General features: G+C 46.6%; 19 protein-coding genes and 1 long non-coding RNA gene across 21 annotated transcripts; 9 read left to right on the top strand and 11 right to left on the bottom strand.

The window, feature by feature from the left end:
• Positions 1-4288: 4288 nt before the first annotated feature.
• Positions 4289-6518, top strand: LOC117839867 (uncharacterized). The gene is made up of 3 exons (XM_034720297.2): positions 4289-4993; positions 5152-5344; positions 5443-6518. The coding sequence occupies exons 1-3, from the start codon at positions 4547-4549 to the stop codon at positions 6006-6008; spliced, it is 1206 nt and encodes a 401-aa protein (XP_034576188.1). The 5' UTR covers positions 4289-4546; the 3' UTR covers positions 6009-6518.
• Positions 6519-13235: 6717 nt separating this feature from the next.
• Positions 13236-19760, top strand: LOC117835038 (uncharacterized). Its single transcript, XM_034714388.2, has 17 exons — positions 13236-13720; positions 14911-15013; positions 15132-15201; positions 15293-15331; positions 15439-15556; positions 15643-15700; positions 15796-15860; positions 15964-15970; positions 16057-16117; positions 16714-16773; positions 16883-16902; positions 16996-17061; positions 17271-17438; positions 17521-17778; positions 18144-18356; positions 18845-19116; positions 19202-19760. The coding sequence occupies exons 1-17, from the start codon at positions 13605-13607 to the stop codon at positions 19344-19346; spliced, it is 1839 nt and encodes a 612-aa protein (XP_034570279.1). The 5' UTR covers positions 13236-13604; the 3' UTR covers positions 19347-19760.
• A 275-nt stretch (positions 19761-20035) lies between these two features.
• LOC117835040 (bZIP transcription factor RISBZ2) lies at positions 20036-24477 on the bottom strand. 2 transcript variants are annotated; one of them, XM_034714391.2, is made up of 8 exons: positions 23855-23961; positions 23545-23594; positions 23367-23440; positions 22348-22441; positions 21622-21820; positions 20949-21024; positions 20728-20853; positions 20036-20534 (listed from the first exon to the last, which is right to left on the bottom strand). In XM_034714391.2, the coding sequence occupies exons 2-8, from the start codon at positions 23582-23584 to the stop codon at positions 20172-20174; spliced, it is 972 nt and encodes a 323-aa protein (XP_034570282.1). In that variant the 5' UTR covers positions 23585-23594; positions 23855-23961; the 3' UTR covers positions 20036-20171. The 2 variants fall into 2 exon arrangements, with proteins under 2 accessions (XP_034570282.1, XP_034570281.1); XM_034714390.2 differs by lacking the exons at positions 23367-23440; positions 23545-23594 and having other exon boundaries at positions 23855-24477.
• Positions 24478-26377: 1900 nt separating this feature from the next.
• On the bottom strand, positions 26378-29421 carry LOC117840822 (tryptophan synthase alpha chain, chloroplastic). The gene is made up of 8 exons (XM_034721361.2): positions 29177-29421; positions 28511-28657; positions 28241-28415; positions 27985-28061; positions 27473-27550; positions 27043-27120; positions 26895-26954; positions 26378-26805 (listed from the first exon to the last, which is right to left on the bottom strand). Exons 1-8 carry the CDS (start codon positions 29237-29239, stop codon positions 26665-26667), a joined length of 819 nt encoding a protein of 272 aa, XP_034577252.1. The 5' UTR covers positions 29240-29421; the 3' UTR covers positions 26378-26664.
• A 3131-nt stretch (positions 29422-32552) lies between these two features.
• Positions 32553-34239, bottom strand: LOC117836952 (indole-3-glycerol phosphate lyase, chloroplastic). Its single transcript, XM_034716485.2, has 5 exons — positions 33879-34239; positions 33376-33774; positions 33203-33280; positions 32987-33124; positions 32553-32877 (listed from the first exon to the last, which is right to left on the bottom strand). Exons 1-5 carry the CDS (start codon positions 34119-34121, stop codon positions 32731-32733), a joined length of 1005 nt encoding a protein of 334 aa, XP_034572376.1. The 5' UTR covers positions 34122-34239; the 3' UTR covers positions 32553-32730.
• A 10573-nt stretch (positions 34240-44812) lies between these two features.
• Positions 44813-46879, bottom strand: LOC117836702 (tryptophan synthase alpha chain). The gene is made up of 6 exons (XM_034716176.2): positions 46412-46879; positions 45924-46322; positions 45731-45808; positions 45556-45633; positions 45366-45425; positions 44813-45262 (listed from the first exon to the last, which is right to left on the bottom strand). The coding sequence occupies exons 1-6, from the start codon at positions 46673-46675 to the stop codon at positions 45128-45130; spliced, it is 1014 nt and encodes a 337-aa protein (XP_034572067.1). The 5' UTR covers positions 46676-46879; the 3' UTR covers positions 44813-45127.
• A 3578-nt stretch (positions 46880-50457) lies between these two features.
• Positions 50458-55347, bottom strand: LOC140221484 (indole-3-glycerol phosphate lyase, chloroplastic-like). Its single transcript, XM_072291161.1, has 6 exons — positions 55332-55347; positions 54238-54388; positions 52492-52616; positions 50855-50925; positions 50701-50760; positions 50458-50607 (listed from the first exon to the last, which is right to left on the bottom strand). The coding sequence occupies exons 1-6, from the start codon at positions 55345-55347 to the stop codon at positions 50458-50460; spliced, it is 573 nt and encodes a 190-aa protein (XP_072147262.1).
• A 1276-nt stretch (positions 55348-56623) lies between these two features.
• LOC117840141 (tryptophan synthase alpha chain) lies at positions 56624-58785 on the bottom strand. Its single transcript, XM_072290807.1, has 6 exons — positions 58436-58785; positions 57948-58346; positions 57755-57832; positions 57571-57648; positions 57383-57442; positions 56624-56933 (listed from the first exon to the last, which is right to left on the bottom strand). The coding sequence occupies exons 1-6, from the start codon at positions 58685-58687 to the stop codon at positions 56799-56801; spliced, it is 1002 nt and encodes a 333-aa protein (XP_072146908.1). The 5' UTR covers positions 58688-58785; the 3' UTR covers positions 56624-56798.
• An 11824-nt stretch (positions 58786-70609) lies between these two features.
• Positions 70610-74199, top strand: LOC117838997 (transcription factor UNE12). Its single transcript, XM_034719218.2, has 7 exons — positions 70610-70951; positions 71064-71156; positions 71275-71397; positions 72118-72183; positions 72564-72629; positions 72715-72789; positions 73789-74199. The coding sequence occupies exons 1-7, from the start codon at positions 70754-70756 to the stop codon at positions 74017-74019; spliced, it is 852 nt and encodes a 283-aa protein (XP_034575109.1). The 5' UTR covers positions 70610-70753; the 3' UTR covers positions 74020-74199.
• Positions 74200-74661: 462 nt separating this feature from the next.
• On the top strand, positions 74662-78620 carry LOC117838998 (cytochrome b5 domain-containing protein RLF). Its single transcript, XM_034719219.2, has 5 exons — positions 74662-76200; positions 76330-76651; positions 77705-77839; positions 77986-78036; positions 78252-78620. The coding sequence occupies exons 1-5, from the start codon at positions 76117-76119 to the stop codon at positions 78326-78328; spliced, it is 669 nt and encodes a 222-aa protein (XP_034575110.1). The 5' UTR covers positions 74662-76116; the 3' UTR covers positions 78329-78620.
• Positions 78621-80311: 1691 nt separating this feature from the next.
• LOC117840048 (uncharacterized) lies at positions 80312-83594 on the top strand. The gene is made up of 8 exons (XM_034720500.2): positions 80312-80583; positions 81425-81554; positions 81659-81771; positions 81908-82034; positions 82145-82253; positions 82347-82407; positions 82507-82746; positions 83341-83594. Exons 1-8 carry the CDS (start codon positions 80425-80427, stop codon positions 83344-83346), a joined length of 945 nt encoding a protein of 314 aa, XP_034576391.1. The 5' UTR covers positions 80312-80424; the 3' UTR covers positions 83347-83594.
• A 1145-nt stretch (positions 83595-84739) lies between these two features.
• On the bottom strand, positions 84740-86149 carry LOC117840049 (auxin-responsive protein IAA14). The gene is made up of 3 exons (XM_034720501.2): positions 85875-86149; positions 85458-85775; positions 84740-85351 (listed from the first exon to the last, which is right to left on the bottom strand). The coding sequence occupies exons 1-3, from the start codon at positions 86039-86041 to the stop codon at positions 85294-85296; spliced, it is 543 nt and encodes a 180-aa protein (XP_034576392.1). The 5' UTR covers positions 86042-86149; the 3' UTR covers positions 84740-85293.
• A 2898-nt stretch (positions 86150-89047) lies between these two features.
• Positions 89048-93255, bottom strand: LOC117840126 (uncharacterized). The gene is made up of 3 exons (XM_034720586.2): positions 92003-93255; positions 91761-91887; positions 89048-90045 (listed from the first exon to the last, which is right to left on the bottom strand). The coding sequence occupies exons 1-3, from the start codon at positions 92431-92433 to the stop codon at positions 89248-89250; spliced, it is 1356 nt and encodes a 451-aa protein (XP_034576477.1). The 5' UTR covers positions 92434-93255; the 3' UTR covers positions 89048-89247.
• A 4488-nt stretch (positions 93256-97743) lies between these two features.
• LOC140221348 (uncharacterized) lies at positions 97744-98617 on the bottom strand. The gene has a single exon (XM_072290868.1). The coding sequence runs from the start codon at positions 98347-98349 to the stop codon at positions 97957-97959; it is 393 nt and encodes a 130-aa protein (XP_072146969.1). The 5' UTR covers positions 98350-98617; the 3' UTR covers positions 97744-97956.
• Positions 98618-99771: 1154 nt separating this feature from the next.
• On the top strand, positions 99772-104516 carry LOC117835943 (E3 ubiquitin protein ligase DRIP2). The gene is made up of 7 exons (XM_034715275.2): positions 99772-100117; positions 101311-101410; positions 102104-102314; positions 102870-103207; positions 103292-103342; positions 103427-103499; positions 104027-104516. Exons 1-7 carry the CDS (start codon positions 99919-99921, stop codon positions 104219-104221), a joined length of 1167 nt encoding a protein of 388 aa, XP_034571166.1. The 5' UTR covers positions 99772-99918; the 3' UTR covers positions 104222-104516.
• A 2077-nt stretch (positions 104517-106593) lies between these two features.
• Positions 106594-115491, top strand: LOC117841043 (DNA (cytosine-5)-methyltransferase 1A). The gene is made up of 13 exons (XM_034721610.2): positions 106594-106643; positions 107611-107657; positions 109353-110805; positions 111003-112482; positions 112621-112785; positions 112876-113071; positions 113160-113271; positions 113351-113498; positions 113593-113790; positions 113884-114162; positions 114273-114434; positions 114549-114767; positions 114997-115491. Exons 2-13 carry the CDS (start codon positions 107618-107620, stop codon positions 115126-115128), a joined length of 4584 nt encoding a protein of 1527 aa, XP_034577501.1. The 5' UTR covers positions 106594-106643; positions 107611-107617; the 3' UTR covers positions 115129-115491.
• Positions 115492-115633: 142 nt separating this feature from the next.
• Positions 115634-116900, bottom strand: LOC117841044 (PRA1 family protein E). Its single transcript, XM_034721611.2, has one exon. It carries the CDS (start codon positions 116683-116685, stop codon positions 116005-116007), a length of 681 nt encoding a protein of 226 aa, XP_034577502.1. The 5' UTR covers positions 116686-116900; the 3' UTR covers positions 115634-116004.
• Positions 116901-118132: 1232 nt separating this feature from the next.
• Positions 118133-120909, top strand: LOC117836801 (uncharacterized). The gene is made up of 3 exons (XR_004636164.2): positions 118133-118703; positions 119127-119200; positions 119386-120909. It is a non-coding gene; the product is annotated as an uncharacterized lncRNA (long non-coding RNA).
• Positions 120910-125335: 4426 nt separating this feature from the next.
• Positions 125336-127572, top strand: LOC117839399 (protein WRKY1). The gene is made up of 3 exons (XM_034719721.2): positions 125336-126696; positions 126804-126929; positions 127191-127572. Exons 1-3 carry the CDS (start codon positions 125777-125779, stop codon positions 127351-127353), a joined length of 1209 nt encoding a protein of 402 aa, XP_034575612.1. The 5' UTR covers positions 125336-125776; the 3' UTR covers positions 127354-127572.
• Positions 127573-129974: 2402 nt separating this feature from the next.
• Positions 129975-132285, bottom strand: LOC117839397 (small ribosomal subunit protein uS19). The gene is made up of 4 exons (XM_034719720.2): positions 132133-132285; positions 131909-132063; positions 131778-131835; positions 129975-130375 (listed from the first exon to the last, which is right to left on the bottom strand). The coding sequence occupies exons 1-4, from the start codon at positions 132133-132135 to the stop codon at positions 130127-130129; spliced, it is 465 nt and encodes a 154-aa protein (XP_034575611.1). The 5' UTR covers positions 132136-132285; the 3' UTR covers positions 129975-130126.
• Positions 132286-135546: the final 3261 nt, after the last annotated feature.

Below are 135546 nucleotides of genomic sequence, written 5' to 3'. Positions count from 1 at the left end.
GGCGCGGTGCGAGAAGGCACGATGGCGACGCCGCTCCCGGGTGGTTCTCCATGGCTGGGGTCCTGGTACTACTAAGTTAATTGCGTGCAACGGCTGGGGATGGGATGCTCCGGGCGAAAGCCTTTACCAGCAATTTTGCTGGTGGGGATGGCGGCGGCGCCCATGGGCGTCGTTCTCCCCATTGGGGGCGTCATATTATAGCACTATCTCTGCTGCACGAGGTTCTCTAGTGAAAATCCTATCCAATTTCTGGATGAGTGATAGCGGCATCATTGGCATCGTGCCCTCCTCGGAGACGTCGTTTCTAGGGACCCAACTCGACTTCTGGCAATACTGGTGACGCCGATGGTCATGGGAGGCTGCGGCCGGTGGCGGTGCTCCTGCCGCGATGGGCTTGCGGTGTGGCACATGTAGGACAGCCAGCTTGATGGGGCATGCCGAGCTAAAGTGGAGGCGATTGTTGTTGCGGTGGCGGACAGGGGTCACCGCATGTTTGTCGGGTGGCTGCTTGCAGCGGACCGCGGTGGCTGGCGTTGCTTGGCAGCTGTCAGTGCGGCGTGAGACTGCGTCAGAGGACGGCGCTTGCAGTAATGATATCGTGGGATGACTAGTCTTGCAGCAGACTGCGGTGGGTTGCTCAGCTTTGCTGGGCTACTCCGGTGCAGTACATCGTCGGAAACGGCGCAAACGACTTCTTTGGCTTGCTGGCACGGCGGCGGAGGCTATATGCGCAGGTTGAGCAACGAGGCGAAGTCGACCTGCGACGACGGCTTGACTGTTTGATGGAGACCTTGGGACACGGGGCAACATTGCTCACCCTTCTGACGACGACTAAATAAATGGATCCGTGATTTGGAGTACTGCGGCGGACATGGCGAGTTCCCTGCGCGCGGTGTTGATTCAAGGCGATGAGAGCGAGGTGGAGTCCAATGGAGGTGTGGCGAGGCCCCGTGCGTTGTGTTTTTGTGGTGGTGACTGCGAGGCAGCCTGCGAAAGGTCCGGATTTGGTGGTTTCCACTCTATCAGATGGAGTGGTGTTGCAGCGGCACTACGGCGAACAGTCCCGCATGGCGGGTGGCCTTCTTGGCGAGGTGCGGTCTGCTCCTCTTAGTTCCCTGTCGGCGCGGAGTTATGCGTGGAGGTTTGGCGACTACATTAGTGTGAGACTGTCGGGGTGCCACGATGAAGGCTTTCGCTCTGCGTTGCTGCGCGTTGAGGTGGTGTAGTGTTTGGCAGTGCAACAGTGTTGATGTCCCAATCCAACCGGTCGGGTTCGACGGTTTGGAGTTGAGTAGTTACCCGCGTTGATGTCCCAATCTCATCGGACGAGTTTAGCTATTTTTTTCTATGGCCTTCCAAGCATGTGGTAGTATATGTTTTTGGGCTATATCAATGGAAACTTGCACCGTCTGGCGCGCTTCGTTAATAAAATGCGTTAGTGGTTGATTTGATCCGGCTGCCCGCCCTGACGGCATGGGGCCCGCCGTCCAGTTATTCAGATTGCATTTATGGGCTCAGCACCGTGCACGAGCCGTCCATTCACGCCCGGCCGATCGGTGCAAGGTCAAGTACGTACTTCCTTTTCAGGACCCAGCGCAATCATGAGCAACAGAGCCGTAACCATGCTTAAACACCGGAGGAGGCAATGAAGTGAGAAGTTAGCAAGATCGCATGCATGAACATTAGCAGCTCAAGATTAGCCGCGTTTGAATGCGTGCGTGGTCGATTGCATTTTCCTTGTTTTCCTGTGAGGACGCGTAGAGTATCCCTGGGTGGGACGTCGCTGCCGCTCTTTCCGTGCCCAGCTCTCTTTTCAGCCGCGAGCGCCAAACAGTGGACGGGGACGCAAGATTACCCGGGCGCCGTGCGGCCGCGCCACCTGTGGCCTGTGGGTGTGGCCGTGGCTGCTGCCGCACACCCTAGGGGTTTCGGCGTTTCGTGGTTGGACCTGGACTGGACGCCTACACCATGGGCCATGTAGTTCCACATCTCTTTCGTCTTTGTTTGACAAGAAACTACATTTCTATCCTATATTTGTGCAGTTCTTAATGTGAGTATACGAAACCATTTCTTGACGGGGAGAGTGTACGAAACGCCACGGCGCTTCTAACCTAAAGTCTTCGTCGTGCTGGTTCTTGTCATGCATGCTACTCTTAGTCAAACTGTTGGATTAAATAGCTAGTCATGGGTTTTTTAGAAGCGCAGCAATAACTATCCAGAGTACCATCTTGGATTACTGTTACATGTGGTCAATCGTGTTTAGACATTGATTACAAATCATTCTTACTATAATGGATTTCGTCATTTGAAAATGACATAGGTAAACGTACATTTATTCTACTCTATCACAATAAAAATTTAAAATTTGTCTAGGTCTATTTTTCAAAACCTCATTGCATCTATTAGATATGATTGGAGGAGATGCTTAAGTGAAATAAAGTTAGATATCCGTCATGTATAACAAGAGTAACAATATTTAACAGGAAAGAATACTTGACTATCAATTCCTCGTAAGGAAATATTTATGCAGAATTTCAAGAACATGAGAAATTATGTTTTGGGGTCGTATGATCTCCAATAAAACATTCATTCGTGATCAAGGGGGGCAGATAGGAAAATACTACTTTAAGTATGTTCTTTCTCCTCTTATTAAGCAATGCCAATATATCTTTCAATTAGTACAAGCGCATCCTTGGGCATGTTGAGCTGGGTGCCCAAAGCCCGCAGTTCAAGAGGGGCACCATTTAAATGCATTTTATACTGATTATAAAGTTTACGATTTTAGACAAACAAAGTTTGATATCGATGTTTCAAAAACTTGAGAAATTATTTTTTGAGGGTCATATGATCTCCAATGCAACATTTATTTGTGATCCGGGGAGCAGATGAGAAAATAGTTCTTTGCGAATATTCTCTCCTTTTTAAGGTATGCAATAATATCTTTCAATAAGTACAAGCACGTCCATAGGGCGGGTGCGAGCTGGGTGCCCGCAGCACGCGGCTCGAGAGCGTCGTCGTTTAAATGTATTTTGTGAGTATGTCCATTAGAATGTTTATATTTCTTGATGGACAAAATCTAATTAATATCAGTGTTTTCAAAAACTTGAGAAACTATCTTCTGGGTCCTATGATCTCCAATGCAACATTTATTTGAGATCCAAAGCATATAGGAAAATAATCCTTTGTGTATGTTCTTTCTCCTCTTAAGCAATCCCAACAATATCTTCCAATTATGCAGGCACGCCCTGGGCAGAGTGAGCTGGATTCCCATAGCCCATGGTTCGAGAGAGGCGTCGTTTAAATGCATTTAGTGAGTATATTGATTGCAAAATTTATGTCTTTCTAGAAGAACAAATTTTGATACTCCCGTATTGTTTATGCCCGTTTTCACAAATAACTACTACATGTATGCAAGCTTTTTTTCAGTATCGGAATGGCCATCCAAACGTATACCGACACAATTAAATTGTTTTATTGTTCTTTTATTAAAATTATATTTTCCTCGATGTTTACTTGAGCAGTGTGTTAGTATCTCAAATAGGGATTACAATGCCTACTGGAATTCGGGAACACATAATTTTGCTAGATTTTGAGAAGAATCCCAAATGTATTGAAAAAAATAATCCCAACGTTCCAATTTATCCATGTAAATTTAGTCTATTCTAGTATCAAACATGCAACCAAAAGGGCACCTTTTATTTCATATATACTGCTAGAACATATTTTTAATATTTATCCCAACCACGTTTCAATGTCACCCAGGCTCATGGAATTTCAGGATGTGCGCTGAATGGATGCTGATTTGCTGAGGAAAGACCGATAAAAAAAATCGAAGCAGCTTGCATAAAAAAAGTCTCTAAAGAAAAGTATTCCGTTGGCCCCACCGTCTTGCATTAAAATAATAACCCTATCCAGAAAATAAAATCTACTAGAACGGGCCGAGCCGGTAGTCGGTACACTACCGAGTCCACTCCCACTGTCCGCTCCTGCCGTTCCCCACGTCCGCCAGACCATCCACCGCTCTCCCTCCGAAATACCATTCCTGTCCCCGTCTTCCCGTAACAAAGCCAAGAAACAACAGCCCGTCTCCGGGGTGACGCCGTCATTTCGCGTTCCCCTGCACGGACGGCAGACGCCGTGATCCCAACGTGCGGGACGCGTGCCGCCGTCCCTGCGACCCACGGCGCGACCGGCTCCGCCACGTACCACTGCGTGCCCGGACCCACCGCACGGCGACGTCATGGTGGGGCCCTGCCGAGCCCTCCCCTCCTTTAAAATCACCCAGGGTCCTCCCGTTTGAACCCCCTCGCTCGCTTGGTGTTTTTCCCCCCTGCGTTGCGTGTAAACTGTGAAAAAGGGTAGAGGGGAAAAAAGGAGAGGGAGCGTCCCCGTTCTTCGCCGGAAATGGCCGTCGACTCCGGCGAGCCGCCGGTGTACGGGCAGTAGTACGCTGAGCGGTGGTTTTTTAAGGCCGGTGGTGTGTTGGTGCGGTTGGTTACGGGTTGGTTGCTTGGGAGAGATGATGTGGTTGTAGTGGCTGCGCTTCATGCGATCGATGCCGTTCCAGTTGAAGAGCGGTCACCACCACCACCACCACCACGGTGCCGTCATGGAAGGGAAGCCGCCGCCGCCGCCGCAGCAGCAGCAGCAGCAGCCTGCGACGCCGAGGGTGTCGATGTTCCGGAGGCTGCTGGTGAGGGTGTCCGCGTCGGAGAAGTTTGTCGCGGACGGCAAGGAGAGGGACAAGGACGAGAAGCCGCAGCCGCCCGCCGCCGGCGAGGCGGACGCCGCGGGGTCCGTCGGGCTGGACCGCATGGTGCTCAGCTTCATGGAGGAGGCCGCGGCCGTGGAGCGGCCGCCGCGGGGGCGCTGCAACTGCTTCAACGGCAGCAACCACGAGGAGAGCGACGACGAGGAGTTCGACTTCCTCCCCTCCGAGCACACCTCCTCTGCGGCCACCGCCGGCGCAGGCGACGCCTTGGAGGCTCTCAAGGTGCGAAATTTCTAGCACGGCGGATGCGAACCCCCTCGAATTAGGGGGGGGGGGGGGGGGGGGGGGGGGGGGGAAGCTGCAATTTTTTCCCCTTCCGAATCCACATGGATCGAAATGATGAAGGGGGCTTTGTCTTCTTTGCGTGCGATTCTTGGCAGGGCCTGGTGCAGAGCGCGAGCGTTGCGGAACGGAATCTTCTCGCCGACACGTCTAGGATCGCGGACAAGTGCGGCAAGAGCTGCAAGGGCAAGGCGGAGTGCCGCCGCGCCGTGGCCGACGGCCTCAGGGCCCTCGGCTACGACGCCGCCGTGTGCAAATCGCGGTGGGAGAAGACTCCCTCCTACCCCGCAGGTATTTGAAGCGGTCCGGGTTGAGTAGAGGGATCCCTTGAATAGAAGGTTGCCGTCCGGCAGGCCCTGACCTTCGGCGGCGGAAATCTATCTGCGCAGGGGAGCACGAGTACATCGACGCCGTGGCCGTGGTGGGGAAGGAGGAGGTGAGGCTGATCGTGGAGGTGGACTTCCGGTCCCAGTTCGAGCTGGCGCGGTCGACCAAGGCGTACCGGGCGGCGCTCCAGGCGCTGCCGCCGCTGTTCGTGGGGACCCCGGACCGGCTGGGGCAGATCGTGGCCGTCGTGGCGGAGGCGGCGCGGCAGAGCCTCAAGAAGAAGGGGCTGCACTTCCCGCCGTGGCGCAAGCCGGAGTACATGCGCGCCAAGTGGCTGTCCCCGCACGTCCGCTGCGGCGGCGACAAGGCCGTCGCCCCGGGCCCAGCCGCGGCCGCGGCCGCGGCGCCCTTGTCGGCTGCTACGCCGGTCAAGGCAGCGAGCTTTTCCGGGGAGTTCGAGCTGGTGTTCGACAGGAAGCCGAATAAGGACGCCGCCGCCGCGGGTGGCGTCGGCGTCGGCGAGAAGATCACGGTGGTGGTATCGCCGTGGCGCCCGACGGAGGAGGCGAGCAAGAAGCAGCAGGTGCCCAAGGCGAAGGTCCTCACGGGGCTCGCCGCCGTCCTCTGAGCGTGGCGTGGTGAACAGAGAAGGAATAACTAGTTACCGCTAGCTAGCTAGTAGCCGCTCAACTACTACTACTCCGTCCCCCCTCCCAATTTTTTTCCTCCTCTTTTTCGTTTCTTTTTCGCCGCGCCTCTCGATCCGTTTGGGGGTCTAGTTTTTGGTGTTTTGGTGTTTTCCGGGGTTTTTTTCGGAAAAGAGAAAAAACACTTCGTCTATTTTGCCGCCGTCGTCTTTACTAGAATCTCCCCCGTTTTTTGACCCCTTGTAATTTTTGGTCTTGGCATCTTGAGGAGGGGCCTGTGATCACCCTTCTGCCGAGTGGTAGTATGTAGCAGCAGTAGTTTCAGTTGCAAGGAAAGTGGTTATTGGTCAGATGAGGTTGCTTGCTTGTGGCACATGCCTCATGATCACCAGCTTGCCTACTTGTAGGGGCAATCACGCCTCTCCTATTACTAGTGCTACCTGTTATTGGTATGGAAGAGATGAACAATGAGTACCTCCTGTTATTGTCAATTTTCCATGGACTGGAAGAGAATCAGATATGCACAATTGAGTATTGCCAGTCCTGTCATTTTTCCTGAATGTTTAATCGCTCTGTTCTCTTATCTCTTGGGATCTCATTTACCAGCAGCACATAATGATCAAACACCTGACTACCTGAGCATACCTTCCGACTGTGATCTGCCATGGATCTCACTCAATTCAGTTCAGGTTGCCAGATTCGGATGAATACCTGATCAAGCAAAGAGGCAAGGATATATGAAAAAAAGGCAAAGAGGCAAGGTAGAAGATGCTCCAGTTGCGCGAGAACAGAGGAAAGGTTAAAATAATGGGGCGGAATGCGGAGAACTGCACTCGATCGGCGGCATCGCCTGGCAGGGTGTGACTCCGCTCGTGCAGTCTCGAGAGGCGTGCCGCTGCTGCTGCCGGGGCAGGGCCACGGCCACCCACCCCCACCTCTGCTGCTGCATCGGTGCCAGCACTGAACTGCGAGTGCCCTGCCCATGGGAACGCCGTGACTCTGCTGCAGATGGCGCACTCCATCGCCTTTACCTCACCCGCACTTCACCTCCTCTTTTAGACTTTCACCGCAGTAAAAAAAATAGTACTCCTATGTTGTATAGTAGTATATAGGACAATTTTTTTTGTTAAAAAGTTAGTACGTATAGGGGTCGTTAGACATGACAAAGAAACAAGTAGTAGGAGGGAGTTCTCCAGCTCCGCTAGTTGGATGCAGCTCGAAAGTACGGTGGTTGAAACAGGGCGAAGCTAGAGGGTGGGTCATGGACCACCCTAAAATTCTAGCCCAAGTCCATTACCCTCAATTCCTTATGACTTGTTTTGGTCTAGGAAGGTTAAAAAAAAACGGACAACTGTGCAAGCTTCCGCCGTTTCACGTCGCACCGGCAGCCGGGAAGAACCCGTGTCTCGCCCCCTGGTCGCTCCGCTCCCTCGCTTTCCCATCTCCGGTATGCTCTAAAGCCCGTGCAACACCATGGGGACTACGGGAGCCGCGGCGCCCCTGCTTAGCAACAGGCCCGCATCTGTCGATCACTGCTAGCATCGCACGAGCAAGACAAGAAATCCGCAAGGTACGAAGAATTAATTTAGGCTCAATTTCATTTCGGTTTTAAAATTCAAGATTGGTGTGGGAATGGTAAATTGAAACATTGCATTATTATCTTCTAGATTTGTTTGAACATAAAGAGAAGTGAAGATATTGTATCAATTTCTTTCTCAGAAATATGTCGCAACGTGTTGGTAAATTCTATACTTGTATTTCAGTATATTAGATTTATATAGTGCTAAAAGATTATATTACGTTAGACCACCCGCCACTGACTTGAAACACGAGGAGAAAGAGTCCGACTTTTTTTTTCTCCCCCCCAACCCCTGGTGGACGAAACAAAAGCAAGAAAAAAAAGGGCACGAGTTTGGCCGTTGCCACCACCAGCTCGCGCCCAGGATCCTCGTGACACGCACCAACTGTTTGGAGGGCGGTTAAAGCGAAAGGCACACCCGGTGAAACCGAAGCGCAGGACCCGTTCGTAGTTCATGTGTGCGGCCTCGGGCACTGGCGAAGGCGAGCTGCGTCGTGCTCGGCGTCCCAATCCCACAGCCCCGCGCGCCATCTCGGAAGGAACGCCAACGTGATCTCGCGCCTTTTCCCCCACACGTCTGCCGAGCCCCCGGACCTGTGATCTGGGCATCTGGCTGGCTCGTCTGGCGTCACGGCAGGCAGGGGGCTGAGGCGAGCAGCGGGCGTCCGCGAAGCGGCAGAACGTGACGCGCCCTCGGCGGCGGCGGTGGAGCCTGGAAAGCGGTGGTGGGAGCGGCGGGGGGTGGCCGCGCGGCGTCTGACCACCTGGCGGCCGCGCTCCGCCGAGTGGAGGCCGCTGCGCGGGACGCCTGGCGCCTGCCGGTCGGTCGTCGTGTCAAGGCGCCGTTAACAAAGGGGGGAATGGGAAAACGCCTCGGCCGTCCGGTAACTTCGCCGGTTTACCGTCTCGTTACCGTTCGCGGACGGAAAGCGGTAACCGACGCCACGAGGCAGGGTAACGTACGACGGGACGGGGGGTCCCCCGTTAACCGTCGCACGGGGCCATCTGTCTGTAACCTCGGTGGGTCCCGTGATGGGAGGCCCGTGGTCCGGGCCCACGGGCGCGGTAGATGGTGTCCTCTCCTCTAGTCCTCTCTGACGCTCGCGTGAGATGATACTCCGGCCTGCCGGCAGTGAGTGGTGTGTGGTGTGGTGCCGTGGTGGTGAGGATGGGAGAGTGACAAGGGGGAGAGGAGGATTGCTGGCTGCAGGTGGTAACAGATGCCGCTGCCAGGAACAGTTTGCACGTCTTGCTTTCAGGAAAGCTACGCGCCACCGGCTGCAGCTCCGGCTCCTCCGCTGCCTGCTCGCACCTCTCTCTCTGAATCATTGCACTCTCTTCCCACAAGCAGCGAGAGACGGTAGAGTGCGACAGGGTGAGCAGCAGAACCCATACCAAACTTCAGAGGCAAGGAACAGGCTGAAAGAGGAGGCAGGAAAAGAGGGAGAAATCCACCACCACAGTGCGTGAAAAGGAGAGGAGAACGACCCTGCCTGCCCCGGGCGCCAGTCCAGGTCCCGGAAAAAAGGAAAGGTTCCCCGGGTGAAAAGAGAAAAAATGAAGAGAAAACAAAAGGGGTTAGGTCTTTCCCATCATCATATCTCATCAGAGGGTTGCAAATTGCAATTGACTAATTGGGGAGGCATTCCTTCCCAAAAAGAGGTGAAATGCTTGTGGCATGTGATGAAGCTTTGCTTGGGGCGGTTGTGCGGTGAACAAGGTGTAGAGCGGCCAAAGCTGCAGCTGGTTTCTTTAGCGGTTTGTTTGTTTTATATTGAAACATTATTGATCATCTGTAAAACGTCTGTATTGGTAATGTGACTTCACCCACATCAAGATGTTCTCCCAACTTATCTGATATCTGTTTTAGAAACATTGCTTAGAATAGACAGAGGTTGTATACGGCTCGAAAGTAAGGTGCCCATAGTTGCTTCATTGATCTTTTCCCCCTACCTAGCGAATAAGGTGCAATGGCTTGTCCATTCAGAGGTTTAGTTGTCTAATCAAATCCTTTTCACAACTTATTAAGGACAAAAATGTAGATGCCAACAATAACAATGCAGAGGATTAGTTACCACTTATTTTTTCTGAATATCGACACTAGATGGATACTTTGAAAGAGAAAGTCAGAGAAAATAGGGAACGAAAATCACCAGTATAGTTTTTCATGAAGCTGACTCGTTATAATTTGTTCCCATGTTCACTGCAGCTGTGGTTGACAAGCCAGGAGGCCAATAATATCCATACAGAACTATCAATCCCCAACGAGTTCGCATCGCATATTTCGTGGAATTGACCTGATTATTACCGCTAATTTTCTCCACACCCAAAGACTTAACAGCTTTAGGTCCAGAATAAAAAGATAAAGGAGAAAATGACTTGGCCGGGCAAAGAAAAGGAAAAACTCGAGTGTGAAAAAGCAAAAGGACCAGGCATTGCCTCGTCTTTCTCTCCAGTCTTCACGGGAGAAGTTTGAGCTAGTGAGAATATAAAGGAAAAGAAGGCAACGGCCGGGCACGGCGACGAAAACTTTGCAGAGGAACGGAACCGAAACGGGAAACGGCCGGGGAAAAGAATCCAACACGCGAATGATGGTGAAAAACCCGTAGCAAAAAAGAAAGGAAACGAAAAACTAAAGGCATTTGCACGCTTTCCTTTTCACGAGAGGCACCGCTTTGGTTTCTTCTTCCAGAGTAAAAGAAACAGTGCCCACCGTCTGCGCATCCCATCTTGCTCAGTTTTTGCTCTCCGAGCCCGGCCCTGGCGCATAGCAAGCATCTGGAGTTGTTGTCAGCTCGTGGGTTGGTTTTGTCGCAAGATACTACGGGAGAGTTGAGTATTGCCAATGCGTACATGGATGGATCTATCTCGTCGTGTCGTGCGGTCTTTTTACGCCTCTCGAGTCGTTTTCGGCCGAAAGCAGGCTTGGCGCACCGGGACGACGGGAGGGGAACTGTCATGTAAAAGAAGGGAAAACGAAATGTGTCATCATGTATGATTGTATCGTTGTAATGTCGTATGTGCTCGTAGAAGCGAAGTGTGTGGGGCCCGCTCTTGGTACCGTATGACGTGGCGTCGTCGTATGCAGACATGTAGAGTACCTCATGCGTGCATGTGATGATGTGATGGACCTGTGCGTATAGCGGTATAGGTCTTCCTTTGTCTGTTTTGAGCTTCGAAGCAGACGAGAATTTCACTGGGAAGGACAGATGACGGACCATTTTTATCTGGGCCACAATTACTAGTGGAGGTGGACTGGGCCTCCACAGAAATGGGTGGTCCGCGGCCTAGTTTGCTGCTGTTGCCTAGGATTCCTCATGGCGGCGGAACCAGCGGGCATGTCCCCACTGGCCCCGCAAGCATCATGATTGCTCTATGTTTGAGGATACAATTAGCAATCTCGGATTGTTCAATTCTGACCGGCAGTCGGCAGATCATGCGAGAATGCGACTTGGACAGTTTGCACGAGCAGATGAGTCGTTCCATGATGTCAGAATCATGCATGCTACCAGCACTTCAAGTTGTTTATGGAACTACAAGTCTACAACCCCACGGTTTCATTCTCTGCCTGCACATTTAAGATTTATATACACAATTTACAGCAGGGAGTTAGAGGACAACCATTGAAAAATCTGTGCTTGATAAACTAATCGGACTATCTCTTTTTTTTTTCAATTGATCCTCTTCTGATGATAATGGGCTGTATAGAAGGTCATAATTTTGAAACGAACCACGCAGAAGAGCTGCCGATTATATTTCTTCTGCCGATTATATTAAAAAAGAAGATGAAATCCAGACTGGATGAAAACAATAAAAGAAAAAAATGATGCAAACACCGATAGATTAGATTGGGTCATCAACGCATACCGCACCACATCCTCGTACGCAACTCAACTCTACAACACATCGACCGGTTGGATTGGAACCTCAATCGTCACCGAACTCCACTCCTCTCAACACCTCGGCGATAGAACGAAGCCTTACCACAGCCTGTACCACCGTACACACAGTTAAAAAGTCACTGAAACCTCCCGCGTAACCTAGCGTCGATGTTGAACCGAGAAGCAGAGTGCACCGTGCTGAGAAGGTCACCGGCATGTAGGATCTTCTGCCGTAGTACCGCTGTAACATCACTCTCCACCTGACAGGGTGATAGCACCGAATCCGGACCTTCTCACAAGCTGCCTCGCAGACGCCGCCACAATAACACAATGCGCGAGGGCCTCGCCACATCCGCCGTTGCACTCTGCCTCTCTCTCATCGTCTCGAAGATACACCGCACGCGGGGCCTCGCCACGCCAGCCGTAGTACTCCACGTCACTGATCCGTTTGTTTTGTCGTTTGTTGAGCGATATTGCCCCACTCCCCAAGATCTCCATTAATCAGCCAAGCCGTCACAGTGTGTCGACCTCGCCTCGTTGCTTCACCCTCGTACATAGCCTTTTCCGCAGTGTCAGCAAGCTAAAGAAGTCGCTTGCGCCGTTTTCCGACGATGTACTGTAGCCTAGCTAAGTTGACCAACCCGTCGCGGTCCTCTGCAAGCCTAGTCGCCCTATGCTGTCATTGCCGCAAGCGTCATCCTGTGACGCAGGCAATCGCTACAAGCACATTTCATATGAAGGAACACTCGTTGTCCCGCGCCTTTTAACTACGATTAACACAAAGAAAGGATTAGTATTTTCTTGGAAACAGGACTATCGCATTGTGAATCACCCTACCGCTTGCAGAAGTTGTAGCAATGACACTCTTATGCATCACTCCGATTATGTCCATGGCGAATACCTCCTCCTCTCTCCCTAGAATCTTGAGTCTTGAGGACTGTTGCTGTTGCTGTTGGTCAGAACTCAGAAAGGATTTCCATCCGTCGACTGTTTCTGTTGTCAACGGGCCTCTCGTCGACAGGCCCGGAGGCCCCAGTTGCAATGCAAATTTCTTCGGATCTAGTAGCAACTGAGCCGTATTTCTTCAAGCTCAAGTGCACGTTTGTTGGCGCCTTGGCGGGCCGAGATCGGCTTTACGGCCAGATCCGGTCGCAACGCGTCGTGGTGTTAGGAGAGCACGCTACTACGGCCCACATGAAATGGGCCACCAGAGCCCCTTGGATCCTCTCCGACAGGCGTCGTCAAATCTACCCAAGGAAATTGCACTCCCTGTGCAAAAATTACTCCCATCTGGAACTGTACCAAACGTGTTTCACGATTACGAAATGGAACACACCATTTTTTTTCAAAAAAAGAAATGGAATACACCAACAACACTTGTGCCTCCGTAGGCCGGTGGTCGAGCATCAGACGGCGCACGGGCGACCGACGCGCGAAGCTGCACCAGATCTCCTGTTTCCATCAGTCTACGGTCACCGCCATGTGGGCCCCGCCAACGTGCCCGCTCTCCCATCCCCAGGGAGCTGTCTCGCGCCGTCCCCAAGTCGTCGTGGCTCCCACCCCCACAACACAAAAGGCCCAGCACCCCCCGTGCAGAATTAGAAACAGCACCCCAGCTTCCGCACACCAAACCCACAGCCTGCTCCCACTGCCATGCGGGCCCGAGAAACATTAATCGACGCGATTAACGACATTAATCGACGGCATAAAGTGCTAAACAATTGCCCGCTTAAATACGGAAGCGGGGGACTCTCGCCGCTCGCATCACCACACCACCTCCGTGCTCCCCCCGAAAATTTTCCTCTCCCCTTCCGACCTCGTCGTCGTCCCGGGCTCCCGGCTCCAGTTCCTCTCTTCCCATTCATTTTACCTCGCGCCGAAGCAACCCCGAGTCCGCCCGCCAAAACCCTAGCCCCAGATCCCGCGCTCGCCCGCCTCTACAACACCCCCTTGCTGGATCCTGCTCGTCGCCGCTCGGTGTCCAATCGACGGCGCCAGCGCCCGCGCCGGCCATTGCCGCTAGCCGCGGCATTGGGGAGCTCGCGGCGTCGCCTTCGCTCGCGGGGCGGAGATCTGGGTCGAGGAGGGGGAGGTGATTGGCCGCGGGGGCGTAGGTGATGGGGCGGGGGCGGTGGGCCCCGGGGATCCGCGCGGTGGCGCTGGTTCTGCTCGCGGTCGCGGCAGCCGCGGGAGTCGCAGCAGCGGATCCCGATCCCGACGAGTTCGAGCGCGCGTAAGTGTTTTTTTTTTTGGGTTCTGCTCCGCGTGTCTGCTCTCTGTCGGTGCTGCCACCACACCCGTTGCTCGTGTTGGGGCATTGAGCCGGATTTCGCATTGGATTGCGCAAGCGTCGCGTTGCGTCTGGGATGACCATTGCTCGTGCGTTGACTGGTGGAAGCATGTGCCGTCCGGGCCGTGCATGCCACGCGACGGTGAGGTGTTGTAGCGTAAGGAACTGGAGCGCTCTGCTCAGTGCTCGCCATACATCGCATGCAATTTGGGACATTGCTGGTTTACTTTTTCACCTCCCAAACCCAATCCCGCCATCTTGTGTGTTGTGCCATGAGTTTCTCATGTCGTGCCAGAAGGAATTTAATAGGAGTTAGGTGAGATGTCGAGGAATAATAGGTGGTTGGTACTTCATGCAGTGTAAATGGAGAAGGCCAAGAGGAATGATGTTGTTGTGCCATTTTGTTAGTGAAACTTAACGTGATGGGCGTAATTGTTTCAGCTTGCAAGCAGTGTTGAAATTTGGACTACTATGACTGGACTATGGCAGATTGGATGTAGTATCCTTGTTTTGGAAACGATGGAAGATTGGATGTAGTATCCTTGTTTTGGAAATGTTGCTGTCTGAATACTTTTTGGGCGATTTTTACATAAACTGGTAATTTGAATAGCTTCAAACATTGCAAGGTGCCTAACCCATTTATCATATATGGGTCATGAGTACACATTGTCCACATTATATGCTTGTTTTGTGGCTTTTAGTAAAAGTTGCTGCTTGATTCTTTTCCTTCCTTTTTTTACTGTTTGCAAACTTTACGTGGAGTTTGTCTAAGCCTATGGTTCCTGCTGATATTACAAAAACTGGTTAATGTTCTGGCCTTCTTCAAGATTTTTAAATGTTAATAACTCAGTACCTTTCTCTATTGAGTGAATATGGCCATGTGGCCACTAGGCATATAAGACCTCACTGCAAACTATTGTATGTGATTTTGAGTCATTGAGTCAGAGAACACTTGCTTCTGCAATCTTATGGAACCTTGCTGCCAAAAAAAAAAGGAGGAAAAACACTAAGCTGTCTGTTACTATTCTCTTGAACTTTTGATTGGAAATATCGAACATTAATGTAAGTTATTCATGCTTCTCAAGGAAGCATTTAGTGGAGAATCTGAAATTATTGACTGTATGTAATTCCAGGTTTCCAATAGTGGAGCCAGACCATGGCCACACTAAACTTCGTCTCTCAGAACAAGGTCTAGAAGCAATTCGCAGGATTGAAAATCCGATTGCCATTGTTGGTGTAAGTTTGAACTTGTAAGCTGTTTGTCATTTTACGTGATCGAATAAGACTGATGACGACCTTAATGATTTCTCACCGCAATGTTCTCAACTAAATGATCAACTGCTTGTGAACCCAGGTCATTGGTCCCTATCGATCTGGAAAATCTTTTCTCCTCAACCAGCTTCTTTCCTTATCATGTGATAAAGGTAGTTAGGCACTGCTTCTGATATTATAAACATGGATTCACTAAAATACATGCTAGGACTATTTGAGGATGTGACAAACTTTACTATGCAGGTTTTGGGGTTGGTCATATGCGAGATACTAAGACCAAAGGTGATATGATTTCCCAATTTCCCTGAACTTGTACCTTTGTCACTGTCTTTCCTATTTGCTTATTAAAGCTTATGAGGCATTCATCGTATGTTTTCCTATTATTGCAGGTATATGGATTTGGGGTACTCCTGTTGAGATGGATGTTGATGGTTCCAAAGTTTCTGTCCTTTATCTAGACACCGAAGGATTTGAAAGTGTTGGGAAATCAAATGTGTATGATGATAGGTTTGTGCCTAGAAACGACCTCTCTCTGATATACTTTTCCCATGAAGGAGAATTCGCTATAGTAACATTTTTCTTTCTCATTGTAGGATATTTGCTTTGGCAACTGTCTTAAGTTCAGTGCTTATCTACAACCTTCCTGAGACGGTGCTCCCTCCCTTCCTCCCTCCCCCCCTCCCTCTCCAACCTGCTGGTGTGTGTGTGTTGGTTGGTTGGTTAATTTTATTGTCATGTCATTGCAGGTGCGTGAAGCTGATATATCCAGGCTTTCATTTGCTGTTGAAATTGCTGAAGAATTCTATGGAAGGTTTGTCATATTCTTTTTCACTTTCTGTTTTCATTTCAATCTGCAACACTAACTTTTCTCATCATCTTCTTTTTTGGGATCTGTGCTGCATGGTGTTGAACAGAGTGAAGGTAACACTCCATTTTCATGAATATGAGCCTGCAACATAGGAATACAGACAGCTTTTTTTTATGCAATGTGCTTCTTGTTTCTTCAGGGGCAAGATGTCGCTTTTGAGCCAGCAAAGCTTCTTTGGCTTATCCAGAGAGATTTCCTCCGTAAGTTTCTTCTAGAATGTTTCTCCTCTACTAAGATTATTTTTGAACAGTACATTTTGTTTGGGAATGCAAATTGCAAAAGCTTGACCAGACCGGCATCTTTGATAAGAATTCTGGAATTGCCGTCTGCACTGCATGTAATCAACCACATGGGAATAGCATGTAAGCGGTTCTGTTTTGGGTCTCAGTGTGTGTTATCGTCATTGTGCTACAGAAAGTAAGAGAAATAGTACCATGAATTATTTGTGATACCTGTAATTCTTGCTGTTTTGTTTTATTACCTTTTATTAACATGTTTTTATTCTGCACCATAACTGTATTGTTCTATTAACTGAAAACTCAATTTGTAAGTTTTTTTGATAACATTTCAACTCCTTGTAGGATAGTGTTGCATTGATTTTGGTCATATTGTCAGCATGATATCTTGGTTCTAAATAATAAGTTTAATAAGTTTTTACTGTGCCCTTATCTTTTTATTTATGTTTCTTGTATTTTGCCGGTCATTCTTTTATTATGACTAAACCATACAATCCATATTTACTTGTGCTAAATACGTGAATTGTATCTAAGTGTGGATTCTTTGACATTGTAAACAGAAGGAAAATCTGTACAACAAATGGTTAATGAAGCCCTCCAACGGGTGCCTAATGATAATGGTTAGTCCACACAACCATACTAACTGTTGTTGTTTTGGCTATATTAAAGCATCTACCGATCTCTCGTACAGTTGAATTGATGTGTTTTTTTTTGTATATATTTCTGCAGGGGACAAATATATCGATGAGGTATATAGTTTGTTTATGAAATCTACACTTTTAGGCCTAAAGATGTTAGATCCTATCTCTGCTACAATATTTGTTTTCTATGTTTGCTTGTAGGTCAATCAAATAAGAGATTCTCTGGCAATTATGGGTGACAACAGCACTGCTTTTAGCTTGCCACAGGTGCATTTCTGATGACTTCCCTTGCAGCATCTGATTTTGAATCATTTAAATTATCTTGACTGCTCTGCCATAGAAATGTTTAACGTTTTTGTTTCTATGTATTTAAGCAGCTGGTACCGTTTTTTTCTATGGTGATGATCAATGTTAATACTTTTGGTTTGTACTTTGTATGACTATAAATCCTATTGACACTGTTTTTGTTTATACAGCCTCATCTGCAAAGAACAAAATTATGTGACATGGAGGACAAAGAGCTCGAACCATTATATGTAAAAAGGCGGGAACAATTAAAGCAGCTTGTTGCATCCATCATAAAACCAAAAATCGTGCAGGGGAAAAATCTGAATGGGAAGGACTTTGTGTCTTTCCTGCAGCAGGTAAGATACTTTCGGATGTGGACATTGCTGACATGTATCTGATCCATTAGAACTGTCCGTGACTTCTCCTCTTGTGTTCCAGATTCTTGAGGCTTTGAATAAAGGTGAAATTCCATCAACAGGATCCCTTGTTGAAATTTTTAATAAAGCCATCCTTGATCGCTGTCTGAAGGTGTATAGGGAGAAAATGGATGGCTTAGGCCTACCAGTACGTGTAGACAAACTGCAGCAAGTTCATGAGATGGCAAATGCTGAAGCTAAAATTATCTTTGATAAGCAGCACTTTGGTAAACATCATGCTGCTCAGTCAGTCCTCAAGCTTGAAGATGAGATTAAAAAGGTTTCATTAATATTACTTTACTATTTTTTGGATATGTTTTGGCTTCATTTCACATTGAAAAAGGAATCCACAGTGAAATGTTATTTGTTGCATGGCAATAGTATTGTAATGGTCATGTGATTAATTCTCGTTTCTATTTGTTGTTCTTGACCTTGTTATGATATTATAATTCCACTAGTACAGTTTGATTTTTTTTTATGGCATGCTATGAATAATGTTTTGCTTTCATATTTCCTTGCTGCGGTACACCTCTTTCTTTTCGTGGGAGATTAGAGAACACCATACATGCCTTGAAATTAACTTTCACCTTCTGTCACCTTTAGAAGATAATATGTTTTACATACTTACAGGTATGTACTTTGTAGGTGTACAGAAACTTCCTTCTAGCTAATGAGTATCAATCGTCAAAGTTGTGTGAAGCTCGCTTTTCTGAGTGTGAAGATAAGATGGATCACCTTCAAGTCTTGAAACTTCCTTCGATGGCAAAATTCAATGCAGGCTTTACTCACTGCAATCAAAGTTTTGTAAGGGAATGCGTTGGACCTGCAAAAGAAAGCTATGAACGTAGAATGTCAAAGGTTTGCCTCCTTTTGAAGATAGTTTACATGTTAATCATCGAGGATTTGAGTGTTGTAGCATTTGCCATATGTTTTTCTTTTATGCGTATATTTAACAGCCAACCTGACCTTTTTTTCCTACTTAGTTTTAGTCGATGTCATCTGACATTTCATTACATCTGGCTGCCTGATGAAATTTGGTTACTTTCATATTGGCAGTGCATTTTCTCCTGTAGAATGCTAGCCTTTATTTGGAACCTGATGGCACTACTAAGATCATTTCTGATTTGTGAATATGAAAATAAACATAAGCCACAATAAGAAAGATGCACAAACAGTAAGTTAATATGTTATACCTTGAGAGTGGAGGGAGTGTACCTGTTTGAAGTTATTCTGCGCATTGCTATCTTCTATGGTTATGCCTTTTTCTGGTTGAGTCTATTGGGTGCTACTCTATAAAACTTATTATGGTTTGCTTGGGCTGAACTCCGATTTGGTATTGCATTCAGATGCTTGTCAAGTCTCGAGCTCTTTTCATCAAAGAGTACAATAACAAGCTTTTCAATTGGTTGGTGACCTTCTCCTTGGTCATGGTGGTCATTGGGCGCTTTGTCATCAAGTTCTTCTTACTTGAAATTGTTGCCTGGGTGATGTTTATTTTCCTGGAGACCTACACGAGAATGTTCTGGTCAGCTGAGTCGCTGTACTACAATCCAGCTTGGCACATCATTGTTTCTTCGTGGGAAACCATTGTGTACAGCCCTATTCTTGATCTGGACAGGTAATCTCTTTACTCCATTCAGTTGAGTATATTGTCATATTATGTACTACGCCTCTTTTGTCACTAACTGCAATTCCTTGCACAGGTGGGCCATCCCCATTGTCATAATGCTTTCATTTGGGATTCTTTATTGGAGATGCTTTGGTGGTAGAAGGAAACGGGGCAGGGGTTCGCTCCTGCCACTATACAAGAACTCGTACAAAAACTCAAGTCGGCCAAGATCAGACTAGTGATGTCTGTTGATTATGTTTTCCTTTTTGAAGAATGGTACAAAATATCAATTATAGAAGAGAAAGCAAACAGCCCATTGTGGATCAACTGTCCATGCTGTTGCTTGGGCTTGTTTTGAGGGTGCCCTGCCAATGCATCTCCGATTCTTTTTGGTCGACGAAGAGAGGCAGTGAAACTGCTGGCTTTGGGGCACTTGCGCATGCCTCTGTTGTAATATTCGTGCCAGGATATTGAATCCATGTTTTGTAGCTAGGCTGTTCTTACAAGATACGACCTCAATTCATTGATTATTGTTTACATACACCGCAAATTTTACAAGAATCTAGTTCTTAACAAATCATATACCAAATTGTAAGAGCATGTACTATGATAGTCTTAATGAGTTGACAGTGTTGATATGTGGGATTTGGAAATTCGTAGTGTTATCTATACAGTTGCTTTCCTGATCTGTATGCTAATCTTTTTCGTTAGGATTTTGCGGTGCGGGCACCAGCACTGTGCTAAATTTGAACCTTTGGCGGTGGGCGCTAGCTACGTGCGTTATTTCTCTTGGATCGTTGGTCTTCAAGTCACGCGAGAAAAGCATCAGCATAAGCTTTTGACCAACACTGAACTTGTGAGACCGAGCATGGTGCTAACCTGTAACAGCAGCAGCACGAGTACTGAAGATACTCTAAAGAACGCACGATAAGTCAATGACCGGTTGACCATATATGTCCACAACGAACAAATCCGCATCGCAAGATTAGCAATGTCCACTAAAATGTATGTAGAATTGTCAATTTATCATTCTTCCCCTCTGGGCCTTCCAACAGATCATACGTCTAGGAGGTTGACCCGGATGAAGCTGGCCCTCCGCACATCCTCTTCTGGAGGTGCTCCAGGCTCTCCACCCGCTGCAGCGAGGCTGTTCTGCCCATCTTGCCAGCAGCCAGGGCCGCATTAACCAAATCGTCGTCCTCTTGAGCCGACGAAGCTATCTCTGGCATATAACCACCGTTCCCCCCCATTTCACTTGGGCTGGCAAAATAACTGCTCGGGTCATCTTGGACGGGGACAGCAGCGTCGGAGGTGGAGTCAGATGGGGAGCCGTTGAATGGCATGCTGAGAGATGACATATCAGACACGGGAGGGAATAACGCGTTCATGCCTGTCACCCGCTTCACTGAGTCCTCTGCCATCTTCACCTGCAAACATGTCACATTCCCACATTCAATCAGAATAACCTGAACATCCAATTATGTTTAAAAGGTCTGAAAAGAACGACAAGAATGGATTCTCTCAAATTTAGGGCGCATGATTCATCTAGTGAGTGCTAGCAATTGAAACAGTCCAATTCAACAGATGCAGGGTTCAAACAGCATAAACAAAAGAGCGTACCTTTGCTCTTAAGGTTTCAACGTCTGCCTTTAGCACCCTATTGTCAACAGCAGCCTCATTGAACTTCTGATTAACATCCGCAAGGCGCCTTAACAGCGATGAGTTTTCAACTCTTAACTGTGCTACCTGTAACAGGGAATCCACAACTGAACTCAATAGAAAAAAGCCCAAGAATTTTTAGACTTTCTCAACAAGTAAAAACATAGCATAAACAATCAGACCTGTGCCTCAAGTTCATTCAAGTGAGCTGCCTTTCTGCTTCTCGAACGCCTGGCTGATTCTCGGTTGGATTGCTTCCTGAAAATAGTCAAGAATCAATGCATGATATCCTCAGAGAAAAAAGACCTCAACAGAATAAACACCAAACTAGTAAGTCGCCTGGCTGATTCTCGGTTGGATTGCTTCCTGAAAATAGTCAAGAATCAATGCATGATATCCTCAGAGAGAAAAGACCTCAACAGAATAAACACCAAACTAGTAAGTCACAAGATGCAATCCAGCATATCTATAAGTTAAAAGAAAAGACCTCAACAGAATAAACACCAAACTAGTAAGTCACAAGATGCAATCCAGCATATCTATAAGTTAAAAATGAATCTTCTGACATCATTGACAGAGACATGGATGTCAACTCCATCGCATAGTTCACCATACCTTTAAACATGTATGGCTGTGGCACTAAGCCAACACAATTTGACAGGTAGGCCAAAATTATTGCCAACATAAAAAATAAGAAAGACTACTCTACTTGAGAATTGGTTCACCGAATAATGCAAGAGCATGTAATAAAGGTGATATACAAATTATAATTGCTGCAGCATACAAGCATATAATGTCTGCCACAAAGTAAACTAATGATGCACATACATTTCACAAACGAGCAGAAAAGCTCACCTTCTCTGCAGTCTTTGTTGAACAGGGTTTGCATTTCCAGTAGTCTCAGCTTCTCCTTCCATGTCATCATCATCTGATTGCTCTCGTGATGAAGAGCTAGTGGCTTGCTTAACAAGCATATCGGCATTTTGTACCACCTGTGGACCTGATGGCCCACCTGGAGCACCAGCTAGCTTGTTTTGAACTGGAATCACATTACCTGATACATGTCCATGATCCAAATCCCGATCATAGTACAGCCATTCAGCCAGATGTCATATAATAAGTAAAAAAAAAACCTAGCATTTACGGTTTGTGCATGCTTTGCCAAATAAAATAGCACGATCTCCATGAAAACCATGATTTCGGCTACTCGTCCAATTCTGAAGCAAACTGCCCACCCTCAAATAGCACTGGATGATCACGCCCTAAGGATACAGCCATACAGGTTTTACCGATTGTATAACAGCGAGTCAAAATTGAATAAAGTTCACCAATGCTGACTAGCGCACCACGAGATGTATGCCAGCAAGCAACCTAACACTATTAAAACTAATAAAAGCATCTTAAGAGAAAGAATATTAACCCTTTTACTTAAAAAAAGTAAATAAAAATTGGCGCTTACAAGGATAAAGAGAAACTGGAGGTCTAAAAACTATTATGCGTGTGGAGCACAGAGACCTAAACTAATAGAGCCAAGTTACATAATTAGTTTGAAGAAAGAGGATGTTGCAAGAGGATGAGTACCTCCAATGGGATTAACAGGGCCTGCATGAGAAACATCAACGTTTGGCAAGGATGAGCCAGCCGCAGGACGTTCTGGAGGCGTCGCACCAGATGCCTGGGGATAAAAATGGTATGAGAATATTGCAAATAAATGCACATCGTGGTTCTTAAGGCAGTAGGGCTACGGGTGGTGATCCACCTCCTTCCAAACGCTTAGGTAATTATAAGGCGAGCCAATGTGACGCGTTACCAAGCCTTAGGAATAGTAAAAGAGTAGCACGGAGATGGAAAAGAAAGGGGAAAACATAAACAAAAACAAAATGGGGAAAAAGGGGAAGGAGAATGAAAAAGCTTGGCCCAGCCCACCAGCCAGTCCATGTGACCCTTTCCCTCACCTAGAAACCCTCCTAGACTCAGATCGGTGTGCGAAACGACCGCAGCCGCTCTCACTCCCAGACTCATATGCACCACCGCTCCCTCCACTTCTCTCTCGCAGCATCCCGTCACTCGCTTGCATTCCCCAACTCTCTTTCTGTTGTGCTGATAGGCTCCCGCAACTCCTCTCGCTCCCCTGCCCCTCAGATCGAGCGCCCCTACTGGACTCTTGGCTAGCTGCCGTAACTGCAGCTGACCGTAGAGAGTGCTGTACCAGCCACCAGCACCAGATTTGGCAAAGGATGGGACATGCAGTGGCTGCTTGGCCTTGCAGACCAGCTCTCTCTCTTTCTCTCATCTAGGCAAGGTGACGGAGACACCCAGGATCCGTGAGTGCCTTGTCACCTAGGCGACACCTTAAAAACCATGATGTAAATGTAATACAGAAAGAGCACTTTGAGAAATGCATGGTGGAAAGTCATACATTTGTCCTGTAGCGCCTAGTGCTAAGCACAGAAACAGTAATAACTTTACAAATGTTGGGCAAAGATAGTTCAACTCACAAAGTTCTGATCAACATATCCGGTAGGCGGTAGCTATAATATCTGATAAGCCAGGCTCATATAATTCCAAAAAAATTATATGAAATAAGCTAATTCACTTACCAAGGAAACGACAAGAACGTATAGGAGACAAATCAAGCTGATACTGCTCACGTACTCAACCAATGCACAACCACCTATAAACCGCAACACGACAGCATAGTCGCATTTAACACCCATCCGCACATGAAATGGCAGGAACCATCAACTTTCAACAAAATATAGGATCTGCGCGAACAACCTAATGCCACAAGAGCATGGATTCTCCATGAATTCGACATTTCCCCAGTCCTAAAAAACACATGATCAATTACAATACTTGCATGGTTAAACCACCATCTCATTGCAACAGAAAGTCCTAGAAATATGTAAATATATGCATAAGCTGTTTCGTATCCTTTACAAATCACCGAGAAAACTAAGCCACGCATCGCAGTACTATGCATACCCTAGACTGATCACATAAAAACGCAAACAAACTACTCTGCGCCCTAACCATTGGAATCAAACAGCATTGCAGGTGAGCTGCAGCTAAAGGCAAGTGTTCATACCCTCCACATGGCGACAGCAGCGAGGTCCTTCTCCAGCTTCTGCTTCAGCATCGCGTTATACTCCACCGGGTCAACAACCGCGTTCGAGGCCGCCCCGACCCCCAGAGGCTTGCTCTCCGCCGCCTCAACTCCAACTCCACCGCCGCCCCTCCCCACGCCCGGGACGGGCCCCGGGCTATCGAGCACGGCCTCCTCCAGGAACTTCTGGAAGTACCACTCGGACGAGCACCGGTTCATCGCGCCCACCTCGTCCCCCGCTCCCCCTGCTCCTCCTCCTCCTCCTCCTCCGCCACCGCCACCTGGCGCAGCGACAGCGCCGGCTGCCGCCGCTTGAGGCTGCGTCGGGGCCCAGTAGGGGTTGGGGATCTCCTCCACGGAGAAGACGCGCTCCATGCGGATCAAGCCGGATCGCGGCGCGTCGGAGGGGAAATCCGGGCAGACTCTCGAGGGTTCGGAGGATTCGAGGGTTTGATCTGGAAATTTTGGAGAATTTGTCTGGTTGGGTTTGGTGGGAGAGGAGAGAAACGAGAAATGGAGGGGAAGAGGGGGGAAGAAGAGAGAGGATGGGTTGGACGGTGGCTGTAACTGAGTCAGCACACGGACGGCTTCACACCTACGCGCACGCCAGTATTACTTGCAGAACGTGGATTTTGTTTCAGCTTTTCTTGAGACATGCTTTTTTTTTCCCTTCCTTTGACGCATATGGCGTTTAGGACTATGTATATTTACAATTATTTTATGTTTATCTTCATGTGAAAATGGAAATTCATAATTTATTCTATAAAGCTTAAGCATAAATCTACTTGGCGTATGGCGGTGTACTTTCACGTGGCAAAGAAAATCTATAAATTGAATCATTTTTCTGAACTTACAACGAATTAGCCTGTTCCTTCCTCTTTTTAATAGTTTCTTTATGGTAATTTCTAAAACCAGAATTCGTGTCTTTTTTAGGAATTTAGCTCAACATTGAATCCAAAATAATTGCAGAACAACTCTTATCCATCTTGAAGGGTCATGCTTGAAAATCTTACCGTCGTCCTCTTTTCTCATTTACCCAACACGTAGTCTATACAACTTTTACACGATCATCAACAAAATTAAATGGAGTAATAAACTGATCCTAAATTCCAGCTCGACATGTATCGCGACGGTGACATGGTGTCGAATCACGGTCAATCATGAGGTGACGTGGACACGCCCGATTACAACGTGATCCAAGCTTATCCCCTTTTATCGCAGCACTACTGACATGACCAAAGTGCATGCGCAGATTCTCCGATGGCCCCTTTCCCGTTTCCGAATGGAGGGATATCCTTGTTATTGCCTGATCGAGATCCCAGTCTCATCCAAAAAGCCGAGGCCATTGAATTCTTTCCACGGATAAAAGACTCGCTTATTTTTATATCCCCCATTTGCACGCTGCCGGCCGGGTCCTCCGTTCTTCCTTACTGGCTAGAGTTTCGACATCAGATCAGCACAGAAAATTAAATGCATATTTATGCATTTTACCATTTAATCCGTATATATATGTTTTTTTTCCCGATCAAGAGATGTTTTGTTAATTGCAAAAATGGTCGGGATACAATCACACTCAAATTGAGTTTGTGCTACCCCTAATTCCTTTTGAGTCTCAACTAGATCCTTCAGGTTTTTTTTCTTTGGAAAAAGGTGCTCAATATTTCCATGTTCTTGCGTGTAAATGCTTCTCGAGTGCTTCCCCAAACATGTGCCACTTTTGAAGCCGTATGTTTTGGTACCAATCCAAGGAAATGGTACTCAATTTCTCTTTGTATGATTTTTATATAAAAAAAAGATCCAAGAAAGCCGCCAGAGTCAAACGCACATGATGATCCTAGCTGTTCATCATCGTTTTTCTCCCTTTCTAGGCGAAGTTTTGGGATCCACTTGTAACGCGAGAAGATGGCAGCGCGTCGCTTCCCGGATGCGTCGTCTTGGCGCACGCAATTGACTTCCCATGGGCCCGTGCACTGGCCAGGAGAGCCCATCCAGTTTTAGCACAAGTCATACGCAGCTACCTGTACATGGACAGTTCAAGATCAACACTGCTTGCTTCATCTCTTTCATGCCAGCACGGCAAGCTACAATACATGCAGAGTTGGTTCATACGGGACTGAATTGGATTCCCTCCCCCCCCCCCCCCCCCCCCCCCCCCCCCCCCCCCCCTCTTTGGAAGAAACATCTGGGATTGAATTGACCATAAATAGAGATTGAAAAGGTACCAACATAAATAGAGGCCGGAAATGACCCTCCGTTATCCGAAAACCCGACATCTGGGACCATCGGGATCATTCTCTGCCCCAGCCTGGTGGACCTTAATTCTTCCAGAAGAGAGCAAGAGACATAATCTGAAGGTAATGTCGTTTTCAGCGCATCCAATTATGCTCCCTCATCCATGGACACCAACTGTTGGGCTCAAATCACAAGCCAGCCATACCATAAAAATCAGCATGACCTTATCCTCTCTTATTCCTATCCTCTCAGGAGTCAGGAGTCAGGGCAGCCTCATTCCAATATTCCATCTTTCAGGCAAAAAGGATCAGCATATGAAATTTTACAATCATTTCCCTCAAAAAATGTCAAAACCATGATAAAATATCACAATCTTACACTTCAGACAATTAACAAACTACCGCCTTTATTCGTTTTTGCATTCTAGGCAGGGATAGAGCTCTCAGCACAGCAGAAGCACCAAACAACACTAGCTGAACTAGGAGGCTGATCCTTGACCAGACTACCACTGAAACTGTCATTCTGTTTTGTTCTAATAAGCTTCCTCATGATGGGCGTGATCACCTCAATGGCATAGCAGACTTTATATTCCTGGTGTACTCCTCTAGCCTTTTCAGCCCTTCTTCAGGAGTAGCAGCTTCACATAACTGCCTAACAATTGCACTGCCAATAATCACACCATCTGCTCCCCAACCTGCGATCTGTTTAATAAAGATATCAAAACGCTGTAACACAGGTAATAGAGGCCTCGTGCTTAGTAAGAAAGCTCGGAGAAAGAAGTCCGATTCACCTGTTTCACATGCTCTGGAGTTGATACACCAAAACCAACAGCTACAGGTTTGTCTGTAACCTGTAAAGTCAGGAAGATGAACACAAATTTCCACAGAGATGTTACTGTACTAAACTAATTCCTAGTCTACTGATTATAGTTTCCTAACCTTCTTGATCTCCCTAAGAAGATGTTCCACACGTAAGTTTACGTTTGAGCGTGCACCTGTAACTCCAACAGCACTCACCTGCAATAACATACAGGTTAGTAATGCCACTAGTCACTAAATCAAATTCAAGTGCAGATGTCGAATATGATGGTGAAATAGAATCACCAGGCGTATGTTCTAGTTGCCATAATTCCTACCCAACCTAAAAAATTCTACTTTCCTTTATATTTTTTCTGTACAAATGTCTGGTGAAATGAATTTCATCATCAATGTATGAACGTGATATACTAGTTCATAGTTATTCCCATGTTCTATGTCCTACTTCAGGATGTAAACTTTTACCTATGGTAGATATAAAACATATCCAGAATATATAAAGATGACCAGGACTTTTAACTAGGAAGATAGATGGGATCTTCTAGGCACTCACAAGATAAAGAAATCCTTCTGAAGCTTTTGCAATTTCTATCATCCTCTCTGTTGGCGTGGTTGGTGTTGTAAGCAGCACCTGTGGGCAACCAAGCAAAATATAAATGATAAATGGCTGGTACTTAAGCTATCTCTTCTGTTGAATCGTCTACCATCAAGACTACTGTGCAAAGATTTTCTGCTGTCACAACAGCCTGAGTTATCCAAATATGCATTAAAATGGCCTTAGCCTAGCCTACTCTGGATTTCTGAAAGTGGACTGGACAAACCCGCCTGACATGTGTGATCCCAGTAGACTAGATCTTGCTTCTAGGGCCAGGCTGATCCAAAGGCCTAGAATATATTTTGCAACTGTGTATTTTTGGAGGCCTAGACTGGACCTAGCCCAAGCTGAAGATGGGTAGATTTTGTCTCGAGCGAGAATTTAGTTAGGAACCAGATAACAACACAACTATGCAAAATACAACAAATTTTGTGTGAGCAGTACATGAAAAGATGAGAGTGAGGATGAACCAGCTCTATGTTGTGCATAATGGCCTCACTCCTCAGCAACAGTGCCTCCTCCAAAGGAAGATCAGGTACTACAAGTCCTACAACATATAGTGTAAATCAAAAAGATCTGAATCTGACTGACAGAACCAACAAAATGTCTGAATCAAGTGTAAATCATGTTTACGATATACAGAAGATGCAAGAATAAGAAACATCTTATAGTAACAATGTATAAAACAACAATAGTCTGCATGACTCGCTATGTAAGCAAATTTACCATTTACACCAACTTGTCTGATAGTAGGCATGAAGTTTCGCACCCCACGCTTCAGAATTGGGTTGTAGTATGTGAAGAGAACTATAGGGCAAGATAGCTCAGGTATAACCTCTTTCAGCATCCCTAAGACAGAATCGAGTGTAGTGCCTTTCTTAAGTGCCCGTGTTGCAGATGCCTGGAAATGATGTGAAGTTAATAAAGCTGGAAAAAACTATATGAAACCAAATATATTGCAGCTGGTGGAAAAGAAAAGGACCATCACACGCCTACCTGAATAACCGGCCCATCAGCCAGTGGATCCGAGTATGGTACACCAACCTCAATCACATCCGAACCGCAGGAATCGAGGATCTTCAATGCTTTCGATGTGGTTGCCAAGTCAGGATCACCCGCAGTTATGAATGGGATGAATGCAGTCTGAAAAAGTGAAAATTTCCAGGGTTACACAGGCCTCTTAAACTAAATTTATACTCCAAAAACGCTAAACGTCACTCTAAGACACTGGTTTTGCAGATACAATCATTATACAAGTAGTTCACTGATGCACACCCAGCCAATCTTGGGCAATGCAAGACCAGAGTTTTCACTGTAGATTAAGACAGGTACAGAGTGCGCCTACAATATAGAATCACTAGATCTGAACAGATACACGAATTAGCATATCTCCGAACAGTTCTATCAAATTGCCAAAATCATAATTCCCTAAAAAAGCATAGTAGTTCTGCTACAAGCAGTTGGCCACTTGCAAGGAAACTATGGGGAAATGTTGTTAGTTTTGTGGTGAACGCCGCACTGGCCTCGGCCACCACTGCGCCACCAATTCAACCCTGCTGCAACTTAAATCAGAAACAGCAAGAGACGCAGAGGTTGGGCGAATCGGCCCCCAGAGGTTGCGACGAAGTGAAGGGCGAGGACAAAAGGCTCGAACGCGCGCACCTTGCCCTGCACCCTGAGTCTGGAGAATGTCTCCGCGACGCTGCGCTTGCCATGGTCGGCCATGGGCACCGCGACGGTTGCCCTGGCCGAGGACCCCCTCCGTGCGCTAGTCCCGCTGGGGCAACGGAGCAGCTGGCGACGCGGCAGCGGCGGCGGCGGCGTTAGTGAATCCTTGGTTGCGATTTGCAGAGGTCATGCGTGACGTGTACCGCGCTGGCGGGTGTGACTTGTGGGCGTTGGGCGAGATGACGTAGCCAGACAGCTAGTGACCTTGACTTCGAGCTTAGCTCGAGGGGTCAGGGGAAAAAGAGAGCAAGCAACATCAAAAGGATCGAAGGGGGTAAGATGAATGGGCTGCTTGGGTTGCTGCCAAAATTTGGCATGCCAAAATACTTGGGTAAATAAAAATTGCATGCGACTATTTAACTTTCGTGTGTATACGATCAAGTGAGCCTAAACAATTCACGTTGGTTCTAAGGAAATTAAAATCTTTATGTGGTAAGTATGCAATGATAAAATTCAATCTGCAGAACAGCTAGCTAAACGTAATTGACCCGGTGAGGTTGAATGTAAGATGTGTGGAAGCTTAGAAAGTACAGATCGTATCATCTTTGAGTGCGCCATAGCAAAATTTGTCTGGTGTTTCTGTAGGGATGTTTTTGAGTGGCAATACATACTGCTGAATGTTAAACATTTTCAGGAGAGGGTGCTAGAGGGTGTAGATAAGAAAACTCGATCTTTTCTCATTTTCCTTTTCAGTTGTATAGCATGGAGCCTAGGCTCATAAGAAATGATTTTGTGTTCAACAATATAGTGGTAATCTCGCCTCATGTAGGTCTATATCATGTATTATCTTTCATGTAGAGATGGACGATATTGGCCCTGTTTGTATACGCTTTTTCTAGCCAAGCTTAGATTATAATCTAAGCGAAGATTTTCTCGCTTCTCGCTTCTCGTAGTTCAAATCGTTGAAGCGGCTTACCACATAAGCGAGAATCGGTGGAAATAAGCAAAGCGTTTAGCGAGATTCTCGCTTATTTCCACCGATAAGCTGCTTATAAACGGATACAAACGGGACCATTGAGCAAGGAGGAGGAGCGACTCCGATTGGACATGGAGATACAAAGATTAAAGCTTCGACTGTCATCATTGCAATCTGAATGAAAGGATGAGAGTAGATTTGAACCTTATCTTTTTTTCTGTTTCTAATAGTGATGTTATTTGGTTACCTCTAAGATTTTCTTAGAGGGAGTTAAAGTGTGGTTCCGGTTCAGTGTTATCAGTGATAGCAGTCTGATCCTTGGTCTGTATCCAGAACATTGTAAAACTTGCAACCCCAGTTGAACCTTTTGCTGTCAAACAAAGCTGGGCCAGCAATGGTCTGTTATCTAAAAAAAGGAAATTAGGTAATTACCCACTTTCAGATTTTTATCCCTTTTCTATTTCTCTGTTCCAAATACCAACCCCTTTGAAATTCCAACCTTTTCCGTTCTCCTATTTTACCACCGCTCTCACTTCTATTCCTATTTTCCCCCTTTCTTGTGTTCCGTTCCAAAAACAACCTTAGAATTCCTAGTATTATCACCGAAATCTAGTTCTACACATGTAAGGGCTGCTGCTGCCGCACGCCGTGGTGCTTGCATGCGACTGACGAGCGACATGCCAACCGGAGCTTCCTAGGACCTCCGTGGCGAGATTGATGCACGGGCTTGTTTGGTAACCAGGGAGGAGACGGATCTCCGGCTTGGCAGCAGGAAGCCAGGAACCCTTACGTGCGGTGGTCGACGGAGCCCAACCGCATGGTCGGTCAATGGGCGGTGAGATCCACGAGCGGCAACGAAGATCCATGCTCGGCGAGGGCAAAGGTCATCGGCATCAACAAGATCCGTCCGTGCGGTGGAGCTCCACGAGGAGAGCGGTGAGGCGGCTAGGGGCAAGTTCGGCGGGGAGGCACGGGCGTGTGGCCAGTGATGTGCCCACCGCAGGTCGCGGTAGCCTAGCTGCAGCTCCAATTCCGCACTTCTTCCCTGCAAGTCTGAAGCTTTTGTGGTAGCATCGACCTCCCATCATCCCCAAAGACCAGACCGTTCCTTCGCTTCCAAAGTTGCCAACAGACCAGACCACGCACTTGTTCCAAGATCAGGAGGAGGAGGTTAGGCTCTCGCAGTCGCCACCGGAATGGGCGAATGGCAAGAATGGGCGGACGCGCGCTACCTGGTGCATGCCTGCCGCTCCGGGGCACCAAAGGGCCAGCAGGATCTATCACGTATGCCCGACCGGGGTGTGCCATCGCTCTCCGAACAGTACGACGTTGTCGCAGCTTTGCATGCGCGTGAAACTTGTGCATGCTGTGATGTTCACATCAGTTTCTTTGCCCGAAGCAGTGCTGCCACCTGCAAGGCTGCGGTTCCGTAAACTTTCTCCATGATTTCTTTTTTGCATGGATTGTTTGCGATCCGTGGCATCTTTGAAGGCAACGGCGCGCAGATACTACACACGCATCCATGTGACATGTCTTTCAGACATGAAGGGGGCCTGGTGGTTCTTGTGTTCCACTCGATGAAGAGCACGAAGGAGAGGTCGAGCTTAATAGACAAAGACGACCTGTGTCTGTGGAAAAAGACGGAGATATCATAAGATTCTCGAAGTATGAGCCAGTGAATTATCCATCTTTTCCTTGCAATTCAGATTTTCTACATCTTTTCCTTGCAATTTAGATTTTTTTTTTGGAGATGGGTAGTTAATTCGTACAGCTCAATATGGTGTCAGTGTTAGATGTTTCAAGTTTGAATCCCGTGGACACAATACAATAAAAAAGTTAGGGAGGAATATATTGAAGCGAAGCGAAGTGATTGTCTTTTCTCATCAACTTGGATCCCTTTTATTTTGTTATTGCATGTGGTCGGTGCTTGAAACTCAATAAGAAGAAACCGGGAGTAGCGTAAAGCCTCCTTAATCATTGTTATTTGTAATTAGACCATATGAATTATACTCCATCCTTTTAAAATATATGACATTTTAAATAAAGCGAATTAGCTTAAAATAAACTAATTGACTTGTTCTAAATGTTATATATTTAAAAAACTGATGAAGTAGCTGACAAACAATGAAGCTTGACCACAACTCCTAGCAGGATGTGTAATCCTGCGGATCTTTTCTCTCTTTGGGAAACAATGAATCATGCATATTTTCGTATTGACGTGTGGTTGCTACAGTTCAAGCAATCTAGCTGCATCAGATCATTGCCTGCTTGAACGGTCTCTAATATATGTGGTTTTTTCGGGTCCTTCGAAAGGTGCTTAAACATGCTAAAAATGGTTAATTAGTCGGTGAACTGCGTTAAAATTCGTGCTATTTTGTTAAAAGAGGAGCACGATGCCTTGTGCTAACTACATGTTAGCTAGCATTTTCCATTATAATGATCTAACGGTATCGTACAAACGAGGATTCATTCTGACTAGAAGTAGCAGCACACATCTCTCTGCCAAACTAAAACAAAAGGCAGCTTCAGTGCTTCCCTTCAGTCTATATGATCATCAAGTTCTACATCACGTCTAATGTGCATATGATGGTAGTGCATTCTTCATGCTCCTGGCATATTTCTCCAGCCTCTTCAACCCTTCTTTGGGAGAAGTCGCTTCACCAAGCTGCCTCACCATCGCACTGCCAATGATCACACCATCTGCACCCCACTCTGCAATCTGTGTCCATGCACAAGGATGAATTGGAAAAAACACGAGTCAGTTTTTGCAGCAAAAGATCGAGAGTCTAGGCGTCGTTCAGTAAGAAATGAAAACCTTTTTCCTTTACCTGCTTTACATGCTCGGGTGTCGATATGCCAAACCCAACAGCCACAGGTTTGTCAGTGACCTGTTTAACCTCCTGAATTAGACATTCGACACGTGTGTTCACGTTCGCGCGGGCACCTGTAACTCCATTGACGCTCACCTGCGTGACACGATTATTTGTGAGAAGGAAGCCTAAATACTCGTAACAAAAAAGTTAGGGTTTAATCCTGTCACGTACCAGGTAAACAAATCCATCTGAAGCTTCAGTGATCTCCCTCATCCTGTCTTCCGGTGTAGCTGGAGTTGTAAGCAGCACCTGCATGACGATGCAGCCATTGTTCATGTCAAACATAGCTTTCTCATAGCATTCAGCAGTGTTCAGAAAGAAAATGAATGGACCTATACACCTACCAGCTCGAGGTTGTTCTTGATGGCTTCGCTCCTGAGAGCGCTCGTGGCCACGTGAGGGAGATCGGGCACTAGAAGCCCGAGTGCGCCGGCTTCTTTGACGGCGGCGGCGAAGTCAGCCAGCCCTCGCTCCATGACGGGTTTGAAGTAGGAGAAGAGCACCACCGGGCAGGACAGCTCGGGCGTCACCTCCCTGAGCATCGCCAGCACGCCGTCCAGGGTCACGCCGCCGGCCAGCGCCCGCGCCGTCGAGGCCTCGATGACGGGCCCGTCGGCGTAGGGGTCGGAGCAGGGCACGCCGAGCTCGATGACGTCGGCGCCGCAGGCGTCCAGGAGCCGCAGCGCCGCCGCCGTCGTCTCCAGGTCGGGGTCGCCGGCGGTGATGTACGGGATGAACGCCGTCTGCACAGTCGCGCACGCACATCGAAGCTGCAGTCAGAACCCGTACATACGAACCGAGCCTCCGTACAAGAGGCGTACGCGCAAGTATAGTTAAGCACACGCACCTTGCCCTTGGCCATGAGCCTCGACATGGTCTGCGACACCGGCAGGCATCGCTTGCTGGCGTGCTTAGCCGGCGCCGCCGGGGCCGCCGGAGCCACCGAGGCTACCGCCCTGATGGCCGCCACGGCCATCCTCCGCCCCGGCATCGCCACCATCGCCGCCGCCCGCCTTGGGAGCAGCGACGAGTGCACCGTCGGGGAAGAAGACGGCTGGGAGGTCGACGCAACGTTGAGCGCGAAAGCCATGTCACTAGCGGCTCCGGTCGTACGCGAGGAGCAAGTCACTTTGGTCGGGAGCTCTGTGCGGCACTGATTACTCGAACTCTGTAAATGCTTGGGCTTTTCAATGCAAGGATAAGATGCTTCCTGCTCCTGCCCGGGTTGGGTTTATATAGCCACTGCCGCGGGAGGAGAGAAGCTAGCTGAGGTCAGCGACGCGGCGCGGATGTATGAATCGATCGGTTTTACGTGGAGAAAAACGTGATTGATATATTTAAATGACATGTTTTGATGGGCGCAGGTGCTTTTCAATTTTCATGGTACAGGAAAATCAGCCGTTCAGTGGTGATGCCGGCCGTTGGTGCACTAAATGGAGTATATTAGCATAGGACATAGGTGTGTATTGGCAATTTTGTTAACTAATACTCACTCGGTTCGGTATTATATGACGTTTGCTGTCCGGAAAGTCAAGTAATCAGGATAGAGGTAGTATATATCTAGGGTTTTATCCAAATGGAACCTTTCGCATTAGCTACGATCAACAATATGTTCACTCCCTGCCGTAATGTTTTTTTTTTTATCAAATACTTCAATCAGAAGCTAGTTTTTTCCTCTGTTTATCTAAAATATATCAGCCAATCCAAGAACAATGTGACTCAATATGATGGGCACCTTCTTCAGCGTATAGTATCATTTAATCTGATCTTGCGGTCAAATTCAGCTCAAATTATCGTACCATAGATACACAGTGACATCAGCACGTACAACTTAGATCTTTCCAGTTGCACTGTCAATCTTTGATTTGCATAATACACTGCTGGGGACGCACCTTCAATACCGGGTCCAAACTCCCTTTTAGTACCGGTTGTGCAACCGATATTGCTATTTCGGTACTAAGGGGGACCTTAGTACCGGGTCAAATAACCGGTACTAAATGTGGTATATAAACAACGGTACTAATTTGGGGACCGCACCTGGCCACCCCCACATCACCGCCGGCCGCCCTTCCTTCTCGTCACCGCCGGCAGCCCTTCCTCCTCGTCGGCCAAGCTTGGTCCCGGACCTCGTCCCCGCCGCCTCGCCTCCCGACCCCCTGCTGGCCCCCTCGCCCGGCCGGCCGCCCTTCCTCCTCGTCGGCCGAGCCTGGTCCCGACCCTCGTCCCCGCCGCCTCGCCTCCACCGCGACCCCCTGCCAGCCCCCTCGTCATCGCTGGCCGCCCTTCCTCCTCATCGGCCAAGCCTGGTCCCGGCCCTTGTCCCCACCACCTCGCCTCCCCCGCGACCCCCTGCCGGCCCCTTTGCCCGGCCGCCCGCCCTCACGACGCGCTCCGCTAGCCCCCTCGCGTCGCCGGCCGTCCTCGCCTAGAGACACAAAGAGAGGTGAGGCCACACACCTTGTCCTGCCTCGCCGCCACTTCTTAGATCCCGCTGCCCCCACTGCGTCTCCATGCTCTCCCACCGCACCGGCCTGCAGACCCGCGCCACGTTGCGGATCCTGCTGCTCCACGCGCCATCGCCCGCTGCTGCTCCATGCGCCGTCGCCCGCTGTAGCTACCCGCGCTGTCACCCACCATTCTGCCTCTACGCTCCCCCACCGCCGTGCTGTCACCTCACCTCACCCCGTCGTTGCTCCTCACTGGCATCGCAGTGAGGGGCGCGCAGAGGAGAGAGGGGAGGGGCAACCGTGAAGGGAGGGGAGGGACGCGCCTGGAATGGGAGGAAGAGAAGTGACCGGGCACTGCTGGCCGCCATGGGGGAAGAAGGGAGAGAGATGGAGAGTCACGAGCGGATAAGACGGTGAGGAGCGGACGCGTGTGGTGGATTTCAATCCAGTGAAGTCCAAATTTCGGATCCCCACCCACCAATTAGTACCGGGTGGAGGCTTCACCCAGTACTAATTGGTGCCAATTAGTACTGGGTGAAGCCTCCACCCGGTACTAAAGGCCCTTAGTCACATTAGTACCGGTTGGAGTCTTTAACCAATACTAATGTACAATTTTTAGTACCAGGTGAAGACTCCACCTGGTACTAAAGGGGTTTACGGGGGTCTCATCGAGGACTAGCCGTTAGGTTCGGTATTAATGCTCACATTAGTACCGGGTCAAAATGCAACTAGTACTGAGCCTTGGGACGAATGCTCAATTTTCCAGTAGTGATATAAATTAATCTCTCTCTTTTTCAGCCACAAAACTAAGTCACCTGCAAGTACTCGCGTTTAAGCTTATCAGGCCGACGACAAGAGATCGACATCTAAGAGTTTAGAATTCCCAGACGTGTTTTCTTTTCTTTGGTCCACACGTCAAAATAATGCTTAATTTTGCATAGCTATATATAAAATGTCACGGTCAGCGCCAGATCCCGGCTAGCACCAATAGCCGCGTTCAAATTTATAAAACTTGAGTTGAATTATAAGACATTATAATTTCCGGCTGTGATGAGTTTGGTGTCGGATCTAAATAAATTGTAAAGAATGGCACGTCGAGTGAACGGTACCAAATCACAGCGTAGCAATCGCGGCTGCTGCTTTAAGAATCGTGTTACATTCAGCAAAATAGTTTCTTGATGCTAGTGTGCACGCTCGCTAACAAATTATGCGCGTTTTTAACGAGTTTCGCGTTTAAGAGTGTATTTTAATTTTGATCGGTTTTAAAATACAGCTATACAATGCACGCCTTAAGTTTTCTTCTTCTTTTTTATTGGAACGATATATTTCTCTGGGTAGGGACAAGGGACCACATTTAGCCCATTGATCCATAAAATTATCCAAGCTGGACTTCCATGGTTTAGCCCACATAATGCCCATGGGCAATCTTCGTCCGCCACGGCTGTACGCCACGTATAGCTGTTTGTCGCCTGAAGCGATTCTCTCGCGCTCGATTCCTCTTCAGTTCGGCTCACTATGATTTCGGTCCAATTAGACTGCTTGTTGTGGTATTTGATTTTGAGCTGATGCTTTCCTTCTTCAGGTGGTGCATGCAGACTCACGTGCGTGGGAGCTGTAGGCTCAGCATAGGTTCATGCACGTACAAGATGCTAGACGCCCACGGTAATTTTCTTTCCTTTTCCTCTGTTTTTTTCTTTCTCCTTTCTCATTCTCTACCATACATAAGAGCAACTCCGAGAGTTTTCCAAGAAGTTCTTTCCCAAAACTATCTATTGGAGGCTCTTTCAAAAAGTTTCCCCCCCCAAAATATATCAACCCACAGCAGATCGCTAATAGTTAACCCATAATATTTCAAAACAGGCCACATCATCATAATAGGCCCAACCTGGCGCCTCCCTGTCTCTTCCCGTCTCATTCTTTCTTCTTCTTCCTCTAGCTAAAGAAGAACCGATACTGGTCGTGCTGCTCTGCCATGGTGACGTCCTTGGCAGCGCGTTCCACGACATCACGGACACGCACGTCGTGCACCACCTCTTCCCGTCTATGTCGCACTACCACGCCGTGGAGGCCACCAGGGCGATCCGGCCGTAGGCTGGCAGGTGGCGATGGCCCCACAGCCCTCGGTCCCTCTATGATCCTGGCCGCTTCAGCTGCATGCGCAGGGGCGCAGGTCGCTGCCAAGTCCCGCTCACCGCGTTTTTTACTGGAGGTCATGGAGTCCCTCGGGTCTACAACGGTGCATCTAGTCATCAGGAGGCCACCGTGGCACTGTGTTCCTTGCTCGGCAACCACGTGGTCATTGAGAACTACCAAAATGGATTCCTTGTCATCTCCTCTCTCTTTCGGTGCCCTCCCCAACCGGATTGGTGGCAGGAGACCTACAGCCCTGACGCAGGTGAAGCTCTGTGGCGGCGGAACTAGATGGGTACGCGGTCCGTGATGTTGTGCACGACGTGCGTGTCCGTAGCCGTGAGCTGCAGAAAATTTCGGGATTGAGGAAGGATCGGTCCCCGCATATATGCGGAGCGACGGAAGTGTTTTTAGCGTCCACACATTTTTACGGGAATGATGGCGGACTGTTGGAGATAAGTTTTTTTTTATTTTCCCCCTAAATAAAGTTTTGGAGCAATTTTAAGAGAGCTTTTGGAGTTGCTCCAAAACCGTTATTTCTTTTTTATTTCTCCTATGCTTCCAAACTTTCCTTTTTATTCTGATTCTTTAATTTTTACTTTTTCTTTGTTTTTCTTAATTTATAATTTATTTTTTCATAATTTGTCATCCATTTTTATATTTTTATACATTGAAGATGATTTGTGCTTAGTGTATACTAACTTCAACATGATGTTTAAATTATTTATTCCTTTGTAGATTAAGTATTCCTCTGAACTATTTCATTTTTATTTTGTACTTTTTTTCCATTGTTCCTCAACTAGCTATTTTATATAAGTTCATAATAATTATTTATTTTCTTCTTTTATGTTATTTTTATTTTATTTATTTGTTTTCTCCTTGTACTTATATCTTCTATGATGATTGTACTATTCATTAAGACTATGTTTTTTATTTTTTCTTTAATATATTTTTATGTGTTCACGATGGTTGAACTATTCATTGGCGGAACATAAATTTTTTCGTGATGTACAATTTTACAATTATTTAGGTAACAATTGGTCCGAACAGGGATTTTTACTTACACATATGACCACATAAGTTATCCAAACCATTCATTTTTGAATCAATGGTGAGATGAAACATGGTTAGGTAAGAAGTATATGGGATGGGTAGTGGATCAATGATTAGATGGAGAGAAATCAACGGTTAAAATAAGTCATGCGGTCACATGTATTTGCATTTTTCCTCTTGGTCCAGCGAAAAGCCACGCGAGTCGCGCGACGACGTGCTTGGTCGCTGCCTCTTCGCTCAGACGGCCGTGAGGTGATGAGATCGGGCGGGAAGCTGTAGCAGAATCAATGGTGAGATGCAACATAAGTAGGTAAGAAGTATATGGGATGGGTAGTGGATCAATGGTTAGATGGAGAGAAATCAACTATTAAAATAAGTTATACGGTCACATGTATTTTGCATTTTTCCGTATTTTGCATTTTTCCTCTTGGTCCAGTGACCAGCCACGCGAGTCGCGCCACGACGTGCTTGGTCGCCGCCTCTTCGCTCTGACGGCCGTGAGGTGACGAGATCGGGCGGGAAGCTGTAGCTGCGCAAGCGCTGCTAGTACCTCATGTCTCCGGACCAAACGATGGCTTTTCTCATCTCTAGCTGATCGTCACTTTCCCCATCTGCCCTGCACTGATATTTCACAACCTTTTGCAAAGCTAATGTACATACAGAATAGACAAGCCCTGCATGGCTGCATTCATATAAGAACTTCAACAGATGAAAGATACAGTGACATCAGCATTTACAACGTTCATGTACCCAGTTGCATGACCTGTCAATCTTTGATTTGCATAAATTAAAATATCTCTTTTTCAGCCACAAAACTGGCTCACCGACAAGTAGCGTCAAGCTTGTCAGGCCAAACACGAAGAGATCGACATTTATAGGAGTTTAAAATTCCCAGCCGTGTTTTATTTTCTTTTCTTTGGTTCACATATAAAAAAAACTCTTTCACGGTACACAATACTACCACTTAGTATATAGTATAAGCAAGATCTAATCATCCATCATTATGGATAATTTAGTAATTATTACATTGTAAAAAGTGATTCCAATTGTAATGATCTTCTAGAGTTTATGATGGAGTCAAAAAAATATTATAGTGATACCATTGTGTTCTTTTACCATGATACCCTTATACTACCTATACTACTTATGTATACTACACATACTACGGGTGAAGATTTTAGTAGTATACAATTAATCTTGACCGTCTAATATTTTTATACTAATTCTTTTTAACACTAAGTATAGCTTAATATTGTATACCGCCAAAGGATCCAAAATAATTCTTGATTTAGTATAGCAACTACTACCACTAAATTGTCACGGCCAGCCAGATGCCGGTTAGCCCCGATAGCCGTGTCCAAATTTATAAACTTTGAGTTGACGTTTAAGAGTTTATAATTCCTATTAGGTTCATGCCGTGCGTTGCTATGGGCAATAATAATTTTATTAGTCTCATTTGTTTTTATAAAAACTTTGCTATTATTTTTTCATGCTATCCCTATCACCGAAATCAACAGAATCACAAATTCTTTGCTCAATAAACAATTTCAAAATGACAATAGAACATCAAGCCATTTCTTTAATACACAATTTCAAAATTAACCCGCTGGTCTTTCTGGAATATACTGGAACACCTTCCCCTTTCTTTACATCGTGCTCCTGTAAAAGAAGCTGATGAACTCTCCGAATTTATCATCTATTAGTAGGTGGTGTACGATCATGTGAGCCTTCAGAATACTACTCTCCTTGTGATAAATCTTCCGGCATCTTGACTGATCACTGCCTTGGGACATGAAGCTTCAGTGCTACGATTTAAACCTTTTATTCTGCTAACAGGAAATGAAACCAATTAAACACTTGGAAGCAAAACCTCACACCACTTATTGCAAATATGTCAAATCATAGCAAAATGACAATTAGATTTGGATGTAACTCTAAAACCTTATTGTTGGATGAAACATCATCCCAAACAAGGTGATCAAATCTTTAAGGATTGCAGACTCTCATAGCACCACAATAATCAATGGCGCAATCTTACAATAGCTACTGACAGAAAAGTAGCATAATTCACGACGAGCAACTGCTGTCAAGCAATCGCATGCCCAAAACCAATGTAAACGTATCTTTTTACAACACATGATGTGCTATTATTTAAACAAACAATCATTTTGTTTTCTTAAATAAAAACTGTGAACTATAGTACAATATCAGGATATCTTCAAAGGATAGAAAAGAGGTAAAAATGGAGACCAACGATACCCATTGGTTTATCTTGGCATCGGAAAGTTCATGCACGACCGCAGTGTATTAGGCATTTCATCAAGATCCTTCTATGCACGACAGTGCAAATGGTCAAAGATCCAAATCTAAACTATCCATCAGCAGCTAGGGGACAAGAGGAATGATATGGCAAGCATGAAACAACATAAGGCATTGCAATAAGGATTCATAACTCACCATCAGCGGAGATCTGGCAATTGGCCGTGATTAGTCAAGATGGCAGCACTTGCCCAGTGGCTCGTGGTTCCTCTCTGCAGCAGTGAGATGCCTGAACAACCAGTCATCATAAATGACAAAATGGAACTGCAACACGGCACAATTGATAAGTTTATCTTGAAATCCATCCGTAAATTATAAAACGAGCATCATCCACACAGCTAATGTTTCATAAAAAGCTCATATAGTTCCCACGACATGATGACAATCCATCTGCTTGTGGCTGAATCCAAACATTGCTTTAGGAGAATTTCCACGCTCACATTACCTACACGCGCACAAGACCATCATGAACACATCGAAAGTCTGAACATCATGGCAAGCCACCTGCCAATCCGCTCCAACCGATCCTGTGCCGTGGGGTGTCTCCATGCGCTCGTGAAGCCGGAGCTCACGCGGCGCACATCATCCCGGACGCGGACAATACCGCGGCGCCATTGCCTCTCTCCTCCTGCACCACACCAATGACCTGACGGCTGCCCTTCGATCCCTCCCCACGGCTGTCCATGCCTTGAGCTGCCCGCCTCGCTCCCTTTTTGTATGTGATGACGAAAATTCCCACCTTACTACTTGCCAGCAAAAGAGCAATTTTCTTCTTAAGAAGAACCTCGTCCAGGCGGCCAAGAACACAAGCACGATAGGGCTAGGTAGAGCGCATGGAGTTGGGGGGGGGGGGGGGGGGGGGGGGGGGGGGGGGGGGGGGGGGCCCTCGGACCGGAGCACGACGGCAGCCTGTAACGGCGACCTGCACGCTGTGGCCCACGAGCTAGTAGGCGGCGATCTCATCCGGATTATGATTATGGGGTGCTGGGATCCCCGAACTAAATTTTAATCCCTGTCATATCGAATGTTTAGATACTAATTAGGAGTATTAAATATAGACTATTTACAAAACTCATTGCACAGATGGAGGCTAAACGGCGAGATGAATTTATTAAGCCTAATTAGTCTATGATTTGACAATGTGCTACTACAGTAACCATTTGCTAATGATGGATTAATTAGGCTTAATAGATTTGTCTTGCCGTTTAGTCTCCATCTGTGCAATTAGTTTTATAATTAACTTATATTTAGTCATCCTAATTAGCTTCCGAATATTTGATATGATACAGACTAAACTTTAACTTCAGGATCCGATGGAGACTTGAGAACGGCAGTGTGGCCTGGGCGACGTTGATCGCGGCCACCGGACTCTCGGTGATCGCAGCTCGCCAGAGTCCCTATATCGTGGCCGGCCGCCGGACTCACGCTTACGGTGGAGGGATTTGTGGGCGGCAGATGCGGTGCATTGGTAGAGGGATTTCCGAGCGGGATGCATTCGAAAGGAGCGGCGCAATTTGTGGAAACTAATTTGCATCGCGTGTGGATCCAGTGATATCCGTTATAAGCATGTGCGGAACCGATGGATCGTGAGCAACGAACGACGGAGAGGGCGGACTGATTGTGGGATGACGGACGAAGCGGGACAACGTGCGACGCGAGACGACGGACGAAGGAAGGGCCACTGTCAGCCGCAAATTGACGATGTGAAATGCGACGGACGGAGCGTGAAGGTGAACTTCTCTTTCATTAGTAGTATAGTAGATAGATGGTGATGAGTTTGGTGACGGATCTAATTAAATTAAATTGTCAAGAATGGCACGTGGAGTGAACGAAATCAATATCATCGCTGTGAACAGAACTTCTGCGCGACTACATCGGCAAAGCTTATGCGTTGGCTACAAAGCTGGAGGTGCTCGAGGCGTCGGGATGCTTGAGACGTCGGGATGGAATACTGATGGCTCCGTTCCGATACGTGAGCAAGTAAGGAAGAGCAGACTGGCTCCGATTCCGATTCTAATGAGCAAGATGTTCGCCCGCCTCAACCCTCCCATCCAAGCTCCACCCCAAGTTGGACAACTCCATCACGACCGTGGAGTAGGCCCTGAAGCGCATAGAGTTGGCGGTGGCAGTGGATGCCTCGTACCAGGGACCACTTTCGACCTCTCCGATTGGTAACATGGTACCCCACGCTGGTCTTGGGGTGTTGCGAGTCATCACTCCGACGCGGATGACAACACCACTTGGGATGCTGCGGACAGCCAAGCTGCAAGTGGCGTGGCCACCCTCTTCGTGACTCTGACCCAGCCGTTGTTGTAGCAACCTGCTGCCCAGGTGGCACCAGCACCAACGCTAGCTCCTCGCCGACACTGGCGACGCACTTTCGACATGTCATTGGTACAACGCAACGCGCGTCTCTCCACCGCACGTCCGATAACTCAAATGCAGCCAGCGCAACATAACCTTTGTTGCAAGCTTGGTATTTTAAATGATGAGGCTGCCCCAATTCAGGTTGCGTTGCAAGAGTTTGTTGACATGTTCAATGGGCCTCTACCAGCGGATGTGGATGCTGCTCTGAATGAGATGTTCAACCTCAACGACGACGAGGTCGAGGCTATGGACAATGCCCAAATCGGCATGGTTGGTGAAGGTGTCAATGACCTACTAGTAGCGATAGTACATGAACCTGTTTGAGGTGAGTCTCCATCTGGTGACGAATGTAACAGTCAAGGGGTGGCCAACGATGACATTTTTTTTCCATTTTTTTCCGAAAACATTGGCGAGAGCGCTCCCTATTCATTTAAGAGGGGAAGAAGTTTGAACATAGTTTTACAAAGAAATTACATGAAAGCCAACGATGATATTGAGTTGTGGAATTTGCGAGAACTGAGCGGTGCCCAATGTTTGGAATATTGGCTTGATGTTTGGGGTGTGTTGAGTGGTGTGATGTGTTTGTTGAGATGCTTGGTGTTGAGTTGTTGTTTTTTCCATTTTGTTGTATTGCTCAATGTGATATTATATTCTTTTTAATGTAATCGGCAGCTCTCCTACCTTGTTCGTTTAAAAAAAATTTTATCATCACAGTGTAGCGATCGTGGCTTATTTACTTGTAGGTTTACAATTCATGAGGAAAATAATTTTAATTCGATGCGTGTTTTTAACGAGTTTCGTGTTTTCCGGTGGTGGTGCTTTGTTTTTTATTTACCACACCAACAAGGCTAGAGCATCTGGTCAAGTGGTGCCACTACAACTACAAAGGCAGCAGAAGGCCGGCCCAGGGTGTGCCCGTCGTTCTCCAAGCAGGCGGAGGTGCCGGTTGCGTGTGGCGTACGACATGTGTGCACGGACAGTGTCACCGTTCCAATTTGGATCGATCCATGCATACTCTCCTCTCTGTCTCTTCCTCCGACGACTATTCATACATTGATTTGTCACCTGTGCAAGTGCAACGCTAGAGATGGATGGATGCATTTGCTTCACGTGTTCCAAACGTTCGAGTCACAGTTTTTTTTTCTCCCAGAGAAGGAAATAGAGCAGTATATAATGGATGGAGCCCCTGCAGTTTTGAGCAACAGTTGACTTGCCGATCAGTCATGTGTGCCCCAAAACCCTGCAGCAGACTGCAGATGTTACCGCTTGCACGCTTGTCGTCAGAGCGTGCAACATGTGCCTACCGTTTCAGTGTTTTTTTCCGGTATAGTTCCCTCTGAATTATATTGAAGCCGCCGGCTGAAGAGAAATAAACCACATGGAGCTACCCTCTGAATTATATTTGAAGTCAGCAGCGCAATGCGCAACAGATAGATACTCGATCTAGATGCACCTGCACCCCATATATACGAATAGTCTTGCAACTTTTTTCCATTCCAAAACAAAGGTATCATGCATCTCGATCTAGATGCACCTGCACCGCATATATACGAATGTAAATCAAAGGAAATTTTCTGGCTTCATCCTGAATCGGACTACTTTCAGCAACCAGCTAGATTATTGCATGCTAATAACAGCCTACTATGATGCTCTAGTCTAGTGACCGTCGATCGACACTAATTAAGATACAAAGCATCGATGACTAGTGTACATCTTTCTTTGTCGGAGACCAGGGAATAGTCGAGCTAATCATTTATTGGCACATGTATCTATCTACGGATTATGGCAGTGAGTTCTTCATGCTCCGGGCATATCCCTCTAATCTCTTCAACCCTTCTTTGGGAGACCCCGCTTCACCCAACTGCCTCACCATTGCGCTGCCAATAATCACCCCATCTGCACCCCACTCTGCAATCTGGCCATGAATAATGTGAGGAGAAATATTCAGTCAGATTGTGCAATGAAATGCATGAATAAGCTTGTCAGAGTTTTAAGTTGGTAATGTTTTTTTTTCTTACCTGCTTTACATGCTCGGGTTTCGAGATGCCAAAGCCAACAGCCACAGGTTTGTCAGTGACCTGCAAGCATAAATACGAGCTCAGTGATTGATAGTACTCGATCTTGACAGTGGAACCATGCTGTTGTCTGTTAATAAAGATAAAATGAAAAAATGTACTTTTATTTCCTTTTTTTTTGCATGACGTGTACCTGTTTAACCTCCTTGATAAGGGACTCGACACGTGTGTTCACGTTTGCGCGGGGACCCGTAACTCCAGAGACGCTCACCTACGATGATTGATGAGGAAATGTTATCAGCAAGTTCAGCACAAGCTAAGCTTTCAAAGACAATTTGGATTTAAGCATTTTATACACCGGTACTTACCAGATAAACAAATCCTTCTGATGCTTCTGTGATCTCCTTCATCCTATCTTCTGGTGTACTTGGTGTTGTGAGCAGCACCTGCATGCAGCCATTGTTCATGTCAGGCAAAAGCTTTCTTGATTGTAATATAAAATAGGAAAATGCTTCTCCTTCATAAAAGGTACAACTTTTTCTGGATGGTGAATGGACCTACCAGCTCGAGCTCGTTCTTCATAGCTTCACTCCTGAGAGCACACGTCGCCGCATACGGGAGATCAGGTACTATGAGACCGTGGGCACCGGCTTCTTTGGTGGCGGCGGCGAATTCAGCGAGCCCCCTGTGCACGATGGGGTTGAAGTAGGAGAAGAGCACCACCGGGCACGACAGCTCCGGCGTCACCTCCTTCAGCATCGCCAGGACACCGTCCGGCGTCGTGCCGCTCGCGAGCGCCCGCGCCGTCGAAGCCTGGATGACGGGCCCGTCGGCGTAGGGGTCGGAGAAGGGCACGCCGAGCTCGATGACGTCGGCACCGCAGGCGTCCAGCAGCCGCAGTGCCTCCGCCGTCGTCGCCAGGTCGGGGTCGCCGGCGGTGATGTACGGGATGAACGCCGTCTGCGGTCATGCACACGGTAAACCAGAGCTCGGTAAGAATCCGTACACGCAATCCAAGGCTACATTCTACATACGACAGGAGTACACACCTTGCCCTGCGCCTTGAGCCTGGCCATGGTCTGCGACACCGGCAGGCATCTCCCGCCGGCACCGGCGAGCTTGAACGACGGCGTGGTGGCAGGCTGCTTGGCCGGAGCCACCGCGGCCGCCCTTACAGTTGCCATCACAGACCTCCTCCGGCCCGGCATCGTCGTCAGCATCGCTGCCGCGCGCCGGGGGAGCGGCGACGATGGAACCGCCGGAGACGAAGCAGACGACAGGGTGGTCGATGCAGCCTGGAGTGCGAAAGCCATGTCGCTAGTTGTTGCTTGACGGATCGTTGGGTCCGAGCTGCCCGCTCGTGTTTGTGAAGCAAGTCACTGTGTCTTTGCTACTGGCTAGGAGTAACAAGCTATACTAGGAGCTGTGTGGTTTTGAGATGAGCTCCTTGCTCGAACTAGTTGATCGGGTGTGCTTGGGTTTGGGGGATGAGTTGATAGATGAGAGGATGCCTCTGCACGGCTAGTTTATATAGCCACAAAGCAGGAGGCCACCTGCACGGTAGCGAGCGACGGCATGGCAAGAAGTTGCCGGCTCACCTCTGGACGTCACTGTGCTTGCGTCGATTTGTTTCGAATGCAAAAAACGTGTGTGGTTTATTTCCTGGTCCCATGTGTTTTTGTGGCTTTGTGGGCTGGAGCCGCTGCACTTGATGAGTGGATCACTACTGAAGCTAGCTATCTGCTGGTGTCCTAGACGACTCCTAGTATTACTTTTATCCTCGATCACAAGAAAGCTTCTTCGTGTTCTTCTTGGAGAAAAGAAAAGGCTGGGATGCGATCATGCGAATTGATACATGGGCCCCGAAGATTTCTTTTATATAAAAAGTGCAAGGGCATGCTCGGAATTTTTTTTTAATTTGTTATGTCTTTTTTGAGTAAAATGGAGTGGACATACTGTAGCCCCGTTTTGTCCAAATGTTAGCGGTTGGTCATAAATCTTCGTCGTAGGATGGGAGTATGCACATCGTTGTCGTCTGTGACACTGCTGAAGAATAGAAGTGTTTCTATGCATAAACTGAGAGGTAAGACTTCTAAACAGGTTAACACCATCACCATTTACTGTAAGATCGATAGCTAATGATTCATTTTACATGGACGATCAGGTAGCTTCTCACATGATATGGATCGGTTGCTGAGCCAGCGTATACATGCTACATGTGCTTGTTTATCAAACCATAGCTAAAGTGTGCCCAAAATTTATTGGTGAACATGCCTTATATATGCAAGATCTAGCAAATGTACGAAATCCACTGCAGGTGAGATAAAAAGTACTAACCCACATATAAATTTAAATCAAAGCCACTCGCATGTAAATTACCCATGCCTATCATTATTAAAAACAACCTAAAGTAACATCAATCTGATGAATCGGTTTGCTGAAGATGTGTACGCAATATATACGCATCTTTAACTGCGTGTGCTTTATTCCAGCAAACTAGCTATATCACCCAAAAGTTATTTGAAGCCTATCAGAAACGAGGAGCATGCATGGTGTGCTGACGTTTGAAGGCTCACCTGATCATAGAGACACCACAATTATATACGCTTATTAAAATTCCGCCCTATATATAGGAAAGGATCGAGAAGAGCTCGAGATACTAGTGTTTTTTCTCTTTGGTCAACACATGTAAAATGCTTAAATTTTGGTAATATAGCTAAATTGTTAGCGTCAGCATGCAAGATCTCGAACTGCTTTCCAAATTTCCCAACCGAACTGTTAGCGTCAGCATGCAAGATACGTACACTTCCAGTTGCCAATTTAAATTTTGTGAAATTCCCGGTCAGCGTACCATAATTCTCAAGGACGGAGCTTGTGTAGCATTGTGCCAATGTCGGCTAGCTTATTTAAATTTTATTAAAACCCAAACAGCTAGCATTGTGAAAAGTCAGCAAAAATTACTAAATTATCTTATTCGATGCCAGGTGATCCGTTTTTTCAGTACTATTTTTTTTCTTGGCGCCGCGTAAACAGATAAAATTGTCTGCTGCGTGTGTTTTCAGCGCGAGTCTCGTGTTTTCCAGTTTTATAAACAGATAAAATTTTCGCCGTCATTCAGTCACGAGGACCTATCATGACATGTTTCTGACCCCAGCTGCTGGCTCGCTCTCTTTTTCTCGTACCAGAAAACACGTACTACTGTTTGCATGCAGATTAAAATACACAGTTTAATCATGTCTAAACACTGACGTTAACGTCCCACCTTTGACGTTTCAGCCGAAATGTGTGTTCCTCGTTCAGTTCTTCTCCCCTGGCACACCCGCTGGCAGTGGCCGTCGCTCTCGATCTTATTATGCCGCCGCGGCCGAGTGAAGGACGAAGCACGTACGGCGACCACGGCGTCAAGCCCTAAACCCGCGGCGTCGTCTCTGGCCTTTCCGACAGACAAACAGGCAAGCTGCTTCTGGCTCGCTCGGCAGGGCGGTCGATCTTCTCGTCGCCGGCCTCATCCTCGGCGGCGCTAAGCTTTTGTACCAAAACTCGCTCGTCAAACTTAACACGACCAATGGAGCTCGAGCTAGCGTATCCGAGATCCTCCCTGCTGCAAACCTGCAACTCTTAACTCTATCCCAAGTCCAGGGCAGCTAGCTGAAGGTGACGGTCCATGCATGGACCATGGTACGCGTACGTCAGTCTCGCGGGCGCCGGCCGGTCCACGTGGCCGTCGCTCTCCGAGCAGTATGGAGGTGACCGCCGGCTGCTTGCTCAAAGTTCCATTCCTACAGTTTGGCAACAACTGACTCGCGCCCGGCCGTCAGTTTCGCGCCATGTGTGGCGGTCACTGGTCAGTTCCATTCCAAACGCATGTCACTACTGCAGGCGGTTGATTTGATTCCTCTCTGATAGCTGCTGGATGAAGGAAACCGCCCGGACCTGAGGAGAATACACCTATCCCGTTTAGAACATTGAACATGCGTGGGTGTTGGATTCCTGCACTGTTGGCGACTGGCGGCATTTTTTCCCCCCTTTTTTGACGCCTGTTCAATTTGCCTGAGGCAACAGTATGTTTCAATTTCAGCTTTACGAGGACTCCTTTCCAAAGCTCAAGTTGACAAGTCGACGAGAGGATCGGAGGACAAAGGGTCCCCCTCCCTCGCCCTGTGATCCAAACAATACGGAGTTGCAGAGTCGCGTGCGCGTGCAACATATGCGAGAGAGTTCAGAATTCCCCCGCTCTGACTTTTCCATGACCTCTCCCTCTCGGGCGACGGAGGACTTGTCCATCAGTTGCCATGCCGCGACCGACGCCGGCCACGTGTGGACTGCGATTTGTTCCCAACTGATGCCAAGAGCGCTGGCGAGTGCAGGTAACTCTCTGAAAGCGGCTGTGTTGAAGTTGAAGATGACAATGAGAAGCCACCGTTTTTCTTCCGTTTGGAACATGGGAACCACGCGCGCGAGATCCTTTCCTTACGAGGAATTCGTCCACCACTCCACCCAATCGTTTGGCGAGCATCTTTGAAGACATCGATGTCTTGGGAGAATCAAAATGGCTTGCAATTGGTATTGCCTGCTGTCAGAATCGTCATCTTCTCCCGCTCATAGGAATTGTATCCTTGAACTCTAATTTAACTAAGGTCTAAGCGATGAGATTCTTCCACTCAGCGATAGCACGAAAGAGAGGTACGGTTGAGCTTAACTGACGGAGACTGGTGTTTGAATTCAGGATGTTGCGCAGTGGAAGAGATGGAGATATCGGAAGACATCGATCGAGAGCAGCACACATCATGCGCGGTGTGTGTGCATTATGTGATTGATGTTGGGGGCACGGCAGTAGTAGCTGCAACCAATTCATATACCACAACCACACATGGAAATTGGCAGCATCATGGAATAATCCTTCAGATTTCAGTACTGACATAGGATCATGCATGGTCCTAAAGACGCAAACCATTGTTACCCTAACTAAAGAAATACGCATACAAACATAAGATAAAAGGCAGCTTCAGTGCTTCCCTTCAGTTTACCGATCACTAAGCAGCTTTTATTACGTCATCCGACCAATTTATTTGCTGTCGTGTGCTACTGTATGGATTTACATTTCATGGCACCATGGCAGTGCATTCTTCATGCTCCTGGCATATTCATCCAGCCGGTTTAGCCCTTCTTTGGGAGATGCTGCTTCGCCTAACTGTCTCACCATTGCACTGCCAATGATCACTCCGTCTGCACCCCACTCTGCAATCTGTCCAGCGGAAAAAGGCGAGTCAAATTTGGCTACGAAATTATTAGGCATCGCTTAATAAGTAAATCAGATGCGATGGTAACTTTTCTTTACCTGATTTACATGCTCAGGTCTTGATATGCCAAATCCGACAGCAACAGGCTTGTCAGTGACCTGAAAGCAACAAAAAAGTTCAGTGATATTGGCAGTGCTGGCTAATTAAAAAAAAGGCATACGTTATATTTCCTTTTGCAAAATATATATGTACCTGCTTAACCTCTTGAATGAGAGATTCCACACGTGTGCTCACGATTCGTGCGGGGAACCGTCGCCTCACCTCTTAAATGAGAGATTCCACACGTGTGCTCACGTTCGTGCGGGGAACCGTCGCCTCATGAGTAAGTTTTGGGAAATGTTAGACGTATGTGATCTAACAGAAAATCAGCTATAGAATCGAAAATTCACGTGGAGTAATGAACAACAAACGCCTACAATGGTCAAGCTTGATAGGTTTTTCTGCAACTACGAATGGGATAGTGCTTTCCAATCACACATCCACCACGCCCTTTCCACATGCCACTCCGACCACTGCCCACTCCTACTCTCAAACTGCAATGGCCCGAGGAAGCCGCGATCGTTCAAATTCGAGAACTTCTGGATTGAAGCTACCATAGTTCAAACAAGTTGTTGAGCACGCATGGAATGAGGCCACAGAGCATCATGAGCCCTTCCACATTCTATACCATAAGCTCCTAAACACAGCATGTTCGCTACGTAAGTGGAGTAGAGGACTAACCTCAGAGACCACTCAGCAGCTTCACATGGCCCTGGAGGTCATCTTTCGATTGGACATAGCCCAGGAACAAAAATTGCTAACAGATGAAGAGAAGAACTTCAGGCTAAAGCTGAAAAAGAGAGTGCTAGGGCTGTCCGTAATTGAGAAGGTCAGGAAGAAACAAGCATCGCGCATCACAAACATCAAATTCGATGACGCAAACTCACGCTTCTTTCATCGCAAAGTGAATGCACGACAACGGAAAAAATTCATACAAAGGTTATATAAAGGACAAGGCTGGGCACTTTCACATACTGAAAAGGCAACGATGGTGACAAATCACTTCACGGGTGCCATGAAACGACCGCTGCCAAGGCAAAATGACATCAACTGGGACATCCTGAATTTGCAACGACATAACTTAGAGGACCTCGACTTGGCCTTCACAGAAGAGGAGATCAAACGGGCAATTCAGCTAATACCGAGTGACAAGGCGCCGGGACCAGATGGGTTCACTGCTGCATTCTTTCAAGAATGCTGGGACATTTTAAACACGACGTCATGAATGCCGTTAATGCTTTTTCACCTCCTCCGCACTTTGAGCTTAAGCCTAATAAACTCCGCTAACATTATCCTGATCCCAAAGAAGGAAGGATCTGAAGATATATGCAACTTTCACCCCATAAGCCTCATCCACTCATTCATCAAAATTATAACAAAAGCAATGGCTGCATGACTCGCGCCACACATGAATTCTATTGTCTCCAAGAACCAGACTGCCTTCATAAAAAAATGGAGCATCCACGACAACTTCATGTCTGCTAGAACTAAGATCTGGTGCCTCCATAGAAACAAGACTCCGGCCCTCTTCCTAAAGCTTGATATTGCAAAGGCTTTTGACTCTATTAAATGGGAATACCTATTGCCCCTCATGTAGAGATTAGGTTTCCCTGCCTGCTGGTGCAACTGGGTTGCAACCCTCCTCAATGGCATCCCAGGCGTGCCGATCAAACATGGGAGAGGATTAAGACAAGAGGACACATTATCCCCTCTTCTTTTCATCATTGCTATAGATCCACTACAAAAGCTTTTGAAGATAGCGACTGACCGGGGATATCTATCAAAACTACCGGGCCGCATGAACGACCTAAGAGTCTCAATGTACGCTGACAACACGGCCATCTTCATCAATCCAATGCATAACGACAAATCCAACTTGATGGAACTCCTCTCACGGTTCGGAGACGCATCAGGCCTAAACACAAATTTCCACAAATCTACGGTCGTTCCAATAAGCTGCGCATGCCTCGACTTGGATGAGATATTATGCTCCCTACCGGCCAAGCGTGGCAGCTTCCCAATCAAATACTTGGGCCTTCCATTAACTACCTAGAGACTGCGGTGTGTAGATTTCCAACCTCTAATAGACAAGGCGGTAGCGAAGCTGACCATCTGGAACGGGAAGAACATTAGTCATGCCGATCGTCTAACTCTTGTTAAATCGGTGCTCACATCACAGGTCATCTACTACCTTACATCTCTATGAGCGCCAAGGAGCGTCCTTAAAGAAATTGATAATAAAAGGAAACGATTCCTATGGGCTGGAGTGGAAGTGCTTACAGGCGCTAAATGCAAAGTCAATTGGACAAGATCGGCTCGCCCCACCAACATGGGTGGCCTAGGCATTTTACACCTCGGGCGCTTCGCAAGAGCGCTCAGACTACGCTGGCTATGGCGGCAGTGGTCAGATGATGATAAACTCTGGAATGATGATGACTTGCCGTGCTCCACAACCGACCAACTACTATTTGCAGCTGCAACATCTATTGAAGTCGGAGATGGGGCAACAACTACTAGCGCTTGGTTACAGGGATGACGCCCCTGCGATATGGCACCACACCTATTCCGGATCAGTCGCTGTAAGAAAGGGTCACTCAAACAGGCGCTAACAAACAATAAATGGATAAGAGACATTAATCTGCGACACCATTCATTCTCTGCACAACACTTTGTGGAATTCATTTTGTTGTGGTGCGCAACGCGGGAGGCAAACCTGCAGCAAGATGTAAGGGACACAATACGATGGAAATTCACAAATAATGGATAATACACAACCACGTCCGCTTACCGTGCGCAGTTCATTGGCTTGTCACAAACAAACTTTCAAATTTTTTTTTGGAAATTATGGGCCCCTCCGAAAGGCAAATTCTTTGCATGGCTACTGCTACAAGACTGGGTGTGGACATCTGATAGACTACAAGCTCGGGGATGGGCTAACTCTGGAAACTGCCCCCTATGTAGAAGAACAAAGACTGCGGCCCACCTTTTCTTCGAATGCAGATTCACCAAGCGGATCTGGGGAGAAATGGCCCATTGGACAGCCACAAGCAACTTGCTTCCGCATAGGTGGTCACAGACGGTCTCAGTGCATCAATGGTGGTCGGAACTGGCTAAGACGGTGTGCACGGATCGGCGCGGGCTAAAATCACTCATTATCCTAGTATGTTGGGTAGTATGGAAGGAGCGCAATGCTAGGATCTTCGATCACAAAGAAGCGACCACTCAGCAGGTCACACAGCTCATTAAAGATAAGGTGTCCATATGGATGATAGCCGGAGCAAAGCACCTGGCAAACCTAGTGCATCCATCCTAATGTCTATTGTTGCGCCCCCCACCCCCCTTACTGACGGATGGGGGAATAATTCCTTTGTGTCGCTTTTTTTTACAGTACTTTGTACATTTTTGGCCTCTAAATGCCTCCAATCTCTTTTTAATATAACAGGCAGCTCTTCTGCTAGTTCTTTTAAAAAAAACGTTCGTGCGGGGACCTGTAACGCCGTTGACGCTCACCTGTGACGGTTGAATAGGACAATTACCGAAATGTTATCGCCCGCGTCGTTGAAGCCTGGATGACGGGCCCGTCAGCGGCGTAGGGGTCGGAGAAGGGTACGCCGAGCTCGATGACGTCGGCGCCGCAGTTTTTTTTCCCAGAGAAGGAAATAGAGCAATATATAATGGATGGAGCCCCTGCAGTTTTGAGCAACAGTTGACTTGCCGATCAGTCATGTGTGCCCAAAACCCTGCAGCAGACTACGGATGTTACCGCTTGCACGCTTGTCGTCAGTGCGTGCAACATGTGCCTACCGTTTCAGTGTATCTTTCCAGTATAGTTCCCTCTGAATTATATCGAAGCCGCCGGCTGAAGAGAAATAAACCACATGGAGCTACCCTGCATGATTTTCTTTTTCTAGGATGGTTTGTGATTCCCGGCATATATTTGAAGTCAACAGCGCAATACGCAACAGATAGATACTGTGTGACAAATGTTTGCCAGGTCCACCTTGAAAAATTGCGAGTAAAAATTTTCTGGCTTCATCCTGAATCGGACTACTTGTCAGCAACCAACCAGCTAGATTATTGATTTTTGTAATGTACATGCTAACAGCCTAATATAACGAGGGATATAGTACCTCATGAGTCCCCACCGACCAGGATACTGGTCGGACCTGATAAATGGACCCGTCCGACTAGGGCATGCGGGCTGAGGACATGAAGTTATTTGGAGTGCACATCAAGGCAACAAGACAACCTGGATTTCGTAGAACACGTGTTGTAATCTGACTCAGATTAACTTCCATGTAACTACCGAGTAGATTAGATTCAAACCGACTTGTAACCCTAGGTTGTCAGCCCATATAAGGCGGCCAAGGGAGCCTCTCGAGGGCATCTAAGCATTGATCAATATAATCCACAAAAACACAGGACGTAGGGTATTACTCCTCGGAGACCCGAACCTGTCTAAAACTCCTGTGTCCCCTTCATGTTCTCGCGATCACCTTTGAGTTTTTGGTTTCGCAATCGCCTTCACCTACAAATCAACCACTTGGGTAACCCCTGGTGGACTGCCGGGCTACTAAATTCAACAGTTGGCGCGCCAAGTAGGGGGTGGTTGCGAGATCCTTTTGGTGACCTTGATGGCATCCCATCCCGGAATTGTTTTCCCCGAGAGCATGAAGGACTTCCTTGCCAACCCGGTTTAGATTTGTTTCAGGACCATGCCGGTGGATTCCGATCCGACCGCTTCTTCCGTCGACTCAACGTCTTCTGCCGACTCGGTGTCCAGCACCAGCTCAACTTCCATCAGATCCGCTCCAGAGGAACAAGTTCTCCACCCAAGGATCGTCATGCCGCTTGCCCAGCAAGTCGGTGAACTCTCTCTCTCTCTCTCTCTCTCTCTCTCTCTCTCTCTCTCTCTCTCTCTCTCTCTCTCTCTCCCCGAGAATATTCCAGATCTACTCGCCGTCACCCGCCCACCCATGCCCTCTGACCTGATCGCGGGGCTGGCTCGCATCAGTAGCACTATTGCTGAGTGTATAAACCTGTCTGAGGTGGCGCTACGTTCAACAAGGTTAGCGCAGGGTCCGTCCCGCGTCCCCTTCGGTCCGCGGAACTCGGCCACCGAGTACTCCGCTAAACTTGACCACGCTTTCCAGATCCAATCTGGAGACCTGCCCGAACCCGCCTAGTTTTCAGACTGCGATGAATTCCAGGTGCCTCACATCATCCTGACAACAAATCCCTATGGAAGCGACGATGAGAGCAACTCCTCCACGCCCGATCGAGAAGCTTTCGTGGTCTCCGCTGATGAGCCACCCCGGATGGTGAAACGGAATCTCAGGAAGAAGGTCGTAACGCCAGGAATCAGAACCGCGTAGCACGGCGCCAACAGGAGCAAGCCAACGCCCAGCAACAACCTGCTGCTAATGCAGATGCAGCAGGCGACTAGCACCAACAGCCGCGCAACGACCACGACAATGTCGACCAAGGCGGTGCTCGGGATAGACGCAGGCGCCATGTACGCATCCATAATCTACTAGCTGACCTCGAGCAAGCCAGCCACAACGTCTTCGCTACACCCCAGGCCAACCTGGGAGCCGCTTTCGCCATCCTGGAAAATCTTCCAGAGTTGGACCAGATCCGACGGATCTAGGCATAACTTCAAGTCGCCAACAATCAGATCGAGGAGCGGATCAACAACCGACCCGCACACTCTCGATCCAAAGCTACTCGACACTCTCGGAGTCGATTCGAGCATAGCAGATCCAACCACCAACGAGGCGACCGCGCAGGAGGTTGGATGGAGCCAATCCGCAAAGAAGTGGTGGACCAGAACGCAAACCCACCCGCCAACAACAACGCAAACCCACCCGCCAACAACGACGTCGACAACAACGCCAACAACGACCAACAGAGTGACAGCAATGACAACCGCCGCGGCGGCGGGAGAGGCAATGATGAAGACCGCGACCGACCAGGACGACAATGAGATCTCGATCGACACTAAGATACAAAGCATCGATGACTAGTGTACATCTTTCTCTGTCGGAGACCAAAGAAGAGTCGAGCTGATTTATTGGCACATGTATATATCTACGCATTATGGCAGTGCATTCTTCATGCTCCGGGCATATTCCTCTAATCTCTTCAAACCTTCTTTGGGAGACCCCGCTTCACCCAACTGCCTCACCATTGCGCTGCCAATAATCACCCCATCTGCACCCCACTCTGCAATCTGGCCATGAACAATGTGAGGAGAAATATTCAGTCAGATTGTGCAATGAAATGCATGAATAAGGGGGTGTTTGGATACCTCCTGCTAAACTTTAGTACCTGTCACATCGGATATTTGATACTAGTTAGGAGTATTAAACATATTCTAATTATAAAACTAACTGCAACGATGGAGTCTAATTCGCGAGACAAATCTATTAAGCCTAATTAGTCCATAATTTGACAATGTGGTGCTACAGTAACCATTTGCTAATGATGGATTAATTAGGCTTAATAGATTCGTCTCACGAATTAGACTCCATCTGTGCAATTAGTTTTGTAATTAGCTCATATTTAATCATTCTAATTAATATCTGAATATCCGATATAACCCTGCTAAAGTTTAGCCTCTCGTATCAAACATCCCTTATGCTTTTTCGGAGTTTTATGTTGGTAATGTTTTTCTCTTACCTGCTTTACATGCTCGGGTTTCGAGATGCCAAAGCCAACAGCCACAGGTTTGTCAGTGACCTGCAAGCATAAATACGAGCTCAGTGATTGATAGTATTCGATCTTCACAGTGGAACCACGCTGTTGTCTGTTAATAAAGATAAAATGAAAAAAATGTACTTTTAATTCCTTTTTTGCATGACGTGTACCTGTTTAACCTCCTTGATAAGGGACTCGACACGTGTGTTCACGTTTGCGCGGGGACCCGTAACTCCAGAGATGCTCACCTACGATGACTGATAAGGATGATGAGGAAATGTTATCAGCAAGTTCAGCACAAGCTAAGCTTTCAAAGACAATTTGGATTTAAACATTTTATACACCGGTACTTACCAGATAAACAAATCCTTCTGATGCTTCTTTGATCTCCTTCATCCGATCTTCTGGTGTACTTGGTGTTGTGAGCAGCACCTGCATGCAGCCATTGTTCATGTCAGACAGAAGCTTTCTTAATTGTAATATAAAATAGGAAAATGCTTCTCCTTCATAAAAGGTACAATTTTTTCTGGATGGTGAATGGACCTACCAGCTCGAGCTCGTTCTTCGTAGCTTCACTCCTGAGAGCACACGTGGCCCCATACGGGAGATCAGGTACTATGAGACCGTGGGCACCGGCTTCTTTGGCGGCGGCGGCGAAGTCAGCGAGCCCCCTGTGCACGATGGGGTTGAAGTAGGAGAAGAGCACCACCGGGCACGACAGCTCCGGCGTCACCTCCTTCAGCATCGCCAGGACACCGTCCGGCGTCGTGCCGCTCGCGAGCGCCCGCGCCGTCGAAGCCTGGATGACGGGCCCGTCCGCGTAGGGGTCGGAGAAGGGCACGCCGAGCTCGATGACGTCGGCGCCGCAGGCGTCCAGCAGCCGCAGTGCCTCCGCCGTCGTCGCCAGGTCGGGGTCGCCGGCGGTGATGTACGGGATGAACGCCGTCTGCGGTCATGCACACGGTAAACCAGAGCTCGGTAAGAATCCGTACACGCAATCCAAGGCTACATTCTACATACGACAGGAGTACACACCTTGCCCTGCGCCTTGAGCCTGGCCATGGTCTGCGACACCGGCAGGCATCGTTTGCCCGCTGACCTGGCCGGCGCCGGGGAAAGCGGAGCCGCCGCCGCGGCGACCGCCCTGATGACGACCGCCGCTGCAGCCTTCCCCCGCCCCGCCGGCATCTTCACCGCCGCGGTCGCCGCCAGCCTCGAGAGCGACGGCTGATCCGCCGGCGAGAAAGTGGAGTAGGAAGTCGATGCAGCTTTGATCGCGAAAGCCATGTCGCAGAACTGTTTCTTGATCGATCGATCAGTCGAAGCTTATCCGCTCGTGTGCGGGGGTTGCTGAGCTTGTTTCTCTCGAACGCTGGAAAGCTCGGTGCTCTTCGTTGCTAGGATGGGATGCTTCTGCCCACGTTTATATAGCCACTGCCCTCAGCGGCGGCAGCAGCAGGGTCATGCAGCAAGTCGTCAGCGACGCGGCAAGGATTTGCCGGCGTGCAAGTAAATGGGCCGGGTGCGCGTCGATTGAGATGCGTGCATGGGCATCGATCGATTGTATTGTATTGTATTGTATTCGCGTGCAAAACACGTGTGAGGGTTTACTGGTTTCGCATGTTTAATTTCTCTATCCTGGAGCTTTCACTGTGCACCTTTCGAAATAGAAAACCTTGATCGCAACAGACACCGAATGCATTCGGTGTGTAATAGAATGGAGAAAGTGTGTAATACTCCTTCCACCCCAAATTGTACGTCGTATTGGCTTTTATAGATACATATACTTTTACTATGTGTATGTATCTAGAAAAATCAAAACGATCTGCTATTTGAAATGGAAGAAGCAGTAATTATCTTTCTGGGTAGAAAGGTGGCTACATATATACTACGTAGGGCTGACAAAAAAAACACTATTTCATAAAAAAAATCACTAAGCTGGCTCGTTTTGAAATTATTTTCCTGAATAGAGGGGTGGCTGCACCTGCACGTATACATTTTTTTTTAATTTGCTCCGGTTACAACATTTTTCTTTTGTAGTTAGATGATCTTGATTGAGGTTGATTTTACTCAAGCTACTTACCTCGCTCGGCTCAGTACTCTCGGTTTGAAATTAGGTCTCTCAAATGATAGGGAATGCTATAATAAATAAAAAGGAATGAATTTGAAACAAAAGCTCAAAAAAATCAAGGTTGCTCGTTAGCCACCCCTGCATGGTCCCATTCTATCGAAATCGTTTTCTCCCCTTTCCGGAAAATACGAATACAAAGGGCATGCCATTTCTCTGGCAGTGAAACAGAGACTTTTCCACGACCATTTGATGCTCATCCACAACAATGTCTGCGAAGCAATAATATACGTCTTAATTCACTTTGACACTTCCAAATGGATCAGCAAATTTTATCCTTCTTTCGCATTCGGCGGAGATGTGCAAACATCTTGCGAATATCTCCGAGCTGTAATACGCGGATCTATTGACTAAATCTTTACCCAACGACATGAAAAGTCAAGCAAGAAATTAACTAAACTCCTTGGAGACCATCAACGTAATTAGCACATAAATACAGCTGAGTTTTTTTTGGAAGGGGCTATTGCAGGCAAAGAGCCGGCCTGAACATTTATATTAAATATGCAAATTTAAATACTGCTGAGTCGTCCTGGCCGGAGTGAAATTAACCATATATTTCTGTTCCTTCTACTAGAAGTTCAAAAGGATTATGGATTAATGGCGGCTATTTGTAGACTTGACATTCTGAAATCGACCATTCCAAACTAGCTGAGCAAAGATGGGATCCGGTCGTCGTCAACAACAGGAAGCACATGCAATGCAAACGATGAAACGGGTGCTGACCGGAAGCTGAAAACAAAGTATACACAAGAGTCATTAAAGTTTTTATATGAACGGTTCTTCCCCTCATTCCTCCATTCAAGGGAGAGATTCAGAAGAACCAATTGTAATAATGTTTTGCTGATGCTATGGCTCATTATACCATTTGTGTTTGCTTCGCCGCCGAGGTTTACCGCGCTGCCAGTTCAACTACTCCATGTCCCTCACGGCTTAAACTTTAAAGGTTTCATGTGAATGTATGAGGATTTTTCAGCCAGGGGTGGAGTCAGAAATGGGCTAGACCCTGGGTTGAACCAGTCTTTTCCTCTGTACGCAAGAGAAAGTGAAGAACCAAGGCCACACAACAGCTTTGGAATTTGCATACGGACAGTAGGAAATACATGGGCTGGACCCAGCACGAAAACTGAGCATTTGTCCTGAGCCTCAGTACCGATTGTATTTTGGCTTGGTACTAACTACTATGAGCATTAGTAGCGGACCTAACAGCTAGTCCCCGACGAGACCCCGTGAACCACTTTAATATCGGGTGACTAAAGGTTGCACAATAGTACTAGTTGAAGCCTCCAACCGATACTAATGTGCTTGAGGGCCTTTAGTACCGGGTGGAGGCTTCACCCGGTACTAATTGGCAACCTTTTGTACCAGGTGAATCCTCCACCCGGTACTAATTGGTGGGTGGGGATCCGAAAAATTTGGACTTCGTTGGATTGAAGTCCACCGCACGCGTCCGCTCCTCACCGTCTTATCCACTCGTGACTCTCTCTCTCTCTCCCAAACGGCCCTCCTCTCTCCCTTCTCCCTCCACGGCAGCTGGCAGTGCCCGATCGCTTCTCTTCCTCCCATTCTAGACGCACCCCACCCCTCCCCTCTCCCCTCCGCGCACCCCTCATGGCGACGCCGGTGAGGAGCGGCGGCGGAGCGAGGTGACGTGACAGCACGGTGGTGGGGGAGCGCAGAGGTGGAGTGGCAGGCGATGGTGCGGGGAGCTGTAGCGGGCGACGGCGCGTGGAGCAATAGCGGGCGATGGTGCGTGGAGCAGTGGGATCTACAACACGACGCAGATCTGCTGGCTGGCGCGGTGGGAGAGTGTGGAGGCGCGACGGGGGCAGCGGGATCTAATGGGTGGTGGCGCGGCAGGACGAGGTGCATGGCCCCACCTCTCTCTCTTTCTCTCTCTCTCTAGGCGAGGGTGGCCGGTGGTGCGAGGGGGCCAGCAAAGCGTGTCGCAAGGAAGTGATAAGGACATCAACACGAACGATACATCCACGCCGACACGAGTTCATGTTTATTATATTTAGACCATGGAGACACGTGCACTCTTATTTTGGTTAGGAAACAGGGAGAAGATTGAAAGGGAAAAGGATTCACGCAGGCTAGATTCGAACTGCAGGACACCACCAACTTGTGACGGTCACCACGGTTGCATACGGACTCAGATTGGGGCGTTCAGGTACTTCATGGAATCCTTATAAAGTCTGTTTTCATATGGATCCAGACTCAACTCCATATCTATTTGCATCTTAATGTTCTTCTTTAAAACAACCCTTAACATAGTAGATAAAGTTCTATTTACAATTTCAATTTGACCATCAGTTTAGGGATGACATGTAGTAAAAAATAAAAGCTTAGTTCCCAGATTTTCCCATAAAATCTTCCAAAAATGACTAAGAAATTTAGTATCATGATCAGAAACAATTATGTTGGGCACACCATGCAAACGAATAACTTCTCGAAAAAACAAATCAGCAATATGAGTAGCATCATCAGTTTTATGACATAGTATGAAATGTGCCATCTTAGAAAATCTATCAACAACCACAAACACACTATCACGTCCCTTCCTAGTTCTTGGCAAACCCAACACAAAATCCATAGACATATCTTCCTAAGGAGCACTAGGAACAGGTAGAGGCAAATACAAACCTTGTGGATTTAACCGTGACTTAGCCTTTTGACATGTCGTGTAACGAGCAACAAATCTGTCCACATCTCTTCTCATCTTTGGCCAAAAGAAATTACCAGCAAGTATGTCCTCCATTTTCTTTACTCCAAAATGCCCCATCAAGCCACCTCCATATGCTTCTTGCAGCAAAAACAAACAAATGGAGCTAGCTGGAATGCATAGCTTGTTAGCTCTAAACACAAACCCATCACTAATGAATTCGTTCCATCATTTTCCATCTTTACAATGTAGCAACGCATCTTTAAAATCAGCATCATGAACATATTGGTCTTTAATTGTTTCTAATCCAAAAATTTTATAATCAAGTTGATTCAGTAAGATATATCTCCTAGACAAAATATCAACAATAATATTCTCTTTCCCTTTCTTGTGCTTAATAACATAAGGAAAAGATTCAATAAATTCAACCCACTTAGCACGTCTACGATTCAATTTTTCTTGACTATGAATATGCTTCGATCAGAATGAATAACAAATTCTTTGGGCCACAAGTAATGCTGCCATGTTTCTAATGTGCAAACAAGAGCATACAATTCCTTATCATAAGTAGAATAATTCAGAATAGGTCCGCTCAATTTTTCACTAAAGTATGCAATAGGTTTGCCTTCTTGTAACAAAACACCACACAATCCAATTCCACTAGCATCACATTCAAGCTCAAAAGTTTTATTAAAATCGGGAAGTTGGAGAAGGGGTGCATGTGTTAACTTATCTTTCAGCATATTGAAGGAGTTCTCTTGTACTTTGCCCCAACTAAAATGCACTCCCTTCTTTGTAAGCTTATTCAAAGTTGCAGCAATGGTGCTGAAGTCCTTCACAAAACGGCGATAAAAACCAACAAGTCCTAGGAAACTCCGCACCTATGTGATAGTCTTTGGTACAGGCCATCCCTGTATAGCTTCTACCTTGGCTTGATCAACCTCAATTCCCTTTGGAGTCACAACATAGTCAAGAAAAGACACTCGATCGGTGCAAAAGGTGCACTTCTCAAGGTTACCAAATAAACGTGCATCTCGTAAAGCATTAAAAACAGCACATAAGTGATCAAGATGTTCATCCGTAGATTTGCTGTAAATCAATACATCATCAAACTAGACTACAACAAATTTTCCAATTGAAACACGCAAAACCTCGTTCATTAATCTCATGAAAGTACTAGGTGCATTAGTTAATCCAAAAGGCATGACTAACCCCTCATATAAAACAAATTTAGTTTTGAAAGTAGTTTTCCATTCATCTTCCAATTTCAAATGAATCTGGTGGTACCCACTACGCAAATCAACTTTGGAAAACACAACAACACCGCTCAATTCATCAAGCATATCATCCAAATATGGAATAGGGTGTCAATATCAAATGGTGATATTATTAATAGCTCTACAGTCAAAACACATACGTCATGTTCCATCTTTCTTAGGCACTAAAATAATCGGAACAACATAAGGACTAAGGGATTCACGCACATAACCTTTGTCGAGTAGTTCTTACACTTATCACTGAATTTCTTTCGTTTCCTTCGGATTTGTCCTGTATGGTACACGGTTTGGCAAAGATGCACCAGGAATAAGATCAATTTGGTGTTCAATATCTCGTACTGGTGGCAGCACCATTGGTATCTCACTTGAAAACACATCAGAATACTTCTACAAAATGTTAGCAAAAACAGGGGGTAAAAAATGCTGCATATCGTGAATTGAAATCAAAACATCCTTGCATACCAAAGCATAGATAATAGAAGTGGAAGCAACCAATTCATTAATATCAAGCAATGTCCTTTCAATCTTATCTCATCTTTCTTACTACTAACAGATTTGGCATTTTTATCGCTCTCAATTTTAGTTTTTGTAGCTTTAGCAACATCATCACGCACAATAGCTTCAAGAGACATAGAAAGCAAAATAATTTTATTATCATGATGTATGAGAGAATACTGATTTGATCTACCATGATGCATACAATCCGTATCAAATTGCCATGATCTACCTAGCAGAATATTACAAGCTTCCATAGGCACAACATCACATTCAACAACATCATGATATGATCCAATAGCAAATTAATTCGTACAAGTCTCGTTACCCTAACCTTACCACTATTGTTAAGCCATCGAATGTGATATGGATGTGGGTGCGGTTTGGTTGTAAGTGCAAGCTTCTTCACCATATCGCTGCTATCCAAGTTGTTGCAACTACCTCCATCAATGATCAAACGGCACGAACGCTCTTTAATGAAACACTTTGTTTGAAACAGTGTATGCCGCAGATTTTGCTTTTCCTTCTCCATTTGTGCACTAAGCACACGCTGCACAATGAGGCTCTGATAATGCTCCGCATCCTCTGCACCAATCTGCTATACAGGTTGTTCCTCACTACCTGCATGGTCAACAGCAAGCAAAGCAAGTGTATCTTCATCAAAATCACTAGCAGAGGAATACCCACCATCGTATTTGACCACCAAAGCACGCTTGCTAGGATAGTCACGCTGCACGTGTCCAAAGCCCTTGCATTGATGGCACTGAACATCTCTTGTTCTACCCGTGGATGCCACCGAAGAGGCACTAGTGGCTGGTTTCTACGCATTCTTGGTTGCTAAATTTGTGGGAGGAGCACGTTGATTGTTGCTGGATGGAGGGGTAATGCCGGCCGACTCGGGGATGGAGAGGGTGGAGGTGCACGTCCGGTCAGAGAGGTAGATGTGCACGGCTACCATGATGAAGATTTTCCTGCAGAAATATTAGTCTTTGTACTAGCTCGTCTTCCCTGCACTCCCTTTCAGCTTTACGAGCAAGATGAAACAAACGGGTTACGTTAGTATAATCATTATAAGTAAGGATGTCCTAAATTTTTTGTTTAAACCACCCAAAAATCTAGCCATAGCAGGTTCCTCACTCTCCTCTAAGTTACAATGCAGCATATAATTTCTGATAATATTCTTCTACACTTTTAGTACCCTATCTCAATTGTTGCAACTTATTTAATAGACCACGTACATAGTAAAAAGGAACAAATCTAGCTCGCATGAATCTTTTCAAAGCATCCCATGTTTGTGCAATGTTATTAGGATTTTTCTTGCCATGTTCTATCCACCAAACAGAAGCAAAATCAGTGAACTCACTAGTAGCAGCCCTAACACGTGTATTCTCAGGAAATTCATGACCTGCAAACTTTTAATCAACAGCAATCTCCCAAGTAATGTATGCATTAGGATCATATTTACCATCAAAGTGAGGTATATTAAATTTTATCTTACTGAAAGCATCATCATTATTTTGTACCTCACGTCGTCGGTAACCACCCATACCTCTACGATTAGTACGTAGCCATCGTCAATCATGAGCATCTTGGTCATCTTCTTCAGTATCAGCAACATAATCATCCCAATTATCCTCAACACGCTCATCCTTCTTGTTATCTCCATCACGCCCATTAGTGGTTTTAGCATGCATCTCATCAAAATGCCTCAAAAGAGCAGCAAGACTCTTGTCAATACGAGTAATCGACGCCTCCACCCCTTTAAGTTTGGTGTTGGTGTCGATCTGTATGGCCTCCAATTACCCAATCTTATTATTCATCACCTGCAAGTCATTATCAAGTCCTTCTATGTGCTCCTACACTAGCTTTTCAAAATGTTGTATGATGCCCTTGGTGCGGGGAGAACGTGACATATTCTAACCATCCTCTGATCCTATCATGGTTAGATGAACAAAGGCAACAAGAGGTGAAAAAAAAAACCTACAGCTATTAGGATGTGGCTGCTGCAAGGCGTTCACTCTCAACCTGTTACACAAGCTCTTACCAATTCTTACCTTGCTCAACAGGAGGGGACGACAACCAACAAGTCTGCAACCGTGGAATGAAGTGTATTGGTGCTGCAACAACAAGGCCTGTCAAGCTGTAGTTGAAATATGTGGAGCTGTAGCTGGGCTGAAGCAAGGACGTACTAGCACCACATTAGTTATAAAAGCAAGCTGAATAATCGTTCAACGATGGTACTATGCTGGTCCTAGCCTAGACCGTGCTAGAGGCGCGAGCCTGGACACAAAGGAAATCACAATACACCACTGGAAAATAATAGAGAAGCACAACGAACAGCCCCTTTTCTTCCTATTTTTTACTTTCTTTTCTTTTTTCAGGGGATCCTCAAAACTGATTATATAAACACAAAAAGACTTCACAAGAGTCACACACCACACAAGCTTTTTCCGGAAGGACAGGGGTACTCTCTCTCTCTCTCTGGAGTAAGCCGAGTTAATATGGATATGCAGGATGTGGAGAACTTGAGTATAGGTATGACTACTGCTGCACAAAGATGTATCCAGATTCGGACTCAAAACAGCAACAAGGCAGCTATCAATTCGGACTCAATCCTGAGGGATATGGGTACCCCATAAGTCTCCATCGACCAGGATGTTGGTCGGGCCTGACAAGTGGGCCCGCCAAACCAGGACATGCGGGCTGAGGACATGAAGTTACTTAGAGTGCATGACAAGGCAACTAGACTGTCCAAATCTATCCGGATATTGTGGGACGCGTATTGTAATCTGACTTAGAATATCTTCTATGTAAAGGCCGAGTAGATTAAATTACTGACTTGTAACCTTTAGTCGTGAGTCTATATAAGACGGCCAAGGGCACCCCCGCGGACATCTCAACTCATCGATTCTCAAATTAAGCAATATAATCCACGCATACAGGATGTAGGGTATTACTCTTTGGAGGCCCGAACCTATCTAAAATCCCTTGTGTCCCTTTTTGTGCTCTCATGATCACCTTCGAGTTTTTGGTCTTGCAATCGCTCCCGCCTACAAATCAACCACTTGGGTAACCCCCAGTGGACTGCTGGGCTCATAACTCCGACAAACCCGATTCCAACTCAAACTTCAACACCACGTGGGATTCGGTCTCCAACAACTCTGGAGTAAACCGAGCAAATAGGGATATGAAGGACTGCTGCGTGATTAATATGGATATGAAGAACATCACGCAACACGGCCAAACAACCAACTCGGACTTTGGGATGCTAACCGATTCCAACTCGGTCTTTAACAAGATTAGGACTCGGTCACAACCAACCCTAGCACAAGGAAGCACATGGTTAACTGAGTTCACGTCGGACTTGAACTCTAAACTGCACTCAGATTCGGCCAACAGAGAGATCAAAAGGTAGCGCACAGCTGTGACATCTAGTAAATTCAGTACTTGTTATACTTGTCCTTGCTAGTTCTTCGATTGCTTGCAAGACGAGTGCCCTAGTGTCCGGGTGACGCGCTCCACAAGATTGCGGCAGCCATTGGAGGTGGTGTATCGGTTGCTAAGGCGCAACGTCCTTGGAAGACTGTAGTCGGGCCGTGAACGTCGTCTCCATCCACCAATCAAACTATCCCACGCCCTCATATCGAAAGATCGGAAATCAACCCTAGCGGGTTCCTATCAGGAAGGGCGGGCGGTGGTGATGCGGAGGCGGTTGGGTGGGGTCCCCAAATTAGTACTAAATATCCCCTTTTAGTATCGATTATTTGACCCGGTATTAAAGGGATTTGGACCCGATAGTGAAGACGCATTCCCCAGCAGTGCGGGCTGTACAATTCATGTTACCGTTGCCGACTGCAACTTTAAAATCTCAGCAACACCATCTACGTGTGCTGCCGTTGGGTGTTGGTAATGAGTGACATCATCTACGTATAGTATTCAGTGACGTCATCATGTGCATGTACTCTCGATCCATTTGTTCTGTCTTCCCGTTTGCCTTTGGAAGTGTTGTACCAATACACATACAATTCATTACGCTAGTGAAAAAAGCACAACTCGAGTTACCATCAGCTCAAACAATCCATATGCTCATACGCTCCTATCAGCCCAAACAATTCATGACGTCATCACTTGCATCAGATTCCAGCACAACTCGAGTTATTCCGACTTCCGAAGCAATTAAGCAAAGGACAGTGCTTGAAAACAGGCCTATGAATTTAGTGACAGGGTGATCGAAGCCGTCAGCGAAATAAGGCCACGAGGATCACGAGGACAGTGACCCCTACTCAAAACCGGAGGTGAACCCTGGGCCATGGTTGGGCTTATGTTCTTGTACCGGACAACTGATCATAGAAAAAATTTCAAAATTTCCCATGATCGAACAAGTTTTATTATTGAAATACTAGTACAATTAAATCTGAAATTGCAGCCTAGGACTGTCCGGCTGTCATGAGTATCCTAATTCTCGAAGAGGCTGCCGACTGCGAACGATGGTATCCGACCACGGTTTCGCAATTACGGCCGGGTTAAAGTAATCCAGAATTACGGCCGCGCGAATTCAACGAGTTTCCGGCTCGCTAGTGCAGCTTAGTGCTGACCGGTGGCCAATTTGAGTTGTCGCCGTCGCTGGATCGCGGTTAATCACGAGGACCGCGGCATTTGACCTTTCTAACCTCGTGAAACCCTGGGCCTTGGGGTATGTATTCAGGTCATATAGCCCATTAGGCCCGTAGAGATTACCATTAGGCCCATGGTCCCGAGTGTTCCATACGCCGGCGAGAAACCGGCTTCCACCACGCCGCCGGCAGCAGCAGGAGAGCGAGTAGCGGCGCTGTCAGTTCAGCTGCCTTCGTCGGCCGCCAGATTGGGACATGGTAGGGAAGCCGCCAGCCGCAGGGCCCGGGGGACGAAGTTACTCGACCCGTTCTTCTCCATGGCCGCGGCCGGTCCGCCGGGGATTCCGCCTGTGTGCCCCGCCTGCTTTGTCTTGCTTGTCCTGCGCTTCCACTGTCAAGGGAGCACTAACGGAGAAATTGAGCTTAACGAACAGGCGAATTGGGGGACGGTTCTCTTCTGTGTACTCTAACAAACTGGGAGGCGTCAGAGAATCAGAGATTAGGCGCCAGCCAATTCCGATCGAGCCTTTAATTTTCTTTTTTCATTGGTGGCGCGCGTGAGTGTTTACACGGTAGAAAGCGAGTAAATCTGCGATGATGAGAGCAGCGCGATCTTAAACGTTGGACTAGGTGCGTATCATGCGCATGTACGTACACACGCACTATTTGCGAATGAAGATAGTAATGTGTTGCACTAACCGGCTAAGAAAAAACATCGGCTCTGATTACCGCACAAGAGAATTCCCTATTTGACACTCATATAATGAGTGGTTCCTTTCTTAACTCTTAAAAAAATTTTACTTCCTTATTCGATACTGATTTGAACTCCCGTTCGTTCCATCAATTAACTCAAGTGAACAGTAACACATGGATACTTCCACCCTATTTTACTAAACAAAACAATATCAAATCACCTCTAAAATTCATGAAACTTTTATAGTGATATAAAAGATAGAGATGAATTCATTTAAAAAAACACGCATGTATCATTTAAAATATTAAAACTAAAATTCACCAAAATAAGCTACTTTTAAAGATTATGTGAATTTTAGAGCATAAAAACACTTTTCAAAAATTATGTAAAAATACCCAATATTCTAATTGCACATTTAAGCAATTTATAAAATTATTATATTTCACAAGTCGCAAATAAAATTTTTAAGTTGTTTAAAAAATATTTTTTTGTTAAATAACTTAATATTTATCTATGTAATTTATTATTTATAATGATTTTACAAATTACTTCATCATGTGTTAGGAATATTGGGTATGTTTATGTAATTTTTGGAAAGTATTTTTATGCTCTAAAATTCACATATTCTTTAAAAATAGCTTATTTTGGTGAATTTTAGTTTTAAGATTTTAAATGATATATGTGTGTTTTTGTGTAAAATGAGTTCATCTCTGTCTTTTATATCACTAAAAAAATTCATAAATTTTAGAGGTGATTTGGATGTCGTTTTGTTTAGTAAAATAGGGTGGAAGTATCCACGTATTACTGTTCACCCGAGTTAACTGATAGAATGCATGAGAGTGTCAAACGAGGAACCAAATTCAAGTCAGTGTCAAATAAGAAAGAAAAAAAAATTAAGGGTTAAGAAAGTAACAAATCACGAATGTCAGCAAAGACAAATCCCCCTCTGGCCGACATGTAAATGCTTATTATAAGCTTGGGTTCAGGGAAATGAAATGGTCACGAGAACCATATGCTGGCAGTGACAGTGTGACGCATTTTAAACCTCATCAGAACTCTAGGCCTTGGTGGTTTCTAAGAGAGAGAGAGAACTCTAGGCGGCCTTGGGCTCTCTATATCTCACACGTTAGGATATTGGGCCCCCATTCTGGAAGCGTGTACTCACTCACTCTTTTTGGGTTTTGTTAAGTGGATCAGTTTCTGCTAAACGAAGCTCATTAAGCCCATATAAGATATCATCCTACCCCGGCCCATGGCTGACATTTCGGCACACATGTGGCTCAGGCCCACCTTGCTATGGCACGGGGGAGAGTGAATAAAAGGCGAGGGAGCGAGCGACCCACCCACCATCACTCCTCGATCCCCACTTCACTTGCCGACGAGCAAACGGCCTCCGTTCCGGGCCGTCGGCGGCAGCCGGAGAGCGACGCCGAGCAACCAATTAAACCGTCTCCAGCGGGCGCAGTGGGCCCGTCGTCGGGGACATGGCCGGGCAGCCGCCGCAGGGCCCGGAGGACGACTTCCTCGACCAGTTCTTCTCCATGGCCGGCGGCTCCTACTCCGCCGCGGCCTCAGGGGGCGGCCGCGCCGCGGGGGACCAGCCATTCTCCCTTGCGCTCAGCCTAGACGCCGCGGCCGCCGAGGCTTCCGGGAGCGGGAAGCACGGCGAGGGCGGCAAGGCGGTGAGGGCCACCCTCCCTCGTCTCCGCTTTCCCCCCTTTCTGGCTTTAGCCTTTGCACCAACCAGACGAGCGCGCGTGCGCTTTGTGCTAAGCTTCTCGCTCGCCTCTGCAGGATCGGGAGGCCGTGCAGCTCCCCGGGCTCTTCCCGCCGGTGTTCGGCGGTGGCGTGCAGCCGACCCACCTTCGCCCCAGCCCGCCTACCCAGGTACTATGCACGCTGCAGCAGAGGTGTGAAAATCATGTGTGTTTTCATGGCTTATTTTTCTGCCTTTTCCGCCTAACCGTGCCGTTTTTTCTTTTGTGGTTTCTCGTTGGATTTTTAGGTGTTCCACGCACAGCAGCCGAAGCAAGGTGGGGCGGCTGTCGGGCCACAGCCGCCGGCGCCGAGGCCGAAGGTGCGGGCGCGGCGTGGGCAGGCAACTGACCCCCACAGCATCGCAGAGAGGGTAATAAAACGATCTCTGCAGTTAAATCGCGTGGCGGGTCTTCGGTTTCAGAATTATTTTGTTATTGTGATCTGAACTCAATAGCCTGACACTTTTAAGGGGATCAAGGGTTACATTTCGGTATAGTGTTTCTCATGGTTTAGAATTGGGTTGCTGAGTGCTTTCTCCTATCCTCCTAGGCAGTGTTTGTTCGACATGCACAGGCAATCGTTTGCCCCATGTGCTGCTTTGCACTTTGTGATTGAGCAATCAGCTTCGAATTGTCCCATGTCCTGTTCCGAATGCTCTGCATTTCCTTTCGGTGCAAGCAATCAGTAATCAAGGTTTAAAAATGGCTGTTTTATTAGCTAGATAATGGGCGGCGGTTTGGCAGGGGCATGTGATCTTTTCCCCCTGAATTCTCACAATTGCTATGCCACAACTGCATGTTACTGAAGTTCAAAGCAAGCATGTTATGGTGCAGTTGTGGGCATATTCTTTTTCTTCAAGGACCTGCTTGCTTTGAACTTCAGTAACATGCTTCTAGTCATTCACAAAAAAAAGTAACATGCTTCTAGTAGCAGGAGAATTATGCCTGCTGCTTGCGCTTATACTTATACTTATGGATACCCACCTAGTTTAAGATCTGCGGGGGTTTTTTCACGTTTCATTTGTTTTCATTTTACAGTACTCTTATCTGCTTATTCAGCAGTATTTTGAAACATGTTTGTTCTACTGCAGCTAAGAAGAGAGAGAATAGCAGAAAGGATGAGGGCCCTACAGGAATTGGTGCCCAATACAAACAAGGTAATAATGTTATCATACTTGTAGGTGTTATTATAAAGGTGTGACCCTATGGTGCTATGATTCACATGCCTGCCATTCACAGAATTCAGCAAGTGGTCTACGCTCATGGTGTGCTGAAAATATTATACTATTTTGTGCTTCTTGTCGACTTGACAATAAGTCTTGCGCTTTTGAAGAACTTATTGTTATCTCACCTGATTATGCTAGACGGGCTTAGTATGCCTTTGCTTGAGATAAGGAGGCATGTATCCGCAGGATTATGTTAATATTTGGGACGACACTTGATTTTGAATTCCCAGATCCAGAGTTTCTTTCACCTGTGATATGAAAAGATGACATGGAGAAAATTCTGATATTATGATTCATTTTAAACTATGCAGACAGATCGGGCAGCTATGCTAGATGAGATCCTCGATTATGTGAAGTTTCTGAGGCTTCAAGTCAAGGTGCAGCACATTTTGCTAATATATTTGAAGCACTAACCACCAATTGTGTTACTTGTTTGATGGGACCTTGATTCTGTAATGTTAGGTACTAAGCATGAGCAGGCTGGGCGGTGCTGGTGCTGTTGCGCAACTGGTTGCTGATATCCCTCTTTCAGTTAAGGTAAGCCTGTGATTTGTGACTAATGCAGGATTATGGAGTATTGCCTTCTGATAACTCCACTTTACTTCCATGTACATAGATTAATGGAATTTATCAGCACAAATCACTCTTGATTTTTATTCTGCTGTATCAAAATCAAGTCATCATCATATCACCACAACCATGATAAAAATGTTGTTCTTTTGTATGATTTTATAGATCTTAATCATAGTTTTCAACCCTTAATCATTGCTCCTTGCTTGTCAATTTTTTCATTTTGCGAATTGCTGATTGTTCATCTGATTGGGGGTACATAGGCTTGTACTGGAGCTTGGTCTTCAAACTCAACAGATTCATGATCTTGATTTTTATACCGACACTTGATACTTATTAGAATTGCAATTAAAACATGTTTGGTTCAAATATGTTAGGTATCTTGTTATCAGGATACAGCATGCATTTGTTTTTTCTCTTGTGAGAATAATTCCAGTTCCAATTTCTAAATGTCTTTAGTAAATTTGTCATTGGCATATATATTTCTCTTGTTGAAGTTTCTATCTTGCTCTTTTCTAGGTAATGGTGTTGAAAGTGGAATCCATTCATCATCTTGTTTCAATCATGACTTTTTTCATTTTATGATAGAATTTTTTATGTTACTACAAACTATTTCTACTCCTTGCTTTCAGTGACAACCACTGTAGGCCCTACAGTTCAAACCAATGAATCATTTCATCTTTACTATACAGCAGCTAGATGAAGCATGTTAGCCATACTTTCTTGATTTGCCATCACTATCTCTGTGTCGTCTACTTTTTTGATCAGTATGATTCAACATAGGCATATGCCCTGCTTCAAAGCCCAATCTCTGGTGCCTTGCATATCCTCAGATTGCTATGAGATTCCTTTCTTTCTTGAATGATCATTTCATGAATTGAAAAATGAATTTGAGTGTCGTTTTCCATCTCTATATTTTTTCGTATCTGTTGGTTGTTGAATTGGATCTTGCTTTGATTTCGTTAGGGGGAAGCAAGTGATAGTGGGAGCAAACAGCAGATTTGGGAAAAGTGGTCAACGGATGGCACAGAGAAACAGGTCGCAAAGCTGATGGAAGAAGACATCGGGGCAGCGATGCAATTTCTCCAGTCCAAAGCACTCTGCATGATGCCAATCTCGCTCGCCATGGCAATCTATGACACACAACATTCGCAGGACGGCCAACCAGTGAAGCCAGAACCCAATACTCCTTCTTAGTACAGTAGAGCAGCCATAGCATGCATCCTTACAATTACAACTACTAGCAGGTGTCAACCTATCAAAGTGTAAGATAAACTGCTGGTTTCGATTCACTAACAAGGAGGCAGGAAAAGACCTAAAAGATCCTCTCCACTTGAGGTTGTACCAATGGTATATGATATCACCTTCCCTTTCCAATCTTTTTTCAAAGGTGCTTTAATTGCAAGGATATGGTAAGCAATAACCTGCTCATGCTCCTACATCTTTCAATGCCCCCTATGAGTGTGAGTGATGGAGAGAGCTACTAAAGAGTCTGGCATGCTCTCATAATGTTTCTTTCCGGGTCTGTAGTGCACTAGCCATGCACTTTGTGGTGGGGACTGCTTTTTCGGTAGTGGGTGTATGGACTAATCAAAAGGGATTGATGTATGAGTGTGTCTGCGGCCTGCACAAATGGTTGACAAAATTTGAATACAAGATGAAATGGAAGATGATGTTGATAGCGATGTCCGTTCTTCTCCATTTTTTCCAAAGTGGAGAGCTGAGGCTTTGGTCAATGGAGGCTGAGCATGCGTTTCGGCGTGCTAGTGGGTCTGCTATCTACGCGCGATACTTTATTTCTATTGATCCACACTCTTGATAAGAACATTCTTATAAAGTTGGGATGAGATTAATCCTTAAAAGTATTGGCATCCTCTGTGATGAGTTATCTTCTGCACCATTATTGTTCTGCATACTAAATTTGTGGACAGCAGCTGTTTTTACGCTGTTCACTGCCAGTAACAGCGTGTTCACTTGGTTTGTAGACGACTTCTGAGAATCTAAGATCTGGGAAAATTGAGCGATTGCATGACTTTGATGGTTTGCTAAAGATACTGTAAATAGTTCACTGACTTGTGTGTTTGCTTCTTGTCAATAGCTCATGAGCTTTATTAATGACTACGTGCCCCTCAGATTTTTCCACAGAGCACTTTATCCTTAGATTGATCTTTTTTAAAGTTAGGTTGTTTGGTGGGATTGTCTCTGCTATCTGGGAACGTTTGTGCTAAAGAAAGGGTCTGCCCAACTTTTATTTTTGCTAGTTTGGAAATTGAAATGTTGGGTTTCAAGAAAGAGTGTTGCCCTCATGTCTGCTTGAGGTGTTGTATTTTTGCTGCCATTGTTCGATCTGTGTTGTTAAAACAATTTCTAGTTGGTGTTTTTGTCCTCCCAAATGGTGTGTTATACTAGAATCCTGGAGTTATATCTGTTGTGTTATGCTAGAATCCTGAAGTTACATCTGTAGTGTTTATCTGTTGTATCATAGGAATAGCTTCACACTCGCATGATAGAACTACTTTGGTGCCTTTTGTGCGTGTGAAACCTGATACTGCTACACATGTTGCTCCACGCTCGGCGCTCGACGCAGCTTAAAATGTCCCTGGATCTGATGATGCCTTGTAACATCGTGTTCTTTCAGTGGTAGCGATCCGACTGTTTCGCCACGTAATGCTGTCTGATTGTGTCGCGCGCGCCTCTGTCTCCTCGCATATCATTTGGCACTTGGCAGAATGCCAGAATGGCAGGAAGGATGTTTCCATGTTGGGCTCTGAAACCGCTGAACCCGTTGCTAATAGGAAATTGAAGCTGATCGTGCCAGATGGTTTGTTTGCCTGTTTCTCTGGTGCGTAGTGGTCTGGTGTGGTGTGAAGTGTTCATGCTGTCGCTTTGATGAGGTTGCTAACTTGCTGTTGAGTTTCTGACCGTCGTCAAGATGGATCAGTGCAAAATTAGGAGGTGCCTGAGCTCCGAAATGCGTGCGTGAACACAAAGGTCCTCTGAGACTGTGGGTAGCCCACAGCTTTCCATGGCCCCAGTTCGGTCTAACACCATCGCCGCGTCCCCCGACCGCGTCGAGAGCATCGCCCTGGCGTCGAACCTCCTCGCCGTGCACAGCACCGGCGTCTGTCCTGTCCACCGGCCAGCCGCTGACCCCGCCGTCTCCGCGCAGGCCCCGCGCCTATCGCCTCCCGCCTCCCCGCCAGCCGGGCCGCGGGAAGCCCGGCCGACGCCGATCCGGTCCCCGCCTCTCTGGCAGCCTGCGCGCCGCCCAGTGACAGTGAGCCCACAAATACGATGCTGGCTTGGGAGTACACTAGGACAATTTACTTTGTCTCGGAGATGGCTGATGGTGATTCATCTGACTTCACCTTCTGCAAGGTATGTCTGCTGCTTTGACGTTGTTAATGCTTCGTATCAGCCCTTAGCATTGGTTTTCCTGATCCCAAGTTCCTCATGCTTAATTAACCCTGTTTTGTCCACTACTTTTGTGTTATATCTGTCCTCTAGGTTAGTTCTGCAGAAAATGGTGGACAATTAGGACCTCCTAAAGCCATTCCTGTGTCAAGCATTGAAAAGAAGAATGCCACGAAAACTAATGATTCAGATAAAGATAGAAGGTCTGGTAGCAGCATCAGCATCAATACATCGACGCAAAACCATAACATGAAAGATCCAGTTACACAAACAAGTAGTGGAGCAGAATCAAATGTGCCATCTCAGGGAGAACCTTCATCGAAGAAACCTGTAGTGCGAGCAAAAGTTCCTTTCGAGAAGGGCTATAGCCAAATGGATTGGCTAAAGCTGACACGTACGCATCCTGATCTAGCAGGTCAGCTGTACAGACTGTAGTTGGTACTCTTTGATACTTTAATCATCTTTGGTAGTTTGGCACATCTTGTTATTAGTGTTATGGCTTGACACTGCTGCATAATTAATGCCTCCCCGAGGCCTGTTGTGGGGTCTGGGAATGACAGGTTAAGGGATCACAACCATACTTTTTAATGTTTTTAGTTAACTGACATGCCTAAACTCATGTCTTTTTACAGCAATTCGAGTTAATGTGCTATATTTTTCTGACGTGTGGTTTTGTCGAAGGGAGTGGGGAGGTCCTACATTTTGTGTTGGCTTGTTTGGTCCTTAGAGGTTCCATCAGTATAGAAGATAGCATTGCCAGGTTTAGATTTAACGTTTACCTTGTTGGTTGGGATCTATTCATTTATTTAACTTGTTATTTTTTCCCTGGAGAAATTGCCTTTTCTAATTGAACTGTTGTATGATGTGACATTCATGCCTTGGTATATGTTGTTAGACTCTGCTGAACTTGATTTGGATGAATGAGGGGTCTACTGGTATACTAGCTCCACACCTATGTGTTCGTCATATGTTTAAGTTTTGTACCCTGATGCCATTGGGTTCAAAGGGTCTGAGGCTGTCATTGTGCTCAAGGCACAGTGATGTCTCCTAGTGATGAAGGTGTTTGATGAAAAAGCCAATGAGATTATTTTTATTTTGTAATTTTACTGGCAGGCACATTAGTCTTGAGACTTATGTGTATTATCTTCCAGTGATTTTCTGAGACAAGTTGGTTGTTGAATATCTTCCCTGCTTAAGCAATAAAATGTTTACTCCAGGGTAAAATTATAAACAGATAGTGTTAGGCAGCTAGACAAAGCTTACCTCCATAATGTAAAGCTTTTAAAGGTTAGCTCATGATCTTTAATCATGTAGATAGCTGAGTATCACTGAGGTTGATCAGAACTAATGCTCACATTGTAGTTAATTCCATGTTTTCTTGTTTTTCCTTCCCTGCTTACCAGTGTTTTCCCCTCAATTGATTACAGTGATAACTGATGGAACAATGCACCTTTCCTTTCTTTTATAGGGCTTAAGGGGCACTCAAACCGAAGGTTAATTTCTTTGGAAGAAGTTAAACAGCATAAAACGGGAGACTGTATTTGGACAGTTCTTAAAGGTCGTGCATACAACATTGCTCCATACATGAAATTTCATACTGGAGGTAATCATTTTAAACACATGCATGGTTATTCTATTACAATTTCAGAACCACCAGACTCCCTTTACATACTTTTCTGTTGGACCTTCGAAGTGCTGTGCATGATGTATGTTTTCTTGTCCTTCACCATATTTTGATCATGTTTGCAGGAGTTGATATGCTTATGAAAGCCACTGGAAAGGACTGCACTGTTTTGTTCAGTATCCTTCTATAATTACTTGCCGTACTGTCACTGAAAATATCTTGCTGCTTGTTGTTGACTCACTCTGGAACAGGATTCTTTTCATGCAAATTGGTGCAACCTTGTGGCATACTCATACAATCCTGTTAATGCTTCTGATTGTTTAGTGTCTAATTGTGATTGTTGATTGTGGATGCGCACATAATTCTTGATGGATCCTTGACTTTGCTATAGATAAATACCATGCTTGGGTAAATGCAGAGTTCCTGTTGGAGAAGTGCCTTGTCGGATTCCTTGATCCCAACGAGTAGATCTGCACAGTTCGGGCCAGAATAGCATCCAGTACAATTTATGTACCCTTGGACTCCTGGTGCAGTGGTGCTTATGTGCATTGGTCGATGAATATGTGATTATTAATTTTGTTTCAAAAAGGAAGAGGCAGGAATAAATTAAGTGACGTGTACAATTTGAGTATCATTGGTCCTGGAGATGAGAGAAAATCCAGCAGTATAGTATGTCCATAATATACAAGGTAAACTACAAGCCTGATGGAATATATGCAGGCACAGCAAGAGCATTTGTCAAAATGATGGCCAAACTTAATTCCCGTTGAATTTTAGGTTATGTTTGAATGCATATATTCATTAAAACACATGATTTGCATATGCCTAAGTTAAGAAAAAAAATCCTTGAGCATTTGTGCAAATGCTATTACCGCGATGGACTATTAAAAAAATGGCTTGGAAGAATTTTATTCTTACTCAGCTTGTGTGTAGCACCGCAATTTCTCCAGTTCAGGTGTTAAAAGTTGCAAAAAAAAATCAAGTTCGACTTTTGTTAAAAAGTGGCCATGGTTTTTCTGGTTTATTTATGAACCCTTTAACTTTAATTGTTAATTCTGTTTTATGAACCCTTTAACTTTAATTGTTTAAAGTCTGCTTTTTTAAAGGTCAAACGGCATTAACTGGACAACATGGAGGGGTAATTTAAACAAATTTTCCCCAATTGAGGAACTGATTCAGCATCTGCCATCCTGTGGTGCTTCAACCTGCTCCAAACACTATCTAGAAAACTTCGAATAAATGAATGAGCTTCCATCGTGCTCCGATGAACATTCAAGTATTAAAATTCACGAAATAGAGTTTATCCATGTAAAAAGAAATATTTAGATTGCTTAAGCTACCATTTCTATCACTACAAGTCTATGCAATACCGTTAGCCACGTTGCCTTGATAAGTCCCTGCTCCATTTACTACTTGGAGTGCATTAAATATGGACAAAATAGCCAACTTCGTCCGAACTCTTGCTCTCGGGTCAACTTCGTCCCCCAACTCTCAAAAGATCCAATTTGGTCCTCGAACTCTAGCATTCCGATTCAATTCCATCCCTCATCAAGGTGGCTGTCCACGTAGGCACACCACGTCACCTGGGCGCATGGTCCGCTGTTGTAAATGTCCTATATGTCCTTATGCCTTTCATTTTTTTTCCCTCCTTCCTCACACTCTCTCTGTTTCCAACTGTTTTACCCAAGTGTTGTGACTTGAAAAAGTTCTGGAATGCTAATGCATTCCTGAACCCAATCCAATCCTTGATGAAGAGGATGATCCCATAACCAGTATACCCATTGGCACCACATACAAAAGTAAATTGCAAGGGTTTAGAGGGCTTGGTGATTTGCCTTAACTTTTGCAACACGGTTGGATGCGCCAACCTCAACAGCATGCTGAAGCAGCTCATTGTAACGGTAGTCCTGCTTCTTCTTTCCCGGACAAAATGGGCACCTGAACCTGTCACTGCCCAGCCTTGCTACAGGTTTGCCAGACTTCAGGTTCAAGTACAACTTCTCAGCATAGTCATCCATGTTTGTTTCACTTAGTTCTGATGATTCGTCGGAGTTGCACTCCATTGTAGACTTAAGAAAGAGCCGACTGCTTCAGAACAGAGAAAGTGTGAGGAGGGAAGAAAAAATGAAACAGCATGTTCGCTTCAGCTTATCAGCCACCAAACAGTATTTTTCTCTCACAACAAATCAGCCGTTTTAGCTTTTCAGCCGGCTTATAAGTCTAGCCGAACAGGTCCAAAGTCACAAGGGCATATAAGATATTTACAACAACGGACCCTGCACCCAGGTGATGTGGCGTGCCGCAGCTAGCCCGGATGAGGGACGGAATTGAACATTAGAGGATTAAATTGGATCTTTTGAGAGTTGGACAACGAAGCTGAGGGAAAAGTTTTAGGACGAAGTTGGTTGTTTTGCCTTAAATATGCAGGCAGGCCCAACATTTCTGAGGTGGGCATTGGCGGCATTTGGCAACACTTTTGCAGCGAGACGCGCGAAACCGCACGACCCATCCGGCCCAATCCAAGCCCCACCCCTCCTCCGCTGTCTCCGCCTAGGGTTCCGGCGATGGCGCACGGCAGCTACCCGCGCCGCGGCGCTGCCGTCCGCCGGCCCAAGTCCTCGGCCTCCGCCGCCGTGGCCGACCGAAAGCGGAAGCGGGCCGCCGCCACCAAGACCGCCTCCCTCAAGAACCAGATCCGCTCCACAGAGCGCTTCCTCCGCAAGGTACTTGCCGTTGCCGAGCCCCGGGGTCTCCTCGGTCGAGGTCGGGACCCTCTCGCTGCTCTTTGTTCGGCCCCATGATGGGGTTTAGCTGTTGCGTGTGGAGCGGTGGGTGTTTGGCTGGGAACCTCTGGGTTTTCTAGTTAAGTGATTGAAACATTTCGCCAATCGTAGGTTGGACTTTAACTAAACATGGTAGTTTGGATGCGATGATGAATTGCTCGGTTACTAGTTATTTTTCATTGATTGCTTCGGAGGCATATTGATGGTTCAACTGAGGCCTCCGTTTGTCACATTCGGCTCAGTAGACTAGTTCATGGTGTAGCTGGATTACTGCTCGTTCAGGCAGCTTATAAATGTGCCATTCAGTATTGAATACTGATTGAAAGAACTAACATATGAAATGTTAAGTATGCTGCTCAAACTGATTGGTCAGAAAAGGTTATGAAAGGTCTGTGTTTGTTCCTGTCAGAGAAGTGAGGAAGCATAATTGAACTTGATTTAGAAGAGTGTAGTCATGACTATGCTCATGCCTCTTTCTGTGCATCTACTACATATAGTTAATTGTAGGCAAACAAAATTTTCACTTCTATTGGAAACAAGTAGGAATAAACTGACACTTGATTTTATAATTCACCTCTATCAAAGGAGGTGCAAGCTTAGTCTTGCCTGCACTGTTCTAAATCAAGTCCATTTTCTTTGAGCTATATTTAAGGAGGTAGCTTGTCCATTTCTGTTTTCATGGATCAAGATTCTTTTCTATTCTCCCAATTATGGCATTGAACCATAGCCCCCTTTTTGTCTAGCTATGGTGATATGTTAATGCTATATGTTTAATTTTCAGGACCTTCCAGATGACGTTAGGATTGCTCAAGAGAAGAAACTTGAAGAACTGAAGAGGCAGCAAGAGCTTCAGAATCAACTGGCTGTTCAACGGACAGTACAGTTGAGAGATAGGAAGATAAAATTCTTTGGTATGTTATTACTCAGCTGGTTTGTTCCTATCCATCTCTGGTGCCTTTCTTTTCTGCCCGTCTGTACTTACACTCTTGTTGATGTTGGTGTCCAAACTACAAAGAGAGGCGAAAGATTGAGAGGATGATACGGCGCCTTGAGAAGCAGCAACGTTCAAATGGTGATGATGTCAGCAATAAGCTGTCAAAATTGCGAGAAGATCTTGAATATGTTAGAGTAAGCTTCTTACAGTACTGCCTGATGATACAAGTATCATTACAATTTTCTTTTGCTTGCTGAATCATTTTCCCATTGTCTATCTGAACCTGCTTGAATTTTGAGCTAAAGCTTATGTATCCGTACTCGTGTGTAGTTTTTCCCAAAGAATGAGAAATATGTCTCACTATTCGCTGGAGGGAATAACGCGGATGTGGATAAGTGGCGTAAACAGATCAAAGAGAATCTCATGGCTGCTGCTGCGAACGGAAAAGATTTAGAAGGTGCATGTTTGTGTTACTATTTCTCTTGATGACCTTTGAAATTTGTACTGCCCATTTGACTGGATATCTAGTACGTAAATTACTGAACTCTATTCTTGATCATTCAACAGAGACAGCAAGCGATGATGATACCTTGGATGTGAGTGATGATGACTTCTTTATGTCTGGAAGTTCAAGTGATGAAGAGGCTGATGATGAGTGGACTGATAAAAGTGCTAAGTATGATTCACAAACAACAGCTCTTCTGTACTAATGAGTTCTTATTTCTTTTTTACTTGGTGTGCTAATATTACTAGTACTAACCTTCTGCAGGGAACCAGCTTCCAGTGCGGGTAGGGCAGCATCTGGCATGTCAAGCGATGAAAAGAACCAGGTAGTTTTATAAGGGGCTGTTTTAGTTTTCTTCTGAGTTCTATCAAATTCGTGAAATTTGTGTTTCCTCGTATGTAACCACACCTATTCTGTTTTGCAGCGTCAGAGAGATGCTCGAGTTCTTATGCCACCACCTCGCTCATTAGCACCAAATAGAGCCAGATCTGCAGATAAACGTGTGATATCAAGCTCGAGCAATACTTCCAACAGCACAAGCGGCGAATCATTTAAGAATAGAAGAGTACCAAATCATCCTGGAGATCATAACAGCAATCTGAGTTCAAATTCTGACGCTCATAAACCACGTCGCAAGAGGAGGCATAAGAAGAAAAAGAAGCTGGTATAACCTTACAACCACACCATGGACCTTTTTATGTATCTGTTAATGAGGTCATATTTTACGTAACAGAAGATAACATGTTTCTAAAACCTTGCATCCATCCTGTTTTCTCGAAACTTGAGCTCATTTGTCACCGTCACAAGAATTACATTATAAATTATAGTTCTTGTGGTCCCTTGGATGATGCTGGGAAATCAGTATTTTGCTATCATATATGCCCAAACAATCGAAGTCTATCTGTTGTGTGGGCACCCATAAGGCTTGGGAACTGTAACGAGTATTCATGCATTGCACAATTCACAAGTGGAGATCCACACAAACAGTAATTGTAATAAAATATTGATACCTTGGACACTTTTTTTTCAAGATCGTAGAAAGGGAAATCTTGCCACATGATGTTTGTGTGGCTAAATTAGTTATGCTTACCAATCTTTAGACAAGTTGGTCATCGCATCTGCCTCGTTGGTTTTTCCTTGTCCTGTTTGTCTGCCATAGAAGAACAGTTAGGGTGATTAGATGTCTATTGTACTTGATGATACTTATGTTATTAATCGATATATGCAGTCTCATGGTGCTACTTCTGTACTTGAACAGGCATGAATATTCCCAAAGCGTTTCAATCGTGGGGGGCGGAAACTTGAGATTCCCAGCAATATTTGACTTTCAGCCTGGTCAATTTGTTGGAAAGGGAAAAAAACACAGTATGTGTGGTGTGCCTGGGCAAGTTGATGATTTTGTATGCTCTCTCCTGGTGTAAAACGACTTCTGCATCCATTTGTTCACGGATATCACTTACAGTGCCTAGATTTTGCCATTCCACCAAATGCTCGTTTGGTTTTCTCGCGAAATTTCATTTTTCATTCATGATCTCCCATTAACTCATGGTACTGGAATGGTGGAATAGGGACAGCTCCATGGATTCAGGACACCCTGTGTCTAGTAGGTCCGAAAGGGGGATGCTTTCATCCTTGCTAGCTGCTACTTGCTAGGCTGTGAATTGGTTGCCTGCTGGCTGCTCCCAGCACTCTGAGATCTCATGACCTGTATGCGTGATACGTCTGTTGCATTGTCCCCCAGCTGTCTGATTCGCATCAACTGTGTGGTTGTGGGTCTGCTGCGCGCTTGTCCGTTGCTGAAGCGTTTTCACCGTCAGTTGCAAGTGACGGCTTTTACTGTTGCACTATAGTGCTCTGATTTTCCCCTTTACCGAGTGGTGTTACAGTGCCAGTAACGTTTCGTTGTCGCCTGCCCTCACTGCCTCTGAATTTCTCGTGCAGCCATGCTTTTGGATCGCATGGCCCCTGGAGGTCCCGGCTGCGCTGCAGTGACATTCTGGCTGCGGGTCTCCTCTCCTGGTGCCGTCGTCATCGCTCCTCACTCTCGTCAGGGATTCCCCTGCGTCTTCTGCTGTGCTCTATGCTACGTGTCGTCACTCTCAAGTGTTCATGCGGTAGGCAGTGTATGTGATGTATCTGTTTGTTGCAAGGAACTTTTACTGTTTGGACGCTTCCGTCGTTATTCGTAACAGAACAAAAGACCAAATTAGAGGGGATCGGGGAATGCGTGCATGTTTCTTTTTGGAGATCTGAATGCGTGTGTTTGCCAATTTCTGGCACGAATCTTTGGTATCATCAGTATAGAGATGGTTGCGGCAATGCACGGTTGTCTTTGTGCCTGGCCATCTACGGCAGTCTTTAACGGCAATCTCCCTGCTGTACCAAATTAGTTGTGAACGATGGCCATTGATGGCTATCGGTTACCAGAAAGGACTCTGTCGAGTTTGCTCAGATCTGATGCCTTCTCGCCATGTTTTCGTTACGACTTTTCTCTCGTGAACTTCGACGGCATGCATGCTCTGAGGAACGATGCCCTGCAAGTGGGAACACATGAAGAGACAATGAAAAAGAAGCAGCTTTATTATCGGACAGAACAGTTGGCACAGAAGTTTTTGGTGACTTTTGCTTGTCACCAGGACTCAGGAGACACCAAAAAAGAAAAGAAACTGATACGATCTTATTTGAAGTCAAATTTCCCTCTCTTTCCATTCACATATTTCTCAAACTTGTTCACTCATACAAAAAGGGAAATTCAAAAATTACAAATGAAAAGCTTCAGCCTATGTACATGTACAAATCCTAGTCCATCGTCCCTCCGCCCTATACTGCTACTTGGCTGAATGTCTGATCTGCAGACGATCTCAGCACTGCCCATCCGTCCGTCCATCTGATGGCACGTAGCCTGCATACTCCGCCTCAATCCGTGAACCATCACGTTCTTGTGTTCGTGTGTATGGGCTAGCTGGCCGCCGCCGTAGAACATGATGCACCTAATAAGCATGCACGTATGGGCAGGGCACCCTCCCCATGCAGGTAACCCCAACGCCTTCATCAATTCCATGTCTGTAGATCGATATGATGGAGCACCATGCGCGTATCCACCGAACGATCGATCGATAGATCTCTCGCCGTGAGTCTTGACCATATATGCCTGTCTGATCCACGCGTCCGACAAATTCTTGCATGCTCGCGATGGACGTAGGCACTCCGATCATCTTGCTTCGGAGCTCCTCATGATCCTCAGCTTCTTGCAGGAACAGATGAACATACTGCAAAATCCAAAGAAAATGATGGCAAACGCGTCAGATCAGCTGATTCCTCCGAAGCATGGAGCTAAGCTAGCTAAGGTATACAGAGATCTTGGTGTGTACTTACTCCCATGGCACGTCGCCGGCGAGCATGAGGTCGCCGTCCTTGTCCTCGTAGGCGACGGCGAACTGGCAGCCAGCATCGGGCGAGGAGGAGGAGAAGCAGCCGAAGAGCGCGTCCAGCGCGTCCCTCAGCTCCCTGTACCCGCCGTAGGTCCGCAGGTCCACCTTCCGGAGGTAGGGCGCCCCATCCATGCTCACCTTCACGTAAAGGCCTCCCTGCTCGCCGCCCTTCGTCCTCCTCACCGAAGCCGCCGCCTCCGCCGCGGCGTGGAACGCGTTCTTCCGGTACGCCCTCACCGGCGGCCACCCCACCACCTGCACCCTACGCGTTAACAAACACACAAATCGTCAGCTCAACTTGCCGTCGTGGCCTCATGGGCGTCTGTGAACCTGTGAGCTAGAAGAATCGAGGAGCACTTACTTGGAGGCCGGTGCGGCGTCGTCGTCATGGCCACCCGTCCCGGAGGCCTCGCTCTTCACCGCCGACGACGACCGTTTCCCCGCCGCCGGCTTCCTCGCCGTCGGCTGCACGACCGTGACGTCGCCGCCGGGCGGGCCAAGACGCAGCTCCGCGTCGATCATCTCCATGGCCGACTGATCCAACAAGAAAATGGATGCAGCTAGCGACGAACTCGCCGAGAAGAGCCTTGTGAAGATGCTTGGCTTGCACTGCTCGTCGTTCGGTTGCGTGCCTTGGAGGCTGGCATATATAGAGGCGGTTAGTTAGCAGCTAGCAGTTGCGTGCTCTAGTCTATGGCAAGCTAGCAAGCTCGTGCCATGACACGTCGCTAGGGTATGGCAGGTGGGGCCAGGGGGACACGGAGGGCGGGCCGTGGGGGCCAGGGCCCGGCCGACAGGTGGGGCCTGGGAGGCGGGCCCAGGTCGGGGGTAGATTCCTTGCGATGCCCGCCCGCCCGTTGCCGCGGGCCGGCAGCGCATGTGGGTGCGGCGGCGGGGGCCCGGCGGCCGGGTGGGCCAGGCGCTGCCACCAGAGAGGCAGGCGGGGCTCACACGTGTCGCGGCTCGGCCAGTCTGGTCTCGCTTGGATGGATCATGGACGGGCCGTGGGCGCATGCAGCAGCGCCCAGCTCATGGGCCACGTCGGCGCGTCCTCCGCGGTATACGTAAACGACGACGGACGGATGGGTCTACTCTGTCTGGTCGTCGTACGCGTAGAGCGAGCTAGCGATGAGACGGTACAGTAGATTCCTGGCGCTCATCACGCAGAAAGAGTAGCAGACAGAGCCAGCCTGGCATGGAGACATGAATCGTTTGTAACCTTTTTCTTTTACGGTCTTTGTAATAAAACCAACCTTGTCAAAATCTGAAATGCATAGTAATGTGATCTCTTCGAACAAACCTTGAAGCAAAGCATGTTCAGATCAATGATAAAACTCATTTTATATTCAGTTCCATTCGGTAAGATTTATTCGAACAAAATCCTTAGATCCCAAACAGTGGCATTCGAAATATTTGATTCTGTTCGAGCTTGCTCCTGCATAATCAGGCTAGCTAGTCCGGCAGCATGTTCGCTAGGTGGTTGTGCCGGGAAGAACAAAATCAAATATCCCTGCCGGGAACCAATTCAGAAGCAGGAGCAATGATAAAACCATGCACGGCAACCAGCCACGCGATCCTCGGAGCAAGCAAACAAGTGCTCCTCGTATCTCGCCATATGCCTGCGGCCTGCCCAACGATCGACGGATCCATACGCCACCATTGCATATGCGCCCCCAAGCTGATCTCATAATCCCATCGGGCGAGATGCCCCGTCCATCCGCTTGGCATGAGCGTGCATACGTTAATAGTATCGGGTCAAAATGCAACCGAATATTAAAGCTGCTCTAGTAGTGAACGGTGGACATGCAACAACCGAGCGAGCAAGCAACCGCACGCAAAGAGGAAATCATGCAACGCACGCGCGGGCGCACGGCACATGCACGCCGCGGGCAGCTATTGATCGATGAGCATACCAAACCCAAGCGCACCACCGGCACCGGACCAGACATGCTTTCGCGCTGCCCGGTTGGTGCCTGTCCCCCTCTTGACAAGGAGCCAACACGCGCACACGCGTCTCGTGCGCCCCCTGCCGGCTGTCCAGTCCTCCTCGGTCATCGGCGTCGCCTTGTGCCATGATGGGTCCGTTGCCATTAGGTAACGCACAGCGCCTGTTGGGAAGATCGATCGAGCTCGCTGTCTCGGCCGCACGCACGCACGCACGTCTGTGCTGCGCAGTCGCAGCGATGTTGGTGGCGGCGACGTTGATTGTTCGGCCGGTGGCCGGTGGGTCACGGCATGTGCAGTAGCTAGACGGCATCAGTGGATGCGAGAGGGATGCGTGCGATCTGTCCATCACGCACGGTCGATCGCGAGGGCTGGCTGGAGGGGTTCCTAGCTACCGGCCGGCACGGCATTGCGGAGGGGATTATTGTGCCGAGCTGCCCGGCCGCCGGATCGATCGGATGGATAATAATGCGAGACCAAGCAACTTGCGAATTGCGATCGATGCAATAGTTGGTGCAACTTGGAGTGGGTTCGTTGAGCGAGCGCGTCGAGTCGTCGTCGTCGTCGCCTCCAGTGCCATCGCGACTTCGCGAGATGATGATGCGCAGGCGAGTTATTACTGATGAATAGTGCCCAAGATTCTCAAAGAAGCTTCGATCAAAGTTCTCCCAAAAAAACAATATTATAGTATAAAAGAAGCTTCGCCGATCTAGTTGGGAATTGGCCTGAAATGCACAGCCATCCAGCGGATACACACGGCATGGCGGCACACAGGGAGGATCCACACATCCGGGCCCGGGGCTCCGATCACGTAATGGCCAACAAGCCCCCACCTGGCCACCACCACCGTCACCCGGCTGCTGCACGGCCGCGGCGGAGGAGGGGGAAGCTCACTGAATGCAACGCAGCTGGGCCGTGTGCCCGTGTACGTGCGCGCGCTTGCCTTTGCCTACGGGCAGCGCACCTGCCCTCTTTACTCGCATGCCGGGTGCTTGCCCCCAATCAAGCAAACCGTCCGAACCCATCACCGGGCCACGGGACGACGAGCGCGCCGTACACGCGTGGCGCGCGGCGGCCACCACCGCGACCGCTGCGTAGGCGCGTACGTCGCCTCCGCGTCCGCAGGTTCCGCGAACTAGCTAGATGGGCGCGTTCCTCGGATAGCATGCCCAGGCAAATGCCCGTGCGCTCCTGCCGCTTCGCCAGCGCGAACCAAAACGATTTGCCGTGCACCTGACGGGCCTGGGCTGGCAGCTGGGCTAGGCGCCTAGGCCATGGCGCCTTGCACCTGTGTCCATCATCGATCGGCAGCGTGCCCAGGGGAGGCTGGGAGGCTAGCTGCATCCCTGCTTCTCGATTATGAAACTTGCAACGCTGATCCCTGCTGGTCTCGTACGTCTTCAGCCAATCCCAGTCTCTGAGCATACGTAACGTCCTGACTAGTTTTCAGATCACAATCGCAGGACCGGTATCATAGAGCTGCCAAGACACCTGAGCACATGTACCAACACCAATAAAACAAAATTACAATTAACCATGTTATGTTACAGACAACAAATTAGCAACTGCAATGTATACACATCAAACAGCGAACATCAAGTGCTTCAATTCACTTGAAGCTTTATTTACTGATGATAGCAGGGATACCCACCAGGAATTACATATCCAAAAGGTCGTACAGTTCTTGTTTCAAAAAAAGAAAAAGGTCGTGCAGTTTCTATAACAGCTCGTTTATATAGTTACATCGATCTTTAGGTCGTGCAGTTATTATCTATATAAATATCATATATTCAATCACTTATCTGGCTCTTCTCCGCCTCACCATAGTTCTGTTGTGTGGCCGCCACCATCTCCACCAGATCCATCTCCTCCTTCACATGCACAGTTTCGACTTCAGCTGACCCAGCAGGCTCAACGCATCCGAGGACGTCGTCGTCCCACATCATCTCCATGTCCGAGATCTCAGGATCAACCTTGATCGTATGGTCAAGGTGGTTGAAGATGTAGTTCATGTCGATGTCGTCGTCCACCGCGTAGACTGCTTGGAACGCGTCCTCCTTTGTGTCGAACAGGCCGTCGCACATGTCAACCACCGAGAAGTCGTCATAGCAGACAGGCGCTAGAAGTTCTTCACAAGACTGGGTCTCGCTGCAACGACTGTACTCGTGCGCGCTGATGAGCATCCCTTGGGGATCCAGTATGTCGGACGGGCTGTGTTCTAGCATCTCGTTGATCGTTGCCGACTTTGCTCCGGGAGTTGCCGGTGAAGGCGGTGGCAATAATGTATGCTGAGCAAGAGGTGAAGGCGGTGGCAATAATGTATGCTGAGCAAGAGGTGCGGCGTTCTTGCTTGGGCCGATTCCGAGGCCTTTGATGTAGTTTTGGAGAAGGGTGCTTGACCTGGGGCCCTTGGAGCTGCTACGGCTACGCCTTCGCGCAAACTGCCTCCTCTTTGTTGCATTCCAGTGATTCTTTATGGAGTTCTCTGTTCTACCAGGTAGGCGCTTAGCTATCTCTGCCCATTTGTTGCCCACTTCCTTGTGCGCTTGTATCAGGACCATGTCTTCCTCATCACTCCACATGTCTTTCTGCGTTTTGTGGTTCCATAAAAAGGAGTTTAATCCATGCATGACGAATGGTATTGTTGAGATACTATCGCACATGGTGTCATGAACCTTTTTTTTATATCAAAAGGTAATTCTAAAATTGTAAAAAACTGGATGGCCATTTTTAGGCTCTTAGTTTCTTGTGTTTTTCACATTTTTCGTCTTTACATTATATAAATTTCTGATGGTGATTAACTAACTCCGATAGATTAATTTTTGGTGTTTTCCTCATTGTTGTGACTATCTTCCATTCAATTTTCGAATTCCTATATATTTGGCTTCCCCATGTGAAAGCTAAAAGGAATTTTCCTTCTACACCTTTACTACTGTACCAATATAAATACATATAACCATTGCTCCCAAATTAAATAAAAATGCATTTTAGGTGAATAATATACTAAGAGGCAGTTAACTACCGGTTTAAGCGTGTCTGACCAAAATGCAGTAACATGTGACTGCAGCGGTGCTCGGCCGCGGGTGGTGATTAAGGGGCAGGCCAGCAGTGGCCTCCCGTGCGAGCTCCACTACGCCGCCGCTGTGCGCGCGCCGCGCGGCCAACCGCGAAGGCACCCCGGCACGGCGACCGGCGGGGCGCGGCGCGGCTCCCCGCGGGAAGGGCGGCCAAGCCCCGTCGCGACACGAGCGGCTGCGGGCCTAGCGCCAGGCGGCCTCCCTGCGCAGGTGGCGGCGCCTTGGCCCGGAGGGGTGTGTGTGTGTGGGGGGGGGGGGGGGGGGGGGGTCAAGCGCGACCGGCGAGCCCCGGCGGGGGTGGGCCTGGCCAGCTCCTGGCGCGGAGCGGCGAGCGCCGGGCCGGGTGAGCCGCAAGCGGGCGCGTCGGACGGTGGACGGACTGACGCCTTGCCGGGCCGGGGCGCAGCTGGGGGACCGCAGCTTGGCGGCCGGCTGCATGTGGCGGCGCTGGCCTGGAGGTGGGGGGCGCAAGCGCGACCGGCGAGCCGCGGCGGGGGCGGGCCCGGCTGGCGCGGATCGGCGAGCGCCGGGCCGGGGCGCAGCTGGGGGAGCGCGGCTTGGCGACCGGCTGCAGGTGGCGGCGGACGGGTGCAAATGCGCCAAGCTCGTCATGGAAACCTTGCGCTCGAAGTACATCCAGGCGTACGTGGACTTGAGTTCGTGTGCAGTCTCGACGCCGCCATAGACAAGCGACGTTAACTAAAGCAAACGGAATGCTATATTTTCTAACTTTCGATGGGCAATATCTTAACAGAGATCTTTTCATGTTGGGTGCTACCAATCCAATACTCCTTGTTTCCCACAAAAGGAAAAATAATCCTCTTTTGTGTTCCTATCTCTCTAGGCAACCAAAAAGTTATTACTAAGGTTGACTTGACTTAGTAACTCCTAACATTTAGTGCGTCTATAATGCATACAATTATCTAATGCGCAACCAAAAGGTTATTCCTACGGTTGACTTGACTAGTAACTCCTAACATTTACTGCGTCTATAATGCATAGCATGTTTGACCGATGCAAATACACTGAATGTGTTAAGATCGAAACTTCATAGAAGCAGGCCAATTTTTCTGCAATACGGGAAATACTAGTATGACCGTGAAAAACACTCGATTTTTACTTCGCTACATATTCAGAAGAAACATGATAGTATTAGTTATGTCCTGTCAACATTTAACTGACGGATGTGCTCGAAATGAAAAACACTAAACTGAAGGGAGGTCTACCTTGATATTGGGCCTCAAATGGTTGTGCCATCTTTCTCTGCACTGCTTTCCCACTCTCCCGGGTAGCATTTGTGCTATGTAAGACCACTTCCTCAGTCCAAACTGTTCCACTAATTTTACTAGCTCCCTGTTAACATTTCCAAGAATTAACAGATTAACAGATGAGAAAGAACAAGTCATGACTTACAGTAGAGACTTTTTACTTTTAGGAGGTTAAAAAAGTAGGCATCGATAGATTTTACCTATCCTCCTCTGATGTCCATTGACCTTTCACAATGTTGGCTTTCTTCAACGAATAACTAGATGTTTTCTTTCTTGGCACAAACCTGTCACTCATCTCATAAGCCTTATATGATCCGAGGCCACTTTCTATGAGATGAGAAACCTCAGATTTGGGAGTTAGCATAGGCAGTTGAAATCCAACTCTATGATCGATCGATGAAGCATGGCCGAAGATGGGCTTCTTGATCTCTCTTTCTGCAAAGTACTGGTGGTGTCCAAGGTCGTTGAAGGTTGCAGGGGGCACCATAGAACCAACAGATATATAGTCCCCGGTAGCTTCAAATGGATGATCATCAGGATCAAGCTCATAGTTTCCATTCTGCTGCATGTACGAATCAAATGGCAAGCAAATACAAATCCCTGTGTGGGTTTGAAAGCAACTGAAATCCATGGGGATTTCAGAAGCTATTTAAGGTGGGAAGAAGAGAGGGATTGAGTCACAACTTTGTTATCTGCCTGCATCTCTCAGAAAGGGGGAAGGGGGAAATTGTACAGGATGCCGTACTATATAGAGTCCTAGACAAGACTTGTTCCCTTCAACACAACAACTTAATGAAACTTAATGTTTTGTAACTTATTGCTAGTTAATGACCTTATTTACTATCACTAATACTAAACGACTTCTTGTATTCTATGGAAGGGGTAATAAAGTGGCATTTAATCTCAAACTTGGCATACAAACATCTTACCGCTGCAGATTTTACTAGAGGTACGGTATCTGATCGAGCGCATGCCAACTAATGACACAATGCAATTCAGACGCAACATAAGGTACAACCGAGCAGTGGCGGACCCAGGTTTTGATCAAGACTAGGACCAAAATTTAGTGGCAAAACCTACCTCATATATGTCGTCATATATAGAGAAACTGCAAAAGTTCATAAAAAGTTCAAATTGAGAATATGCTTAAAATCACATGTTTAATAGTATAATACAGTAGTTAAAATACCATGTAACACACCAAAATAAACACCAAGCAAAGATTTGGTTCATTTGTACCTTCCATTTCCTCATTAGAAATAATCGGATATTACTTGTGTCACATTTTGGTTTCTGATTTTTGTAGCACTTATAATTCTTTCTTGCCTTATTGTGAGCAATGGAATTAGCATGATCATGAATTAACTTTTGATCGATCCTAGTCCTAGTGTTATTTTGAAGTCCTAGTTATAACTTTAGATCTAAAACTTCAGTACAAAATAGGACTACAAAAGATTCCACTTTCAATCCAATATTCCAATTGATGAATCGAATAGAAATTAGAGAGAGTGGGAAATTAGGGGGCAGAGAAACACCAGAGCTCTGAAGCTGCGGAGGGGAGCTGCAAGCGGCGCCCGCGCGCGTGGTTGCATTTGTGGAGGTGCCGGCGAACAGCCGCGGCGGCGGCGCGGCCTGCAGGCCGCTGTCCTTCATGGTAAAAAAAACTTGAGATGAGGAGGGGCAGAGTCGCCAGTGCAGCCGTGTAGGTGACAGGATTAGGATTGCGATTGCTTGATCATGTGGTTACAGAAGGAACGCTTATTAGCTCCTGAACTCCAGAGTTAAACGACTCTCCACATACACCAAGCTGATCGATCACACACAATGACAAAGGAGCAAACCTGCTGGCTAAGGTCGTTGCCGCCGCCAGCCGCCGCCGGCGGCTCTGTATCCGCGAGAGGACGGCTGCGGAGTGCGGCGAGCGTCAGGTGCACGGAGGAGAGGAGCGGCGTCGACTATACGGCGGCAAGAGGGAGCTGCCTCTAACTTCATCCTAGCGGGGCCAATGCGGTAGTGTGTAACTGTGTATGAGGGTGGGGCGGCGGCCGGCGGTGAGACGAGGCAGAGGGGAGGGGAGACGACTGACGAGAAGCCAAACCGTTTCGAATCGAAACGAGGATGCCCAGCCACCGGCAGGCGCCGAGCGAACGTAGAAGGCGGCCGGCGAGGCAGGCGCATTGGGCCCACTAAGGCTTTAGGGCCGCAAAACCCTGCGCAGGCCCATGTCATGGACTTCTGTAGGAATGGGCCGATCAGTCATTGCTCGCTTCCTGAAGCCCAGGACAGCCCTGAAAGTGCTTGGCGGCTAATCAGGCCGAGCCAAAATCAGGAGGTAAATCAAACAAATTAGACCGTCTAAAAATGCTGTGTATGTGCCTAAACCACAAAAAAAAATGTTTGGAAGAAGTCAAACAACTTTAGGATCTCTCGACTGATATCTTTTTTCCTTTTATAATAAGGATAGTGTTTTGATTTTTGTTCTGCCTTTATGTTTTATTAATTATTAAGCTTATTATCATTGTGGTGTTTTTGTCTTTAGAGCCATTTTGGGGGCAGTACTGATCTATGAATGGTCACTTCTGGATATTGTATGTAACCTTTTTGTGTTCAATGGTTTAGTGGAATGGATAGTTTTTTTTCATTGATCATCTTAATTGAAATCCTCATTTTGTTTCACTGTAAACCTCTTTGTTTTTGTTAAGCGTAGTGTACTTGTGTTTGTTTCTTTGTAGTATATCAGGTTGTTAATTTTCAATAACAAAGCTTAACCATTGAACCGTTATTGTCAACTCATTTAGGGAGAGTAAGGGAAAAAAAACTATCGTGTGTGTTGTGTCTCTGTCTTGTGGCGCATTCCTTGCGTCTGAATTATCAGATGTTGCGAGCCTATTTTACCGCAAGTGTATGCTTTCGTTAGTTTGGTATCTAACCATGCATTGAGCCAGGACAAAAATATTCAGCATCCAAGAAGCTATCTCTTAGATGTGCCCGGCTCTCTCCGCGTACCAAAAGAAAGTTCCAAGACCCAACCCCACAGGCCACAGACGAGAACGATCATGGATCATGAAATCGAACTTTCTTAATTCCCTGCGAAAGACAACCATCAAGGTTCTCCTATCCTAAACAATAGTAGGACTAGGACACGAGCACGAGGAAACACGAAATCATCAGCCAAAGGCACACATAGTAGCTTGGCATCGTCCCTCCACGAGTACGGGTATGGTTTCCAACCTTACTACTCCCTGCTAATGTGGCGAGCTCTGCCGCCGGCCGGTGTCGTTCGTCGACCTCCTCTCGCGTGAACCATGCTTCCTTCGGAGGAAATCGGAAGGGACGACGACATGATCAAAGAAGAAAGGGTAGTCGAGAACGAGCCCGTGCCACAGGAGCCTCCTGCCGCGCACGTCAAAGACGCACATGTCGTCCACCCACCGATCCCCGCGCCGTGGGCGTTCGTTCTGTGCAGACAGCACGACGCAGAGGTCGCCGTCCGGCGTGAGAGCAGGGTGCTCGAGCGGCCACTCCGGCAACCCCTCCGCCTTGAAGCCGTGTCCGACCCCCAGAAGCTCTTCCGCTTTCTCCCACCGCGCTTCCCCCGACTTCCCCGGCCCGCGCAGTTCCAGAGCCCACATCTTCACCGTGTCATTCGCGACCTCCTTGGCGACGTCGATGGAGACGAACCAGATGGAGAAGCCGACGACGCCCATGGTCCGGTATAGCTTCATCGGTTGCTGACCCGTCCATATCCCGTAGTAATCCATCACCTTCTCATCCGTCTCCAGGTCTAGCCGCCGGCACTCTCGAGCGGCAGCCGGCAGCTCGATGAAGCCGAAGTCCACGGCACTACGGCAGGGTCGCCGGTGGTGTGGACGAGGTCGCAGTTCATGAGGCCTTGCGAGAGATCGGCCCAGAAACCCTTGCCTTGCAAAGAGAAGGCCACGTTGGCGTTGAATGGCTCCTCGAGTTGCCGAGAGCACCGCCGCCTCTTGATCTGACACGGACCGGCGGTGCCGTCGTCGGACGCTGGGCTCGCCCTCGTCTCCGGAGTGCACACGCAGAGAACGCCATCGCGCGTCGCCGCCGGATGCGACTGACGAGCCATGACGAACAGCTCGAGATCGCTGCCGTGGCGGCGATTGGGAACTACGGTCTTCATCGTAGAGACGGCCACGTGGGGAGTGGCAGGTACCTGATCATGGAGAGTGCCGCGCCGGCGTGGTCGTAGGCGAGGTAGTAGGCGAGGTCGCTGCGGAACGGGTGGTGGAAGGCCAGGACGACAACGGTGAGGCCCTGCTCCCCGGCCGTCTGGACGGCGCCCAAGGCTTCCATCTCGCGGGGGAGCATGTCCTTGTTTGGGGCGCCGAGCTCGAGCTCCGAGTCGAACCGCCGGAGCGCCTCGTCGGCCATGCGGATGGCCAGGGAGGAGGTGAGGACCGGGGCATCGTCGCCGAGGCGAGCGTAGAGCGCGAGGCCTTCCACCAACTCCTGGCCGTGGGCGCCGCATCCGTAGGCCTTCTTGCTCGCGCAGTCGTGCTCCGCCCACCCTTGCCCTGTATCACCGGTGACTTCGACCATGTCCACTTGATCATTCAGCACGAAGATAGGAGAGGAACGCCGGGCCGCAGCCATGGCTGACGACGATCGATGACCAGTGTTGCTGATTTGAGATCTGACGGAACTTGTGGACAAGATGGGAAGCTCGATGGGATCGAATGAACGAAGCAAGGTTAACGGAGATTCGTTCGGCGGGTTCACCATTCACGCCGCGCGGGATCGTGGGGATATATTTGTGGACGGTAGTCGGTAGATGTGATGCCTAAACAAGCTCAGCGACGGTGCACGATGGACCGACTGTACTCTTTGTTAAGCCAACGGGCTCGTTTTGGTTTCTTTTTACGCCACCGGACTCCCCATTGCAATTGACCCATCGTAGTGGATCGTTTCCTTCTCTTTCTTTACTTGCATGGTAATTGTCTTTAGGCGTTATAGTTCAGCCTTATTACACTACATGTACTAAGATATGGATTGAAATTTGAAAGTGGATGCTTAAATCAAAAGAAGAAAAATAAGAAATGAATTGCAGAAGGATCTAGCTCAACCTACATTGCTATTGTTTTATTTTAACATTGAAAGAATTTTTGGGACGGGGCCATAAAGACTCAACCCCACAGAATGGTTTTCAACCTTAATTACTCCCTGCTAATGCGGCGAGCCCTGCTGCAGCCTGCAGGACGGTGTACGTCGACCTTCCTCTCGCACGAGCCATGCTTCCTTTGGAGGAAATCGGAAGGGACGATGACAGGATCAAGTGCAAGGATACTCGTGAACAAGCCCGTGCCACAGGAGCCTCTTGCCGCGCACGTCAAGGACGAAGAGGTCATCCACCACGGTCACCTGATGATAGGGCCGAGGGAACTTGCTCTGGTCAGCCAGCATGACGCAGAGGTCGCCGTCTGCAGTGAGGAGAGGGTACTCCGGCGGCGCCTCCGGCAACCCCGCCTCCTTGAAGCCGTCGAACCCCCAGAGCTCTCTGGCAGAGACCTCCCACTCTTTCTTCCACTGCTTCCCTTGCAGTTCCAGGGCCCACGTCGTCGGCGTATTGCTTGGCGTGGTCGATGCAGACGAAGTTTTTAAAGACGGAGTCCCCGACGCAGGCCATGGTCCGGGTTAGCCTCATCTGCACATCCATCACCATCTCATTATACTCATCCGCCCCCATCTGCTGCTCCAGGTCTCGCCGCCGGCATCCCGGCGGCAGCTCGATGAAGCTGAAGTCCACGACGTCGCCGGCGGCGTGCAGGTCATCGCAGTACATGAGGCCTTGCAAGAGATTGGCCCAGAAACCCTTGCCTTGCAAAGAGAAGGCCACGTCGGTATTGAATGGTTCCTCGAGTTTGACCTGCCCTTGGACCTGCCACGCACCGTCGGACGCCGGGTTCGCCCTTGTCGCCGGAGTGGACACGCAGAGAACGTCGTCGTGCGCTGCCGCCGACGGAGACGACCCACGACGAGCCATGAGAAACAGCTCGAAGTCGCTGCTGCCGTGGCGATCGGGGACGACGACGGGCTTCATCGTAGAGATGGCTACGAAGGGAGGATCCGGTAGGCACCTGATCATGGAGAGCGACGCGCCGGCGTGGTCGTAGACTAGGTACTAGGCGAGGTCGCGGCGGAAGACGAGGAAGATGACGGTGAGGCCCTGCTCCTCGGCCATCTGGACTCTGCCCAAGGTTGTCATCCGGTGGCGGACGACGAGCGTGTCCATCCAGCGACGGCAGGAGAGCTCGAGCTCCGAGTCGAACCTCCGGAGCGCCGCGTCGGCGACGCGGATGGCCGGGGAGGAGGTGAGGACCGGGGCGTCGCCGTGGCGGACGTAGAGGGTGAGGCCGTCCACCAACTCCTGGCCGTGGTCGCCGCATCCGTAGGCCTTCTTGCTCGCGCACTCGACCTTCGTCCACCCTTGCCCTGGATCGCCGGTAAGTTGTTGACTCGTATCCACTACGTCGCTCAGCAGGACGATCGGAGCGGGACGCCGGGCCGCAGCCATGGCCGGCGATCGGGTGTTGCTGATTTGAGATTGAGATGGGACGGAACTTGCGGATAAGATGCAGTAGTCAAAGGAAGCAAGGGTGAACGGAAATATATAGTGGACGGTAGCTGTGTGGCCACTAAGTCCTAAACAAACACAAATACGCCTGGAGTCGGTGCACCAAGTTGGGCCAACGGGCTCGTTTTTGTTTCCTTTCGGGCCACCGGGCTCCCCAGTGTATTCTTTTGGACCACCCGGTTATCAATAGCTTCACGACGTTTGTTGGGCTGTTTTGTGTTTATTTTGTTGGCCCATTATGAAATTGCGTCTCGTTCCGCCGATTGTTTCCTTTTCTTTCTTTTCGTGCCGCTTCACTGCAACAGAAAAAATAGATTAGTTCCTGAATACTGGCTAATCACAAGCGAGTTGGAAAATACTTTGTCTGACTATCTTCTGCCGTACTCTAATGTCTCGCAAGGAACAATTTCCATTTTTTTTAAAAAAGAAATATTATAATGCTTTGAAATTGGGAGGTTAATGTTCACGCTGCCACGCAGACTAGAACTATTTGGTATCAGTTCCATTATTCATATTCAGAGCATGTCCACTCTAATGTTCAGGTGCAAAGTCAATAAACTGATGAATTGCTACAGGGATGCAAAGACCAGGCAAGTTTTTTTTTTTACAAAGGTGTACCAACGATTTTTCGCTGGAAACCGCGAGAGGCGAGACGCTGAGCCGGTCGGCGTGGGCGTGACGCTGGCTTGGTGGTTCCAAGAAAACCAAGCCCGGTAAACAGTAACCGCTACGCGTTCGGGCACTGTTTAGCCCTTGTTTACTTCACCCCCAACTCCCAACTTTGGCACTATGCAAAAAGAAGATTCCCCATCACATCAAACTTGCGATGCATGCATGGAGTACTAAATGTAGATGAAATTAAAAACTAATTGCATAGTTTTGTTGTACTTTGCGAGACGAATCTTTTGAGCCTAATTAGTCAATGTTTGGACAATAATTCACAAATACAAACGAAACGCTACAGTGTGCTACAGTGCTGTAACAGTAATTTGGCACCTCCCAACTTCAGCAACTAAACAAGGCCTTAGTTACCCAAATTCCCAACTTTGACACTATGCAAAAAGAAGATTCTCCATCACATCAAACTTGCGGTACATGTATTGAGTACTAAATGTAGACGAAATCAAAAATTAATTGCACAGTTTTGTTGTACTTTGTAAGACAAATCTTTTGAGCCTAATTAGTCAATATTTAGACAATAATTAGCGCCCGAAAATAATATTCCAAAATCTTTAATATAAACGAAATGTTACAATGTGCTACATTGCTACAACAGTGATTTTGTATCTCCAAAGTTGGACAACAAGGCCTCACTCTCGCATCCTCCTCCTCTCGTCCCCACCCGAAGCCCCCAAACCAAAGCGCACGGCACGGCGCGCCGTCGCTTTCGCAGCCGAGGAAATCGAAGCTGCGAGCGAGCGCGACTCGACGCGGGGGAGAGCCGGGAGCCGAGAAGCCCCAATCGCCGTCCTCTACGTCGCCTCGTGCTCGGGCTCTCCGGCTGGCGGCATGGAGACCGCCGTGCTCGCCTGCGAGGCGACGACAGCCACGGCCGCCGACGCCGCGGCGGCGCCTGGAGCGGGAGGGGGCGGAGGAGCCGTGGACGTGGTGAGGCTGAAGCGGTCGGTTCTCGCGGCGTGCCTCACGTGCCCGCTCTGCGGCCGCCTCCTCCGCGACGCCGCCACCATCACCGAGTGCCTCCACACCTGTGAGTACTCGCCCGCTCCGCCAACCTTTTCAGTAACCGCCGTGCGTGTGGGTCTGCTTGGGTTCCGTTAGCTGAAATCCCTCTTTCGCGGGGGTTGCGCCGTGGAAGTGGAACGTGGCAGCGTCGATCGTCCCGCGCGTGAGATTTGAAATTCTGCAGTGATCTGTGGGGGGTTTTGCTGTGATGCGCGAAAGGTGGTAGCTTGGGGGCGTTCCAAGCGTTGAAATTTGCATGTGCCATTTTTATGTGGGTGTAAAGGTGTGCCCTTTTTGATGTGTGAAATTTGCAAGTTTGTTGTGGAGAGGCTCTACGCTTATGTTCCGGGAGTGGAAGGCTGGGTTAACTTTTTCGCGCTTTTTTTTTATTACGGATTTGAGGTGATAAGAACGATCAATTGCACGGATGGTAGCGGACTCTACCTGTGTGTGCCATGATTCATAATTCTGCTTTTGCCTGGAGGATGCGCTAATGTTCAATTAAATGTTTCTTATTCATGAACAAGGAATTCCTGAAGTTGTTTATTGGGGATCTGCCATCTGCCTAAGTGCCTATGGATGCCATATGAAATTAGTAAATGTTTAGCTCATAGGGAAACGAGGGGCAACATGTTCCTTTTAGAGGTACTGGTGAGTGTTCGTCTTTGTAAAGTTGGCCTTCCAGGCTAATATGCACTCCGAAGTATGTTAAGCTGACTGATACATTTGTGTGGATTATAAGGTTTTATATGGGCAAAAATGTTTCTTTTTTCCATTATCCTGTTCTAGAGATTCTGCAGTGCACCACCAATCCACCATCTTGAGAAGGAATATGTTATGTTCCTTGGTGAGGTAACTGAAGTCCTTGTTTGTGATAAGGTGCTATAGCATGTTTAGACGGAGAGTTGGAAAGGTGGAAGGACTTCTTCTTCTTCTTTTATAGCTAACCAATGCGCTTAGCCTTGACAGTGGAAGATTTGCTAACCAATTTGTAGTCTTTGCATTTTTCTCATCAAGTCATGCAACCTTTCCCCTTTGAATGTGCCAGCTGTGTGACCTGGTCAGACCCGCTGCTAGTACAATACTAGTGCTTGCCCATAGCAAATAATAGCCGTTCACTAGTGTTTGTATATCTATATTAGATTTGCAACTTCCAAAAATTTTCTCCATAAATCATAATTGTGCCTCTGCCATTATCTTATAGATACTTTTAATCAGTTTGCAGGAAGTGCATATCAGAAGAGTTCATAAAAAAGGAAGTCTGCTGGTGCCCTGTTTGTAGCATTGATTTGGGCTGCGCTCCATTGGAGAAACTCAGGTTTTGTTTCTATTTTCTTGAAATATTCGCATGTTCTATACTATTGCCATTATCTCGAACTTTTCAACAAACTGAGCACATTATTCATTTTCATTTTCTATCACTGTAAATTACCCCTTGTGAGTTATGGCATCAGTATTGATGCATGTAAACTAGTGTGAGTGTGCAACACTGCGGCACACATATGCACAAAATCTGGGAGAATATTATTTTCCAACACCTCCCCTCTCCGCTACTCAGAAGTGAGGTAGCCCCTAATGATCTACTGTAGCATGTGCCACCCTGGCTTTGCAGTTTCTTGCATGCAACACCATGCCATGTTGGGTCATCTTACTTTGACAGTGCCACCATTTTGCTGTATTAGTGGCATGATTTCATCATTTAAATTGCTACCATTCCATGTAGCCTCCTTCTGTACAACCTTGGCTACTAAATGGCCCTAACATGCTATACGTGTGTTTCGTGTCTTACTTGGTATCTTAGTTCTATAGTTCCTCTGAGCACAATAATGTGTACATGCTTAATTTTTTTTTATAGTTTCTGAAGTTCCTAGATTGGCCCGTTAATTTTTTTTTTCAAGCAACATATAGTATATAACAAGCTAGTTTTACTTTTCTTATGTTAGCTTTTCTTGGAAGGTATACTTGATTGATTTTATAGCTTATCACTCATGTCAACTAATTTTATGTACAGAATGGATCATAGCCTACAATATGTACGGTCAAAGATATTTCCTAGAAGGCAAAAGGTTGAGGCCCCAGAAGTCACGTCGCCAGTTACATCACCTATCAAGAGGAAAGAACGATCTTTATCTTCATTGACAATTCATGCTCCTCAAGTGTCTATGCAAAAATGCTTGACAAAGAGGAGAACAAAAGCTTCATGCTTACATAACCTCTCTTTGGTATGAGGCTTTTCTTTTATCAGATATCCTTACTAAATGTTTGTACCAAGAATTATGATGGTTTCAGTTTGCTATAAATCCACAGTTGAAAAAGCCGCTAGTGCGCCCATATGTGTATTTGTGGTGGTCACATAATTCGCCATTCTCCTATTTTCCCTTTGTTTTGTTTGCGGATACATGTAGTGGACTGGCATGTGACTAATAGGCTAGCACATATCAATTGATCCAACTCTTTTGAACTGATCGTGGTGAGCCTAAGAGTTCCTGTATGTGTTATCCAACTCTTCTCTTTTATCTCAAAAATTGATAATTTCCCATGTATACCAATATCATGTTCCATGCTGATATGGTTGCATGAAACCTGAATGTGATTTATGCATCATATGCAACTGCATATGTGGTAGCAAAGTCTTTCCACATCTCAGGGTCTTTTAGTTTCCGCATTAAGAAAAATATATGTGTTGTCTTATGTTTTTAAGTTCATATTTGATTGAAAATTCATAATATTTTCGTGATTAATTCTTATTTACTGCTTCCTATGCCATTGATATGCAGCACTCAAAGTTACGGGGCAGTAACATCACAAAGAAAGTTGGGGGATGGAAACCTTTAGGTTCTCACTTTAAAGCTGCTAAAAATAAAAGATCTCTTGGATCTAAATCAGAAGATGTGAAGACAACTGAAGATAAATCTGATGATCCAGTTGATGAAACTCCTACCAGTCAAGCAAAGACTAAGAGACAGTATAGAAGACGTGGAAATCTGGAGAAGAGAACTGGAAACAAGAAACTGTTGATTTTAAAGGGAAAACAGAAAAAGATCAAGCCAAAGCTGCTTAACAAGAAGAGGAAGTTGCAAGCATTATGGTTATACCTTGTTGCTGCTTTTGACCAGTAAGAAACTAGACTTGTCTTTTCATTTATTGCTTTTTAAAAGTAACATCAGAAATCATGCTGCTGGGTTTACGATCATTTCAGGAAAGGTCAGCCTCCTCTACCGCAGGTACCATCAAAATTTTTGAGGATCAAGTGAGTTATCCCTTGAGCTTTATTTCTCAAAACACTGTATGCTTTTCTGCACTAACTCGAGATGCTCTTATTACTCTGTCCTAGGGATGTAGATTTGCCTGCTTCCTTCATACAGAAGTACCTCGTGCAGAAACTTAATCTTTCAAGTGAAGCTGAGGTTTGTCTTTATTTCTCCAAGTGCTATTCAATTAATTACGCCTCGTAAGGTCCAGTTATTTTTCTTATAAAAGCAATGCATATCGTTTAATGATGATATCTGAATGGTCCTGGGAAAGCTGTACCTATAGTTTTCAAATATTGCTTCCTTGAAGCTGGTTTCAGTTTGATGATTTTCTTGCCATTCTGCTTGCGCTGAGAAACATCTACAAAAGGTAAAACATAAAAAGTAATACCTTCCAGCGTCCGGTGCCATCTGTCCATCCAATTGTCTTCTGTTCTTTGTTCAATACGGCAAAAACTCTGATTTCTACCAAACTGACAACAAGGTAGCAAAGCTGTGAGTGCTGTATAGCTTTCATTAAGCGCAATAGCCCCAAACTTCATGTAGCTGAATGCATTTGAGCATGTTTTAATAAACTTCGTAACTGTTGGGTGTTGGTTGATGAAATAGTTGTGGGACCCTGAGTCCTTGACCTATTTTGTTCCACAATCACCTGGTACCAACAGAGGTATCTGTTCTTGCAGGTGGAGATACTGTGTGGTGGCAAGCCTGTGAGCCCAGGAATGACACTGCACGATCTAGCAGATTGCTGGCTAAATAAAGGACAAAAGGGCCGAGTGCGGTCATATGTGGGCACACCTGCTGCTGGATTCATAGCGAAGGTATTCTATGGCAGATCAGGAGCATCCATACCTGAAACTGAAAATAACCAAGGTTGATCGAGGGCTTCCTCTTCGTTTCTGAAGCAGCGACGCATTGTTTCATTCTTAGGAACCCTTTGATTTGAGCAATTTAACATGTACATAGATGTTAGTGTTACAACTTAGAAGCCGTGTTGGGCTTATAATTGGCCTATAAGATGCTGAGTCGTTGAGTGCTTGACCTGTAAGCGAGGGGCTTTGTCACCATGGAGGCATGGAGCTCATAGCTCACCTATGCGAGTGTATGTGATGTATATATAGTACTTGTGTATTGTTCTGTTACATAATACTATAATAGCACTTGAATTTGTCACGGACTGAGGACTTGACCTAACGTAAACACATTGGGTACTGATCCGAGCATGCTTCGTATGGTTGGTTACTTGAATTTCGACAAAAAGCGCAGCCCGCTGAAAACATGTGCTCACTTGCTGAGCCTACTTTTTTTTTAAAAAACTTTGACTAACAACATCTACAAAGATAAATTATTTTAAATAGAAACCGTTGCGTATTATAGCACTAATTGGTTTTCAGATAAATCTAATAGCATCATTTTTTTTACGTTACTAATCTTTATATTTTTTACTATTAACAATAAAATCTAAATGTTTGACTTTGGAAAGACTACAAAAGAGAGAGAGAAAAGAGAAAGTACTTATTTTTCTCTTCTACTTTCCAAATTAACGTGCGGCCTTGCGTTTTTCCAAAGGCAAATGAACAGCTCATAGCCAAGTGGTTATTTGGACAGAGGAACTTAACTGCACGAGGTTCAAATTGCATCAAAAGATTAAAGAAAACAACCGCTGGAACTATCGTTCGCAATGCAACTAAAGCATTTGTTCAATGAAACAAGTTATGTGACGGGAGAGGATCCTGTGCTCCATAGGTGACCCGGTAGATGACAGCAACATCGGAAGTGCGTGGAGCACTGGATCCTCTCTCGTGGCCATCATTTGCAGTGAGGTTCGCATTGATCTTACAACGAGGTTCACATTGCATAAAAAAGTTAAGAAAACAACCACTAATAAAACTTTCGTTTGCATGCAACTAGAACAAGTTATGCACTTATGTGGTCATAAACAAATGTTAGACTTGTTGGGTGCCGTGCAGAAATCGATACGTTGATGTCGTGGAAGTTATCCTTCGAGACGAATTGTGCCTGTGAAATTGGAAAACATATTTTCTAGGGCTCATGTTTTGCATCAAACTCATTTCCTCCACCATCTTCTCATTCCATCATGTAGGATTTTGCTATCGTAGCATATCTCAGAGTTGGAGTATGCCCTAATGCCTTATGTGAAATTGGTTGTTCCCAATCTTATTTTGCATCTATTAATTCATTCAAATATGCAAAAGATATATTTTTAGAAAAAAACTCGTTTCTCCCTTTTTTTTAAGAAAGAAAGTCTGATCTCCGTTCCCCGATTTCTAAACCCAGTTCCCGAAACGGAGCGAAAAAATTGGGGCTTCCCTCGCACGGGCGCCTAAACGGTCCCCCACGACCTCCACTCCAAACTCAAAAAACCCCGCGTCGCCTCGCATCCTTCCTCTCCGCCCCCACTCCCCTCCTTTCCTCTCCCACTCCCAGTCTCCCTCTCGCCTCGCCTCGCCTCTCCACGCTGCGTCCGCCGCGCGCCGCCTCCCGCAGAACCACGCCTCCGACGCGCGCCGCCCCTCTCGTCGCCAGGGGAGGCTGCTCCTCGTCGCTTCCGCCGGTGAGCACGTCGGCGTCGCTCGCTCGCCCGCTTCGTTTTCCGTACGGCTTCGGAGAGGGTTTTGGTCGGCGCGGGTTTTCCGTTCGTGGTGTAAGCGGGCGTGCGTGTCGTTTCGATGATCGTGCTGGGGATTGTCGCCGGGAGGAGGTTCTCGGGGATCTGGACGCTTTGCGGCGCTCAGCATCTCACTCGGCTTGGGTACCGAGCTCTCGTTTCTGGTCTCCATTGGGGTTTTACTTTCCCCAATTCCCCCGCGCGCTTCTGCATTTTGAGGAGCTTCTCGGGGATCTGGCCGCTTTGCGGCGCCTATCTGCTCACTCGGTTTGTGTAGCGAACTCTCTTTTGTGGTTTATATTGGGGTTTACTAGCCCGAATTCCCCCCGCGCGCTTCTGCATTTTGAGGCGGTGTGGTTTTTTACTTCGTCGGATCTCGTTTGATGGATGAGCGGGGCTGGAACTGGGGCTTCGTTCCGCTGGCTGCTGCTGCGGAGTCACGTGCGTAGGTGATCTTGGTTGTGTGTGTCCAACGGTTGCGTCCTAGCTCTTCTCGTTTTGATAATCCTGTTCGTTTGTGCTCCTTTTAGGCGATATATATTTGAGGATCTGGTGCGGGGTATTTTTCCTTTTCTTCTAGTTTCCCTTTTGACGGTCGTTTTGTTGTGCAGGGGTCGTAAATTTCGGTGATGGAACGGTGACCTCCGCAGGGGACTCTGCTGATCGTGCTGGTAATACTGTCCTTACGGTTTCTGTGCTGGCGGATCTCATTTCTCAAGCAATTATGGCTGCACTTCAGTTGAACAACCTTTGTGCTTTTCAATGAGTAGTTACTTAATTTTGCGGAGATTCTATGAAGTAGTTACTGAGTTGCTGCTGGTAGCTATGAACTATTGTGAGGTCAGTGGAGTGTTACCTTTGCGTCCTTCTTTTGGTCTGGTAGAGTTGCTAATCATACTCAGTTTAGCAATTGCGCCTCCCAGGTAGTGTAATTTTCAAGAAGTACGCGACTGCTGCTGCTGCTTCATTGTTCATTAGCGGTATTATCTGATCCAGTCGTATTGAACAAGATGATATATAGCTACAGCTGCTGTATTTTATGAACTGATCCTCACAAATTAACTCTTTTTATAGTACCATATTTAATGAACGAAGGGGGGCGCACAGTTCAGTGTAATCTAGTTGGTTTGCGGTGATAATGTGTTTTCATATCCCAACATTTTAACATGATTGAATTGAAAGGTCTACTTACCAATTATTCATATTTTCATTACAGCACAGGGGTACTCCCTCAATAATACGCGACACTTTAGAGAACTGTATTATTTTCAGAACAAATCTAGATAGTAACAGATGTTTTAGTAGTCAAAGTTGAGGAAGTTTGACCTGTCAACTTTAAATCATCATATGTTTCCAAAAGAAGCGCATGATTAGCTGCATGTAAAATGCATTTGCTTTGGTCTCATATTAGTTTATATGCTTTAAATGTGTGTAACAAGGTAGTAGTTCCAGTAGGGTTCTCAATCAAAAAAATATTTGCTGAAGCAGCATTGTCATATTTTTAGTGAAGTTGTTGTTTCCTATTATGTTTATTTCCTGAATTAATCGCTAAAATTCATTTTAGCTTGCAATCTGATGATTGACATTTTTGTTTTAGAAATGTTAGTTGACATATTTGCTTGATTCAACACTTTACAGAGGTGTTATGGCGAAGCATCCGCATCCTGCTGTTGCTACAGCTACAGGTCTTGTTCCCAAATGCCTTGTAACTGCAATATATTACTTTTCTTTATCAATGAATTCTGTCATGCACCATATGAGGATATGAACTGAGGCAAAATAATTTTCTATTGATCCATTAAAGATTGGTAAGGCTGAATGGCTCATACATGCCAGCTAGGTTACCTCAATTCTCCAGTTTATGCCGTGTCTGTACTGCGATATGTATTTGGTACTAGGAAGACTCTGATACGTATTGATATGAATTAATGAAGCATCAAATTTAGTTTGTTCTTTTAAACAAAGGTGAAAGCCCAATATGCCTTAATACAAATTGTCCTTAAATTTGTCATTGCATTTAGGTTGTCATGAAACCACTACCACAAGAATCAAATTGCTAGCGCCCAACTTGAGCTCTTCCTTCCTTTGTCCTTTCCGCCGCCTCCTCCCTTCTCACCATTGTCTCCCTCACTATCATCCATGCCGTCCCCTTCCTCTATCACAATCCGCCATAGCTTGAGTTCATGTCAATGCTGAGGAGGCAAAGTGAGCACTGTTTTAATCAAGGTATTTCTTTTGCATCTATGTGCAATTTTTTTTATCGCATCGCTTTAGGTGTATAGCATTTCACGGTAACCTAGTAACGCAGGGAATATGATCTAGGACTCCTTTTCACAGTAATATTTTGCCTTTGGTTTGGTAGTCTAATCTTAGCCAACATTCTTTTGCCTCGAAGTCAAGGAAAACCACCAGAACATGAATAGGCTTCAGTGCCATATGGGTGGGGGTTAGACGTTAGAGTGAGCACTAGAAAGTTGAAACACTACTCATAGGATAGGAACCTTTTGAAGCATCAAATTTAACTGTATATTCACCGTTTTCAAACTGTATACACTGGGATTATAGAGTTCATAAGGCCTCATGGGTAACAGCTTGTTTGATGATTACATTTAGAGTTTTGAACCATCCTTATTTTAAGACATGCTAGTATGCTAGGAGCCAGGACATCCTAGTATGCTAAGAACAATCTCGTGATACCTATCTATCCATTTGAAATTACATTGTTCTTATTGTACTGTTAGTTATGGTTCAAATTTGCTGTTATGATTCGCAAAAAAGTTCAACTTAGTGTCGCCCAACAGCTAATCACTGGCTCACTGAACTCATACGGGGTCTTGATATGAATGGTTAAAAGGCTAACTGAAGAACTAAGCAAGCATCCAATGTGCAGTATTGACACTGCAGTTCTGCAACTGGTAAAGGGGGAAAACATTTAAACCATCCCTTTCCAAATTCAATCATGCTGTTGCATCCAACTTTTGTCTTATATGTGTAGTTAGGGATTTCCCAATCTGCAACCAAACTAGTATAGTATATAAAACGTCCCAGGACCTGTCTTTTATAACTTCGTCCACTCATCATCATCTTGCCTGAAACCTGCAGTTTTAATTATCTGGCATAGGTTGCATACTCATTCATGTTCATTAGTCAGGCATGCCTAGATTTGATTATATGTACTAACAAATAGATTCAGCATGATGCATCTTTTGCTGCATGAATCGAAATGTTGCTTTCTGCATACACATATTTAAACGCCATTAGTACTACATACAATTATGTTTGTCAAACTCCTTTTTGTGTTTATATGAATGCATGGGTTTCCGATCATCCCTACCTTTGCATTCAGATATTTTAGCGTGTTAGTTGCCTCTTCTTTTCAGGAACAAAGAAGCGCAAAGCAAAGCTTCAGACTAGGGAAGATGATTTCACTGAGAAGGAAGAAATGGTGACTGAATATGAGGCTAAAACAGAGAGCAATAACACCACTGATGAGCCTGTTGTGCTGCGCAAGAGACCAAAGAGGGCAGCTGCCTGGTCTAGTTTCAAAGAGAAGGAATTGAACTTATCTGAAAAAGATATATTTATCACAGTCAAGGAAAGTAGGGTGGAAGAAGAGGAAATAGATGCTGTTAGGTTGACAAAAACCGAACCTGAAGACCGCCGTCCTTCCAGAAAACTCATTGATTTCACCTTGCATGATGCAGATGGTTCTCTGCAACCCTTTGAAATGTCTGAAGTTGATGGCATTTACATAACAGCTCTTGTCATGCCCTTGGACGATGGTCTGGAAAAGGATAGAGAAAAGGGTATCCACTGTTCAGGATTTGGGCGAGTTAAGGACTGGACAATTTCTGGCTACAACGAAGGTATTGCTGTAATTTGGGTTTCAACAGAAATAGCTGATTACAAATGTGTGAAGCCAGCAAGCAGTTACAGATCCTATTTTGACCACTTTAGTGAGAAAGCTCGAGTCTGTGTTGAAGTTTACAGGAAGTTAGCTAAATCAGTTGGTGGAAATCCTGAGATAGGCCTGGAAGAGTTGCTTGCTAGTGTTGTCCGTTCCATTAATTCAAACAGAAAATCTGGTGGGACACTGAGTAAGGACTTTGCGATCTCTACTGGTGAGTTCATATACAGCCAACTTGTTGGGTTAGATAATACACCAGCTAGCAATGATGAGATATTTGCCACACTTCCTGTTCTTGTTGCACTAAGAGATGAAAGTAAGTCTAGAGTAGAGTTCAACAAGTTCTCTGCTATGCCTTCAAGTGGAACTCTGAAGATAAATGATGAGCATTGTAAGGGAGTAGGCGAGGATGATGAGAAATTAGCAAGACTGTTGCAGGAAGAGGAGGAGTGGAAGATGATGAAGCAGAGAGGGAAACGTGGAACCTCACAGAAAAATGTCTACATCAAAATTAGTGAAACTGAGATTGCCAATGACTATCCATTGCCAGCTTACTACAAATCATATAGTCAAGAAATGGACGAGTACATATTTGATAGTGAAATTGGCATGTTTTCTGATGATATGCCAGTAAGAATCCTTAACAACTGGGCTCTATATAACTCAGATTCCAGACTCATTCCTTTGGAGCTCATTCCTATGAAATCAGGTGCTGAAAATGATACAGTGATCTTTGGATCAGGTTTCATGAGAGAAGATGATGGTAGTTGCTGTTCAACTGCTGAGTCAGCGCAGTTATCTTCTTCCTCAAGTAAATCGTGCCAAGAGGATCTGGGAATTTCAATTTATCTGAGCCCAATAAAGGAGTGGGTAATTGAATTTGGTGGTTCAATGATCTGCATAACCATTCGAACTGACGTGGCTTGGTAAATACCCTGAAGCTCCATTATTTTATATTAGTAACTGTCTCAAGTTAGAAGCTAGCTCTTTGTTTTAAACAGGCTTCACATCCATTGCAGCTCTGTCCTTGAATTTGACACGTTATTTTAAGCACGGCATCTTGCAGTGGCTCTGTTTAGCCTTCCTCCAACTAACGTGTGGTCACTGATATCATTTTTTTCAGGTACAAATTACGCCAGCCAACAAAGCAATATGCTCCATGGTGTGAGCCTGTGCTGAAAACAGCAAGGCTGGCTGTTAGCATCATCACCCTTTTAAAAGAACAAAGTCGTGCTTCGAAGCTTTCTTTCACCGAAGTGATTAAAAAAGTAGCAGAATTCGACAGTGGACACCCTGCATTTATATCATCAAACACAACTCTCGTTGAAAGATATGTTGTGGTACATGGACAAATTATACTTCAGCAGTTTGCAGACTTTCCAGATGAGTCTATCCGTCGGAGTGCCTTTGTCACAGGCCTTGTACTGAAGATGGAAGAGAGAAGACACACAAAGTTGGTAATGAAGAAAAAATCTCAATCAATGAGAGGAGAGAATCTGAACCCAAGTGCAAAAATGGGCCCAATATTAGGAAGGAAGCTTATGCGTGCAACAACTACGAAATTCATCAGCAAGATATGGGGTGATTATTATGCCGCACACTTCCCAGAGGATACCAAGGAAGATGGAAATGAACAAAGGGAAATTGATGAGGAGCAAGAAGAAAATGAAGATGATGATACTGAAGAGGAGGTTAATGTTGAAATTGAGCAGCCTTTGAGGAGCCCACCATCAGCACGGTCTAGAAAGTCACCATCAAAGACTTGCAAGGAAGTTGACTGGAAAGGGCAAACAGCTGGGAAAACAGTGTCTGGGGAAGTTCTATATAAATGTGCTACAGTTCGAGGTCTTACTATTGGTGTTGGTCAATCAGTCACATTGGAAGACGATTCAGGAGAAGCCATCATGTGCTTTACTGAGTATATGTATGAGAAACATGATGGTACAAAAATGGTTCATGGAAGAATTCTGCAAAAAGGTTTTCAGACTGTTCTTGACAATGCTGCAAATGAAAGGGAGGTTTTCTTGACTAATGATTGTCTAGAATTCGAAGTAGGTGACATCAAAGAATTGGTGACTGTTAATGTCCAATTGATGCCATGGGGCCACAGATACAGGAAAGAGAATTCAGAAGTTAATAGGATTGAGAGAGCAAAGGCAGAGGAGAGGAAGAGGAAGGGTCTACCTGTGGAATATTTTTGCAAAAGCTTATACTGGCCAGAGAAAGGTGGTTTCTTCTCTTTCCCCCATGATAAACTTGGCATTGGGACTGGTGTCTGTAGCTCCTGTGATCAGAGAAAACAAGTTGGTGATGAATTCAAGATACTTTCGGAGACCAGTTTTGTCTTCAAGAATATCAGATACAATGTTAATGACTATCTGTATATTAGGCCTGAATTTTTCTCCCAAGGGCACGGCCATGAGACTTACAAGGCTGGGAGAAACGTGGGCCTAAAGCCTTATGCTGTATGCCATGTATTGAGTATCCATGCTTCTGGTGGATCTAAGAAAGCACATCCAGAATCAACAAAAGTCAACGTAAGAAGGTTTTATAGGCCTGATGACATATCATCAACAAAAGCCTATACATCAGATATCAGAGAGGTTCTCTTGTTATATCTAATCATTGCATCATTCTTATTTAAAATTATGTAGATGAACTTGTGACTAACAAGTAACAACTCACGCTTCCTTTGTGTTGTCTCTTGGTCTTTAATATTTGAGTTATGTCGTTTGATCCAGGTATACTACAGTGAAGATATCATGATTGTGCCAGTGGCGATGATAGATGGGAAATGTGAAGTTAGGATGAAGGATGACCTTCCAAATTCAGATCTTCCAGTGGTGGCTGAGCACATATTTTACTGTGAACATCTGTTTGATCCTGTTACTGGGGCCCTGAAACAGGTCAGACGTTCTGAATTTCACTTTTTTTCATTTTCCTGAGAAATTTCTTTAGATGGTTAACTGAACTTATCTTGTTTGATCTTGAACCAGCTTCCACCCAGTGTTAAAATCATGTCACTGATAAGGAGGGCACCTTCTGCTTCAAAGAAGAATAAAGGAAAGGAAATTTGTGACGATGAGCTGGCTGGTTCAGACAAAAAGAAGGATATGCCATCAGAGAACACTCTTGCAACCCTTGATATTTTCGCTGGCTGTGGAGGTTTATCTGAAGGATTGCAGCTAGCTGGTATGCATTTGTCTTGCAGATTTTGATGTTGGGTGACGGGAACACCTTGAGTACCAGTTGTTTACTTTCTGATCATAAAATTCTGTAGGAGCATCACAAACAAAATGGGCAATTGAATATGAAGAGCCTGCTGGGGAAGCATTTGGTGAAAATCATCCAGAAGCAGCAGTATTTGTGGAGAACTGCAATGTGATTTTGAAGTATGCACAATTCTTTCTTATGAATATGATCATTCATGCATATTGTATCTTTGAATTATTTCTGAGTGTTGTCATGCAGGGCAATAATGGATAAGTGTGGTGATGCTGATGATTGCATCTCTACTTCTGAGGCTGCTGAACGGGCATCAAAACTTTCTGATGAGAAGGCCAAGAATCTGCCTGTGCCTGGAGAAGTAGACTTCATCAATGGTGGACCTCCATGTCAGGTCTGTTGTTTTTCCTGTGACTAGGAAACATTTTATGCTTGTTCAATCTTCTAAACAAATTACACGGACTTTTTTCTACGCATCCTTTTTGCAGGGTTTTTCTGGGATGAACAGATTCAATCAAAGTCCCTGGAGCAAGGTTCAGTGTGAGATGATCCTAGCATTTCTCTCTTTTGCAGAATATTTCCGCCCTAGATTCTTTCTCTTAGAAAATGTCAGGAACTTCATTTCGTTCAACAAAGGCCAGACCTTCAGACTAACACTGGCATCACTCCTTGAGATGGGATACCAGGTGCTTGCCTTTTTTTTCTCTGCTAGTAGTTCTTGCATTCTATCATTTTGATCAACACTGAATGTTGTAGCCTTTTCCTTCACATGTTCTCAGGTTCGATTCGGAATTCTAGAGGCAGGTGCTTATGGTGTCGCCCAGTCCAGGAAAAGGGCATTCATCTGGGCAGCTGCACCGGGAGAGATCCTTCCGGAGTGGCCTGAACCGATGCACGTATTTGCTAGCCCTGAGCTGAAGATAAACCTACCTGATGGCAAATACTACGTGGCTGTCAAGAGCACTGCCGCAGGGGCACCTTTCCGGGCAATAACAGTTAGAGATACAGTTGGGGATCTCCCACCCGTGGAAAATGGTGCCGGCAAGCCAACAATACAGGTAGGCGTCAGTGTCACTGCAACTTCACTCTCGGGTCGCTTTCTTCACTCCCTGATCTTGTAGTATTAGCTTTATAATTATGCCTGGATTTACTCTTTTCTTTGGTGCAGTACGGGAGCGAGCCAGTGTCATGGTTTCAGAAGAAGATCAGGGGCAGCACAATGTTGTTGAATGACCACACCTCCAAGGAGATGAACGAGCTGAATCTCATCAGGTGCAAGCGCATTCCAAAGAGACCTGGCTGTGACTGGCATGAACTGCCTGATGAGAAGGTAACTACATTCTGCTCCTTTGCCCCCTGGTGGTTGTTTGTACTACCTTTGCTCTAGGTAACCATGCCCCCATTGCCAATGGTTAAGAAAATTCTCATGGATGCGAATATGCAGGTGAAGCTGTCAACCGGGCAAGTGGTGGACCTGATACCCTGGTGCCTGCCCAACACAGCCAAAAGGCACAATCAGTGGAAGGGGCTGTATGGAAGGCTGGACTGGGAGGGCAACTTCCCCACCTCCGTGACCGATCCCCAGCCTATGGGCAAGGTCGGCATGTGCTTCCACCCTGAGCAGGACAGGATCATCACGGTTCGTGAGTGTGCTCGGTCTCAGGTAACTTGCCCTCGCATTTGGTGCCGCAACTAATCCTACTTCATCATTAACCTTAATTATTAATGAATTATTAATGCTCAGTAGCTCTTGACTTCTCTATAGTGTCCGAATTATCTAACAAGAACAGCAGGTTCAGACTTAAGGGCGCTTTTTGATGAACTTAAGAGCATTTCTGCTCAAATTCCTTTTTCGAATCTCCTGATCCCATTCGCATGACCTGTGTACACAGGGCTTCCCTGACAGCTACCGCTTTGCGGGCAACATCCAGTGCAAGCACAGGCAGATTGGGAACGCCGTGCCACCACCACTTGCCTACGCGCTCGGGAGGAAGCTCAAGGAAGCCATCGACGCCAAACGCTGAGTCGCTTGCCTGCGTCGTCCGTCATTTTGGGTTGGTACTGCTGCATGTGATCGGCACTGGACTTCCAGCATTTTGTGAGCAGACTCTTTAACTCAGTTCCGGGATGGTTACACGGATGGCCTTTTGTACATCTAACGGAAAGAGGACGGTTTAGTGGCTAACACCAACAGGATCATAGCATTGGTGGTATAGTATTTTTGTCACGGGGGGTATAACCTTTAGGGGACGGTAACTTATGTCCCTGGCGGTATAATCTTTTTTAGTCAGTAATTTAAGTAACATTATAGCAATATGGCTATATGGTTGAACAAAAAAATTATGGCAACATGATGGCATGATTCAAGTGTAAGATCTGATTTTCTAGACACGTTGTCAAGCAAGGGATGTGCATCACCAGGATTAGTTGCTGCCTTTCTCAAATCGCAAAGGAAGACGAGCTCATATCTGCACTCAACAATGAAGCTCCCTTGCCACGTGATCATAGTTCATAGATAAGCTATTCATGTGAGGTTAGAAGCTTTATCCCCAACTTAGTTGAACTGGTGTTAACAGTTTACCACTTTACCTGCATGAGCAGGGATGCTTTACAACTAGTATTTCTACAAAACATCTTTAAATCATCCCAAATCCCAATCACCTCAGAATTGCACTCAAATTACACAATGCTATTGCGAAATCAAAAGGAACACGAAAATGGCTATACACAGCATGTAAACTACAAATCAAGTTAAGAACACGCTGCAAGAATAGTAAGAACATTACAGCTTACAACACCTTGCAAAATCCCACGGATGGATCAGAAGTTCAGAACCACCAAGAATCCCCCTGCCTCAAGAACACAATCAACAATCTCATCAGCCGAATTGCCCGCCTCTATCATCTCGGGAGCGTGTAGCCGTATCCACTATCCGTGAACGAGGTGCCAGCGACATCGAACGCGTCCCTCTCGTCGAGGTAGTAGTTCACCCTGAACGCGGCGTGCACGCCGATGACGGCGGCGGCGACGACGAGCGAGACGAGGAGGTTGAGCCCGGCGCGGGTGAGCGCGACGGCGAGCACCGTGGCGGCCGAGAGCACGACCAGCACGACGCGGTCGTCCACCTCGCGGCGGAGGCAGACGAGCGGCTCCCCCTCGCCGCGGCCGAAGTAGAGGCCCAGCCAGGCGACGAAGAGCGCCAGGAACACGAGCATGGACACGGGGCGGTAGACGAGGCCGAGGAAGACGAGCACGAGCGCCGCCAGCGCGTAGTTGGCGCGGAAGTAGGCGAGGTTCCGGCGCGCCCGCGCCCGGGCCTCCCAGCAGCTGTCGGGGCGCGAGAACGCCGTCGGGTCCAGCACCTCCCGCCACGCGCGCGGCCGCCCCGCCGCGGCGCCCGCGTACGCCCGCGCGCGGGAGAAGAAGGCGACCCCGGCCTCCGCCGCAGTCGCCGGCGAAGACGATGACGGCGCCGCCGCCTCGCCGTCCGCCACCGCGAGGTCCTCCGGCCCGGCCGGCGGAGGCGGGGCAGAAGTGGGGACGGCGCCGTAGCGCGACCACGACGCGGTGGAGGAGGCCATGCCGGGCGGGGCGAGGGCGAGCCCTGGCCGGCGGTGGTGGCGCTGGATCGGGCCTCGGGCGGTGGGATCGGTGCGGTGGCTCGCGTAGCTGTGTTCGGGCTGGCTGCTTGGCTTCTTCGATCGGCGGGCGCTGTGTGATGCGGATCTGAATGGAGGAGAGAGAGAGAGAGAGAGAGAGAGAGAGAAGGGGAAAGGTTTGGGGATTGATTTTTAAGTGCCCAATTGGCTTATTTAATGCCATTTTCGGTTATTAAAGCGACCTTTGCAGCGTCGGCAGAACAAAACCGCTGAATAATGTCTCAAAAAACCCGCTGAATAAATAGATTTATTATTGAAGCGAAAAATGGTTTTGCACGTACTAACATGAGTGCCACAACCTTCTCCCAACTGTGAACGATCATGCCTTCATGAGATGAACGAGAAAGAAGAATAGAAGATCAGACCGTGTGCTCTCATGGAAGGAAATTTCCCCATGGGTTAGACATTTGGGAGATTGTTTATTTCTAAAACCAAATTTGGCAATATTTGGGGTTGTGCCTTATGAACATGACGATATTCCTTATACAAAATCCTGGCGAAGCTAAAAGGTTGTATTTCTTGATCTGGAGTAGCAATATACCGAAACCTACAAATATCGTAATTACTCCATCGCATTTATAGGGTGTTTGTTTAAAGAACCATGAGTTGATCTCGTTAATCATGTGCTTGTACGGACGAACTCATCTATCTATACTACATCTATACTATAAAGAATAAGAGAATTGAAAACAATTCTTATCACCCCCATCTTTCCTCACACAGAGGTCCCATCTTAGATACGAGGTGTGATGAAAGGAGCGGGAGAAAAAAAATCACTGCCTAGAGAATGATTCCGCCAAATCTCCTGTTTTTTTTCACACCGTGCCGATCAATCTACCCGCCAATCGCTCCGCGCCATGCCGCCATCACCGCCACCTTCCATTCACTAGTAGAGAATTGACTTTCGATGCGCCCCCTTTTGTCCCGGTTTAAAGTTGGCCCGGAACAAAAGGTTCACCAACCGGGACTACAGCTCGGTCACTGGTGGGGGGCTCACCAACCGGGATCTTTTATCCCGGTTGCAAAGGCTAGTGGGAAAAAAAGACCCTTAGAGGCCTTTTATCCCGGTTTGAAACACCAACCGAGACAAAAGACAACCCTTTTATCCCAATTTGTAATACCAACCGGGATAAAAGGGGGTCTTTTATCCCGGTTGGTGTTTCAAACCGGGATATCTTTTATCCCGGTTGGTATTACAAATCGGGATAAAAGGGTCCCCAACGAGGTGGCTGAAAGAGGGGTAAATCTCTCGAACCCTTTTATCCCGGTTGGTATTTCCAACCGGGATAAAAGATGGTTGGTGTTTCCAACCGGGATAAAAGGGTCCGCTACGAGTTAATACAAAAGGATAGCATCCCCTATATAGTCAGATGTGGTGTGTAGGTGGGATGGCAAGGAGGAGGAAGGAACTCCTTTTGTCCTTATTGGTTTGCACTGTACCAACCGGACTACTAGTGATTACTTTCTGGACGCATCAATCAATCAATTAATTCGTGAATAACTGATTTCCCCGTCACTTTCCTTCCTCCACAAGCGTACCGTCCTCCCCTTCCTATCAATCAGTGGCTCTCCTCATGCCCACGTTCCGCAAACCCCTCCCATGCTGATGCAAAAACGTTTGGCGGCGACCCATGGAACCACGAGGTGACGAGGAGATGCGGGAGCTCGACTTCTCCAATCCCCAGGGGCGGGTCTCTGAGGATGTGGTGGCAATGGCGGCGACACGACAACAAGGTGCACGACCTCCGAATCCTCGCATGCCCCGTCCTCATCGCCGGTGGAGCCACCTCCGCTAACCGCAGCTCGCTAACCAGTCCCTCGCCGGGGAAGAAGCTACGCGGGACTTTTCCACTGCCGCCTGACCTACTTCGAGATTAGAAGCGGCGGCAGCGGCTGCCCGCCATATTGCGATCCCAACTCATGCTCGTTGTGTCGCCAAGGTATTTGAACACAAATGACAAACCAATCCTGGTTGCTTCGTTCTTTCTTATCTGATGTGTCATGTTCTTGCAATTTCAAGCGCGTTCATATTGATTTCTTAGAGAAAAAACGCTCCTTGTTGAGTTGCACTGGAAGATATCTAGGAAAGAAAGCCCTTAGTATTATTTAGGGAGCACATGTAGAGTTTAGAGTTGTACCGAGGCAACTCAACTTCGAGTGCTTCACTTCTAGGCCTTGGATCATTCTTGACAGCATATGTTGTATCAATTTTTTTGGAGCTATGTATGATCCCTCACTGATTAGTCATTTTTTTTCTTTTGCATTTCTCATTCATTTCAAAATTACTTTCACACCAGTGCATCCTAATGAGGAGGGAGATGTTATCTCATCACATTTATTTCTTTTTAACTTATTTTCCTCAGCATCAGGTATTCATAAGAAAGGGACCACCTATCTAACAACAGTCGGTGATGATCGGTGATGGTGGCTTGGCAAGGTTAGGTATTTATTTTATTCTTTTTATGGTTTGCTCTCTATATGAATTAGTATTTTTTTTCCGTGTTCACGGCAATGCTCATCCTCTAATATGGTGGCTCATTCAATTTTTATAATACAGACGTTTTTTTATTCAGTAAACACATGGACTTAAATAAAAGTTCAAATAAAACTTACACTCTGCAGGTGAAAGTGGCGATATTTGTACATTTCTGGAACTGAAAGGATACATACCACCTGTTGTTTTCCTGTAGGTATGTAGAATGGACACCTTGCAAATTCAGTAGAATGCTTAGATAACATGTTGATTATTTGTGCCTACATGCTTACCTGGTTGTTTCTTCCAGTAACATCAAGGAATTTGTTGGCGTTCCAGCAATTTAAGCTTTCATTTTTACTTTTATTCTGCTGATAACTATGACATAGGCTTTTATCAATTTTGGATGCCGATTGTTGATCCCCAATATATTTTACTCTTTTTTCTTCAGATTCTTTTTCGGGACAATAATAAAATCACAAACCACCAGTAGAATGATCTTATTAGGTTTTCTTAGGAAGCCATAAGTGGTCTGTTGTCTCCAAGGATAGTGAACAAGAGACATTTACTATCTGCAGTTCTTGTCAATACGCTTGACTCCGGTATTCGATTGTCTTGCTAACTATATTCTTTATAATTTAACATAACCATGCTTTGATTACTGAATATGTTCCACACATTCAATCCAAAAGATGAGAATTACCGAATGCTCCGCACATAGCAAATGCTCTAATGATGGCATACCTGTAGCTGACAATGGACCAATTAGTGCCATGCTTCATCATGCTTGATGTGGCAGCACCAGAGCACTGCGTCTTTTCTGAAAGGTCATCAGTAAGCATTGATCGGAAGGTTCCACATGCACATTGAATTGATATAAGAAATTAATAACAGGACAAGACACAGAAGGAAATTGAAAAGTACGAGGTAAATGTACTATTTTTTTTTGAGCTTTAGTTGCCTAGCATTTCTCCTTTCTTAGTTGTAATGAAATGTGCGAAAATTAGTCAGGTCAACCATATTTGAGTTGTGTATTATAACAGCTATCAAAGGTTGTTTGCACCAGGCCTACAGTATGCTCGCCAAATTCATTATATTTTTTGAAAAATAAAAAAAATGATTATTATTTGAAATTGTGAGAGAATACTGATTCCTCCATGCTATGCAATTCTAGGATCCTCAGCATTTCTTACCTTGGTTACAAATGAATACATTGTAATGATCTGGTTACCTTTCTTGTGAGATTTATCCAATAACTTGGATTAACTTTGATGGAAGTTTACAAGAATCAGGGAAGCATCATTGCCTCTGGAATTTGGCATATAACCATGAGGTAATTACTAGATAATGAGAATATTTTTTGTTGATGGGAGCACCAGGTAATGGTAATGGTGATGGGATTATCTGTTTGGCCTTGCTGTTACGTGCATGCAGCTCGTTTTAACTTCTGATGTTGTTCCTTGATTTTCAGAAAGAAGGTTAGTAAAAGGGAGGAAAATCAGAGGCAGTCCTCCACAGCAATAGAAATTAGTCTTTAAGTTTTTTTTCCAGAAGGAAGCCTGCTTGAAACTTCTTTAAGCTGAAAATGTTTAAGCTTGAGAAAATGTTATTGGAATTAATGTAATCTGAAAGGGTTTCTATGTTGATATTACCTGCTCATTGTTTTCTATGCATTTTGAGTTGACGTGTTGGAAAATAAAAATACAGTAGTGCTTCACAAGGTTTAAGTTGATATTACCTGCTCAGTGTTTTCTATGCATTTTGAGTTGACATGTTAGAAAATAAAAATACAGTAGTGCTTCACAAGGTTTTAAGTTGATATTACCTGCTCAATGTTTTCTATGCATTTTGAGTTGACATGTTAGAAAATAAAAATACAGTAGTACTTCACAAGGTTTATATAGCTGTCTAGAAATTTGGTGCATGGATTTTTTTTCTTATGAAAACTCAAGAATTCTGAATTCTTGTTCTGCTGCTCATAGTCAACTCCACCTAGCTCACGATGCTTGGTCCTGGACTGATGGAGTATAGAGCTTGTGCATGCAGGGCAGGCCTGCGCTGTGGTGAACAACTGCAACCACCGCGAAGTCTCTGTCCCCAACACTTTTGGTGTTGCCTTTAGTTTTCGCTTCCTGATACAAGTATCTTGCATTTCATTTCTGCTGCTGAATATGAGGAGAGCACCGAAGGGTGCGAGGACTGCAGGATCTTGGATGGACGTGCATAAACAATAGTAAATGTTTAAGGGAAACATATATATAATATCTTTGTGCCTGATCCGGAGGTCACTTTTATATGTGTTTTTTGGGTCACATAACATTTGAGCATGTTTGTTGGTACTTTGCTTTAGGTCACAAAACATTTCAGTACTTTGCTTTAGGTGATTATTAGTTTCTTCATTGGCCATCTCATCTTCCCCATGAAGATTGGTGCCAGTTCCAAAATTTTTATATAGAATACTTGTATGACTACATGTTCCCTTGCTCACTCATCCCATGACCAAAATCTGAAGATGTATACGACCAATCGGCATGCGAGTCCGTTAGTTAGTTATACGATGGATTGTTGACAAAATAATAATTGTGATTTCTTATAGTTACATTTGTTAATAAATAAATATTTTATATGTAATCTCTTTTTAATCACGTGCGTGCCCACACGTGCACTTCGACTAGTTTCATTTTACGAACCAAACAAAAAAATATAGGCAAAAAAGATGACGGACCACCGTATCTGTTAACCTAAACATCAATTAAAAAACCGTTATGCCCTTGTTTTAAGCATTATATACTTATAAAAACAGCGGTGGAGCCGAAGCTTTCCCATCAGCTTTCGAAACAGTAGCCATCAACGTCGCGTCATGCGACGTGTGTTTGTTGATTCCGGACACGAGGAAAAGACACCCAACGGACCAGACGTGCCCACGTCGAAGTGTCGAACCCGTCTTCCCCGGCCGGCGGATTGGCTTGGGCGGCATGAACCGTGGCGGAGCTGCGGCGGAAGCAACGGAACCCCTTGGCCTTGGGCGCCGATCGCAAGATGCGCAGGAAGGACATGGCACGTGCCTGGCCGCCCAAGCAGCACGGAAAAGATCGGGGTTGCAACGGTTGCGAGGAGAAAAAGCGCGAGTAATCCGGGATCATTTCGGGCACGCGACGTCCTCGATCGGCGCCGGCGACGGTCACCCATTGCCCGGGGACCGGGGCCGATGGGCTCTCCTGCGGCAGTGGCGCTATGCTCCTTTGGCTCTTCGCCGACGGTCGCCAGCAGCGACTACTCTCTGCAAAAATTTACCAAACGGTTCTTGGGGCAATAACTGATTGTGATTGGTAACTCAAAGTTGGTAACTCCTGATTAGTGCAAAGCAGTTGACTAGTAAAAACTAAAATGGCCATGGCTGACTTGACAATTCAGAGTTTCGAGGTGTGCAGAGTAGACAACATCAACCACGGCCATTGTCAATGTCATTGCTGAACGCTGCTGGGCTTTGCTTTTGGAAAGTCCAGTAGTGAAATTCAAGTGTTTCCGTTATGTCATGAGCGTTATCAATCTAGTTTATTTTCGAAAAATTGTTGTGATCGTTAACCCTCGAACCAGAAGCAATCTCCTAGGAGAACTCTTCATTCCTTTCCGACCAAATGACACTGGGTCATGCATGGCTTATCCACTACAGCTTCCTGAACAGCAGCCATCGGCCGGCGGATATGGATCGGGTTGGACGGCAAAACGGGCAGGAAGGACATGGCACCACGTGCCTGGCCGCCCAAACAGCGTGGAAAGATCCGCGATGGGGAAGAAGTGAAGGAGAGAGGAAGATTTGCGAGCACATCCAAATTAAAACGAGCCGAAAAAAAAAATTAAACCACATCATCCGGGACGATACCTCGCCGACGACGGCGACCTCTGCCCGTCGCTCCGCGGCGGTAGCCCTCCGGCGGACGGTGGCACGCAGTGGCGCTCACGCGAGACACGCGTGCCGCGTGCTACTCTCTGGACAACTGGCCAAATGCGAAATGACCCTTTGACTGGAACTTCCTTTTCGAAGATACACTGACAGGTAACTCAAAGCTGGTAGCGCTTGATTAGTGCCCAAGTAGTTGACCAAGTGCCAAATGGTAAAAGTGAATTTTTTTTTCTGACCGGCCAGTTCAGACGTCCGAGATGAAGAAAAATGAGTAGGCATAGCTTCGTATCTTCACCTCCTCAAACTCAAAGGCAGTTCACGTGTTTCTTTTGGTAAGCACGATGATGATCCGATGTGCCAGAGCTAAAACTCCGAAAGATATGGGCTCGGCTTGGTTGATACGTCTCAAGCTTTTGCGTAGCAGGTGTGCGTGACAGCGTGCACTTCATTGAACAAAAACAAGTGAAAAACAAAACAAGAAACTTCCAAGATGGACGAAAGAAAATAACTGACGAGCCACAAGTCAACACATAGACACCTCTTTTTTTTTTGCGAAACCGGGATATAACATATATTAAAGGATAAATGTGAGCGCTGTACATCCCATTCTTACAGAAAAGGCCTTGAGTAACCCTAAAATTACAAAAAGGTTCCTAACGTCGAGCTGCCGCCTCCTTCCAACTACTCGCCAGAAAGCATACTCAAGCATCCATCCACCAAACTTCCCGATCCAAATCGGAGGACGGACTCCGAACATTGGATAACTGCATGAGATTCTCGGTACGAGAGCATCAGTCGTCAGTCTCCTCGATCCAACATCTTCTCTTCTTCCCTCAACGATGGATGAGATCCCTCAAAACCAAGATGCTCCAGCACACATCTCCGACTGCAGCAGAACCAGGTCCAGCAGCCCAAGAATCCACTCCACCAAGCCACCAACAGCAGCAGCCAGCAGAAGGAAAGAGAGCCGCAAAAGATTCACCATCTCCTCTTTCAGTCGACTGGAATCGAACGAAAGCGGCGACTGGAATCGAACGAAAGCGGCGACTGGAATCGAACGAAAGCGGTGACGGGAACCTTTCGGCAAAACCAAAAGAGAGGCCAACTAACCTCCCACAAACTTCGCCTAATGAATCATCTTCGTAGTCGGAGAAGAAGCTTATTTGCCGACAGAGCAGCCCCGCTGTCGCCGCCACTCCCGACCACCGTAGCCCTACCGCCAACAACGCCGGCGAGCAAACTAACCCTAACCTACTCAAACCAAGCCTAGTAGTATAGTGTATATACACCGGACGGCTAAATCGAAGGTTCCCCCATCCTCCAGCGCCGGCGATTTGGTCGACGGAAAGAGGATCGCCTTCAATTCGCCTGTTGGAACTGTAGCGGAAAGCGTAGGGATAAGGACAAGGGTGACTATAATTTCCAACACATAGACGCCTCTTTTTTCCTCTCTTCCACCAATCAAAGACGCTACGAGCCCATTTTAAAAAACTTACTTCAATGTGACTGGTCAACTTATGATGTAAATGCTCTTAGAAACGGTACTCCTGCTTGAGACTCGAGATGGGAAAAATAAAGTACAGGGCCTACAGGCTCTGAATTGTCGTCAGTTCCGTCGTTTGTAAGATGATGGGACGGACGACCGATCGATCAATTCCCTCCACATGGGCTATTGGGCTGGGTTGACCTCTTGTGCATTTCCACTAGGCCGAAATTGGGCCCCTCAAAATTTTCTCTAGCATACAATATGCTAGTATTCCAGTAATCTTTTGATTGCATTTCACATCGTTTCATATAGTATCGGTTACAGGAGGTTAGGTTTGATTAAACAATCAGCCAATTCTAATCAAGATCGTGTGTTAAGAGGTCAAGCTGGAGTGCTTCAATTAACAGCTAGCTTTGTGGGACATACACTCACAATGAACAAAAAAACAATTGAAATTTCGAGTAACCACACAATGTCGAATTGTTGATCCATTCAGACACTGAGCTGGACAGATGCATAAATTCAACATCAGTTGAGTCTTCACTGAGTAAGTTGCTATATTCAAATCATTTTGTTTATCATCTTGTCAGCTTTAATTTACACCCATAATTGACCAGCTTAAAAAACAAAAAGAAAAAGACAGGAAGATGTAGCGGATAACTCAGACTGGACGTTTTGACGCCTAAAAGAATTGTTTGAAATGATCACAAGGCATCTGGGCCGTCCATCGTGCCGACGGCCCTGATCATTGGATAATCCACCCTCGTTGACTTTCCTAAATTCTATTCCGATCGTGCTCCACCTCTCACTCCAAATTGGAATATCATACTCGCGAGAATTACTTCCTGCACAAGTGAAGGACCCAATGAGACTGCCTCACATGTGCTCCCCCTGCATAAGTTCACACAAAGATCTTGCAAGGACTCTTTCCAACGCCACCATTGCTGCAATTCTTGCTACCTTTCTCTCCACTCAATTCATATCCCCTGTAACCAATTCATGTGCAAATACAGATTGCATCTTCTAGTCCATGGTCAAAATTTGATCTCTGATCGATTTTGTTCACCTTGATACTCCATTGCACCACATCAAGATTAGCAGTGTGCTACTATCACTTGGATTCTTGATAGGTGCAGGTTCCTTGATCGCCATGGAGGTGGTGGAGGAAGCCAACCGGGCCGCCGTCGAGAGCTGCAAGAAGCTCGTCGCCTTTCTCTCGCTGTCCGCCGGCGATCCTTTCCGGCCTATGCCCGTAGCCGTGGAGACCGACGAGGCGGTCGCCCGGTTCGGCAAGGTGGTCGCCGTCCTGAGCGACAGGCTCGGCCATGCCAGAGCAAGGGTTGGCAAGAGGAGCCTGGCGCCTCCCGTCGACGCAAGCTGCCTCTTGGATCATCCGTCGATGGCACCGCGCCACCCTCCCAACAGCAGCCACCTTGTCAGTAGTACTCCGGCGGCGGCGGCGCCGCCGCCACCAACTACGGTGGCGATGCGAAGCGTTGCGCCGCTGATGAGAAGCCATGAAGCGGAGGTGGCACCGGCGGTCATGGTGTCGCCTTGTGCCAACGTAGCACTGGCACCGGCACCGGCGGCGGCGGCCAGGAAGTTTGACAGGAACATGTTCCTCGAGACGCCACTCCTGGAGCTGAACTCTTACAGCGTGCTTCCCTCCACGGCGGCCATGGCGGCGGTGCCAAAGAGCACCTCGACAGTTGTCACTGTCCCCTCGCCCAATCCTTGCACCACCATCTCCACTCACATCCAGTTCCAGCCGCAGCAGGCGAAGAAGCAGAAGAGCTTCCAGTTCGACCAGACGCCGAGCGGCGAGCAGTTCCACATCGAGGTGCCGGTGCCACTGCCCCGGGGCGGCGGCGGCGCCAAGGAGGTGATCAGCTTCAGCTTCGACAACAACTCGGTGTGCACCTCGTCGGCGGCGACGTCCTTCTTCACCTCCATCAGCAGCCAGCTGATCAGCATGTCCGACGCCGCGACGAGCTCTGCCGCCACGGCGAAGAAGGCGTGCGCCAAGAGAGGGGAGGACGGCAGCGTCAAGTGCCATTGCCCAAAGAAAAAGTATGTGCCATTCGCATCCTTTGGTTTGGTTCTTGGTTGGAGATTCTTCTTGCAAGTTATTGCGATCCTGATGTGATTCTTGTTGCTGATCAATCAAATCTACGCAGGAAGCCGAGGGAGAAGAGGGTGGTGAGGGTGCCGGCGATCAGCGACAAGAACGCCGATATACCGGCGGACAACTACTCATGGAGGAAGTATGGGCAGAAACCAATCAAAGGCTCTCCTCACCCAAGGTATTGGGCATTTCTCTTTCACACCATTGTTTTGTTGGTACTCTATAAGTTTCTCTTTGTACTCTTTATTTGATCATTGCCAGACCAACTGCGTTGTGCATCGTGCTTAATTGGCTTCCTCCAAATTCACCTTGGCATAGAATTGATCAGAAGTCTGACAGACTCTCTAGTGTTCTCAGCTAATTTCAGAAGGGTCCCATTTAGTACGCAATTCTGAAAGAGATAGTGCTGAACATTTGATGGTCTCAATTGTGCGTGCAGGGGGTACTACCGGTGCAGCAGCAAGAAGGACTGCCCGGCGAGGAAGCACGTGGAACGGTGCCGCAGCGACGCCGGCATGCTGATCGTCACCTACGAGAACGACCACAACCACGCGCAGCCGCTGGACCCCTCGGTGCTCACCGCGACCGCGGCCGAAGCCTGAGAGGATCGGAGCCGGTTCTTCATTGTCATGACTCATGAGCAACGAACTGTAACTCAAAGTAGCCTGAATTCTTTCCAAGATGTACAGTGACCAAGAACCTGATTGGGTTTTCACTGCTTCTGTTTCTTGCGTTTGTTCAGATGAATTCATTTCGACGAGGCCTCTAGTTTGTGCATTCCAAAGAATTAACTAGGAGATCATTGCACCGTCTTGCGCTTCTGTCTCTGTCTCTGAGTTGTTACCTAGCTTCTGTTTCATCCCGGCAAAGTACTGTAGCTGTGTGATCTTCCATGAAGAGTTCACGTGTGATCAGCTAACTTGTTTCGTCATATCTAACTGATCTTTCTGGCTATCTACTGTGGATGTGAGGCACGAGTGGCTCAATAACATAAAGTCATAAACACATCAGCTGCTGCATTATTACAGATTCTCCTAGCCAGTAGCCACCAGCGTGCGGTTAAGCGCATTCCATGGAGCCCTAATTGGCACTGCCATCACAGCTGCACGCTCCACCATAGTCTAATCCCCATCATGCTGTTCGTCGTTGCAGAGCGAGCGAAGCATGCGATGCAGTTAAGCAACTGTCAGCTGCCTGCTAATCACGCACATGGATGCGCGATCGGCAGGGATCGTTAGGGCATTAAATGCGCCCCCCCACGATGAGCGCCGATGATTCGTGGCGCTAAGCATGTGCGTGCCCCCGTGCCGTGGATCTTACTGACACTCTAACCCTGATTATGTTCAGGAGAGACAGAGCTGGCACGCAATTATTTCGACATTGCTTGATGATGAGATTGTTGGTATGGTCATTTGCAGGGCCTTGTGGATTATACTTTTCTAGCAAATCTTGGCAGGCTTGATCCATGTGTAATGAAAAGAAATGATGAATCTGATGTGTACAGTCTGTTTTCCAGTTTCAGTTGCAACTAGTTCTTCAGATACAGCTTAGTTGCTCTGTGCACTGCAGTAGACAGATTTCTTAGGAATTTGCAGTAGGATACAGGGCTATTAGCTGTACATACCTTGTATTCTTTTAGGGCATCAAGAAGATGGTATTAATTTTTACTCACAATTTGGTTGCTCCAGTTATTCAGTTAGTGGGAGGAAGCAAGCACTGTTGATTTGTTTTATCTCTAATTCATAGCTTGCAGCACTGTTTTCGGTCTGACTAACGACGCCAGCTGCAAGGATAAAAAACAGGATTAGAATGATAGGAGATGCCTTGAGGGCCAAAAAACTAATCAAATTCAAATTCTAAATTAGTCTTGTCTTTAATTGAAAAAAGGCAGCGGTCCACGCGGCTAGCAAGCTTAGGGATATGATATAAGTTTTCACTAAACACCAGGACCCAGTAGAGGTTGACAAACAAGGCAAACGAATAGGAATTTGACTGCTGATTTGTCCTTTTATTATAAATTACAAAACTAAAGGAATGGAGAGTAGCGGCGCGGCTGTAGTACAGTCATTAGTCAACACAATCAGCAGCCATTTGCAAAAATAAACAAATAAACAAAACTTACCAGCAGCAAAGAGAATGGTCAACTTCTTTGCTATATGAGTTGCCAAAGGTTACAGCGGTAGGAAATCCAAAAATATCTAAACCTCCTCAAAACTGTTCATACTTCATCCATCAAACTCGTGACCCGCAATACTTTGGATACTTTTGCATACAAATTTCTCATGATTTAACATAATACGTTAAATAAAAGCCTCCACAGCAACTAACTAGCTACCATGACTCTCTTTTTTTTTTCTCTTGGAACTAACCATGAGCAGGATGGGTGCTCTTTCATTCAAGGAGAATAAGGATGCACCATGACATAATAGAAGGGATTGTGAGGTGCAAGATGAACAGAAGAAGATATTTTGGTCAGCGGAGGAGCTACATACGCCTGTCCTGAACTTCAGATCAAAACCAATTAAGAAGCGTAAACTCTGCAGATGCACGCAGTAACGCAGCAACGCGTTCAGTCGCTTGGTTGCCCTTGGTGCTCATCACAGCATGAAGGATGTTTAATCCAGCAAGGTTGCCTGAATTGAACACAGCTCGTGGGGGGGAACAGAGTTACAGAATGGAAGAGGTCACGGGTATGGACCTTTTCTGCTAAACAAGACCCGCACAACATTAGAACTGGGGGAGGATTCCATTGATATCCATTCTCTTTTCAACTTAATGGACTAATTTTTCAGTTCGTCTAGTTCAAATTAAGTTGAACTAGCGTGGATACATGAACCTAGAGTACCAATACTAACACTCTAAAGGCACAGATTACGAGCATATCCAGATGAAATACGAGCAAAATCAACCTATGACCCATTTCAGAAACAGAAGTCTGCTTGCCATTTAGAAACAAAAGTCCACTTGCCATTTAGCAACAGATGGACAGCAAAAACAATGGTTCAGAACTTAAATTAGACATGAACATTTAGTCATACAGCCAATAGTCAAAGGCAAGCATTCCAATCCAAATATACAGCACACAAAATCAGCTCGCATTCCAACACAGCCCCAGTAAGATCATCAGCCCATGACCAAATGAACAGCACAGCAACAGGAATTATAGTGCAAGGATGGATTGATAACAAGGTACAGCGAGTAAATTTCATGCAACGAGGGGAAATGGTGGTCGAAATGATACGTCAAAATAACATAACAGTTAATAAGGGTTTAGAACAAGAATGCTCAGTACATAGCAGGTATAAGGAGTAACTTGACAGCTCAAACTACATAGAGAACCAAACTCTGGAAGAGAACAAAACCCCACATCCAGCCTCACTTGAGGGGAATGAACCTTGAGGAGTGGGTGGCACCGATACCGGGCCTGCCGTGCTTGACTGGCTTGTACGATATGGAGAACTCTGCGAGGTAGTGGCCAATCATCTCAGGCTTGATCTCAACCTGGTTGAAGGTCTTGCCATTGTAGACACCGATGATGCTACCAATCATCTCAGGCACAATGATCATGTTGCGGAGGTGGGTCCTCACTGGCTCTGGCTTCTCACCGGCAGGAGCATCCTTTTTCTGTTTACATAAATTTCATGAACAAACAAATGATCAGTATGCTAGATATTAGAATAAATATTGAGATGTAGAGTACACAAAGTAACTAAAAGAGAAGCATAAAAAAGTTGATTGTCTGGCAGAGTGAAATCAGTATGAAAATGAAAACATTGACAAAAATGGTAAAATGATTCACTGAAATAATAGACACATCAAACAACCGACCAATATCAATAGCAAACCGATCCTTGCTAGACCTGATAGCAAGCTCAATGCAACTGATCATACTGGGAAATGCCATGTTAGTTTTGGCATTTTGATACCAAAATCCTTATTACCCATCCAACAAAAAAATTAACTGACTATTATTTTATTAACACAACAGGAACTCCAGTTCTCCAAAATGCATAACATACTTTATATTGAAGTATTTAACTAAAAATGACAGAACAGGTGAGGACAAACCTACAAATATACATTTGGACAACAAAGTTCAAAAGAGGCAACAAAAAACAGTAGTGATTGAGTACAATGTTACATGCGATTAAATCTAATCCTGTGAGACATAAAATGAACAAACAAGCACAAGAAGCGCTGTGGCTTTTACTCAAGACAAAGAAACCTACAAACTCTGTAAACAGAAACACCTAGTAAGACACATAAGCCACACCTCTTAAAAAATGATAACCCCCAAACTTGTTACAAAAACAAACTAGGATTATAGAAACAAATTTCCATTTCCAGTGAAAACACATCGCTTCTAATATACTGTCAGCATCACTCCAACAAAACTATCAGCCAGGCCACAATAAGTGTATTATCTTTCTAAAAGAAAAATAAATAATCAAGAACCTGAAGCATGTAAACATTTCGTTCCAGAAAGACAAAGGTGGAGGGAGGAAATTAACAAGCATGCTTCAGGTTGATGGGAACTTCAACGCACAAATCAAATGCATTAGACATCACTAAGTTCTGATGGCAGGCTTTCAAAAATAATCTGATGGCAGAGGTGGACATGCTAGAATGAAAAATTCAGTGGAACACCAAGTGACAACAATTACTGGAGAGAATCATCCTATACCTATCCTATCTATTGATAACATTAACTTGAAATACCAAAACCAAGCAAAACTACGTAAGTACTAAATCAACATTACACAGCTCTACACTAAACCAACAGAAGGCAATATAAATATCTAATGAATAGAGACCACTATGCTTTCACTATACATTCCATCAACAATCGTTGTGCTAACTACAACCACAAGCTACTAGAGCAGAAATAATAGCGCCTAGCAGCAGTAACACACACCGCAATTAACACTCCAACTGAGTGCTAACTACAAGCACAAACAGATCTACACAAGCCCAGCAACACAATTCAGAATTAAACTCAGAGCAAATAAGTAAATCAGACACCCACCGCCTTGCGCAGCTTCTTGATGAGCGCCATCGGCTTCCTCTTCAGACCCCTCTGGAACCTGCACCAACCGAACACATCAGATCGAACCAAGCCCAAAACCGCAAGAGACACCACTGTAAGAAGGTAGTTACCTCCGGCGTGCGCGCGCGGGGAAGAGCTGGACGAGGTCGTCAGTGGACATGTCGAGGAGCGCGTCGAGGTCCACGCCGCGGTAGCTGTACTTGCGGAACGTCCTCTTCTTCGGCTGACCCGCGGCCGCCACCTCCGTATCCACTTCCACATCCGCCTGCCACAAAGCTCACCATGAGGAAGGTGAAAAAGAATTGGGTAGGATTTCGGGGGAGACCCTGCTCACCATGGTCGAAGGGGAGAGCGGGAGCTCGAGACGAGGCGCCGGAGATGTGAGCGGAGGCGCTGCTTGGAGGAGGAGCAGGCGGCGGCGGCGGGTAGGGTTTGGGGAGAGCGTTCGTGAGGGGATTATATAGTGGCTAGGAACGCCACGTGGCGCGCGCGTGGTTGTTTGGGCGGTACGGTTGCTGGGCTTGAAACCTGGGCCTAAATGAGCTGGACATTTCGAGGAGGCCTTTTTAGTGAGCCGGTTTGCGCTATGCGGGGCTAAATGAGCTGGACCAGCCCGTGTAGGCATTTCGAGGTTGCTACGTTTGATTTTTCTCTTGAATCTACTGCTCACGTAGCTTTTGACCAGCTAGCCAGTGGGGCCTGGTTAATTGCGTTGTTCCCTTTAAAATTCTACATGCAAGGTTAATTGCGCCCAATTACGTGTGCTCTTTGGGCCAGTGTCAATATACAGTTTCATTGTACTATACTTGAACTAGTTATGCTTATTAAGTGTCATGGGATGAAACTTATCATTCTCTCTCCTCATAAAAGTCTTACTAAGTCAGTAAAATTGCTGATATGGTATGAAATTTAATGCACATGAAACTCCCACTGAGACTGACTTTAGATATCTCATTGCACATAAAAAACGTCATATGCAAGCGCATGGATATCACTTAATACTTATCTTTACCGAGTGTGGCACAGGATTTAATAGTAAATGAGTGTATTATGAGAGGAATATTTTATAATGGATTTGATAAACTAATTTAATGTTTAGATAGATTTGTTTTTTAATAAAATAAAGTTAGTTGATTTTAAAGAGATTTGACCTAAGATAAATCTAAAAAACCCTACATTTCGAAATGAGGAGCAGTGGGGTACAAAAGCTTCTCCTCTGAAACTGAAAAGACATACAATTATAAGAGTTCTTTGTACTCTTTGGCCAGCTTATCTACCAAGATAGCAAACATGTACATATTTCTTGGACAGCTACATCGAGTTCACCAAGATCAATAGAAAATGCTGTTTACAATCTATCGTACAAGGAGAGGATTTCGGTTTAGGCCTGAATTCACCCAACTAAAATTTAGCTAGCCTCCTTTTTAGCTAGCTAGTTAAATTTTAGCTAGGCACGTTTGGATCCACTAGCTAAATTGTTGAGGAGATATTTAGGTAGTGTTTGGTTCCTCGTATGAACCGATACATGTATGAACTGGTGCAGGATCTGAGCACGTCCTAGTGTTTGGTTCGTTGAATCGCACCGTTTCGTCCAGGATGAGATGGTTCAGATTCTTGGAATATACCAAGAAGAGGTCGTACCGAGTTGTGCGCCAAAATCAACCGAACGACTCGGTACAGGATGGAACCATCCCTACCTATATCAATCCATCCAGGATCAACCCATCCAGCTGAACCATCCCATAAAGGGTCATCTTCCATGCGAGCAACCAAACACCACCTTATCTATCCTACCCCTCCCTTCCATCTCTCATCAATCTTCTCTCCCTTAGCGGTTTCCGATGAAGGTGGAGGGACAATTCATTCCTTTACTAGTTTAGCTGGTACAACTAGCTAAACGATTTTAGCTGCAGCTAAAGTTTAACTGGGTTCTATTTGGATCCATAGCAACAGCTAAAATTTAGCTGTGGATCCAAACAAACTCTTAGTTAACGGAATAAAGTAAAGACAACAATTTTTGGAAAGGATTAGATAAGCCATTGTTCAACTCTATTCTTGATGGCCCTTTCAAAAAAAAACTCTATTCTTGATGTCACTGTTATAGCGTCCCTTGCGGGCAGATTATAGCGTCCTTGTGTTGTTCGCTGATTGGCCGCTGAATTAGACTACTATAGTAGAAGCGAGCTGACAGAATTCGTGGTGATTTTGTCAGCAGAAGATAAAAAAAAATACGATACCGATACGGGGCGGTTGAAAGTCTTAGGGCGCGCCAGTTGGTATCGTGTGATGTGATCTCATGGTCTATAAGTGATGTCATATGCAACTTCCAACGACGTGGAAGAGAGAATGAATTCCGGAGCATGTGGTACTAGAACGAATGGCGTGCTACGCCGCGCCCGCAGAGCAATGAAGGGATGAAAACGGATCGGATACGAACGGATATATACGGTTAGGAATATAGATAGTTATTTTTTTCCTCGGATCGAATACGGATATGAATAGTGTCAAGATGTAATATTCATCCTATTCGCATATTAAATATCCAATTTTGAGTATCCGGATTCGGATACGGTACGGATATTAAATGTTCGGATTCGGATACGAACTATCCATTTCAGTGCCTAAACCTCTTCGGTCGGACAAATGGATGGATAATATCCGTACCACTTTCCACCGCACTGAGATGTTGGGACATGACATTACTGGCGTTACAATGGGATAATACAGTGACGGTGGATCCATGGCCCATGACCGTGAGATAATACAGCCCATGGCCCAACTAAGATAAGGTCCATGGCATGCTGGGACATGACAGAGGGTAGTGAGCCGGTGCCTAGCAGCGGCAGCCGTGTTGTGATTTTCCCAAATCTCTGGCGACCTTGTGGAGAACATAGCAGCGTGGAAGCACGGCGAGAGAGGGTGCCACCTGGACTCTCGTCGAGACCATGGCACGTCCATTGGTTGGGGGAGAGGAGGGAGGGGATTAACGTTGACGGCAAGAGTTGTCGCGTCCCTCGTTGTCGACGAATCCACTGCCTCAGCCTAAGCCCGCGGGCTGCCGCCTCTGTTTGGTCTGCCTTCTTGGAGGTCTGGCCAGGCAGCCGGGTAGGAAAGCCGGCTTGCGAAGGCTGCCTGATGGAAGGGGAGGAGGAAGTGGAGCAGGCGAGGTGCGATCAATTTGTTTGCGAGGTAAGGATGGCGCGCTGGGTTACGTGTGGAGGATGAGTCCGGCTAAAACCTGCCACGTGCCTGCTTGTCGACACTCACCTCCATCGGTAATTTTTTTTTCCTTGCGCGATAGTCACCCGCGGCACCATATGGCTGGCCAAACAGCCCGATGCTCCCGTAGAGCTCGAAATCTTCTGGCGATATAACTACCTATACGAACAAACCTATATTATTAGTTGGGTAGGAAATCAAGCTCTTATCAACAACCTTCTCCATTGCAACCAGAGTATATATGTTGCGGGATGTGGAATCATTATTATTCTAGTTCCTTTTTTTTTCGTCTTGAGGAGCGATATTGCAGATGATGCCAAGGTGTACATGAACATGCTGGGAGGATTCGCCGGCGAGCAAAGAAGTCTTGTCTCGAACCGAATCGGTGACGGTGAGCGCATCGGTTCAAAATTGAAGGCCATCGGCCAAACACGAGGCTCGGAGTGTTTGAGCACTCTCACCGGGCAAAGTGGTGCTCTTGCCGGAGGAATGTGCCGGGAGTCACACAAGTTCACAATTGATAGATCCT

The sequence above is a fragment of the Setaria viridis genome, chromosome 9 (genome assembly GCF_005286985.2).
Source record: "Setaria viridis chromosome 9, Setaria_viridis_v4.0, whole genome shotgun sequence".
NCBI lineage: Eukaryota > Viridiplantae > Streptophyta > Magnoliopsida > Poales > Poaceae > Setaria > Setaria viridis.
This window is presented reverse-complemented; position numbering and strand designations above follow the sequence as displayed.

Excerpts from the sequence above, each read along its gene's own strand:
- LOC117840141 (XM_072290807.1), bottom strand. The coding sequence starts at position 58,687 with ATGGCTTTCGCGATCAAAGCTGCATCGACTTCCTACTCCACTTTCTCG. Across the intron at positions 58,347-58,435 it reads GGCTCAAGGCGCAGGGCAAG|ACGGCGTTCATCCCGTACAT; the intron begins GTGTGTACTCCT and ends GCATGACCGCAG. Across the intron at positions 56,934-57,382 it reads AACCCGAGCATGTAAAGCAG|ATTGCAGAGTGGGGTGCAGA; the intron begins GTAAGAGAAAAA and ends GTTCATGGCCAG.
- LOC117835038 (XM_034714388.2), top strand. The coding sequence starts at position 13,605 with ATGGGGCGGGGGCGGTGGGCCCCGGGGATCCGCGCGGTGGCGCTGGTT. Across the intron at positions 13,721-14,910 it reads CCCGACGAGTTCGAGCGCGC|GTTTCCAATAGTGGAGCCAG; the intron begins GTAAGTGTTTTT and ends ATGTAATTCCAG. Across the intron at positions 17,779-18,143 it reads TTGAAGATGAGATTAAAAAG|GTGTACAGAAACTTCCTTCT; the intron begins GTTTCATTAATA and ends TGTACTTTGTAG.
- LOC117841043 (XM_034721610.2), top strand. The coding sequence starts at position 107,618 with ATGGCGAAGCATCCGCATCCTGCTGTTGCTACAGCTACAG. Across the intron at positions 113,272-113,350 it reads AACTGCAATGTGATTTTGAA|GGCAATAATGGATAAGTGTG; the intron begins GTATGCACAATT and ends GTTGTCATGCAG. Across the intron at positions 113,499-113,592 it reads ATGGTGGACCTCCATGTCAG|GGTTTTTCTGGGATGAACAG; the intron begins GTCTGTTGTTTT and ends TCCTTTTTGCAG.
- LOC117840049 (XM_034720501.2), bottom strand. The coding sequence starts at position 86,041 with ATGGAGATGATCGACGCGGAGCTGCGTCTTGGCCCGCCCGGCGGCGAC. Across the intron at positions 85,776-85,874 it reads GACGCCGCACCGGCCTCCAA|GGTGCAGGTGGTGGGGTGGC; the intron begins GTAAGTGCTCCT and ends GTTAACGCGTAG. Across the intron at positions 85,352-85,457 it reads GCCGGCGACGTGCCATGGGA|TATGTTCATCTGTTCCTGCA; the intron begins GTAAGTACACAC and ends TGGATTTTGCAG.
- LOC117839867 (XM_034720297.2), top strand. The coding sequence starts at position 4,547 with ATGCGATCGATGCCGTTCCAGTTGAAGAGCGGTCACCACCACCACCAC. Across the intron at positions 4,994-5,151 it reads ACGCCTTGGAGGCTCTCAAG|GGCCTGGTGCAGAGCGCGAG; the intron begins GTGCGAAATTTC and ends GATTCTTGGCAG. Across the intron at positions 5,345-5,442 it reads GACTCCCTCCTACCCCGCAG|GGGAGCACGAGTACATCGAC; the intron begins GTATTTGAAGCG and ends CTATCTGCGCAG.
- LOC117836952 (XM_034716485.2), bottom strand. The coding sequence starts at position 34,121 with ATGGCTTTCGCGCTCAACGTTGCGTCGACCTCCCAGCCGTCTTCTTCC. Across the intron at positions 33,775-33,878 it reads GGCTCATGGCCAAGGGCAAG|ACGGCGTTCATCCCGTACAT; the intron begins GTGCGTGTGCTT and ends GCGACTGTGCAG. Across the intron at positions 33,281-33,375 it reads TCAAGAACAACCTCGAGCTG|GTGCTGCTTACAACTCCAGC; the intron begins GTAGGTGTATAG and ends ATCGTCATGCAG.
- LOC117838998 (XM_034719219.2), top strand. The coding sequence starts at position 76,117 with ATGCTGGCTTGGGAGTACACTAGGACAATTTACTTTGTCTCGGAGATG. Across the intron at positions 76,201-76,329 it reads CTGACTTCACCTTCTGCAAG|GTTAGTTCTGCAGAAAATGG; the intron begins GTATGTCTGCTG and ends TCTGTCCTCTAG. Across the intron at positions 78,037-78,251 it reads GGACTGCACTGTTTTGTTCA|ATAAATACCATGCTTGGGTA; the intron begins GTATCCTTCTAT and ends ACTTTGCTATAG.
- LOC117836702 (XM_034716176.2), bottom strand. The coding sequence starts at position 46,675 with ATGGCTTTCGCACTCCAGGCTGCATCGACCACCCTGTCGTCTGCTTCG. Across the intron at positions 45,634-45,730 it reads CAGAAGGATTTGTTTATCTG|GTGAGCGTCTCTGGAGTTAC; the intron begins GTAAGTACCGGT and ends CAATCATCGTAG. Across the intron at positions 45,263-45,365 it reads AACCCGAGCATGTAAAGCAG|ATTGCAGAGTGGGGTGCAGA; the intron begins GTAAGAAAAAAA and ends ATTCATGGCCAG.
- LOC140221484 (XM_072291161.1), bottom strand. Across the intron at positions 52,617-54,237 it reads ACGCGGGCGATAACATTTCG|GCCTGATGCGTCTCCGAACC; the intron begins GTAATTGTCCTA and ends ATTTGTGTTTAG. Across the intron at positions 50,608-50,700 it reads GACCTGAGCATGTAAATCAG|ATTGCAGAGTGGGGTGCAGA; the intron begins GTAAAGAAAAGT and ends TCCGCTGGACAG.
- LOC117835943 (XM_034715275.2), top strand. The coding sequence starts at position 99,919 with ATGGAGACCGCCGTGCTCGCCTGCGAGGCGACGACAGCCACGGCCGCC. Across the intron at positions 103,208-103,291 it reads CTTGTTGCTGCTTTTGACCA|GAAAGGTCAGCCTCCTCTAC; the intron begins GTAAGAAACTAG and ends CGATCATTTCAG. Across the intron at positions 103,500-104,026 it reads ATCTTTCAAGTGAAGCTGAG|GTGGAGATACTGTGTGGTGG; the intron begins GTTTGTCTTTAT and ends CTGTTCTTGCAG.
- LOC117840126 (XM_034720586.2), bottom strand. The coding sequence starts at position 92,433 with ATGGATTTCAGTTGCTTTCAAACCCACACAGGGATTTGTATTTGCTTG. Across the intron at positions 91,888-92,002 it reads TGGACATCAGAGGAGGATAG|GGAGCTAGTAAAATTAGTGG; the intron begins GTAAAATCTATC and ends AAATGTTAACAG. Across the intron at positions 90,046-91,760 it reads ATTTGAGGCCCAATATCAAG|AAAGACATGTGGAGTGATGA; the intron begins GTAGACCTCCCT and ends CACAAAACGCAG.
- LOC117839399 (XM_034719721.2), top strand. The coding sequence starts at position 125,777 with ATGGAGGTGGTGGAGGAAGCCAACCGGGCCGCCGTCGAGAGCTGCAAG. Across the intron at positions 126,697-126,803 it reads TGCCATTGCCCAAAGAAAAA|GAAGCCGAGGGAGAAGAGGG; the intron begins GTATGTGCCATT and ends AAATCTACGCAG. Across the intron at positions 126,930-127,190 it reads AAAGGCTCTCCTCACCCAAG|GGGGTACTACCGGTGCAGCA; the intron begins GTATTGGGCATT and ends TTGTGCGTGCAG.
- LOC117835040 (XM_034714390.2), bottom strand. The coding sequence starts at position 24,247 with ATGGAGCGCGTCTTCTCCGTGGAGGAGATCCCCAACCCCTACTGGGCC. Across the intron at positions 21,821-22,347 it reads CCCTGTTAATCCCATTGGAG|GTAATGTGATTCCAGTTCAA; the intron begins GTACTCATCCTC and ends GACATGTATCAG. Across the intron at positions 21,025-21,621 it reads CAACAAAGACTGCAGAGAAG|GAAGCAATCCAACCGAGAAT; the intron begins GTGAGCTTTTCT and ends GACTATTTTCAG.
- LOC117839397 (XM_034719720.2), bottom strand. Across the intron at positions 131,836-131,908 it reads CCCGCGCGCGCACGCCGGAG|GTTCCAGAGGGGTCTGAAGA; the intron begins GTAACTACCTTC and ends CGGTTGGTGCAG. Across the intron at positions 130,376-131,777 it reads TCAAGAAGCTGCGCAAGGCG|AAAAAGGATGCTCCTGCCGG; the intron begins GTGGGTGTCTGA and ends TTATGTAAACAG.
- LOC140221348 (XM_072290868.1), bottom strand. The coding sequence starts at position 98,349 with ATGGCTGCGGCCCGGCGTCCCGCTCCGATCGTCCTGCTGAGCGACGTA.
- LOC117840048 (XM_034720500.2), top strand. The coding sequence starts at position 80,425 with ATGGCGCACGGCAGCTACCCGCGCCGCGGCGCTGCCGTCCGCCGGCCC. Across the intron at positions 80,584-81,424 it reads CAGAGCGCTTCCTCCGCAAG|GACCTTCCAGATGACGTTAG; the intron begins GTACTTGCCGTT and ends TTTAATTTTCAG. Across the intron at positions 82,035-82,144 it reads GAACGGAAAAGATTTAGAAG|AGACAGCAAGCGATGATGAT; the intron begins GTGCATGTTTGT and ends ATCATTCAACAG.
- LOC117840822 (XM_034721361.2), bottom strand. The coding sequence starts at position 29,239 with ATGGCCGACCATGGCAAGCGCAGCGTCGCGGAGACATTCTCCAGACTC. Across the intron at positions 27,121-27,472 it reads CAGAAGGATTTCTTTATCTT|GTGAGTGCTGTTGGAGTTAC; the intron begins GTGAGTGCCTAG and ends ATGTTATTGCAG. Across the intron at positions 26,955-27,042 it reads TTCTTAGGGAGATCAAGAAG|GTTACAGACAAACCTGTAGC; the intron begins GTTAGGAAACTA and ends CTGACTTTACAG.
- LOC117841044 (XM_034721611.2), bottom strand. The coding sequence starts at position 116,685 with ATGGCCTCCTCCACCGCGTCGTGGTCGCGCTACGGCGCCGTCCCCACT.
- LOC117838997 (XM_034719218.2), top strand. The coding sequence starts at position 70,754 with ATGGCCGGGCAGCCGCCGCAGGGCCCGGAGGACGACTTCCTCGACCAG. Across the intron at positions 70,952-71,063 it reads ACGGCGAGGGCGGCAAGGCG|GATCGGGAGGCCGTGCAGCT; the intron begins GTGAGGGCCACC and ends TCGCCTCTGCAG. Across the intron at positions 72,790-73,788 it reads ATATCCCTCTTTCAGTTAAG|GGGGAAGCAAGTGATAGTGG; the intron begins GTAAGCCTGTGA and ends TGATTTCGTTAG.